General features: G+C 41.8%; 2 protein-coding genes across 10 annotated transcripts; one reads left to right on the top strand and one right to left on the bottom strand.

Annotated features, from left to right (window-relative positions):
• Positions 1-28,141: 28,141 nt before the first annotated feature.
• ppp1r3aa (protein phosphatase 1, regulatory subunit 3Aa) lies at positions 28,142-38,907 on the bottom strand. Its single transcript, XM_085253013.1, has 5 exons — positions 38,891-38,907; positions 33,742-34,598; positions 32,839-32,897; positions 32,646-32,743; positions 28,142-31,979 (listed from the first exon to the last, which is right to left on the bottom strand). Exons 2-5 carry the CDS (start codon positions 34,512-34,514, stop codon positions 28,824-28,826), a joined length of 4,086 nt encoding a protein of 1,361 aa, XP_085109139.1. The 5' UTR covers positions 34,515-34,598; positions 38,891-38,907; the 3' UTR covers positions 28,142-28,823.
• Positions 37,513-141,879, top strand: foxp2 (forkhead box P2). 9 transcript variants are annotated; one of them, XM_085253014.1, is made up of 20 exons: positions 37,515-37,991; positions 41,258-41,409; positions 47,391-47,457; positions 48,671-48,737; positions 80,169-80,355; positions 99,014-99,103; positions 107,865-108,002; positions 109,245-109,334; positions 111,292-111,472; positions 112,734-113,019; positions 114,733-114,837; positions 120,742-120,829; positions 122,403-122,486; positions 126,688-126,898; positions 127,758-127,861; positions 128,018-128,119; positions 130,499-130,620; positions 130,790-130,859; positions 131,704-132,011; positions 138,060-141,879. In XM_085253014.1, exons 5-20 carry the CDS (start codon positions 80,179-80,181, stop codon positions 138,202-138,204), a joined length of 2,301 nt encoding a protein of 766 aa, XP_085109140.1. In that variant the 5' UTR covers positions 37,515-37,991; positions 41,258-41,409; positions 47,391-47,457; positions 48,671-48,737; positions 80,169-80,178; the 3' UTR covers positions 138,205-141,879. The 9 variants fall into 9 exon arrangements, with proteins under 9 accessions (XP_085109146.1, XP_085109140.1, XP_085109141.1 ...); XM_085253015.1 differs by having other exon boundaries at positions 41,246-41,409; XM_085253019.1 differs by having other exon boundaries at positions 37,516-37,991; positions 127,785-127,861.
• Positions 141,880-144,179: the final 2,300 nt, after the last annotated feature.

Here is a 144,179-nt window from a genome sequence, read left to right as displayed (position 1 = left end):
AAAACGTACAGCTCTGTTATCACTTCCAGCATAAATGAAGACAGAAAACTAAACAGCAGTGACGTTTGTAGGGTTACTGAAGTTGGGCTAGCTGCTATATAATGATGTGCTACGTGACCGCTAGCGACACAGCTATGTTAGCATAATATAAACAAGCTAACTTTTTTTCCACTCGATAAAAGTTAACGTGAGTGTTCTCGGTGGTCAGGAACAAATGTAATCGCATGGCAGGATGCTGTAAAAGGACCAAACTTCAACCAGGAGAACAACTGAGATAATCCATCCACAATACGAGGTTAGTCATTCATATACTGCTGCATGGGCTGGGCTGTAGTTACATCCTAAGGTTTTAAAAACTGAGCTTAAATAAATGATTAGCGGTAATAAAAGCCGAGGGAGGTCAACAGTGATCACTGACTGTTTTAGGAGCTTTTTGAGATCAAATAGAAGAAAATACAAAACATTAAACATGTTAACAACACAAAAGCCATATTAAACGCAGACTACTTTAGACCCGGAAGTAGGATTCGTCGCGTCATCACTGAACAACCGGATTGATAACGTCACAGTTTTCCCTGCACCTCAGGTTAAAAGCCTTGGTATCATTCTCGATAGTTCACTGTCCTTTAAATCTGACATCAATAATCTCACCCGTTCTGCCTATTTCCATCTACGCAACATTAACAGCTTACGTCCTTCTCTTTCCACCCAGTCTATGTCCATTCTTGTCCATAGTCTTGTTACCTACCGTATTGAAATTGTAATTTTCTCTTGCATGGTCTCCCCCAAAAATCCCTCCATAAGCTTCAACTGGTTCAAAACTCTGTTGCCCGCATTATTACCAGAACCCCCTCTTACCAGCACATCAGCCCTGTTCTCCAGGACCTTCACTGGCTCCCCTGTGAAATTCCAGGTTGTGTACAAGACTCAAGACTTTTGCACCGTGCTGTATCTGTGTAAAAGGAAAGACATCTGTCTGGAAAACTGGACGATATACTATCCATCCATCCATCCATTCGCTTCTGCTTATCTTTTTTCAGGGTCACGGGGGGCGCTGGAGTCTATCCCAGCTGTCATAGGGCGAGAGGCGGGGTACACCCTGGACAGGTCACCAGTCTGTCACAGGGCCAACACACAGGGACAGACAACCATTCGCACTCACATTCATTCACACCTAGTGACAATTTGGATTTTCCAATTAACCTGTCCCCACAAGCTGCATGTCTTTGGACAGTGGGAGGAAGCCGGAGTACCCGGAGGGAACCCACGCAAACACGGGGAGAACATGCAAACTCCACACAGAAAGACCCCGGCCTGATGTTGGAATTGAACTCTTCTTGCTTCTTGACCTTCTTGCTGTGCGGCAACGGTGCTAACCACCGTGCCACCGTGCTGCCTTGTAATGTATTCTTTGAACATACTGTAAACTCCACACAAAGAACTTATTTTCTAGATCCCAAACAAAAGAAGCTGCTGCCCCAGTAAATAAACATGATCCCCCACAAACTTCACATTTTTCAACCCTGGCTTTTCACTCGATCCCTGCCATGAACAGGAAATGTCCAGCTGTAGCATAGCAACTGTAAGGATACTGCTTTGAATCTCATGTGGAAGACGTCAGCATGGAGCTCTAATAGAAGTGACACGGTCTCCACACAAAAGCCATTCGCTTTTTGAACCATCAGATGCAGTGCCAATGGCTAAGTGCTAAATGCTAACGTACACACTGGAGGTACTGAGTAGTGGATGTATTATGCTTTTCCTTATTTTCTGTCTCATCAGCTGACAGGTATTTATATATAAAAACTAAAAGAATTTATCTAGTCTAAGTGATTATTTTTAGACCATAGATGAACTGAGGGGATTACGTTAAACTGTGAAGCATGCAAAGCTAATTTACTAAAGTCTAAAAATGAAAATATAACTGGAAAGTTATATAATAGGTTCAATTTGAGCTTCAAGAGCGTTACCTGTGTTTTAAAAGTACTCATGGCTTAATACCCACATCTGTAGTGACATTGAGTAAAAGAGACTAGTACAATAGTAAAATCACTTAGGTCACATTTATAAATCACAACCAGTTAGCCAGTGTGTCGATGTCACCCTGCTTTCTGCATGCGTTTGCACCCTGCGCTCGCTACTCTGCTTTTTTGTTTATGTGTCCAGCAAGGCTACTTAAGCTTCCCAAAGGTGGTACCAGGAACACAAGGAGGGATTTAATTATATAACCCCAACAACATCACCAAAACAGCAGGGCACATTTTCTAAACATAAAAATGAATCCAAACAACCCCCCCATTCTTCAGTTAATTAATTTTTGTCTGCCTCTGCCAGGCTTTTATTTGTATGGTGTTTCCATGTCTGCCTGAAAGAAATATTTACAATGCAAAGAAATAACAGCTCTTACTTTGTTTTATCTATTTTACTTGTAAGCGCTTTTGCGCAGGTCTATAAAAACATGATTTTGCACAGAAGGCTTCCATAGATTCATTTTTCTGCAGAGTCCTGGAATTGATTGGAGATGCAATTTGCAAACCTCTGAAATCCCTCAGTACAATTTCCATACACGTCTTGCTCACATAACAAACAATGCAAACAAGGAGGGGAATAATATATTTTAACAATGCAGAGCACAATAGAGCAGCTTGTGGACACAAAGTCTATTGCGGTGCCCTCCTCTTAAATTAAGGGCTGTGGCAAAGCTGCTGTGGTGCCGCTTTTACAGTTTTATGTCTGCACAGCTGCCCCTGAGAAGGGTGCTGTTGTTTGTCTACTGTGACTTTTCAGTCACACAGTACAGAGTCGCTACGATTTACAATCGGAATACTATGATTAGAATTGACAGTACACCTTATTTAACACTATCAGGCTTTGGTAAATTATTCAGGCAACACAGGCTTATCACATCATCTAAGCCATTACACAGCCTGAATGCCTACAGGCGTTTGATGGCAAGTGTTTGTGTTATTTAAAAAAAATCACAACGCATTCACAGAGTGGCATTTCCCTTCCAAGACCCATCCATTTTTGTTAAAACAATAAGGCTGTCATGCATTTTATGTCTGAGCCGTGCTTGCATGGTCAGGCATTTTGAACAGCGAACGCCCACAGCCATCAGTTGCTGACCCTCCATCTGAACTGGGAGACTTGTGGGAACTTCTGGCACTTGGTCGAGTCAGCACAGCCTCACGCACTCATATAGACATTCGCTGTTTGCACTTTTTTTTTTTCTCTGCGTGGAGAGAGATATCAGCCTGACTGAACCTTATTGAGACCCAGAGGACTACATGCATGCAGGCATGCACACACACACACTTAGAAATACACAGAGGTAGCTAGTGGTGTAGGACGCAACCTTGAAAAGGCTCTGGCCCCTGAGGAATTTCCCTGAATGGCCTGTTTGCAAGAGCAGAACAATTGTTCATTCATTCGATCTTTTCATCCCTCCTTCCATCCTTCCATTTATCCAGGAGAGAGAAAAAGGTGAAACCTTGATTGAGGAGCAGTGGCTTCAGCAGAACAATGTTTTCCTGGGACACTGAAGCATGTAATATTTGACAGACACTGAGATATGGAAAGGGAAAGAAAATGCTGAGATAGTTTTTTCTCATATTAGTGAAAAAGGATTATAACCCCATAATACAATAAACTCAGCACCACAGATTCTATCTAAAAGTCTGGATGGATAGAAGTCTATGAGAAAAAGACCATGCTGCTTATTTACTCTTTTTTCTATAACCATTTCGTTAATGTTTACGGTCTCAAGTTCTTTAGCCCAACCCATTGTGTCTAAACACCTGTGGTTATGACACTGAAAACACATACATTTGGAGATTAAAAGGAGTGGCCTTTTGTCCACAGAGTGTATGATCCCTCGCCCAGCCATCTTGTAACACTGCCAGTCAACTGTTTGTTTCACCCCTGCTCTAAACAGCAGGGGTAAAGCATCAGCTTTCTTCCAGTTTCAGCACCGTGTGTCCATACATATTGGAGCTGAAGGAGTTTTGGCAGCTGCAAACACAGCGTGGATCTCCTGCTTGTCTCTGTGTGATCAAGAGCCAGTGTCTGTTAGAAGGCCTAGGCTTGGTTGAAAAACAAAGTGTTCACAGTTTGGTTTTTTCTTTTTTTTTCCAGCTGGCAGATTGATTATTTTTGAACAAGCATGCATACAGTATGCCACCAAAAGCACTACACAGGGTATGACTAAATTCAAAGAGAAGTATTGCCAACATTCAGGGCGCATGTTGCCATTATTACTGTAAAAAGTAAAAGTGGCAGGGCGGATGGGAAGGTGGGCATACCTCTCTATCCTACATAAATTCATCAGGGCAGTGTTTCCAGAGGTCATGGTGAAAAGGAACTGAAGGTATGGTGGCCCTGAGAGGTCAAATACACTGAAACTTGAAAAAAACAGCAGCAAAAAAGTGCTGCAAAAGCACACAAAACACAATTGAAGCTGAATAAAGCACAATGGAAATAAAACAAAAAACAAAAGCAGAAGAACAAAACATCCAAACCTCACAGAAGTGTTTAGGGAGACCAAAATGTGATGAAAGGGGTGATTAAATGGCAGAAACCAAACCATGCAAAGGGCTGCACCGAGACACGCTTAAAAGAAGTGGAGCAGTCATCTTGTTGTGAGGGAAAAAATATGCAATTAATGTTTTTTTTAAACACATGATTCATGAAATGCTGTAGATAGAAGTTTTCTATTAGCCGTTTACTATTAGCTTGTTAAATCTCTTTATTGTTTTTAAGTATTTTTGGTGAGACTTCCATTGTGTCTTGTGAGGGGGATTTTTTAATAAATGTTTTTGTTTGTTAGTTTTATTTCTGTGGCGTTTTTCTCTGGTCCCATTGTGTTTTGTTCTACTTTTTTTGTGGTTTTGCAGCATTTTTCTATTATCTAGTGTTTTTACAGTGTGTTGTATATCTCAGCCACTATATAAAGGCTCATTTTCCAACAGAATTTCATGCTATCAGACTTCTTTTTGAGGGGTCAGTCCACAAGAAAGCCTGCAGATTGTAGACACTTAGCCTTGCTTTTTGCACCCACTATAAATGTCCATCCTTTACATACAGTCTACATAATGTCCACAGTTACTGTACTTATGTACTTTAAATATAGATTGTGTTATTTACTGGCATATAATGAATATAACCAGTTACATGGATAGTTACTCCTTTAAAGCAAGACATCAGTTCAGATGGTGTTATGGTCACCTTTTGGACTGAAAAATGATCTGCTGGTATACAGAATTTACAGGCTTTACAAAATGAGTGAAAAACACAAAGAATTACCTCAAAGTGCAACCTAGCGATGGGGAAAAAACTGAGCCTGTGCTACTTTCGATGATGCGATGCCCGCCGGCAATGATATCGCTCCATTCACATTCCTAAGCTTCTTTGCAAAAGGTTCACCTCAAAAAAGTCACGTAAGGTTATCTCCACCAAGGTACAATCCTGGCCATAATGAGGCTCAAGCACTGTGCAGAATAATAAGGTGTGCAATACAGAGCTATGTCCTCAGCTGGCAGCAAATCAGCTCTTGCTCCTACATTTGCCACAATAAATGGTGTCGTGCTTAAGGAGCTTCATATCAGGAAGTCGGACTTGTGTGTAGGTAATATAGCTACTGGTGTGAAATCTTGCCACTTGAATCTTACTGTGATACCATATCACATGTCAAATAACATAAAGGATTATATTCATCCTATTCTGAATGTAAGCTACTTTTTCAGTCTTCCTGCATGATTTTTCTGTTTTACCCTGACTTAGTGACATATTCTTCAGCTGTAGCAGATTACACCACAAACAAAAAGGCCCTGCTGTGATATGTTCGTCTCACTCTCTCTACTACAGGATTTCTCCATCTCTGTTGCTGCCTAGGTTCTGTCCTTGGCTCAACCTGCCCTGAAAACGAGTATACATTTGCATGCATTAGCAGTCTCCTGTGGCTTGACTGCTACCCACTGTGCCATCGAGTCTGATTAATGATCTGAGCATGCCACTTCTCACAGCAGCCGAGCAGGCCGCCTGCCTGTGCTCACATCAAACATACAAATGCAGGCGCAAATTCCGAATTTCATTTGCCGCAGCAAAAACAAAAACATATGCTAGCCCTCATGCACGCAAGCGCAAGCTGTGCCAAAGCTGTGCATGCACTCGTCTATGCTTAAATTCATGCACATCAAAATGAAGGGCTGCCTCGGGCCATTACATTTTAAACAGGACCACATAAGTTGCTCAAAGATACCTCGGCTCAGGAGATGCGATCCCATGCAGCGCCTCTGACATCTAAAATGCAGCGATAATTACATGCACGGCGTTCTGTAGCAAGAGTTCTGAATTGGAATCGCTTTCATTTCATCAAGCACAATAATTAAACAGGTAGTGAGAAAGTTGGATCACGCATTTAAGGCAAGGGGCATCTCAAGCTTTGATTCAGTGTACACATTGTGTAGTGGACAGAAGCATGTGGCTGGTTTTATATAAACAGAGTGAGCATTTAATCTCAGATGATTCATGGGGTTTGGCATGCAGAATGGATGCAGCTGGAGAGTGAGGGGGTGGCAACTGTGTGTCGGGCTAGTGTGCATGGCACCGCGTAACTGAGTAGAATGACATTTAAAGGACTCCCCACCACCACCACCACCACCACTTTCCTACTTACTCCACTTTGTAAACGAATGAATGAAAAAGCTGAAAAAACCCCCAACTGAAAACCATATTGCATAATCCCATCAATGGCTGTTAATGGCAGTTGTTACATGTTTGATAGCTTTGAAATGTTGAAGCCCTGAAGGGAAGCAGCACACTCGTGTGTGAAGAAAGCAGGGCAATATGCCCTTTTGAACACGTCTGTGCATATGTGCATGCATGAGTGAAACTTGACAAGTTGACCCACTGCGGTGGTCATATGGAACAGCTGCAGATGCCGCTGTGTTTATTAAGCATTTGACATTTATTCCGAAGCAGAGGAGAGGGGGAATAGAAGGCAAGAGACAGAGAGGAAGGGCGATAGCAAGGAAGACTGGGGGTAGCCGTGGAAACCCTCCATGCGTCGGGCTGTGCGTGAGCTGCCATTGGTGGAGCGCTCATCATGTTCCTGCAAAGAATTGCATCGTCTGGTCGCATGGAAGACACCTCTCACATTCTCTCTCTCTCTTTTCTCTCCATCTCTCTCGCTCTCTCTCTTTTCACTCTCTCAGTCAAGCTGTCTCCCACAAGCGATGCACAGGCTTGCCTGTTTAGATGGAATCCCCATCCCCCCAGTTTTCAAAACGAGGGCAGAGTGAAAGAGCGAACAAGGAAGGGAGGGCAAAAGACAGATTTGAGAACAGAAGTCATACAGATGCATTTCTTTTTTTTCACTCCCTCACTTGCCAATCTAGGTTTGTAGGCCCATTGTAGAGGTAAATGAGTGTTCATTTAGTGTCACAGCCACACTTATATCACATATCATTGTCCTCCAGTGTCACAGATGCTGCTGAGGGAGCTTAGTCTGCATATAAAAGTTGAACATTAACATGTACCGGTGGTTTGGTGACACGCCAACCTTGCAGTCCTGACCATTTGGGGGTCTTGGGAATTTAGAACCAAGGCATGGCATAATTAGAGGAGAGGGTGTTGTGCTAAGCTAAGATACATCCATACACCGTAGCGGTGCATCTACAGACACAGATACCTGCCTATTAGTGCTAAACAAAATACAAGTGAAATACAGGGACTGTGTTTACACATTTATTGCAAGGACAATCAACTACACAGAAAGATACTGTTTGTCAAATAACTTACAGCATAAAAACAGCATAAAAATGTTTCAGTAATTTTAAATACCAGTCTTGTGTCATCACCCATCTATATATAATTAGTAGCCTTTCAAGGCATTCGAGGAACTGCAGTGTTTTCTGCAAATTGGCAAACTTAACACATCTATTATTTTAGATGTGTATCAAAAAATAATTAGGCTGTAATAATTCATTTGATATGGGCTTAGAGTGCAGACCCTAATTTTTCATTCGAGGGTCATGTACTTAAAGGGGAAAAGAAGTCAGCAAAGACCTGACACAGGGACACAGAGATCAATCAGCCTGTCCTTTAGTTGCTTATAGGGTAGCTGTGAAGGTTCAGGAGGTAGAGTCAAAAGGGTTGTGGAATCCCTGGTTACTTGTGTCCTTGGGCAAGATACTGAATCCCTTGTTGACTCTATGGGAGTGTGTGTGAATGGCATACAAAGCCCTCTGAAAAAATGGGTTAATAAGGCTTGAAGTAAAAAAGCTCAGTTTGAGTAGAAAGGTGCAAATATATCTATATGCAAAAACAAAAAAATACTACATTGTTAAACAAAAAAAACTTTTTTGCATTTTAACAGAAAGTGTACTGTTACATGAGCATTTAGCCATAACAGTTAAGGGGGTGCCTGTTGAATACAAAATATTTTCATGGAAATAGACATCATGCATGAACCTGTACAGCTGATGTTTCCATGGCAAATGGCTTCATTTAGAGCATTAGAGCATTCAAGACATAGTTGTGTTAATCACTTCTAACACTATTCGCATATCTAATACAGACATTCCAAGTGATCAAGCATGCAGAGTTCCTTAAGGTCCATTTTGGTCCTGTAATATAACCCAGCTAATTTTAGCTGACCACCTTATTTTGCATCAAAGCCATCTCTGATGACAGAATAATTCAAATGACCTGTCATACTGGTCATACCGATCAGGAAGAGGGTGTTACTTTAAATGGAAGAGAATCTAAGACTTCGTTGGTTTTGTTGCATGGATATGAGATTTAACTTGTCATTCCTTATGCAGGAAGGCTGTACCTTACTGTTTTGTAGTGCTAAACTCTCTTCAGCCCCAAGAGAAAAACTGAATGGTGAAAGTTGGAGGGAAAAGGACGAGACCTCTATTAATTACTCTGTTTCTGTCAATCTGTATGTGTGCCTGAAAGTGTGAATGTATCACAGACAGTGAAACAGAAAGCAACAAAGCCCTTGGGAAGAAAGAAAATAAAGTAGGACTTGAAGAAATAAAAAAGACAGGGAAGTGAGTGAAATCCAAGCATCTCCCTTCTAACGATTGAATGCAAAGACAGTCGCCATGGCAACACAGCAGTCCCACTGTAAGCGGCTTTCACTCTTGGACCCCTCTCGCTATGCTCACCGGTGAGCTACACAGGCACCCGCCGACAGTGAACGATTATGATATGTTTTGTGCTTTTCTGAAATTTGACAGGCAGGCTGCACGACTTCCCATTCACCTTCATAACTTTGTCTGCGTTCAGACGCAGATTTTTAATGCATGGCCCTTTTCAGGTTGGAGAGAAAGCCTGCCTTCTCAATAAATTTATCACTTACTGAACCTGGTGCCTGATGTGAGAGCAGTAAAAGTTCATGAAAGGTGACGGCTAGCCGAAGTGTAGCTGGGGCTCCGTTATGTGTTTGCAGTGTTTGTGGTGGTGTGGAGGACCTAGTGTGTAGTGGTGGGAAAGAAAGGAAGGCATGTCAGGGAGGGAGAGAGAGGAGAGGCAGTTATTCACATAAGCTGACAGCAGCAGAGTGAGGCGCTGTTTCCTTTCGCCTGTCACTCAGACTAAAATCAATTGCTGTAAAGAGGAATGAAGAAAACTGGACTCAGGCACCCTCACTTTCTCCCTCTCTCACACTGTGTCTCTACCCTCTACACCTACACAAACACACACTTATGCCATTTCCTTCCAGCTTTCTCTCCCCCTTTTCTCCTTCTTTTATTATAGTTACACAGCCCTACTTACAGTAAACCACACATACACCCATCCACTCACATTTCACAAGCCTTGCTGCTAGTGAACCATAACAGGGCTGTCTCCTCTAAATCTTTCCTTGTTAGCAGATAGAGGGAAGAAAAGAGGGAGTTCTAGAGAAGCCGGAAGGAGGACCCCTGTACATGTTTAAAAGAGTAAAATGCAGAAATAGACTTACATCTGCACATGAGTTCATTCAGCTCAAGGATAAGAACAACAGCTACTTCTTTGTGATTTGATTTCAGTAAGTGAGGAGGGGATTCAATGTACTTTATATGATGATCAGTCATTAGAATAAATACAGGCTTCCAGAGAAATTACAATTATTTCTGTTCTTTGCTAAACCTTGGTGTAATTTGCTAAAAACAAGGCTTTTACACAGGTTAGACATAGTGCTTTGGAGCATGTGTTACTATGGTAACCATAGGGTTGCATTAGGAAAAAAAAATGCCTGCTCTAGAGGCTATAGATAAATACGCCAGATTATAACTGTGAAATTGAATATTTCATGAAGTGAAAAATTCAGGAGATGCTATCAGGTCATCCACAATTCAAATTCTCCATTTTTGCCAAAAAGAAGTGAAATTCAGCAGAAAGAGTCAGGTTGTTGTCATCGTGTTCATGGTGGCGTGTGTGTGACCTGATATCACACACACCAACCACACTGCCCGCTAACACACACCTGTTCATTGCAGCAAAACGAACTATCTGGGATGATCTGGGGGGAAGTTACACCTGACAAAAGCAGAAAAATATGTTGTTAAATGCTCTGGCTGAACAACCTGAACCTTTTGGTGGTGTCAGTGAAAAGTTAACAACATATAACATAGCAACAAAGTGTACTAGAGCCCTAGTATGAGCCTCCATAATGGTGCTTTCCTCTGCAGTAATTAAAAGCAACCCTATAATGCTCGGTCTACATGCTATATTTGCTATATATGTAATGAAAATTTCTGTGAGTGTCTGTGGCTGTGAAACTCTCAACACTAGTGGAACACAAAAACAAAGAAAGAAGGCATCAGCATTTGGCTATATCTCAGGAGAGAACAGTAAATTACACTGTTATCATGGTCGAAATCTGCTTGACAATTTCTATTACTGCAGACTTTTGATTGCATTCACAAAAACATTTACTTCATGTGAAAAAAGATGTGTCGTACCAGATCAGGCTACTAGCTAATTGCCACCTATAGTCCCTGGACAGCAGAAAGAATGTTGAAATGCCTATATATGCCTGGGATACTTATTCCATCCTGCTTCATCCTTCAGCTGCTTTCTTTAAGAGTCACTACAGTGGATCATCTGGCTCCATCTCACCCTGTCCCTAGCAGCTTCTTCTGTTACACCAACTCTCTTGATGTCTCCCTTCATTACATCCACGTACCTTCTCTGGGGTCTTTCTCTTTATCGCCTGCCAGACAGCTCCATCAACATCCTTTGTCAAATATATCCACTATCCCCCCACTGCACATGTTAGCCTTGCCTGTATTACTTTGTCTCCAAACCACTTAATCTGAGCCATTTATTTTGTCCAGTACTGTGATATAGTGTGCAATGAACACTTAGTCTCTCTCTTTATGCAGCATGCACACGTGGGTCTTCTGAAGGAGAGATTTCCTGTACCTGCCCTAGGGCTGATGTTGCAATAATCTGAGATCATTTAAAATGCCACAGAAGTAAATATTTGCTTCGAAGCAAAGGGATGTGAAAACAAATTCAACATTGAGCCAAAGTGCATATAAAAAAACACTGCACTGATTATACCAAGACCAGGATTGTTTCTGGATGTGATAATTGTACCTCACTTTGTGCTACTGGACCATTGTTAGTTGTCCAGTTGTAGACTAAATCCATCCATCCATCCATTCGCTTCCGCTTATCCTTTTCAGGGTCGCGGGGGGTGCTGGAGCCTATCCCAGCTGTCATAGGGCGAGAGGCGGGGTACACCCTGGACAGGTCGCCAGTCTGTCGCAGGGCCTGTAGACTAAATCAATTTTGCAATTTGAAAACAAACTTAAGTGTGAACTCTGATAAACTCTATTAAAAGTAGTGACAGAGGGACTGTTTTTTCCTGTCTTTTTTTTTTCTTTATTTGAAGAATACAACAACAAAAATCGTATTCTCTGTTATAGAACATCATATTTTTATATGGTGTGAAAGTAAGGTGCAATCCCTCTCTGACACTTGTTGATGGAATAACATATAACTTATGAAAAATATGCCTACTATTGCCTCAAGTGCAAAATACATTGTTAGTGGTGTCTATGCAACACTCAATATGTGGCAGTGTATCAGTATCAACCAAAGCAGAATAACGTGAACATGAGCGTGTGCTGTGCGAGTGATCTCCAATCGGGAGACTTGTAGAGAGAGCATTAATCAGACCCAGGGGAGCCCGGGCACAGATTGGGCATACTGCAAGATCCGTGCGTGCGTGTGTGTGTGTGTGAGAGAGAGAGATGCAGGGTGGGAAGCAATGTTCAAATTACTGCGCTTGACAGAAAGGCAGCAAACAGCAAACACACAGCAAGATAGGCAGGAATCGGAGAGAAGTGATGTAAACTAGATTCTTAAAAAGTTACATAAGGATAATGTTGCAAATCAACAGCAACATAATTAGTTTGGGGGTTTAGTTTTAATTCAGTTCAACACAGATCAGTTGTATTTATATAGTACCACATCAAAACAGCAGTTGCCGTGAGGTACTTTATATTGTCAAGACCTTATAGTAATAGAGAGAAAACCCCAGCAATCAAACATCCCACTCTGAGCAAACATTTGGTGACAGTGGGAAGGGAAAACTCCTTTTTAACAGGAAGAAACCTCGGGCAGAACCCGGCTCAGGGAGGGGTAGTAAGTTATGTAGAGAAAGCGCTACAGCTATAATATGGTTAATTAAAATTCACTACACATAACTATAAGAATATTAATATCTATAATAACCCCAGTCTATCACATTTCCATGTAGAAAGTAGAATATGTGTAAGTGTATTAATGAAACTATCCATATTGAGACGCCGTGATAGAGAAAAGAGATTTTTGTTAAACAAAGAAAGAAGCATTTCTTACAGGTTTTTTTGTTTTGTTTTGTTTTTTTGTTTTGTTTTTTTTTACACCCAATACTTTGAAAAGAGCTGTGTCACCAGTAAAATGCTCGCATATACAGTATTTGTCTGTATAGACGTATGAAGGAACTACAGAAAGATGTGTCCATCCATTGCTATCAAAACCATTAAACAGCAACTTGCAGTGACTTTTAACACCGTGTCACACCGTCAGGTGATTTAGGTAACACACACTCAAATGCACTAAACATACTGTCACACACAAAAATACACACAAAGAAACTAACAGACACCCAGTTACGCTGATGATTTACAATAACAGAGTTGTAAAAATCAATTGGCCTCAGGGTCACCTCATACACAGCGGCAATGGCACAACTCTCATCCCTCTATCTGCTTTATCCTATTTTCTTAACATCCTTTAGAATCCATCTTTCCTTTGATCCATCACACCCCAACCCCTCACCTGACCCATATTTTTAGTGTGATTTTGGGCGCTCCATTTTGTCACTCCACTTGCTTTCTCATTCTTTGTACTTTCCTTGCTTTTTAAAAGCTTTGTATTGTTTACTTCATGTTTGCACAGGGCTTGCAGTTCCTCATTAACTGTCCCTTTCTTTCTAGTTTGAGTAAATATGACAGCTAACATAAATGACTTAAGATTGTCCTCTTAAAGTAATACTCAAAATTCTTGAGCCACATCCAATTCTGTATTGTATAACAGTGATCTCGAAATTCAGGCCTCAAGGGCCGGTGTTCTGCAGGTTTTAGATGTGTCCTTGATCCAACACAGCTGATTTAAATGACTAAATTACCTCCTCAACATGTCTTGAAGTTCTCCAGAGGCCTGGTAATGAACTAATCATTTGATTCAGGTGTGTTGACCCAGGGTGAGATCTAAAACCTGCAGGACACTGGCCCTCGAGGCCTGGAGTTCGAGACCCTGTTGTATAAGCTGTTACAAGAATGGGAAATAGGTGCAATGATTGAAACATGATTGAAACATGTGCAGACACACATGGAAATATAGTGTGTCAGACAAAAACAGAGTTTGGACAATTCTAACAAACTTGAAAGTCAATATTTGGTACGAACACTTTTATTCTTCCTATTTCCATGTTTTTCCCACCCCATGTTTTCTACCAATAGCTCTCTGGGAGCCTCCTTCTTCATGCAAAAGTACTATTTTTTTGCCTGTGAAACTGTTAGACAAACACTGGTTTATGTCTTGAGTTAGGAGACTTTTTATGCTTACAGGTACACTGTAAAATCAAATTAGTTCCCAGAATCTAAAAAAAGCTATGCAAACTCGTTGCTTAAAAAAACGAATTAAAGCTTACTTAAGATAACTACATTAGGACAACTTATTCATTGCAAGTTATGTGTTTAGTGTTAAGGTACAAGGACTGGACTGAACAGGAATGAAAAATAAAATTAATGAAATGAATGAAAAATGTCCAAATAAAATGTTTTGAAAACCTTTAGAAAACCTGGAGAACAATTGTTCAAGACCGCTGGCTCCTTGGACACAAAATATAAGTACTGGACTGATATTATAGAAAGAGTAGAATAATTTAATTGCTACTGCCAAACCAAATGAAAACATTTGGTTTGGCTTGAGCTAGCCCTACTCATTACCATTAAAGAGGACTATTTGCTCTAAAAGAAAATAGCTACATAGCTGCTGGGTAGAATCCCTGAGCAAAATTCACCAACAAAAAAGACTAGATTCAGAAAGACAAAACAAGGAAAAGCTGGCAATGAGGCAAAAAGATTAAAATGCAATGAAAATTGAAAGACTGATTATGCTTAATGTGTGACCTTTTTCCTCCAAAGGAGAAACATATACAGTAGAGTGAGAAAGGAAAGCTCTGTGATGAAACCAATTCATGCGAGCCTGGCTGCCAACAATATGTTGTTTCTCAATATGGTGCGCTCACTGTGTAGTCCCAACTGCCCACACATGGCTATATACAAGCACACGTTCATGTGAATGTTAGAAATACATGCATTCTAATTTTGTAGCATGTCACACACCCATACCCCACACACCCACTCGTGCAAAGCCATTGTTCTAAACACAGACACATGTGAATGTGAAGACTTAGTCATGCACCATAAAGAGATCTCCACACACAGGCACGCACACACACACACACACACACACACACACACACACACACACACACACAAAACATGACACAGTTTACCTTGGGTTTGGACTCGCTGAATGAATCACGGAAAACTGTGTCCCTTCTGTCCTAAACTCTTAGCCTCACAATGCTATTCTGCTCCAGAGAGCAAGCAATAAAATCAGTGGATAATGTTACTTTTATGTCTCTGTGACATGTCACAGGAAGGATAATGGTATTACACCAGACATTGTGCATAAAAATCTTTTTTTTTTCTATTTAAACTACAAACAAATTGCTTGTTTACAGTGAAATATGAGCTCAAATGTGCTGGGTGTTTTAAAAAGGCTTCACAACTTTACCAGTCTTGAGGCTTGAAAATCCTTTCACGAGCTTTATCAGCACACATGAGAATGTCTGTTGGTTTGTGGCCATTTTGTTTGTTGGGTTCTCCTTTGCTTTCGAAGGTTTTAGGAAACAAACAGATCTCGGTGTAAGATGAGTGCAAGTGATTTAACTCTCTTATGCAACCAAAATCACGGGGAGAATGAGAGGATGAGAGACAGAGTTATATGGTTAAATGTTGCTCTGACATTTAGGTCAGGCCAGCACTCTAAATGGCATGCAGACAGATTTACTGGGGGCTTTCAGAGAGGTCCGTTATCTGTCTTCTGACTGTCACATGCCCTGACCTTCCCGGCCTTAATCAAAGCTTCTTTTTTTACCCTTATATGTCCATATCTCAGTGTAAGTTTTAATTAATTTCAGTGGATAGCCTATACGCCTTCCTGAAAATGCGTTCTTCTCAACTTTTAAATGAAATATTTTTAAAATGTTGTTTGGAAATACAAATTCACACTTCGATTTGGCCCATGATGTAATTTTCTCTCACCAGAAGGAATTAATAGCTCAAGATACACAAATTTCCTGTCAATGCTGTATTGGGCACACTTTAACTCTTGGTGTTTTGTCAGTTAAAAGGAAGTACGGTAAATTTATGGCTTATTCATGCTACAACTAAGATTACAGGAAGCGGAATTTATTTATTGTGTCTTGGAGTAGAGAAGAATAAAGTGCAAGCTGTCCCCACGCCAGAAACAGCTATCCACCTATAACATAACACCAACTCTTTGCAAGCATCATTTAACACAGAGCTTGTGATAGTGATGCCAAAGCTTCATTTTCAGCAGGTAACAAAAGCAGCGATGAGCCATTTCTACCCTACAACAGCTTCATTGTTACAACACTGCACAACTTTTCATTACTTTTTTACAAAGTACCAAATATTTTGTAATTTACTACTAATTTTGTATACTGTAGCTTCCCTAACACTGCTTAAAGACTCACTCTTACATTCTTTTGTGGACATGGGCACAGGCAGCTTGAGATGCTACAGCTAACTGCCCAGCGCATCGCTGGAGCACCACTTCCTGCCATAAAAGACATCTACAGGAAGCGGTGTCTGAAAAGGGCTGGGAAAATCATCAAAGACCCTAGTCACCCATCACATGGACTCTTCACCCTCCTGCCCTCTGGGAGGCGCTACAGGAGCCTCCGGACTAAGACCACCAGGTACCGGAACAGCTTCTTCCCCACAGCTGTCAGACTCCTGAACTCTGCCTCCTGACATCTGACCCACGTTAAACTCATGGACTGAACATACACACACCCACAATGGACAACTGTACCATCAAACACACAATAATAACATGGACTGAACCACCACTCACAACCACTAGCACTTTATATAGCCTCTGTAGAAACTATCTACACCCTCACTTATCTTAACTGCACTACTGTATAGCTCTGTGTAAATAATCATTCTGTACATTCGATAATCTTTAATCCTACAACTGTTTACAACTTGCATAGTTCCCATTTCTGTATAGCTGTATATCTCAGATTCTTTAAAGTTATTTATTTCATATTCTGTATAGTTTTTCATATCAACTGCACATAGGGTTGCCAACCGTCCCTTAAAATACGGAATCGTCCTGTATTTCGAAACAAAAGTACACGTCCCGTATTGAGCTAATAAGGGACGCACTTTGTTCCGTAATACAGTGAGAATCAAAAGTAGTCTATAAATGTTTATGGAATTAACGCTTTGTTTGAAAACATAATTCCCAGCCCCTCTCCTGCTTTGTGACCAATGAGCTGACAGCACACTTATGACAATTCGAGTATGACAATTCAGATTACCGCTCATCTCATTGGTCGAGGAAAGGTCGCTTGCGGAGAAAATACCGGAAGACAACAGATGACCACAACAAGAAGCATGACCAACAGGGGAACAAACGCCGACACTGCGGTGCAAGTCTCGGACGACAGTACACCTAAAGCTGGACAGACACTGTGCGATTTTCAAACTGCACGATTGACTCGCAGGGGTTAGAAGTTGGTAGGTCACGATGCAGGTCTCACACTATACCGCCCGATGCTCTGATGCGACCTGAGTGCTCACACTGTGCCTCCATAAAATGAAGGTTATAACAGAAAATCTGTCGCTCTCTCCCTCTCTGTCTTTCACTCACACAGACACACCACCACCACCATCAACTTTGCTAAATTGCTAATGAAAAACATTGATCAGGCAGCTGTGATTGAGCAGCAATGTAAATCCAACTGTTTTCACGGTTGTTGTGGTCGTGATAATTTTGTGATGCCACATCGAAAAGGCTCGGATGAGCTTTCCAAAGTTCTACAAGTTGTGCCTCCATTGCTTGTGTCCAGATCACACGCTGCACAGCCGTGCTGCGCCGTCTTTTTCACCGACGTTTACGTGTTTGCGAGTGAGCAGTGTGAGCGGCTGCGGTGACACGTCACGAGCGATTGATGATCGGGAGCTGGTCGTGAGGTGTTAATCGCTTCTCGTTACCCCACGTATACTACACGATGCATGATGAAGGCCAAAATCGGGCCGATCACCAAATCAGTCGCACGACTCAAAAATCGTCTCAAAATGGGCCTAAAACCGCACAGTGTGAGCCCAGCATTAGAGCAGCAATGTTTGTTCGCTCAGAGAAAGGGAAGAATGGGAAAAGGAAAACACCTGGCTGGAAAAAGTTAATATGGGCATGTGCAGTGAAAATCAGCGCTATGTGGCCAGAAGTGTGATAATATAACTTATTTTGTGTAATAAACAACTGCAAGGATAGATGATTACAACAAATAGATCACTAATACATAAAAGTAATACATAGATGAATAATGATGATGAGTTAAGATGCGTAATCATGGGAACAAGCAGGTTTACAAACAGGAGCAGCTGATTAGCATTAGAAAAGCTGAAATAATACCTCAACTGAAGCCAATTGTACTAAATGCACTAAATGTGCACTGTTACAAGAATATTTTTCGTTCTATTGCTTTCTATTAATTTATATAATTTTAAGTTAAGCAGGACAGAGTTCTTTTAAAGAAAGATTTACTTATATTCTCAAAAGTTAAGCATGACAGGCTTCTGTTCAAGAAAGAGACCTGTTTTACTGTGTTAATGTTGTCATTTTGAGCTAAAAATAAATGGCTAAATGATCATTTGTTTCACATGTGTTCATATCACAAAGAATAGAATATGCATCTACTTAAATCAACTTCAAGTCAAATGGTTAAAAAAATAATTTCACACACAAAAAAAGAGCTAGAAAATTCACCACACTGGGAAGGGTGAAGACAACTGGGTCGCCCGGCCCTGGCCACGAGGTGTCCCTTATTTATTTTTCAGGGAGTTGGCAACCCTAACTGCACATGTGCCTCAAGTGGTGGATTTCAAAGAGGTGTCACAGGAATGACTCTCCTGCTGTCATGTTGTCAGCCATCTGTGTCCAACAACAGTGTATAATGAGGGCTTTATCAAGGCCTTTTAGTTCTTTGAAGCCCAAAGTGAACACAAAATAACAACCACTCAACAACAAGTAGGGGCGCAGGAGGGGGGAAAAATTACTAGCATATCTATGTTGTTATTGTGGCTTCCACCACATACAAAACACTGTGAGATAACCACACGATAATTAACACATAATGCACTACTCGCAAGCATGAATGCTGGCAACAGTGTTGACCACTTATTTTGTATGGGTTACAAAGATTCACCCCACAAGTCAAAATCGAAGGAAGAAGGCAAGGCCTAAGACACCTGGAGGGCTGCTACTGGGGTTCCCATTGGTGGCTTGTTCTCTAATCATCCTCAGCCATCAGCTGGGGAAAAGGCGTCTTTAGCAGGAACTGGATTGACAGGGTGCTGCTCATCAATCAAGTGTCAGGAAAAAGGGAATGCTGGGATGAACATTCAAGTTGTTGTTCACTGTGGGATTTTTTTTTTGTAAGTCTTACATTTGTTGAAATTTTTTTTTAAATGACAAGAACTAGTTTTATGCTTTATGGGCTGTTTTTGTTTTTTTGTTTTTTAAATTGGGAATAAAGGAAGATGTTCTACTACTTAGACATGCAATGGTTTTACATCCTAGGTGGCATTTTGACCAGCCTAAGAAGAAACCCAAAGGAAACAACCATACATCAACTCTGAATTACTGTACTTTGCAAACTTTGCAAACTCAATATACCAATATGGCTTGTCACGTGTTCCATAATGTTGTGCTGTGGACATTTATGTGCTTTTTGTGCAGAGGAGTTTCTTTGTTTCCTGTTCTCATGCTGTCCTCCCATAGGAGCCCAGCATGAGTAGAGGTCTTTTTTTTTCCTCTTGTACTTTCCCATTGTAGTGTATATTTCAGTGTTTTTCTGTAACGCTACCGATCTCCGACCTGTATCCCCATGTGATGTCTGTGTTGTGTGTGTAAGGTCGGAGGGGTGGGGGGTCCCATTCCACTGTAACCTGCATGTGGCGAATAAAGCCTTGAATGATTGATTGATTGATTGACTGATTGATTGATTGAATATAACCCCCAAGTTGCCACAACCAATAGGCTGATTTTATTGTTACACTGATATGATCATCAAGGACTCCAGTCACCCCAGCCATAAACTGTTCAGACTACTTCCATCAGGAAGGAGGTTCTGCAGCATCCGGTCCCGTACCAGCAGACTGAGAGACAGCTTTTTCCATCAGGCCATCAGACTGCTGAACACTTCATAGACACCTCAGCTTCACTACTGGAACTTTAACATTATGCACTCCATACTGTACAGTAACGCCACTGTTTTGCACATGTCTCACTCTGTATATTTTATTTTATATATTTTATTTATTGTTTACTCTATTTAATTTGTAAAATATGTGTACACACACACACACACACACACACGTAGAAAAATATTTAGTATACACATCCAGAAATGCATATACTATTATATATTGTACATATATTTATTAGTTTCAGATGTAGCCATTCTTGTATTTTGCTTGTTTACATTATTGTATTTTGCACAACTCTGTTGCTTGTGAAGCTCGCACACAAGAATTTCACTCACATGTGCTGTACCAATGTACCTGCACATGTGATGTGACAATAAAAGTGATTTGATTTGATTTGACTTTCTGGGAAATAATCACTTAAATTAGTAACCATGTGCTCATCCTATGTTAAGTCAAGGACTGGCCATATGCAGTTGTCTTTTAGATGTAGTACTCTGATATCAAGAAAAGACTACGATGTGAGTCACGAGTAACAGGTGCATGCAGGAATAATAAACAAATATAGAAGCAGTAAGGGATCGTGGCTGTATCTGCATGTACTAGATCAGGGGTAGGCAACCTTTTTGATGACGAGTGCCATCTAAAATTTCCTCAGAAGTCAATGTGCCATATAATTGCATTAGCAATAAATTTAATAACGCTCTATATTAACAGTTGCTGTGCTGAGTGGACAGCTCCTGAACCATTTGAAGTGTCAGAATGTGGAAATTTCAACATCGCCTGAAAAAACTGACAACTAGTGTGTCTATGCAAGCTAATTTGCGATGTGCACCGCCATTTATTTTTTAATGCACCTTCTCAGATTAATTCACTGCGTGTCGTGCCCGGGGCTGGACTAGGACAAAAAATTGGCCTGGGCATTTTGACTAGAGACCGGCCCACCAGGTATTAAAGGAAAAGCCATAAAGCCTTTGAATGAAAACAAACGCTGTTGTGACAGTGATGTACACTGTCTTGTTGGTATATGTATGATTTCTATACGTTGTACATCAGATAAAAACTTTGGTTGTAAGAATCAGATAATTATTTATTAAACATTTTAAATGAGAATAAGAAAGAAAAGTATTTCTTTGTGCCCCCCTTTCCCTGTTAATGCCCTACCTGGCCCCCTGGCAAAACTTTGCTAGACCCGCCCCTGCACAGTTACCAGCTGTCAGCTACATAGAAAAGTATCCTGGTGTTATTTGTCTCTCAGAAACAGTTCATAACTTCCCTTCAACTCATTCATGTCACCTAAAAGGTAAACCTGTTTCTCCATCACCTGTTCAGCTCTGATGATTCAGTAAGGACATCTCCTGGTTTCATCTGCATGTTTCCCTCTCACCAGATATACAAACCGACATCATGACCAGCAGCCTTTACAGCTGTGGTGCCAGCAAACATCAGTTGATACTAGAAGGTAATATTAAATAAATTCTAACAACAGCTGAACAAGCTTAAACGTGCTGCTGTTGTTTAGTGCGACATCCGCTGGTTTCCTCTTTCTGGCGCAAAGTGGGCGATAAACAAACGCCCCTTGCGTCAGAAATACCGATCAGCTGATCATTGATCAGTTTCATGATTGAATAAGAGAAGAAGAGGCAGCTTTGTGTCTTTTTTCATCCTAGCCGAATTACGGGACAAACTGTATTCCTTCTCGGCTCAATACGAAACGCGTAATATTTTCTCTGTACGATTCCGTTTTTTACGGCACGGTTGGCAACTCTACTAACTAACCTTATGAATAAAATAAAGTTCACTATCAGTAAAATCATAGCATCCACCCAGCTGTATAGAAACTCCGTCATGCTAGCTACTACGCAGTATGAGTTATTGTAACTGACTGTAAAAACTCAGCCCAACAAAAATAAACTACCCCTAAACTTGGTTTATATCTGACCCAGATAGACTGCAGGTCATAACTTCTTACCTGAAGTTCAGTTCACCTGACACTCGGACCGGCGGCCGCCTCGGGTCTCTCCTCCTCCTGCCTCCCCTTTCCCTCATCCACCTGGCCTCTTGTGGCAGCTCCGCTATAGCCACCACCAAAGAACTGAGTTTTTTTTTTACACATCTGCCAGCATCTGGCCAATTCACCACCTTTCATTGTTTACACCGTTACCAAAAAAAATAAAAAAAATAAAATCATCGGCCCATAAAAACGAAAAATCACCATCTATGGCCAGTCCAGCTATGGTCGTGACATCAGTTAACCCTTCGCGTGCCAACTGTGGCATGCGTGCCCAGGGTTGCCGACCCCTGTACTAGATGAATGTTTTGAATTTCCCACTGCATTTTCCTTTATATCTCTTTGCTATGGAGAAAAGCAAAGTGGGTTTCTAACCTTGGAAATTATTGCCAAACAAAGGCTTAGATGCTTGCTTGCTTGATTGCTTGCTCGCTCGCAAAGAACAAAGAACCACTGTGGCTTTTCTTTTGGGTTCATACAGGGATGCAGAGGGGAGACTCTCTCAAAAATGGCACGTCTCCTTGTATTAGCTGGCTGAGTCACAGGACAGCACAGAAAACAGCTTATTGTGATTCACTCTGTGCTAAAAACAAATCCCCAACCTATGAAATCATTGTGCATATGCTTTGTGCAATTTTAAAGTAAATTGTGTTATTTTAGTTTTTTTAGGGTAAATGCAACCTGTTTAACAAGATTATTTGTTTTCCACTCCTACTATCCAGGATCTCATGAAGTACTCACTATCAACCGTTATCTCCCCCCAGCGGGATAGACTTTGAAATCTTGTTATGAGAAGTGTTACATGGGGTTTGATATCACATTATCTTCTCTTCCTTGTCATCCTCCTCTTGCTGTTGCACAGTTTTTGCCTAAATCAAATAGTCTCACATTAATACAGCATACCGTATGAGTGATATATCTCCACCTCCTCCTCCTCCTCTTCTGCTCATCTTCCTCATTTGTTTCTCACACCTCCTCGTTGTACCGATGAAAAAAATCTCAACGCTAAAGATGACAAACAACTCTGTCATCACGGTAATGCTGCAAATGAAAGCAGAGGATGTAGGAGCTGTGTAATGAGTACTAAGTATAAGATACACTGTGTGGTGAGTACTCTAAAGTGGAATGCGCATTTTGGAATACAACTTTATTTGAGTCATTCACCACATTTATGAAATGTGGAAGAAGCACAAGTGTATTAACTGCCATCTATCAGTTTTACATCCTATCTACAGTCTGGCATGAAGCACATAAAATATGCACTCTTATGATAGTACGTCATTGCTTTGTTCTTAGAAGAACCCTGTACATTACACCCACACAGTGGGTGATAGTGTCCCACTCACGCATGTACAACTTTTCAAATGCCAAGTGGCAACAGCAGAAAGCCTTGTTGTCTCAGTGATGCAAGAGCCAGCGGACATCTGGGAATGTCGAGTCACTAAGCATGGCGGAGGAGGAAGGCCTAGATGCGGGGTGGAGGGGGGGGGAGAAAGAGCTGAGACGGAGTTGGTTGGTATAGGGTCGCAGACCGATGATGCTGGTTGAGGGAGCAAAGCCCAGGAAGCCAACTGCAGAGGAAGGCGGAGCAGAGAGGGTTGAATAGAAAGCGGTTCCACGACCGGGAAGAGTGTGGACTATGCAGTCTGTCAGGTCTCCAATCTGTCAGCAGAGTGCCTCTGGTCCCCTTAGGCCGCGCAACACGGCCCCGCCGCATTTTGCGCTCTCTTCCACTCACATATCCTGTCCTCATGCACCCTCTTGTCCCAGCCAGTGCACTTCAGTGTGCACTGATTTTTTTTGCCACAGGACTGTTGCATTTGTCACTGAATCGACTGCCTCTATTCATCGTGCTCAGTTGACGATTTTTATAGATTTTGTCACACATTTCAAATAAAGTGACTGCACAAATCTAAAAAAAAAAATATATGTGTGTGTGTGTGTGTGTGTACTACTAAAACCTTTAACCATAATTTTGGTTTCCAATCCTCAATTATAGTGGATTCTTTAAAAAATGGAGCCACACTTACATCTGCTGGAAGAAATGTGTCATTGCATGACTTTTTTTTTTTTTGCACAAATTTGCATTTATTTTTTTTATTGAAAGCTGCTGGTGGACATTTATGTGTAAGACTATACTACGAGATGAACTGATTAATCAGCCTTAGCAGAAGTACTGACATTCTGTACAACAATACAGGACACGGACACATTTTAAAGGCTTATATACCATTTCCTTCATCAGTTTCTCTTTGTCAATACACAGACAACATGGTCTCACTAAGGTAACACAATTCAACAGTACAAGTAAACAGTTGATGCCTTTTTTAAGTATTTGGTGGCTTATATAGGATAGAGGGTATCTCTCACAGGATAGCCACCATATCCCCATATAACCACATACCCATAGTTACAAATGCTAACACACAATCCACACTGCAATGTGAGAGGAGGAGTGACGAGAGCATTAACATCTGATGACAGGCTCTCATTTTAGTCTTGTATCACAAGGTGCTGGGTGTGTTCCAGAGAGTCAGTTATCAGTGCTACATCTGTGACACCCAGCAGCCTGATGTGAACCTAGTTCAAATCATTTGGTTCCTTTTAAACATTCCTTCATTTCAAACAAGAAAAAGAAATATGTGTAATTTATGTAGTGTGTGAAGGTTAAGCTATCTCAATGCTAAATATGCCATAAGTACTAAAACTCTGTTGTCATTTGTTGCAGATTTTTCTGTAAATCTTGAAGGGGAGCGGGCTGAAAAGGAAATACAATTTGTTGTGGTTTCTAACAGCTTCTGCACCTCTCACTGCTATCTAGATCTGTAAATGTGCAGCCTTATCCCTCCGCCTGGTGCAGCACTGATTAATTTATAATCCTTACACGTTGGCATACGAGCTAGTCAGGAAAATAACAAGCAGCCTTACACCTCTGGGTAACCCCAGATAATCAAGATTCTGTCCTTGTTTCTCAGATTCTTCCCGTCACTGCTACTTTTTGTCAGTGCACACCACAGTCTTTGTGCCAAATTTGCACTGCGTCTCATCGGTACAGGGCCTTACAGAAAAAGTAGTCCTCTGCTCTGAAAACACTGGCTTTGGGCCAGTTTTCTAAAGGTGCCAGCATAGGATTGGAGCCAGCTTACAAAAGGTCAACATACCCCAGACAGGATCAAGTGACTTCTACTGGAGTGCAGTGTCACTCAAGCTGCCACTTTATTGCACACATTGTCACACAGTGAGAAACTCTCTGCTTGTGGTACACTAACAGATAAAATATTGAGTCACACAAGAGCCTCACAGGCACCCAAGCACCATAGTCAATATGGTGCCAAAATAAATGTTAGCTATGAAATACATTGTGTTGCAAGATACATGCCTGAAATATGCATGAATTCATTTTTCTTTGGGATCATGTAATCATCAAAACAATCTTCCTAACCCTTCTGTAGGGTTGGAACATGTATACAGGGATATTTTTTTTTGTCCTCCGCACAAGCCATAGGCACAAATGGAATATGGGATTACAGTTGTGCAGAGACATTACTCTTTTTTTTCCTTCCTTCTGTTCTGTTCCTTCTGTTGTTGATTCACCAATCAGCCATGTTTGTAGATATAGTCATCTTTATACTCTTTGTGTTCCAGTATTTCTTATTCCTTCTTGGTTCACTTTTGGGCTTTATGTTGTGTTTGTATCAGCCAATGAAGGCCCTTTTTATTCCTTCATTCAGTCTGCCTCCATTTCCTGCCTTTGGGTCCTCTCTCCATCACCACCTACCTTGACAATCTGTTCATTTGTGTATTAGCAGATGGAGTTATTGTATTCATTGCATTTTGTCCAAGCAGCATAATTTAAAAATCCATGTCAGCATGTACAAAGGTTTAGAGTGAACTAATCTGATCATTAAAATGTGATTATTCTGGGGGGGAAAAATGAAACAACAGGACTTATTTGAATGTTTGATATTATTTTTCTTTAATTTCTTTGAGATACTGTCATTATTCCAAATGAATATCCCTAAACCTGCAGTCTCCAAAAAGACGCAGTAATCTTTATACCAACATGTAAATCCAATAACAAAAAACCTGCTAACTTTAGGTTAAAAAACCAAATGTTTCTTTGCACTTAGCTTTTGCATGTTGGTTATACTGTCCAGTATCTGTGTAGCCTGCTGTCAGTTTACCTCTGACTATATCATTGTGACGCTGTTTTAAGTAAATTAATGACAGGATCATCTCTTCCACAACATTACCAGCAACAAGCTTCTCCTGGGTAACAGCTTAGCTAAAAGCTAGCTTCTGTGGAGCTCACTTTTAAGTTAGCTGGCCTAGCCAGCTAAGGTTTGCTTAGCTACTTGCTACTTTAAAATATGAAGCTGAGCTCGTTAGCTTCTTTCCTCAATTACCTTAAGATGGACACTGACACAAGCAAGACAGAAACACTGCATTTGCTTTGGATATTTTCCATTTTTCATCTTGTGTCACAACCAAAGCAAATGACAAATGTGCTCACATTTTAAAAATAGCTCACATTCCTGCTTAGGAATCAGTCTCGCAGGCCTAGAGGCAGGTCAGAAACCCCCTGGGAACATGTGGTTACTAGGAAAAAAAAAATATATTCACCAATTGGTTGGAAAGATGATAGTGGAAGTTGATCGCTGTTGCTAAGTTAAATAAGGGAAACAAAAACCTCTCTGTCCATAGCAGTAACTTTTTTAAAAACTGATTTCACCTGACCACAGCAACCAACTCCCAGCACCCACTTGCCAACCTTTCACAGAGTACACACTTTTCCATAGCGACCGGAGTTTTCCAGAGGGTCACTGACTGGTCCCTAGGGCTGTGCAACTAACAAATTACTTGAATTGCAAAACATAGTACAATAAAAATAGAATCTGAGTACTCTAAAGACTTACTTTAGTTCATTGTCTCAATGAATAATTACAGTAAGTATAACAACCTTGTACAATCAAAGTCTAGGAAGTAGTGAACAGAGATGGGCAGTAACGCGTTACTTTAATTCGATTACTTTTTTCAAGTAACGATTAAAGTAAGGGATTACTATTGCAAAAACGGTAATTAGATTATCGTTACTTTCGCTGCGTTACTGCGTTACTAAAACCGTGGGGTTTTTTTTGCGAGAATCTCATGACAATGACGTAAGCGAGTGCAACATTCATGGCAATAGCTGTGTGCAGATCAACAATGGATAATATATCGAGTGCGGGAGAGAGTATGAGCGTGCAGCGTTTAAAGCGTGGAAGTACTGACCTTACTTTGAGTTTGATTCCGTAAAAAGTGACAAAAACATTAGTGTCCGCTGTTCACTGCGTGGGAAGAAAACTTCTTTTTACAACAAAAAACCCCCCTAAACTTCCAAGCAAGCACCGAGTGCGCTACGACGTAATGGGAAATTCACAGAGATTCTTCAACTGACCACTGCGGCACACCTGCACCAGGGCAAACCTCCGCCTACCTCACTCCTGCTTTACAGGTGAAAATAGAGCAACAGGACAGCTAGTCTTTGATTTTATTTATTTTCTGCTGTGTTTTACTTGCATCTATTTGAAAGAGTGAGTGTAAACACAAACAAAAAAAAATATTTTATGTGCATGTTGCATATAATAAAATTTTTGCTTGATGCATAAAGTTAAAAGATTAAAACGTATAAAACAAGTTTTAAAGAGAGACGTTTCCATTTGATTACATTTTGTATGATGGATTATGCAGAAAACGCAGAATTGGGCTGAAAGATCTATTGCTTTATTACCTATTCAGGTTGTAAATCCTGTTTTAAAAAGTAGCTAAGTAATTAATTACTTTTGAAAATAAGTAATCAGTAAAGTAACGTGATTACTTTTTTGGGGTAAGTAATCAGTAATTAGTTACTGATTACTTTTTTCAAGTAACTTGACCAACACCGGTAGTGAACAAACCACAAAGCTGTAGTGTCATAAAACATGCATCATGCAAAGTTCATCAGTTGTGAAATATGAAAATGTCCAGGGCAAAAGAAATCTTGCTGTGTCAATTTAAAAAACAATGGGGGTTTCTTTGTTGTATTTTTTTTGTCACATGAATTTCTTTTATTGAAGAAAATCAAGGAAATTTGTTCCATTTGTTACATAATAAAGTGGTATTGGGCCCATAAAACACAGCAAACATACACACGTCATACACTTAAACATTTCTGTGGACTAAAACATTCAACAAAAGGTGAAAATTCCTATGATTTTAACAACGTTCAGTTCAGTTTGAAGTTTATTGTATTCCTTTATTCTGTCTTTTTTTTAAACCACAGAATGACGCCCTAATGGGAACTCAAATTAGATCGACTACTTGGAGTTGCAAGACAGATTTATAGCGTTACAAAACATGCAACAACAAAAACATATTTCTGCACCAAATTCTGTTTGTTTAGTGAGTCTTATTGTAACTTAAACCATTTTTTTTACCATTAGACTGTATTTAAATTAACCAAAAAATGCACGCGAGTCCAAAGACAGGTACGTAGTATATTGTGTTCAGGTTTAATGGTTCGTCAACCCCAAAAAGTTTCAGAATCAGTCTATTAAGTAACTTAATAGATGGGAAAATCAGCCAAGTGTACAAACACGCACACACACTCACACACACACTAATAGCACTGTACATGGTAGTGGACATTACAGTTTACAGTAGTGTGCTGATGTAGCACTCTTCACCACTCTTGCTTTTTCTTAAATCTTAGGCTATCCCACCATCTCCTTGTCTGTCATCACGTGTTGTCTCTTCCACTTATAAAACCACCATGATAATGAAAATATGTAGAGAGCTAAGACTGATGGGAAATCATAGAGGAAAACAATGACAAAGAATCCACTAATTAAGAGGGCATAGATTAGAAGTCTGGTGACGTGACTGAGGATATATAATATACTGCACCACACAAGACCATCGGCCTCTTTTAATTTCTCTGAGGAAGATGATGGATGTTTGTGAGATGGGTGGGCTGATTTATTAAAAATCTCTCCATGGGCAACTACACAGCCTTCTATTTGTCTGCCTGTCTCACAATGAGCAGCCGATCTTTCTTTTATGCGAGTGTGGCTTTCCAGATCCATCGGAGCTTCTGCCAGAGCTGGAGTTGTTTCAGGCAATGATTGCAGACTATGCGCATCTGAGGTGGTGGTGAGATTGTGACTGGGATTAGCACTCAAAATCAAATCTGCATGTGATTCAGAGACAACGTGAGCTTGTTCTGCTATGTCAAGTAACTTACTTCCTTCTACCACAGAGCGTTCATGGCCTTTAGTGGGTACAGCTTGTTCCAGCCCTTGACAGAAACTTGAGTTTGGATCTGTTGGTAATTCCGTCAAGGAAAATACCCCTGAATCAAAAGTGTCATTGAGGTCTTTTTCAAAAAGAACATGGCAGCCTTGTGTAGTATCTCTCAGCATGCACCCCATTCCATCAACAATATCAGTGTGCCTATTTGATGCCTGCACTTCTCTGCCAAAGACCTCTTCCCAAATCCCCCTGACCAAATCTTCTACAAATCTTTTTATGAAGATCTCCTCCAATCCCACCTCTATCACCTCAAGTGATGCAGTATTTTCTCCCATAATAGGTTCTTTTGTTCCATGTGACAGCTTTTTATATTCAACACGCAGAGAGCTCTCAACTTCTGCTGACAACTCTTCTTCTTCTTTCAATTCTGCCGGTGCATTCTTCCTCTCCCCCTGAGGGCCCTCCACATTACCCATTAACTCCCTCCCTGCTTCCATTTTCAGCTCCCGAATGCTCATCATCTCATCTCTGTCTTCCTGACTCGTATCTCCTTCTAGTCTTTGTAACGTCTCAGATTGGTGTTCCGCTGAAGTGTCTTTCTTTGCGACATTCTCTTTTACTTCGATTTCCTCTTGGCTCGTTTCACCGCATATGTTCTCATTTTGACCCTCCGTGTCTTCCTGTGAATCGGTCCATCCCACTTCAACCACTTCCAGTCCCTTTGGGTTGCATTTATTTGCTGGAGGTCTGAATGTATTGCAGCCACTTTGGAAAGCCTGGTTGACTTCATTTGATTTCTCTGTTGGTCTCGTCTGTTCTGATGGATTTGCTATTATTCCGTTGCAACTAAAGCGTTTTCCCACCTCTGTCTTGTTGAAGTTTAATCCGTGCTCACCTTCTTTCAATTTCACTCCACTTTGTTCCATTTGTGATTCCTGCTTCATCTCAACTTTTGGCTCCTTGCCTCTTTGGACTGACTGTGACTGTTTGTCGTGCACATCCAAAATTATTGATGCACTCACATCTAAAGCTGTATCATTATGTTGCCATGCTTGATCATCTAACGCCTGGAACCTTTCCTCTGCTGTACATATTAGTCCCTTTTTTTCCTCACCTGTTGTTGAAAAGTAAGTTTCCTGCTCTGTCTCTTCGAGTGCTGTCACGCATTTGGTGTTCAATGGAACGCCTTCATTCAATTCAGCTGCCACGATTTTGTTTTCCTGCTTTGAATCAAATCCACCATCGTGTAGATGTTGAGGTCCTGTTTCATTTCTATCACTCTCCTGCTGATTTCTGCCATTTCTGTTTGGCCCAAATTGCTCACACTGCATTTCATCTGCATACCTTGGGGAGGTTTCACTCTCTTCTGTTCTGTGTGGCCTAAATATCTCCTCCTCTGTAAATGCTTTATTTTCCGTATAGTTCATCATGATGTCTTCCTCCTCCACTCCTTTTCTGGATGTGGAAGAAACATACCTCGCCCCATCCTTTGTCCCTTGTCTGATTGTCTCCCTAAATGCCAGCATGTCATCTACACCATTGTGTGTAGTACCTGTAACCTCTCCTTCCCCGGTGGAAGAAAGACCCTCATCCAGCCTTGCTCCCTGTGAGATACTATCAACAGCACTGGCATTCTGAAACCCTGGCATTGCTGTCATGTCTGTTGTCTCCGACTCCCCTGAGCTTGTTATTAAGTCAGCCATGTGTGATGTGATGGGCTCCTCTTCTACTTCTTTTGCTCCTCCTATTATTCCTTCTCTTTCTGGCTCCCGGATCACATGCTTGTGACACTCGGTTGAACTGTCAATAGAGTCCTCGGACCGCGGTGCCCCCTCGAGGCAAAGTTTCTGTGGAGTGTCTGTTACAGAGCTCGTCTCTGACCTTTGGGATGCGTCTTGTGTTGCTGCGTTGTCATCTCTTGGGCTGGTGACACATGCCTCTGCTGGCTGGTGGTCTTCGGTGTTCAAGGCAACATTAGCAAGCAGTTCTCCCCATGTGTCTGACAGAGGCTGATGTGCATCTAAGCAGTGTGCCTGTGCGGCGGCAGGAATATCGGCACCCAGTTGAAATTCTCGAAATGCTGAATATTGGGGTTGGAGCCCTTTGTCGTTTGAAGGAGACACTGATGCTGCTGTCTGCAGCCATTCTGACTCTGGAACGTTAGAATGGTCGGGCCCATTAAGAAAGGCCTGCCACGCATCACACACAGAGGCTTTTTTATTGTCAGTATCATCTGTCCCAGGAAGAAAGGTCTCCCACATGTCATCAGCAGAAGGTGCGTTTTCTTCTTTTGACAAGATCGTTTTAGCTCTTCCGCTCCAGATGTCATCCGCGTCAGCCGTCTCCCACTGCTGGGGTTTGTCATTGCTCCAGTCCAGTGTAAGGAGAGGAATCTGATGGTAGGTGAGGACTTGCGGGCACTCGTTCGGTTGCGCCTTTTGGTATTTATAGAGCATGCTGGCAGAGTCACCCCAGGGAGCCGGCATAGACTGAGAGTCTTTCTGGCCACTGGCTGAGTCACATGCAAGATTCTTGGATTCTTGATGCGTTCTTTGGGAGAGGTAGTCCTGCACACGTGCCAAACGTGCTGCTTTGCGTCTGCTTTTTACGCTCTCCACCTGTCAAAAAAGGCCAAAAGTCAAAGCAGTGAGCTTTGTTAAGTCACTGTGCTGGCGAAACCCTGATATTTGGCTGGTGATTAAAAATGTGCCTTTCCTTTGAGTATTTTTATATATCCAAGATGCAATGCATTTCAATAATCTAGCAACTTCAGACCTATTCTTGTTTGACTCATCAATTTTCCCACATGTTTACAAGCATGCTCCATGTATTATTAATGGACTGAATGTGAAGGATTTCAGATGTGTTCCCAAGTATCAGGTTAGCTAACTTCATGTACCCTTCTGGGACTCAATGTGCAGTATAACATCCACCACTTCCTCAGCTATCATTTGTACCTTGGAGACAAACTAGAACTGCGTTTTTATGATGACACAACATACATTTTATGGCTAGGGGAGTTTACTTTTTGGCGATGCTGGTGTTTTCTAATTTCCTAAAACACTGAAGACACCCCAAATATTACCCCTTCTGGCGTTATCTCTGTAAATCCCTATGACCCACACTGCCACTCCTTTTTCTCTGTTTTTCAACCTCTCTTAAAAGCATGGTGGGAACTGCTGAACCTCAAACTGCAGCCTCTGGCCTAGCACGTTACTTCATTATCAATAAATGTTTTTCATTATCATTTGGGGTAGGGTAAAATAATATAAAAAGAGCCTCACCACATTTCTGTGGTCATCACTGTGAAGTAATAACTGGACATCTTTGCTGTCCAGTGTCTGCCTGTGGGCCTTTTCTGCTCTCTGTGTTGCTTCTAGTTCTGCAGAAGACCAAAAAAAGGCAAGGGTGAAAGTTTTGTTGCACATTAAAACATATATGCACACATGCATGCATATATAAACACTAAGTACACACCTGTAGCAACTGTTGCTGTGTTAGCATTATCCCGGGTCTTCTCCACTGTGTTTCCATTCCTGTTGTTCAAAATAAGATATGGCTAGCGTGACATAAGATGTTTTCCAGACAGTACCAGATAATTAATTTAACAATCCATTATGTATAGTATTCATCAGATCTTTTTGTAGTAAAAGGGGTATTGTTGCTCTCTGTCCTCCAGATGTTGTGTTTCATAATTTCGCGAAGCTTAAAGTCCCCATAAACACCTCGAGCACTGGGGTTCAAGTCAAATGGTATAATAGAAAACAGGTTTCAATCTTTTATTAAAGACACGCCTTAAACAACAACTGGCCGTGCTGTATAATTATGCTACACAGTATACAAAATGCCTATTATGCACGTCCAGACAGTGTGTATCTGCGCCAGAGGCCTTTGAAATATGTTTGTCTGCTGCATTATCTGGCCCTTGTGCTGCAGCAGCTCAAAGCCAGAGCATGCACATAAAGGGGAGCTATAATTCTTCAGGCATAAAAAAAGAATTTTGCAGATGGGGTCAAAGAGGATAAAATGAGCATATCTTGCTACAGTGGAGACGTCATGGAAACCGGCGCATACATCTGGCCATAAATGGGCAATGTGTGTTCTACAGGCCACTGGATGGTTACATAACACCTCACTGTAAACACACAATGGCCCAGTTAGTGGAGCATATTGCTTTCAATGACTTCTCTTAATGAGAAGAGCAGCACAGTGTAAGTGCACTTGCACTGTGCCGAATTTCAAACTTCCTTCCACAGTAATTGTAGCTACAGGGCCGTTCTCGCTATAGTGCACAAAAAAGTTTCACAGAAGGCTTTGGTTGACATACAAGTGACTTCCTCCTGCAGAAAGGCATGTTTAAAAAAACTCCGACTTTCACACCTGTTAGCTTTGAGACAGCTCCTCTTGCTCTTGTAGCTCTCCTCTTGCATGTGAGGCCCGTGCTCCTTTATCTGTCCCTTTTGGTGGCAGAACATCACGTAGTTAAGTCCTTTGTTGTTAGCCCAGAATGTGCCCGCTGATGATTCATAACAGAGACAGAACTCCAATCTAGTCCCTTCTCTCTCAAATGGAGGCACCAAAGTATACTTGAAGGCAAACCTGTCTGTTTTTCTATCACTGGACCCGGGCACATAGTCTGCCGGGAGGTCAAAGCAGCTGTTCCAGCGGTCGAAAGTGATCCGGGCAAAAACAGACTTACTGTAGCAGAGGTTGACCACCCTGACGATGCCTCGAAGGGTGGTGGTCCCTGGGAGGAGTTCAATGCTCTCCATCTCGACCATCTGTGCCTGCAGCCTCTGTTCCAGCTCCTCCGGGGATGACGGGACTGTAAACAGACAGCACATATAGAGCTCCTCTAATGAATGAAGTGCCTCCTGCTCAGCAGCCCGACTGACTTCTAGTTCTGCCGCTTCAGCACTGTCAAACTCCTTGACAGAGACCAGGTTGAGGCCAAATGCATCTGCGAAAGACACCTTCCTGCGAATAACTGGTGAGGGTTCTGGTTCCGAGTCGTCATCTGTCTCCTCATCTGTGGTGGAGCCCGTGAGAGAAGAGGCCTTCATTCCCCCCTCATCCTGTTTTCCACTTTTCCCTTGTTCCTCCTCCATCATCAGCCCGTCCTGTCGCGAGGGTTGAACGCACAGAGTCTCCATAATACACGATGGTCTTGAGCTGTCTGCCTGTCCTGCCGTCTGTCCACTAGGAGGGTGGCACAGACCAGAGTGACCCTCGCCCGGCTACAGTGATAGTGTAGAGGGGAGAGCAGGGAGAGGACGTGACTTGACAGATGGAGTTCGGTTACAGCGAAGCTCGTGAGCCTGAGCCAGGCCTATTAATAGGACACATATAACTAGACCAAGGCTGGCCTGTTATCCTCGCGGTTACGCTCTCATAATATGTTTGTTAGTAACATCATAACTACATGAAAGCAAAGCATTTACAGAGCTCTACAATGGAAAATTAGTGCAGAAAAAGGACATACTTGAAGCTACTTTGAAGTTTTTTATTTTATTTTACATTTACTTGCTTTGCAGCAACAAAGTCTTAAAAGTTTCACATAGCAAAATTTCTACCTGCTTTTCGACAATCCACACCTGATACAGTATCTCTGCATTCTTGGCTACACTGTAAAAGCAGTTGTCTAGTTTTACTTAATGGTGATCAGGCCTCTGGGTATAAATCTAAAGCTCAACAGACTAAAGTTTGATGAAAAGTCATCCTTTGAAACAGCACAAATGGAGAGTGATCGATCAACCTAAGGACTGATTGTTAGCATAAGGCGCACATATGAGAACAGCTCTGAGATGCTTTAGTTTTTGTTCAGGAATCTCACCAGTGTTAAAAGCAATAAAATGTAAAATGCATTTTCCAGACAAAGTAACTATTAGTGCTGCCGCTTCAAAGTATTTACTGACACTGATCAACTGAAGTACTGAAGTCCCCCAAAGGACCCTTTGTTCTTCATACTAAAGGCAAAAATGCTCTCCTTGGACTTTTCAACTGCAGTTTTAGTGATTAAGTTGCATCATTTGCAGCGTATGAAAAGGCAGACATGTGACAAGTGTTAATTTGCTACAGCTAAGTGCAATCATATAAAATACATAACATTAAATGCATACAGTCAGTAGCAGGAATGCTAAAAAAAAAATGTCTAAATGCAAGACGAATTGTGTGACTAAGTTTTATCAGTAGATGGCACTATGTGATCATAGTAAAATTCATGTCAGCACAAGTTAAAATTCATTTGCATTTCCACTGTAGTCTCCCTTAGTGTGATAATGAGTTCCAGGCGTACAGTTAGCCTTGTCCACAAACAAGATCATTACAGAAGGAAAAGGTAATATTAATATTTCTTCTGTGTACCTAAGACTTCCTGTGCCAGTTACCTTCATCAGAAAGTTGTTTTCTGTTTTAAAGAATGACCAGTAGGTGGCGGCATACCACCGTCACAATTCCACGAGACTGCTTTTCCCTTTATGTCCTCATCATTTTGCAGATGCTGCTTCCTCTAATTCACGTTTCACGGAATATTTAGTTGCAATAAAGATTTTTAACACAAACAAAAGCACAAAACGGTAGAAAAGACTGTGTGCGTATACCACACAATTACTGGAACAATCCCAGTTTATATTACATCAGACAGATAAGTGTCTAATACTGTATTTTTTCAGATGATTTCAGAATATAATATGGGTATTCCGTGCATACACGCCAACAGGAAACAGCTTTCAGGATAATGCTGATAAGAATAATAATAACTAAAAAATAATGTATTTTTAAAAAATATTTACGTATTTAGTCAGTAATAACAATAATAATGGTAATAACAATAGATCTTTTTTTGTATATTAAATTCACATGGCCACACTACACAGCAACATGTACACATCACCTACAACCGTGTTTCTCTCAATTATTTGTAACATAAATAACACCAGATATATAATCTTTAAATGCACTAATCGCCCTTCTTAAGCAAAACACTTAGCTCTTACTCCTTTTCCTTTCCCACTTGATATTATTCTGAATATTTATTTCTAAGCTATGAACATCGTAGCGTTTGAAGAAAAAAGGGGGAGGGGGGGATAGAAAGAAAAAAGAAAGAAAGAAGAGGAAAGACGAGATAGAAGAAAGCAAATCATTTTAACTACTGCTCAGGGTTGTGCTCAGTGTTTGACTGGCTTCGGATCTACTATTAGATGAATAAATACACTAAATTACGTTGTAAAGGTATGACAGAATAAGTAATAATAAAATCCTCCAGTCAAGAATCTGTAGATGTTGTCGTATGTTTTTCTTTTGTAAAGTATTTATTCAACAGTGATTTTCTGTATACAGAGTTTAACCTTAAACGTGTTTACACTAAAGCACAATTTTAATAACACTCATAATGATGATGGCGTTTAGGATATTATGTTTTTCACGCACTGGTTTCCAATCATCCTCTCAGTGTAAACACTTGTAGACAACCGCGAATATTTCTATCTGCAAACCTACAATTTAATGACGTGCACGTAAAAACGCCAGCTTTAAAAATGTCACCGCTGATGAGAGAGGTGCAGTTTAAACTCTGGCTCGAAAGCTGCTGAAGATTTTAAGGTATATTTGTTTCCATCGATGCTTTCATTTGCATTATTATTTGTTTAAAAAAAATCCTGTCGTGCAGTTTTATGAAAGTCGGTTAATTACGCAAAATTTGAGAGGAGAAAACACACAAAATGACCTTAAAAAGATTCAAAAGGGAAACAGTCACGATTGATGTATGCCGGAGGAAGCTGCTACATAAAAGCAGATCCTCTTGATGAAATATTGCAGGAACATTAAAGGCATATATTGATTCTTTTCTTCAGTTTAATAGCGGATGGTTTCGCACTACTTCTTTGCGAGTTTTAGCATATAAAGTCAAGTTTATCAAAAACAAGAAATGTTGCTTTTTGGTTGGCGGGATCGTCCCATTAGTGGAAGGTTACCGGTTCAATCCCCAACAATAATATCTAACTATGGTGAACGCTTCCTCACACGGGCAGCAGCTCTCCCCGCTAAAATACTTAATAGTTAAACGTTAGCGAAGAGTGAAAAAAGGGGGGGAGCAAACTTTTAAAAATACTTTTTTTTTGTTTACAGAGCAGGTGGCCCTGACGTCACACGGGGTCGCAGTACGCCCAAAAATAACAAACACACCTCCGCGAACAAGCAAGTGCCTCCCCTGGGGGGGTTCTAGTCCCAAATATACTACTTGCTTGCCGGGTTGCTGCCTGATGTGTGTTTGAATCGTAACGAAAGAAAGAAAGAAAAAAAAAAAACAAGCCGCTTCTTCTTCCTCGCATTGCGCGTCATTCAAACAGGACTCAGTATATTGCTTTTCTCTCTGTTGCATTAGTAATAACAGCGGCGTTGACGGGAGACCGCAGGAGAGAGTGTGTGTGTGTGTGTCTGTCTCCGACAGCGGTGCCCAGCGGAGGAATATTTGAGCTTTTTTTTATTTACTCTGCAGCTTGTTGTTCATTTTCTCTGCGTTATGGTGAACTTGGACAGTCACGTGCGAAGACGGCTGCAAGTGTAGAGGACGACGGTTTCTCACCTGGCGTGTCCACTTTGACTTTAGGGAAATATACCTGCCGTTTCTCGTGGTAAGTTTTCCTGCGCAGGAGCGTATTAGTCTCCGAAAACCTTTGACTATTTTTTCTAAACCTCTCTGTCCACTGCATTTGAATTAGGAAGTGAACCGCTGGTTGTCAAGTTTTTGCTTTTTGTTGGGTTATTATTTACACGTTGCGCTCGGAGTTAGCGAGCTGCTTTGACAGATTTCCCTTAGCTCGGTATTCGCTTAAAAAAACTGTTAGGACCTTTTGAGAGCACTGTCCAGTCTTTGCCTGCTCTGAAAGCTGAACGCTGATTTTTTTTTTTAAGTGCGACGATATAAAACAAGTTGTTAATTTTCTAACACATTTATTCCACATGTCTAACAGAATTAGGCTATTTACCGATTTTTATTCACCGTTATGTGATAAATTAAATATTTAAAAATTAATTTAAAAAGTTTGCTCCGAAACCAGCTCAATTCTTTTGTTTCTTTTTTTGTATATATATATATATATATATATATATGTCTTCACTAGAGAAAAATAAACAAAAAACTACATAAAGGACAAGTATCTACATGAATTTAATTGGAAGCTATTTTATTTTCCAGCTGAATTTATTTTTTATGCAGCTACCTACTACGTTGTAGTAATTAGTAAAAAAAGAAGGAAACTGTGATTTGATTTGCATCTTATTGCAGCTTCTGTGTGTAAGATATGAAGTCAGTTTAATTCTTTTTCAGTGCAATCCTTTAGTGTTCTAGCCATATAATGATATCACATATGACTGGTGGTTTTAAAACCATGTTCCACTAGTGCTCAGTTATATTTTTCTTTAAATACCACTGTCACAGCTTCTTAAGCTCAAAAGGTGCATTTAGATTTAATGATCCTTTACCTGCATGACTGCTGTCTGCGTTATCAATATCTACGATTAATCAGCTTACCGTAGTTGCATGCTCCATTTTTATATTCCATCTTTTTTCGTTGTCCAGAAACAGACAGGGGTGTTGGTAGTGTATTGCTTTTCATCATGATAAACCTCCAATTCAGACTAATTTCTCTAAACATTACAAGCTCCTAAAAAAATCTTCTGCTGGCCTCCTCTATTTCACACTCCCTGTCCCTCCTGTCTTGCAATCAAGTGTGGCCCAAAAATCAATAGATGTAACTTTTTTTTCCCCTCTCTTTTGGTAAAGAAAGGCTAACAAGGCACTGGGAGCTGCAGAACTCTTCAGGCCTGTCCTCTGATCAGCTTTCACCCCTGGATTAGCTGGATCGACCTTACTTGTTCAAGCCGCAGGGTGCACAGGTGTTCCCTCCTCAGTTATGCAGGTGTGGGCCAGTTCCCCCCCTCACTCAGCAGCTCTCACTCTTCAAAGGCCAGGCGGCAATAAATGCCCCTTGTGAAATATGTCAGCGACAGCGCACAATCAACCTTTGTTGAAATGCCCCTGTAATTATTTCTCAAAGTGTGTTTAAAACAGACTCTTGTTTACTTGTTGTTTAGGTGTCCTTGCATTTGGTAAGTGAGGCCACTGGATTTTGTAAAACAGGATGCATTCTTCTCCTTCCCTTACCCACTTAAGGCAGTGGGAGAGATGCAGAGAGACCTGCCATTAGTCTCCCTTCAAGACTGACCGTTGTTGGGAACAGCGCACTTATTACCCGGCTCTCCCCACTCTGCGTCCATTTTTTGATTGCAGCATTCATCATTGGGTGGTCGTGCTCTACATTATGGTAATAGGAAAATGAATGTCCTCCACAGGATTAATGTGTATACCCTGTCATATGTTTCAATCATTTATCAAAATTAAGATTCGGCTTTCAGCTCAATGAACGCTGGTTGATGCATGATTTTGTCTCAGATATGAGAATTGTTGCTTCTAGCTGAACTCAAGTAGAAAAATCCTTTGTGTTTATTATTTTTTTTTATTCTAATACTCCTGTGGAAACTTGCACAGTTTCCACAGTTTTTTATTGTGCACTGTGCAAAATAAAAAAAGTGGGTGGGGGGGTTTGATTAGAAGAAAGTGGCTTTTATACACAGATCACATCAGTGTTGTTTTTGGCTCTTTAGATAATGAAACACTCATTTTTGGATTAGTGTTTGAATCGCACCATCACCCATCCCCCAGTACCACTGTAATGAAGCAGACTGTTCACTCAACCCTTGAGGTGTTGGTGCTTTTCTTTTCTTTTTTCTTTTTTTTCGGGGGGGGGGCATGCATGGTTAAGAAATTTGAGGGAGTGGCGCACTAGCAGCATCACTTATCTAACCTCGTCAGTGAGCCCATCCAGTGTGTTTTCACTCAGCCCCTGTTACATAAACTTAAAGGTGATTAAATGGCATGTGTTCAGGTTATATCCCTTCATAGAAATGTTTCTATGACAACCTCCGTACCTCCGTGCAAGTTAAAGCAACCAGAAGTGATCACGTCCGTCCCCCCCTCCCCGCTGCACTTTGGTTCCCTCCCCCTCCAAGTTAAGAATGGAATTTGTGTTGACAGTTTTGGCCTTTAATGGCACTTTTGTGCCGCACAAAAGTATTTGTTTACCAGGATCATATGCTGCAAGCTGTCAGCTTTGGAGAGATTGACTTCTTAAGATAAAAGAGTGCATTACATGCTTAGGAGGCCACTCTTTTGGACTGTAATTATCCACATTTCAGTAATGATGTTTTGTGTGTCCCAGTTACTAAGAGTCTTGAGACAGCTCAGACTTTTTTAGTTACGCTCTGGGTCACTTCTTAAGCCCAGCTAGACACCGTTGTCGACGAGGAACGCTGTGACTCTTTGGCTGGAGAAAGCTGTGTAGGGTGGGGTCAGGGGATGTGGATTATAGAGAGATTGCAGGCTCTTCACACAAGGGTGAGTTAATAGGGAAAAGTTGGTAACATACTCACTGACCATTTGATTTTTATGCTTGCTTTCCCAAGTTAAAAAGATTATGTGGCTATGCTGTAAATTGACTTTAATCAAAACAGTCACGTATCAAAATGTCCTGTAAAGATTGTTTTTGCAAATATTACTACATCTTACGTCATCATGTATCCCTCCAAGGGTTGTAAAACTCACAAACAGATGACCACACTCCACAAGCTGAGATGTGTAGTTTTTTGCTGGCGTGTATCACAGTGTGTCTGACTCTAAATGCAAAGAAGCATTCATGCAAAGTTATAAAACATTAGCTTTGTGTACACAATCTTTCTTACAGTTATGAAAAATAAGTCATGCTTTTCATAAAGTTTAAATTTCTCCTCTTGGCTGTTCTACTCTTGACCGTGACCTCATATATTGTAGTCTTCCTTTCAGCTGACACCAAGCTGCAACCTTCAGGGGTGAAAGATGGAAGCCAGCACGGATTGCCAGAAACTGCAGTTCCTGTAATAGCCACTTGAGGCTGTCTCCAAAAGCGAGTCAATCTCCACAGACTCCAGCATTAAATCGCTGAACTCTACAGCCTGGTACAAAAGCATTTTATTCATTCTCTTTAGCTTATTTCCAGCTTTTTGGGAAGATTAGGTTTTTGTTAGAATTTATCCATTTAAATGTTATTTAAACTGCTATGAGCGACAGGTAATTGGAACGGTATTTCACTTTTCTAGTCCTACCACTCAAAGGTGGGTGCTGACAGAGGTGGATAAATGCTAGCTCTTTGCTGATTCAAGTCACTAACAGTACCTTCCAACCATGCAGCCTTTTGGAGCCTTTTTAATGCAGTTAGCTGACAAATGATATGGATTGCTGTGTTGTTAATTGTACTTTCAGACTTTCCAGGAAGTCTCTTTTAAGTTTGCTGAGTGATGTTCTAACATTTTATTTGTATGTTGTTTTTCCATTAAATAGTATACATCTGTGTCTGTATGATGCATCCACGCAGTCTATGGATGCACCTTGACAACCAAGCTTCCACCCACTCATCCAGATGTGTTCACTTCTGGTTCTAAAAAAAGATGGAAATGCAGGATTCAAAATGTGGAGCCCACAACGGGCGATGTTGGTTGTGGCCACATACAACCATGGGTCCATTTGATAGCAGCCACAGACCTTACATGTTTTTATATCCTCAGTTTTTCTTTCTTTCTTTTTGAGTTAGCAGTTGCATGTTTACTGTGTGGCCAGTGTGGTGTGAGGGCATGACAGCTTTTATTCAAGTCACGGTCAGATGGACGATGTCCTCATGTGAAAAAAAAAAAAGTGTTGGTTTTGGGGGTCTTGCCCTGAATTAAAGACAGAAGGTCACTCATGGTAAAAGGCAAGGTCACTGTTACTCAGACTGCATTCAGCCATCAGCTTGTCACTTGTAAACAGTGAGGACTGAGGTCCACTGAGGTTTAGAAGGTCTTTATATATGATATGTTAATAGAATAATGATTATTTTAATTAATTTCACAATAGAAATGTAAGAAAAAAGAAAAAGAGGTTAGGTTTCATAATGCCTAAGTTGGTTTTTACCTTAAATAAATAAATAAATATAGTATTAGTTAATGAGTGTACAGTTGTAAAGACTGGGCTTTATAGAATGGTTTGTATTGATGGGTTTTATCCTTTTTAGAAACAAAAACACACTGTGCCTCACAGAGGAAACAACCTTTCCTCTTTACCCTAAGAGACACAGAGAAAAAGGGAAAAAATGTTTATTTCAAACATGTTGTGTGTGTAGGGGGAAAAACATGAAAGAGAGGGGGGGTCATGACAGTAACAATTTTTGACAGGCACATTAGGCTGCAGAAAGAGCATCCAGCTCGGGGCTGAGGGCATATGGTGCTGCCTTCTGCTGGCATAGCTCTAGAACAAGTTACAGCACTCGTGCAGGGTCACGACTGTCTCAGGTTTGTTCCTTCTGTCTCACCCGTCTAAATAAAAACAGGGGGGAGAAAAATGGTAGTGGGGGGTTGGGTTGCGGTGGTGTTGAGCATGCTGGGCATAGCTTTGGTGTTGTACACTAGCCGTGTCTTTCAGCAAAAGGACAAAGAGAATGTTCCCAGTCAGGCCCCTTTGAGTCAGGACATAATTTGGTCAAAACGTGGAAGGGAGACGTTTGACATTTCCAGAAATGCATCGCTTTAACTTTGGATTGTTTCGCCACCATGTACTCTCCACCACAGTTTTTATTTCTGGCAATGCGAATGTAAATCTGCATAAAACATAATAGCAGTTATCAAGTTCTGAGCAAGTACAGCGTAGTTCTTTTCTCTTCTTTCACCATCTGAACACCCGGCTCGTGCTCCTGGATGGCAGTCCCTAATCCTACTCTAAACAATGGCCATGTTTTCACCACACAGGCTCTTCTAGGTTTTCTCCTCTGTAATGTGGAGAGGATGGACTTGGATATTGTGGAGGATGACGCAGGGCTTTGGTTTGAAGGCAACAGATCGGTGGGAGGGTAATTACAGGCTACTGTGTGGCTCTTTGGATTTTCCCTGGATCACAGCTATAGGCCATGAAGCTCAGCCTCAAATGCAACTCTCTGAGAATGAAGTAAAATAGCCACAACATATGGACCCAACAAAACAATGGTTTATTTTTACGATTTTTGATGAGTGGTTTTTAATTTAGATTGTCACTCCTGGCAAGGAGCAGGGCAGATGGTGCAGACTTGAGTGCCCATCAGAGCCTAAATACCTCCAGGCAGCTGTTGGCCATAAACTTTTTTTCTCTAGCATTTTCTCTCTTTAACACGGCTCGGGTCAAGAGGAGTCAAACCTGTTACAACACCTGTTTCTGCATATGCAAATCTGTTGTTTTGTCATTTCATTAGGCAAGGCGAAAAGACGGGGGTCCCTTGTGGTGGCAAATGCGACTGGCACTGGGCCCAGTTGGCACGCTGCACTGTAGAAAGACGCTTGAGGCAGGGTGAGGGGAGGGAAGACGAGTTTGGTTTCTGTAGCACAAGCGACTTAACCATTGGGTTCCTTTACATCACAGCTCAATTTCGGGGTGGGCTCCTAAAATTTGGGGACAAAGTTGGACTGGATGTAAGGAGGGGGGAAAGTTCCACTCTCTATTTTATATGTATATCTTCTCTGTAAAGAGGATCCGAAAGTGAATGATGAAGGAAGGCAAAAATTGGCACACGTGTGGCTGGCACGCGCCACTCGCCTCCTTCACCCGGGATGGGGTGGGGGTACCCCCCCTCAATATCCTCTCCTCTACTCCCCCTTCCCAACCTCATCCCTTCATCATCTGGCGCTCTCCCGCAGCGCTCGTCTCTTAACCACATGTGCCAGTGCAGGGCCTGCTCTTGCTCCGGGGCTAATTGTTCACTGGTAAAACTGCATGCTTGTTGGTGGGGGTCTCCCCTTCAACCAGGCATAGGGATACAAAGCAGGGTGGCGGTGTGTTTGAGAGCGTGGGGTGGGATGGGGGGGCTCAAGATCATGATCTCTTCATGCAGTTTATTTTTCCCATATAAGTCTGAAGATTGTCAGTTGTAATCCTGCCTGTGTGCTGAATGCAACAAATACACCATGAAATTAAAGGTTATTGCAGGAGCGTAATGCAAAAGCTCTGTTTGAGATTACCAAAGCTGTTTGCAGACTTGCAGAGGATGAGAAGTGGGGAAAACACAGTATGTTTTCCTTTCCTGTGTTTGACAGTTTATGTCTTCCTTTGATCACTGGATTGATGGGTCATTTTAAACAGTTGTTTAGAATATTCAGACTTCCTTTCATTACAGTTGTTCAAAAAACCTTTAAGGCATTACAGTTACACTCACACTGAATGTATCTATCAACATTTCAGATTCCAAATTATTTTAAAATACAAATTTGTATTTTAAGTAGTTAACCTTGGTGTGTTGTCACTGAATTCAGTGTAGCGTGCTCTCTTGAACTTTTTTACAAGTGCCTTCATCAGCGTACACTTAAGAGTTAGATGGATGGAAAGACCCAGGACTAGTGCCTTTGCTGAGTTAATCTCATCTGATAACTGCTGTCTTCCCCTTCCTTCTCCTCCTTTCTTTTCTCCCACTCTCTGTCCTCCTCCTTTCTCTGCCATGGCTTGGTGGGTCTGATTTGTAGTTCTGCTCCTCTCTCACAGAAGGCATTAAAGCCAGGCCCCACAAGCCCCCTCTGATATGGGAGAGTTCATTAGAGATGTGCCTTTGATGGGCAGCCTTTTCATGTGACTACCGGTTTTTCAAATACCTTGATGTAGAAGCTTAAGAAGCCATTGTGCAGTAAGCCCTCCTTTTGATGCGACTTATTTAGATCTGCATAGTAAATCAGGGGGGAGTAAATAACCAGCCAGCAGATGGAAGCAAGGAGATAAGGCAGCAGCGAACAATCGCATTTGTATTTTGTTATGATGTTGACAGCAGCTAAAATTCACTAATCTAGAGCCACTGATCTGCATTTCAAAGAAATCTCATTTAGCAGCGGGGAGGATAAAGTTCCTCTCATTGTGTCTATTTTATTGCATTCTTCGCTAATTTATCTGCCCACAGATTTAACGTGCAGGGCTTGGTGGTAGGAGCCAGCGTCCGTGCGTTGCATAGGGGGTCTTAAATACTGTGAAAGCGGTTACGTCTAGACTGTGAGCTGAGGGTAATTACACGTCTGACCATGAATAGAATGAGTTTGAAGACTCATCTTTCTTCAGGCAGGCCTGAATTGCTCGACTAACACTGATAAGGAGCATTTGGTCCCCACAGAAATATTGCCAGTGACTTTCCATAACGCCCCCCCTCTCTTTCCAACACCAAGGATGGTATTTACTTTTAAGATAAAGTTATTGTGTATAGTAATCTGACTTGTTAGCATAATGTCCTCTTTCATCGCAGGACCCTCCTTTTTCTGATGTGTGGAGGTATTTGTGGTCCAGGTCTTAAATAGTTTATCTTGACTTAGCGCACAAGCACTTTATGTAAATATCAGCCTATAGCATTATTAGACCTTCATGAATAGTTGAATGCTTTTGCCATATTTATAAGTTGATAGAATTTACCAATGGTTTTAGACTTGGCATAAAGACATGTGTGTTATTTGTAAATCCCCACGAATTGGAGGTCATGCAGACTAATAGCATTCCAAATGCTTTTCCACTGAATAAAATATAACATCTGCATGGCCACAGGGTGCTGTGATGATGGAAGTCTACCCAGGAGCAAATGATTTAAGAGAAGTGGGGGGCATTATCTAAAAATTATATTTTATATCTATATTATATCTAAAGTGGCTCCTTAGTGTAGTGGTTTACACATTCGATAACAGGGAACGAATCCTCGGTTTGATCCCAGGAGCCGCAAGTCCTTTTGGGGTTGTGAAAGGAAGGGCATCAGGTTTAAAAAATCGGCCAAATCAAACATGTGGAGATACCTGCTGTGGCAACTCTTTGTGAATAAGGAAGCAGCTGAAAGTAGTTTATCCATATTATATCTAAAATGTGCTTTTTCAGATGTAGTAATCCCATCCAAGTAGATGTTTCACTCTACTTAAATACACATTAAAACAATTGTTATTCTGAAACTTTTCATGTCGGTTTTCCCAATATCCAGTCCACTGGTTGGTGCTCACCCCCCAGTCTTAAACCTTCTTACCCCATTCTTTGCAAATATTGTGCAGCAATATGTGCAACGTTTTTTCCACAAACTCAAAACAGTGAGAAATTATACCAGTTGGCATGTTTTTGTTTTCAGCTGTGCTCTGTGAGCTCCGGGCCTTTTGCACAGTTCAGAGAGCACATTCCTTAGGATTCAGCAGTCGCTGGTTGCCTGTAGGGGTCATTGGAATTCTGGGAGAATAAAAGGGAGAGGAATAAAAAAACATCCCAGGGAGGAACATCCAGGCCATTTTTTGCCCTTCATGCCCCCAGCAGCAGAAAGTGGCCTCTCTGATGCTCCTGGGGACTTGTTGTTAGCCCCTAGTTCTCTAAATGTAATGCATGTGCAATAAAAGTGTCCAGATCAATCAGTAGCTGCAGATGTGGCATTGTATTCTTCTTTCAATGTACTTGTGTGATTAACACAAAAATCATCAATGCTAATGGGCTCTAAATTATATGGATACCATAGCATGTGTACTTAGATTCAGACAGCTGAATGGAAGTATATGAGAAATCAATCGTGTCAGGTTAACGGTGTGATTTACTTGGCGTTGAGAGCTAGAGCCTTCCAGGCACTGCGCCTTTTAACTTTACAGAGATTGAGCAGTTTGGGGGCAGGGGAGTGTACTGTATCGTACATTGCCTGTTGGTGCATGCATTTACACACAGATATATACCCACACACATATGCTCTCAGGCTTCACAGCAAAAATCCAGGTGCACTTTGTTGTCACAAAGTTTACTGCCTTCACCTACAAACCTTACAGAAAATAGTTATGCAATAAGCCATCTAGCCCACACTTGTTAGTTCCAGCAATGAATGTTCCTAGGGGGAAAAAAAATCAGTGTGTCATAAAGTAGTTTTGGACTAACAGTGTGCTTTTGTTTTCTCTAATCTCAGAGAGCTGACATTGCTGGACTGCTACCCCACCTGTGACGGACAACAACAGCAAGTTCTCTCCCTGAGGGTAAGTATTTGAACATAGTCCCTTCATGTCCATCGGTCAAAGCATCCTGGACCTTGGGAGGGATTTAGAGCAGCATGTATTTTCAAAGCTCTGTGTTAAAATTAAAAGTACACAGTGCATTCCTAAGGCCAATTAATCTTTCAGAGTAAAACTCTTATGTAAAACAGTTGTGTGTTTGCATGCAATGACTGTGTCTTTGTTTTTAGTCTGTGCTTGATAGTGTTACGGTATTGTTAACCTGCCCGTGTTAGGGTGATTGTAGTGGCTGGAAGAGGTCAGTGGGGCCCCATTCCTCCTCAAATGTAACAAATCTTCATCTTGTCTACCTTGATAGAATTCCCCCTTCACTGGGCAACCTTTCAGTTGTGCCTGTTTGGTTTTCACACCCCAAGGATTTTCAATCTACTCTTACTTAGAAGTTATGATATGCACTATGGCTGACAAATGTGAGCAAGCTTGGATTTCTTTTTTCTTTTTCTTTTTTTTTTTTTTTTTACTTTTTCTTTTTCTTTTTTATGCAATTGATGTCTTGATTGAGATTTGTAGCAGAACTAGAATTGAAGAGGGGTTACATTGTTCCTAAATTCGGTATATTCCACATGTATCTCTCTATATTGGTGAACACAGCAGGTGGCAAAAGTGGGACTCCACCAGTCAGACTTTTTCCATACAAATAATGAAATAAATAAATTATGAAATTGAATTTTGTGAATTGGAATGAAGAGTAACAAACAAGGAACAAAAATATATGACTATTAAAAAGCCCCAAAACATTTATTTATGATGTAAATCTAGTTTATTTGCATGTTTTATTCCAGCCTAGTCCGTGTCTTTACTGCATTTTACCTCCTTTCTTCCTCTGCTCTCTGTTTCACCGTCTCTGTCACATTGTGTGCTGAGCTCTGCTAAGCAGAGCTTATGAGAGTAAAGCCGACAGTTTTTCTATCATTGATAGAACAATGTTTGTTTACAATAAAATCACAATGCAAGCAGCCAAACAGAACTTAAAAACATTGGAAACTGTTGCATTAAATTAAATGGAGTCCACAGATCAACCCGTAGCCTCAGATTCCAAATCCAGCTATTTCTAGCTATTTGAGTCAGTTACAAAGTATCTGCTCAATGCATGTCCAGACAAATGCGCTTTTTTGTTGTTTTTTTCGGTGTGCTTCTCATATTTATGGTCCGACATGTTTCTTATTTTTCTTTTTAGGGATGAAATATGTATACAGTGCACCCGTAGAAAAAAGCAGACGACAAACACTGTAAAGTGCAAAGTGGTAAGTGAAAGCAGTTTTCATTGTCCTTGCATGCCTGGTGTTGTGTTTTCTTTCAGATTAATGTGTCCACTGTAATGAGGCACATCAGTCACGACTGCTGATGGGGTTTGGCTTTAGAGAAACAGTCCTGGGTGCTGAAATGACAAATCAGCAGAGCGGGGTATGAGAAAAGTGTACATATCAGTGTATCGTTTTCTTATGGATATATTGGTCATATGGTCTGGAGGGTGTTATTGTGACCTTATTAAAAAGAAAAAGCACAAGTGTTGTTTAAAGGTTGCACATGATAATCTGCCATTTTACATAATGCAATAGCCATTTATTTATTGCAGTTAATTAAATGCCACAATTATTCTGTCAAGGCCAAAGATGGAGGAATGTTTGTCTTTTTTGCAAGACAATGCATAAACTTGTTGAGGTGGAGCTATTACATTTTGGAGCCAATCTGGTTCATTTCCAAAAGAAGTAAAAAACTTTTTTCTGTGGTTGATTTATTGTTTGAAGCTAGAAGTTTGTGTCTGTTTGCTTTGAATCTATTTTTAAAATCTATTCAATCCATAACCTAACAGGAAAAAAATAAATTTTTCTTAAAACACCATCTTGGAGTACAGTCTTTGAGGTTAAAATGTGATTAAAGTGTGTGCACATAAGCAAAGACACTCAGCATCTTGGGTGCGAGACCACTTCCACCTTCCCATTGCTTTCATTCCTGAGTGAAACAGAGTCAAGATTTCTTTTTCCACCTAAAAGAGATTTAAACATTACTTCTTAATTTGTCCAGTATTCAGTTAAATCTTCAAAGATGAACTCTTACTGCATATCTGCTAGCCTAAAAATGTCCCTCTAATCATTGCAAAAATGTGTAATTGCCTCAACACTGCAAGCTGCACTTCCACCGTAGACACATATAAAAATCTACAGCAATTAAGCATATCTTTGGCTACTTTAAAGAAGCTACAGCTCAGTCTGAACAGCTCTCTGCGCACATTTCCAGTTTGAAATTGATTTCTTGTCATAGATCAGAGACCTCTTGTCATACCATTTTCAATCCTCAGATGGTTTCTCTGAGCCCGCTAACTGTCGTCCCTGTGAGTGGGCAAACAGGGGAACCTCCACGGGTCTTTACCCTGGGCACTCAGAACAGTCGAGGGGGTAGAGGCAGAAATCAAAGGGACTTGGATCATTCCCCATTGGCAGCCTCCATTGTCTAGCTGATTTGGGATTGGTGGAGAAGGTGAAAACTGCAGGGTCGGTGTGTGGGGGTGGATGGAGATCAGGCAAAGCAACCCTTCTTTTTTTTCTAATCTTTATCCACCATTAACCCCAGTGCCCCCGTGTGTGGCTGAGATCAGGGCCATTGGTCAATCCCCCATTCACTGCCACCCAGAATATTTTAAAGTTAAGCTCCATCGCTTAACAAAAAAAGTCTTACTCATCAAAGGTTTACTTTCCCTTCTTTCCCCCTTTTCCTCACTTTTGCACTCACTCCCAAGGATCTGCTGCCGTTCTTCATGCGCCCTTCTCTCTATGGTCCACTGTTTTGTCTTCACACTTAGGAAAGAGGGAGGGGGAGAAGCTGAAAGTTTTTTGGAAGTTCCCCAGTTTCCATTTTTCGATTTAATGAAGTTTGGGGTAGGGTCTGATTGTGTCATACTGTGAGCAAATTGGAAGAAAAGCCAGTGACATCTTGCCCTTTGCTGAGCTCTCTGATTAGGAGATGTCCTGTTCTTACATTACTTCCATGAAGGAATTATTTTTGCATACCTGACATTTATATTTCCAGCAATTTTTTCCTCTTCTTTTTAACTGGTGTGAATGCTCCATATAAAACCCAGTTTAAGAAGAAGATAGAATTCAGTCCAGGTCCTGTTCTCAGTATAAACACTTTAGATTAATCTCTTTTTCCACACTATACTTTTTTCCTAGCAACTATCGGGTATTTATCTCACTCACATCTATCTAAAAAAGAAATAACTGAGGGTCAGAGTAAAAAAGCAAGAGAGGATGTGGAGATGGAGGATGTCGGGTGATGAGTAAAGAAAAGAAATTGCACGGCGAATGTTTGTCCTGAGTGCACAGTTGCTATGAGAATGAAGTTTGCAAGGAGGCTCAGAATGAGTATTACCATCATTACCTCAGAAGAAGATGGCTCTATTGATCCTCTGCGGTATTCCCCTCTTTTTCTTTCATGCTATCTGTTATCCAGTTGATTATAAATTGCCAAATCTTCATTCGAATATGAACGGATGAATCTGAATCTAGAATATGTAATTTAAGAAATTTTAATGCAGGAAAAAGAAAGTTAATTTCCCTCAGCAAAGGTGGCCTGCCTCAGCATACTTTGGGGCCCTTGCAGTAGTTCTGTATATGTGTGTGCGTCATATTAGGTAATACTCGTTGGAAATACCGCATGCAATAGCTTAATTTCTGAAGAAAAGGGAGCAAAGATCTGCTGTTTCAAGTGTTATTCTTTCCTTGCAATTTAATTCAAGAAAATCTTGGGGCGTGGAAGCAGGGCCTGATGGCATCTCTCCAAGAGCCTGAGATTATTGTGAAACCCAACCTGAGGCAGGCATGACATCAGAGAGGCCTGACTTTAGGTTGAACTCCTTATTTCAGGTGGGACGAATTATGAGTGGGCTTCGCTCGCAGGTGATCGTGTCCAGTGAATCGGTCGCACACACTCGCGCATTCTTCTCCCAAGGTCTGAATGCTGATTGTCTTGACAGATTGAACTCGTGTGTTATCACCAAGCTGTCACGCAGCCTCATTTTTCAGCCTGCACAAATAGTCTAAAGTTTATGTTAGCCCTTCCCAGCGCAGTGTTTTATAGGGATATTGCCATCGTGACATAAACTAAATCCTACAGTGTTTTAACCTGCTGATGAGTTCTGTTTATGTAAGGGTCTGCATGCTAAGGTGCAGTACATGGAAATAACTGAGTTGCCAAGAAGTTGTTCCTGAATTCTTGGGAGACACTAAAAATCAAACATTATTTTAAATGTGATTACAATTAACTTTTTGCACGTTAGCTTTGTGAACTTAAGTCTGTCATAACTACATTTAGTTTTTTTTTTGTATTTGAGTGACTCAGTTTTGCTGTTTTTAATTAATGGTAGGATTCCTCTCTATGATAAGACTTTCTCTCTCTCTCTCTCTCTCCCCCCCCCCCTTTACTTTCTCTCAAAGTAAAAGTTTCAAATCAAACCACACGGTCACAGCCACTGAAAAAGCTTTTACTCCAGAGGCAACAAGCCAAGTCCTTTGTTCGTAATGATCATTTGATCGCAGCTTGAAAAGGGATACAGGCGGCAGCGAAATCCTACAAGAGCTTGGAATCTGACTTCCTCACCACAAACCACAAGCCTAGACAGTGCAACCGCTACTACCTGGTTGGAGGCGAAATGGGCAAAAAGTATTCATGTGTGTGGAAAAACACACTCACACAGCATGCTCGATTTGGGTCATGGAGCTGACAGACAGTGGAATGTGAATGTGTGTATGTTGACAAACTCCACTGCACTCTGAATGGGGTTTGTGATTACACCTCATCATGCGTGTTGCATCGGTCCTGTCTCCGGCCCCGATCCTTCTCCCTCCCTCCATCTCTCTCCCTCTCTCTCTGCTTTCCTCTTGCCTTCCACTCTCTCCACCCCCCCACACCCCCCAATTTCTCCCCCTCTCACCGCAGTGCCTCTTGGGCAATCATGTGGTCACACTACCTGACTCCTTGCTGCTCAAGAGTGCAGTTGACAAAAACAGCCCGAGGCCCGTCATGTGGAAAAGATTCAGTCGGCACACAGCATACATCCTACCCCCCACCCTACAACTTCTCACTTTCTCCCGCTAAGTAACTGGAGCACCGGGGTGTTTCCTTCTTCTGCTCACCTGTGAAGGAAAATGGCAGGGCTTTCCTCCTGTCTGGCCATATGAGAGAGTGGGTATTTTTGTGTTTGCAACTTTGCAGCCACGGTACGTGGATGCCGCTTTAAACAGCCGTGCAAAAGCGCATGTGGGTGTACGTGTGTGCTTTCCACCCTCTCCCTACCACACTCTGAGAGGTGCAGGCAGTTTCTCTTTGTCTGATGAGTTGCACACCTCGTGTCATGTAACATAAAGCTGGCGGTCAGTGAGAGCTCTCAGCTGTCAGTCAGCTTGGTGGTCCTGGCCTGTCGAGCTGCTCACCTGTGTTTATTGGACAAGACCCCCTCCACATTACCCAGGGAGAACATCTTGTCTCCCCTCCTTTTCTTTTTCTCTTCCTCTCTGCCATGCCTTCTCTTTTATTTTGTCTCTTTTTATCATTCCCTTTGTCTGTCCTTCTTCCTCTTCCCGTTTCTCAACATAGTATCATTTTTGTTTAACTTCTCTCTCAGTCATTTTTTAAAATCCACCCCTACCTCCTTTCCCGAACTCTTCTCCCTACTGTCCTGTACAGTTTATTTTTCTGGCTTTCTTCCCTGTTTTTGCTTTTCTACTATTCTTTTGTTTCCTTCTCTCTCCTTTCCCGCTGTCCGTTTTGATTTTGAATTATTTTGGGACCTCTTTTGTCACTCCTTTGAGTTTGAAGCCAAAGAGGCGGTGGTGTTCATCTTTTCTCTGCACCTGGATGAACACACGCACGAGCTTGCTTGCACCGCCGCTGGATGACTGATTGAAACTTGTGTCTCAAAGTTGCTAATGTTCACTGAAGCATTATATTGTAGATAAAGTAAATAAACTGGGGTACCATGGGAGAAATCTCTGGAATAGACTGCTGAGATCTCACAGATGACACACACACATTCACATGCATGTAGACTGGCAGAGGCTTTCTCTCTTTCACTTACACAAAGACGCACACACTCACACATCAAGCAAATGGCTGAAGAGATGTCAGCGAGGCTGAGGCGTGAGCAGAGCTAGGGCGCGGAGATATTTTCTATGGCTCAGGAATTTCACAAGTTTAATGTTTTTTGAGAAGCTCTCTAGAAAAATAACAGTTAGACTCAAGGATCTGCAGTCAAGTGGTCGATTATATAGCAAGCATATAGCTATAGAGTCTATTGTTAGTATCTATTTTAAGATCTAATGAAAAAACATTTTATTCTTTACTTACTGAATTTCCTAGCAGGTAAGTAAGTCATGCTTAACCAGGTAGTTTTCACATATTTCACAGCGTACCCATAGCCAGAAACCTTGGACTGTATATAAAGGATGGCTGTAACCACCATTATGTCATCCAATGAGTTTGTAAAGTCCAGTTATGAAGCTTTGATTTTAGTTTTTTACCAGTGCCAGATTATTTTTGGAGGGTAGAAGTCGTCATATTACACAAGAACATTTAAGGTTAACTTGGCAGATAATGCTAGTAGGTTTGGTTTTGGTTAAAACGATGAAGGCCATACATAGATACAGATGTTGTTATTTAATGCACAGCAAAATAAAAAAATAACTATAACAATAATTTCAACCACTGTAGCACAGATTTGTTGTATGGGTGGTACCACAAAGCAACACGTATTATTTGTCAGCTAAGTGCTCCAAAAGGCCCCACACCGCAAACATGATCAAGTGAGTCAAACTAATAAGGCTATGCTAAGAGACAGTTACCAGCTGCAGCTGCCTTTGTCAAAAATCATAGATAGCATATTCCAGTGAAATCAGCCAAAACAATTAAAATGCATAACTTTAAACCATTAATGTGGGAGATTTTCATGTGGCAGTAAGTATTCATTCCTCCACCTTTGGAGCCAGCCTCAAATGGCTTTTTGAGGAACTGCAGGTTCTGGCTTCTTTCTTTAGGCCTGGAGGTTGCTGCTTGGCTAAAAGCTTTTCATCTTCATTTATTAGCACTCTCTCTAGTCTGAACTTTGTAATTATACTTTTCTTTCCAGAAGTTTTTTTTTCTCACCCTTTTGAAAGACCCTTCTGACTTCAGTCAGTCCAATTCAAATTATTTTTGTTGGACAGACTTAATAGCTAGGCTAGTTAGCATATTGGTTAAATGTGAGGGCTGACTCTTTGTGGCTGCAGGGTTTTAAACCAATGTCCACTGAATGATCCCTCAGTTTAGAATACTTGTGAGGTATTAAAGCCACACATCAATAGAGCCCTCCATTCATATTTTCACCTGCTATTATTTAAAACTCTCCTGTATTCAGTATAGTTCCATTCTGTGCTGTAAAGTGGTATTGGTGACATGGTAATACATTTGCATTGTGCCCAATGATAAATACTCTACCAGGTTTTACTCACTCCGCTGCTTCCGAATGTGTCCGGACAGCGCCTATATTGTCAAAGGCACGGGGGTCATTCAAAACTCGGTCTCCCTCCCTTCTGCCTTTTGTCAAATATTGCTGTGCGGGTGATAGTTTTCTCATTTATTTAGTGAATAGTTGGCGGGTGAAAAAGAAAGAATTTTACATTATGGAAATGATGGAATGGGTTATAATCTCCCACATATTCATCACAGCAGACATTGGACCCTTGTGATACCGTCCTCCATTTGGCTATTGTTCCCTTTCTCTTTTCGCATACTGTTCCCCTCAATGGGCAAAGCAGGCTTTAATCCTGTCTCTCTTTGGAATGACAATGTTTACTAGCTATCATTCAATAAGGAGCCAGGAGCACGAGACACATCCCTCTATCACTAAATGCTGTGTGAATGTGCTTGAGCCAGCTACAGAAACACGCTGTGAGCCCACTAAGGATAAAGGAGAGGCTGGCTCTACAAAGTGATTAGACTTTTTTTTGTGTGTGTGTGTGTGTGTGTGTGCGGGTTTTGCAACCTTTAAAATCATTTTAGAACTTTTCTTTTACTTGACCCTCTTGTCATCCTTGTACTTAGTGTATACAGTATATTTGAAAAAAAATAAGCTTAGTGCAGGCTTGACAACACACTGATACAGCACCGTTGGGTAATTATTGCCTGTAAGTAGGGATTAGGGTTGTGGATGTTGACAGTAAATTGGCTCAGAGCATGTGTTAAACACGCCTTTATGTACAGACACCTTCTATTTTCTTGCAAAAATGGAAGGTGACTATTCATAAAGGGACTTTTTTTTCTTTTCTACATCACCCTTATTTAAGGATTGGCAGCACATTTGGTAAATATGTCTTTTGTTGTGTAAAAAAACAAGCGCGGTAATGAGATTTCTAAATATAAAACTTCAAAGAATGAAAAGCCAAACCTTTTTATTGTTTTTATTTTTCTCGTTTCCTTTGCCCTGCCGCACTATTTGCCTTTCAGAGTCTTTGACAGCTTTAGAGATTAGTGCCATAGCTGCTAACAATCATTAGTGTGTTTTCACCATTGTGTCATGCACTGTTTTCTACCACCACCAACCCCCAGCTCTGCCTCCTGCGTGTCTCCTGCTTTCGTGCCGAGCAAGGAATGAAAAACAATCGTTATGACCTCCAGCGACCCCTGCAGACGCACAGTCAGTTAAATGGTTTGTAAGACGTTTAATTACCAAATGGTATAATCGTTATTCATCTCATCATTAGATGTATGATATTAAGTGAATTGCCTCCCCTGAGTCCCCGTGTTTCACAGATCAATAGATTTAGATGGAGTTTGAAGGGAGTAGGGGGCTGATTGGGAAGTTAAAACACTTCTGAGGCTCCTGATATGAACACAAGCATTGTTCCTGTGATGCACAGTGGTGACATTGACTCATTTATTTATGCAATTAGCTTTTATGTAGGTTTAATTATGCTAATTTCAATGTCGGCAGACAGGAATGGTATGTCACTTTTTTTAAATGGATTTACAGCTCCTGGGTTTATTTGGTGGTGAAAGGACAAGAAACAATGAATAAGGTTATGGCACCGCAGACTTCCCATCAGCAGAGTGCTTGCGTTTGCACTTTGGGACACTTTGTTGGTATCGTGCTTTGTTTGAAGGCATTGTGGAGATTGCTAATGCAGCGTGTACACCTCTGAGGCCCAGTAGCCTGCAGCTTGATATTGCCTGTATTCCCAGTGTGAATATGGCTGAGTGGTGATCGGGGACTTGCTGCACCAGAAGCTGCTATTCACTGCAGCAAGCACTACTAGCCTGAGTTAATTGTCCATTATCTGCTATTATCTAAGCTCTCCCTCTCCCTTTCTCTTTTATTTTCTCTCACTCATGATTCTAGCCATCACCACCAGTTTCACTCAGTATGCTGTATCCACTGCTTCTTTTTCCCTCCCTACTCTAGCAACCTTATACCAATGGTGTAGTCAAGTCCTGGCAACTGAGTTCAAATAGTAATAATGATTCCCTTTGTTCCTGACGTACCTCGAACAGGATTCTGAACATGAAGTCAGCAAAGCACCATGTTTAATCCTTGTCTTATCGTCTCACTAGTTGAGTGGGAGGTGCTGAACATTCTCATTCAGAGTACACATTTGTGGATTATTTATTCTTAAAAGCATGCAGAGGAATCCAAATACATTTGAATTATACTTTTTTTAAGTATAAAGTTAAAACGTGTTCAATATGATTAACAGTGACAAGCTATCATTTTGACAAGAGAAGCAATCTCTTATCCTGGATAAATAAATCAATTTAATTAAAGTTTATCAAAGAATATCAGCTTCTTCTTCTGGTTTCTCTTTGATGACATGATAGATCTGTCTGCAAAGGTGTTTGAGGAATCCTCAAATATTTCACTTGATGGCACTGTTTTCCTTTTTGCTCCAGCTGAAGCAACAGGGAATGTTTTATGTATGCTGGGCACAATGTGAAAAGTCTGGCTATGCCACAGATACGTGTCTTCCTCTTTCCTTCTGTCCCTGGGCACTGAGAAACTGTCAGAACATTGGCAATAAAAAAAATAATAAAATAAAATGTGCACTATATTATTTAAAAAGAAAAATATCCCACAGATAAAATGGTTTGAATCTAAGTACGCATTGATCCAGTTACTAAAATACTTTATTAAACTACTCCTTGTTGTTTTTGCTTCGCTGTTTAAATGAATCCACATGCACTCCAGTTGTGTTGCTATAAATTCTTCTACTCATTCCAAGCAAGATGATGCACACTATAAGACATTCCTCAAGTTAATTTCTTTCCTTGATATAGTTTTGTCCTTGTACTCAATTAATCACCACATACTGCTAGACTGCATATTAGACCTCACCATTTACTAATAGACACTTTTTTAAGGCTTTCATTTACTGTATGAAATTGCTGATTAGAAAAATGTGGGAATCTTGTATGGTAATGTACAGCTCTTCTTGTGCAATTTATTGCTGTAAATGCCAAGACCTTTGAGGGGCAAAACATATTAATAGAAAGCTACTTAGAAGCCAATACAATATTTTTTGTATTTTTATGTTTTTTTCATGTGATGTACTTGTAGTTATGCAGTGCTTTTCTGGTCTTACTGACCACTCAAAGTGTTTTGAAAAGTGCTTTTTTTCAGTCAGTCAGACTTTGGTGTCAGTACACTCAGTGCAAAATCATGTGTCAAATTCTGTCATGTCATTTGTCAAACCCTTAGAAAAGAAATTAGCTAATAAGTTTTAAATATTCCCAGGAGATGGTTCACCTTTGGGAATGTACATTTTTAAGTCGACACAATATTAACTCGTGTTTTTCATTTTTCTTTTTAATGTTTAGACTTACTGTTGCTAATATTTTAGATGAAACTCCTAGAATTGTATTGTGTAATGAATTTCTTCTCATTGTTCAAGAGTGACAAGACACTGAATGTAGGGTTCATGAATAAGGTCAAGCAAACTGAGGATTTTTAGGGTTATGAATGATGTGTTTATTACAATATTTAAATCATTTTACAATAATATATAAAGAATGTTATATAATATATGCATGCAACCAAATATCTGTCAGTGCTAGATTGTAAATTGTATATTTGTTGGTATAAATTGTGGTATTACACTGTAAAAAGTAGTTGCCAGTTCATACCATTATTTAACAGGGATATTTCTTACATTGTAGTTATGAGTTGAAAAAAATAAAAAGTATTCAAGCCTAAAACTGTAGGCTAGTTAAGAGCGCTCCACTCTGGCCACCATTTGTCCATTAGTTTTCCTGTTCTCTCACACAGAGTGAGACTTAAGCTGAGTTTAAATAGGAGTTGGATGGATGGATTAGAGGTGTGTGGGGCGCTGGGGGATCAAGATCATATTAAGTGCTCACAAAGCAAATTGCTCAACATTAAGAAGTCTTGATCTGGTGGTCCTGCTTCACAAGCAGCCTGTAAAGAAGCAATATATCACAGTAAAAAGTAACTACAGCTTGTATTTCAGCATCGTGCACATCATAAATAAAGGTGTGCAACGTATAATTGAGGCTCGTGCACGGGGAACTCGGCTGGAGATGAGAAATGGAAATCTGTGTACTGGTAAATAGATAATCACACAAAAGTAATTGAGGTTTTCAAACCCCAATCTAGTCTGCCAGCATGAGCTCGTTTGCATGTTAATCACGTCAGTGATTTCCCTTCATCACAGGGAAGTCCGTGCACACTTCCATAACCAGCTTTTAATTGCATTTAAAATGTCACAGAGGTGGAACACATGTAATTTAGCCAGAACTGTGTCCAAATTAATGGGTACTACTGAGACGCTCCATTGGACAGGGTTGGAAATGAGAGAGGCTGTCCATTGTTTGGGTCTTTATTAGAGATGCCTCAGTCTTTCCGTCTCTCCACGATAACATCTTTACAGCACCTTTTGAAGTTTCTATCAAGACTTCAAAATGAAATCTGACAAGCATTTTGTGAACGACTTAACTCTACAATAGATGCCAACTTCTTGCAAAAAAAAAAAGCCAAATGGATGGACATTAAAAAGATGGAAAAAGGAAACATCAAAGGAAGAGAACGCAAAGTCCAAGTGTTAGGTTTTAAATGGAGAAAGAAAGGGAGGAATAGTTTATTTTCTTTCATCACCAGGTGTTCTTTGGCGTATAAATTACCAAGATGATGTTTCCATAACACAGCTTAGGGCACTCTAGAGAGGGGAAACCTGCAAAACAGACCTATTTAATTTTTCATAGAGGTGGACCATCAGGAGCAATAAGCCAATATTCCTCTTCACCTTTTCCAGATGCCTTCTACACCACTATATCTTACCAAAAACCCAAGCCCCTCTTACTTTTGGATTTCATTTTTTTTTTTTTTTTTAAGAAAAAGTTCTGCCGAGACCTACATGAAAGGAAGGAACTGTTGAAATGTTAATTTTACCATCTGCTGTTGAGGTCTGCTACCTTTGTGTGTGTGTGTGTGTGTGTGTGTGTGTGTGTGTGTGTGTTTTCTTTTTTCCTGCCTTCTTTAATTCCCAGTAGTTCTGTTCTGTTTCATGAATGTGCTGCTATTTTGGCTGTTTGAAGTCATGGGGTTTCTGTGAGCGTGGCTACGACTGGCTGGAAAATACAATGCCACATGGCGGATGGTGGAGACTGTCCCATTAGTTTCCTGTTTAGAGCCCTGTCCCTCCTGGTAACACTGCTTCTTATACCAGTCCCAAGGATCCAGTTACACTCCCATGCATGCCCAGCTCCAGCACACAGTTTGTCCGTCCCTCTTGCTGACTCGGGCTTGCCCTCGCTCCCTCTCCTTCATGAGTCTGCACGTCTTTGGGGACCTATTTAGTCTGTTTATCTTAATGCTGAGGATTTTAATCACTCGTTAACAAGACCCCTAGCACCTTTGTCCAATAAAAGGTTTTTCTCCCTCTCAGCACACGTTATTGGTAGTTTTCCTGTAAGCTCTACAAACCCCCGTCGAATCCAAGATGGAAATGAAATTCTTGACAGCAGTATTTCCCCATCTTTATGTGTCCAGCCTTTTCATCAAAAAAGTTGACACTTTTAAAAGCAAAGACATATTGCCAAGTTTGCTGTAAAGATTTTGCCAAATGGATAGATTCCATTGTGAGATTTGATAGTTGGCAATTAGGGTGAGACATCCTGTGTGCAGAGTTGCTTAGCATTTTCCTTGGCCGGGACCAGATTGTTTAGTCTGCTCTCATTGTGAGCTGTTTCTGAGCTGCAGTTGACGGTTGTTTGCAGAGCGCTGGGGGAAAATGTGAGAGGGGCCAGTGCCTTTCTCTATTTATTTATTTTCCCCGTCCTTGGAGCTGGAATCTGATTTGTGTTCATGTTTCTCTATTCTCTCTGAGCGGTTTTTAAGTGTGGCTGCTGAAATCTAGACTCTGTATGACCTCACTGCGCGGCCTGTGTTTCATTAATGACCAGCCCTGTGGTTTGGGGAGAGGAATATTTTTCATATGACACCGCCTTGCATTAGCGCGAAGCGGCAGCTGCACAACCACAAAACCATCCAATTTTGTGGCTTTGAAAGGTGTGAAAAGTTCAGCTCCCTATAGCAAGCCTTGCATTTATAATTATGCTCAGTGTATGTATGTATATGTGTCAAGAAGCGGAACTACTGAAGACTTGTAAAAGAAACCCAAAGGAAAAAAAAGTCACCTGCTAATGAAACATTTGTCTTTCATTCTCCTTGGCAACTTGTAAAGTAAATAGTGGCGATATATTTCAGAGAAAGATGTTTACACACTTAAAGCTCTGACATGCTATGCCTTCGTGAAGCCACCTAAAATAACAAGCAGAAATTCAAAGTGGAATAGGTAGCACTTTGACAGCTCGATTCATCTGTAGCAAATATTTGATTTCAACATGATTTTATACTGTTTGGAACCCTTTGTGGGTCCAAGTCTTTTTAAGTCTTATTTTTTCCAAGTGCCACATCTGGCATATGGAGTATTTCTTTGCAGATTGATTGATTTCCCAGGCTTTGTTGGAAGCCACACGGCGTTTTACTAAGAAGCATGCAACAATTCACAGACACACGTAGCAAGCCTCTATACCCCCTCCCTTCTCAAAAAAGAAAAAAAGAAAAGCTCAGACACTAGACTACTGTAACTGTTTGGTACCTTGCAGGATATTGAAAATCCAAGAGGAAACCTCAGATTTGTCCTCTCCTAAAACAAAGAGCCCTTGTGCTCCGGCCATCCTCTTCTCTTCCCCCCTCGCACTTTAAAACCATACCTTCATCATCATCATACCGATAAATAAAATGTCTTTGAAAACACAAGATAATTTCAAGTCATTCGCTGCGGTGCACTCCTCTAGTTCTGTCAGCTTGAAGGCAGGAGTTGGAAGAGGGAGAGATTGAGGTAAGTCACCAAGTCTCAGGGAGAGTGAACAAAGAAGAGAAGATTACCTAATAGTCCTGCTATGTATTTGAAGTGGAGCCTGCTGTTTGTTTGGGGAGGTTCAGGAGATGGATGTGCAGGGAGATGTCTAAAGGGCAGCTGATGGGTACTTTTAAGCTGTCAGAAACATCCCATTTGCCATTTGTCTTCTTGAATAGATGACAACAGGCTTCGACAGGGGCAAATGACAATAAAGAGAGAAAGTTATTGTCTCCCAAGTTCGCACAGTGTTGAGAATGTTGCCTCCAAGTATAATTGGGCACCTTTGTGTAAATTAAGAGTCATCCACAGTGATAAGTTGACAAGGCTTATAAGCCACTCATGCATGCACTCACTATTTTTGGTGCCTGGTGTCATGAGATCTCTAATCAGTCTGCAGTCTGCTTGTATATGTTTGTAACCAATACAGGTTTGCTAGTTGTCACTGTTTATAAAGAAGTAGTTAACGTAATTAATGCCAAACTGATGCTTAACTTTCTTGAATTAATCTCATTAGAAGTCCACATTATATATGTTGCTCGAAAGATGCAGAGATTTTTAGATGAAACGTTTTCACGCCTCTTGTGAACGCCTCACAAAACGTGAAAAACATTTTGTGAACAATACACTTCTTATTGACACTTATTCTTTTTTAAAAGTCTCTTTTTTTCAGCTGGCATAACCCAAGCCACTCTATTGATAACTTCTAAAAATGGTTTTCTGAATTTCTTTTTTCTAATTCCATAAATTGCAGTCTTCCTTTCTCTTGTGATTTTTGAACAAACAGTTACAACCTTTTGATTCTTTGAAATCCCTGCCATCCGTTTCTGTTTTGATAAATTGTACATCTCGTCCTATTTTCAAAGTCATCAGCGATTGCGTTTTTGCCACTCAGAGCACTGAACATGGACAGCTTTTAAAGGTAGTGAGTAGGTCTGATAAGTGGCTCAATCCTTGTACTAAAGCATTTTTACTGAAGGTTTAATAGCTACTGTATAATGAATTATAATGTATTCTCTCCGATTGCAAATTTCCTCTAATACAGCCCTTCTGCTGTAGTGGAAAAAGTCCATCTGAATATTATTGTGACCAGCTTTTTAATAATACAAATCAATTGCATGATTTTAAGTAGTTAGACTCATACTTTTGTTGTAAATTTTCCCCCCAATGCCAAATGGAGTAAGTGCTGGTATAATTGGAATAGCTAACCAATTTCAAAGCAGAGACATTTTTCATCCCAAAAATGATTTGCTGTGTTTGTGGTACATCATGGTCAGCTCTAAGTCAACTGTATGTGTTAGTATAAAATACAGTCGAACATTTCAGCCTTGAAAAGCAATAGGCTTATGAATCATCTTGCTGTTCCAATTTAATGGAACATACCTTTCAATGACAGCGTGTACCAGCACATCATCAAAGTGAAACTTCCAAAGTTCCGCTTAACTTGTTGCTGAAATAGTTTCTCGTTTTCAAGAAAATTGCAGTGTGCCAAGTCTCCAGAAGTGTATCAGGGAATCTTCCTGAAGGAAAAATTGCCACTTGCATACTTGTCTTTGACCGAAGTGAAGCCCTCACCCACTCCAGGGGGAACATGTGCTGTTTAGGAAGATATAAAGGAGTAATTTTATTACTCGGTACATCTCCCCCTCAGAAGCCATTTCATTTCTCCTTTCAGCCTCCACAGAAGCCTTTATTTGATCTCATATTCCCGAGTATGACTGCCTCAAACCAGTCAGACTCCGTTTATTTTCATTTGGAAAACACATTTAGCGTTGAAGGGATGGCAAAGGATTTAAGTGAAGAGCAGGGGGTTCTGGTGTGGAAGGGACTGAGGCGAGTTTCTCTATCACATGTTAATGTTCTCCTGCAGGGATTGTTGGGAGCCAAACTTTAGATTTTTCTTTCCCGCAGTTTCTAGCGGTGTGACTGCTTTCAGCGTCATCACGAATAAGCTTTCAAACATTACCACTTCTAGTCTCCGCACAAATACTTCCCTGCAAATAGCTGCTAAGTTTGCATCCATACAGTGAAATTGATACAGCTGGATACCCTTTACTCAGTGCTTTGAAATTGCAGATCATTGAAAAAGTGTGCCATTTATTAGGCAGCCCACTTAGGCAGCCCAGATGTAGCTGGTCACTTGAGAGGGAGACTTCCTCATAAACTCTGAGCCTTTACAGCGGGCACAACACCCAACGGTGGAGTCAAAATTAACCCGCAACCTTCCCTCAACTCCACATACTTGGCTAAATCCTGAGCCAGTGCAGCTGTCTGGAGGAGCCTGCACCTTATACACACAATTCCTAAAAAACTCTCCCCCTCTTCCTCATTTATCAGTGTTTCGGTCTGTCTCTCTGTCTGTGCCTGCAGCACCTATATCCTCTCCAGCCTGTGTCTGGTGACAGCATAATGAAAACATTTTTGTGAGAAGTGTCGTTTCAGTGCTCCGGAAGTCCCACTCACCTAAATAGTTCCTTCTCTATGTCTTGTCTGTCTTTTTTTGTATTTTTTTTTGTGCGTGTGGGCGAGTGGGGGGGTATTATAGCCTCCACTGGGCTCAGTTCCACACATTGAATTACCTCCAGATGTAATTCCTACTCCCCCCCAACCCCTTCACCCTCAAATTAGTGGCTAGTAAAAATTAGGTTTGAATTAGCCGTGGTGTGGAGAATATGAGAGTTTTAAGTTTTCCATATAATGAGTTTATTATTCTTTGCTAGAATGCCATTTTCCTGAATTAATTTGATCAGGTCTTTTTTTTTAAAGGTGTAATTGGTATCAAGTCGAATGGTGTTTTAGTCATGAATGGATAGCCACTATGTCAGCAGTGAACCCAGAAGGCTGAGGTAATTGGAGGTCTGTAAAGTCCACTTAAAAGCTCCACGTCACAACAGCTTCTGGGGATTATTCCCAAAAGTTTCCCTGTTATCTAATTCATGGTCAGCATCTAATTTTTCATCTGGCATGAAAGCATTTTTTATTGCTACTTGTGAGTGCATTGATGGGATTCCTTGGATGTTAGATAGCGGGTTGTTGCATAGCATATACAGGTGTTGTGCTCTTTTGACTGCCAGTGAAGCTTGTCTCTTTGCCATTCAACTGTGTAGCCGTGGTTCTGGGAATGATAATCTCTTTGGCAGAGCTGGAGCTGTGGGATCCTCAGACACTACAGATCACTGTCATAAATGGGTTTCAGATTCATCCCCTAACAGGAAATCTGAATGCATGAGACGACTATTGAATCCCCCCCTCGCCTTTTTTTCTTTTTGGCCGTTGCTTTAGCTTGATGACATCTCAGTGGCCAAGAAGATAAAAAAAACAAAAAAACCACAACAACTCAGTAGCATGTACTTTTCTCCTAGTAGGAATCTAATTAAACCGTAGCTGCCTTTTACTATATGATCATATCTACTGCTGTGAAAAAAGAGAAGTTGTCTTCCATGCTCTATTCTTTCATCTCCTTCCAATCTGCTGTATAACAGGTAAACTGCTGTGAGCTGCACTTGCTTGTTTAAATTTATCCATCTCAGCTGAGCCTTTGATTTCAGCAACTCGTTTAATTCAAATATGTTTTTGAAGAAAAGCTATTTTTCTTTCTTTCTTTTTTTTAGAATTGGGGGTGGGCATCGGAGGCAGCTGCGGTGGTGGGGGAAAATAAGAGGAGGCACTGGAGGGCCAATTTAACCTGGAGTGTCTGTCGCTAGTCTACCAGCTCCTTCGCTTCAAGAGGCCCAGTTAGCTTGAACTGTCTGACTTCTGTCATTTCGATCTCTTTTTATTTTTCTGCTGTAATGTATACTTTAATTCCCGCCCACCTGCCGTCTGTGTGTAGCTACGGCGTCGGCAGAAGCAGCTGGAGGGGAGGTGCAGGTATCATTAAGCCTTTGAGAGGCACCAGCGGAACAGTGCAGAGTGCTATACGTGGCTCCTTGCAGCGCGTGTTGATATTTTTGGGCCCAGTGAATGCACAGCCTAGTTTATTTTCAATAGAAGCGATGGCTGGGTTTGGCCAGAGTGTCCCCTCCAGCTGCTTACTCGGGCTGTTGATATTGAGTCAAGCAAACACTCTCTCAGGGATGTCCTGTTGGGCACTCGGCCAGAGTTGCAAATGGAAGTCACATGTGGAGAATCCCAGAGGAAGGCGAAGAGGCCTTAATTCACACACATTACCAATAATAATCAACTGTGGCAGTACTGGTCTTACTGGAAGCAAAGCCTTTCATTAATCACTGATTTAAAAATGTTGTATTTCTTACAATAGCAGCAAACAAACAAAAGTCAACATATTTATTATGATTATTACTATGATTGCAACAATCGGGGACCCCTCCACCCCCATTGACTTCTCTTGTGTTTCTTTTTTCTTTTTCTTTTTTGGCTTTCAAACACATATGCAAATATATTTGGACACTGTCATTATCATCCACTTAATAGGCATTTCATGAGGGATTTTCTGAATGCACGGTGCAGGGCAAGTTGCCATGGATACCCCGGTGCTTAAGTACAGTATATTAAAATGGTGCTGCCTTCCAACCACTTATATAATCACCGGTCTGTAATGGTCTTTGCTCTGTGGCCATAAGCAACATATCATGTGATCAGCATTGACCAGGACTAGTAAGAGCCCTACCCCCTCATTATGCCTTATTTGGCTTATTCATTTCATTCTTTGTAGGCAGGACTTAGTGGAACAGGAATTATGCTTGTGGAACATTTATGTGACAACTTATGAAAGGACCTTGTGTGTGTGTGTGTGACATGAATTTATTTCTAAAAATGGGAAAATTAAAAGAGGACATTTTAAACCTTATATTGAAAAGTCAGGATTATTGACCTCATATTACACGTGTATATAAAAATAACATATTCATTTTTTTTTCAATACAAGTGTAACATATGTATAATATAAATAGAAACTTGAGTTAACCATAAAGTCATAAATGCAATTTAAGGGCTCATCACCATCCCTGCTTAATTTATTTCCTCTGTGACAGTAAAATGTGTTTATAAAAGCCTTTACAGTCTCCTGCAAGTTCAATCTTGGCTGAGCACTTTCAGTGTCAAGTTGGAAGAATGTGCTTTGAGTAAACCAAAGTATTAAGACAAGCAAATCTTTTTACCTCTCTATAAAAAAAGAGGTTTTCATATGTCAGAGGACTGACATATGAAAACCTTTATTTTTTAAATGCAAAGCTTTTTTAAATGCAAAGCTTTTCCTCTCCATAGTGGTGTAGAACTCAAAAGTAATTTATTTTTAAGCCAACGATTCCTACAGTGGTAAGGCTGCCCTTGCTAGCGTGCTAGGTGATGAATAATGACGGGTGCTCTACCAATTGTTCCAGGTGGCGCTAAATTTCTGGGAAGTAAGACAACATAAATAGACTTACTGAAAGGTTTGAGAGAAATATACCTATATTACACTTGTAATCTCTGAGAAATCTTTGTGCTTGCCTTTTGTCCTATTTTTTTTTTTATTTAAAAATTAGTGCATTATTTTGTAAATTCAATACATTTAGGCTAATACCTGTTAATAAAATTATAGCTGAAGATTGGCTCCTAGTAGCTGACCTTACAGCAGTGCATGTGCTTTTCAAGGCACACTTGACTTTGTCCCCAGTGCCAGTGTAGCTTTAATTAAAATAGTAGTGGTGTGTTTGTGTGCCTATAAACTATGGAAATTATAGCAGTGCTGGGAGATGGGAAGCATTTATTGCTATCATCAGTGTGGAGTTTGAGTGCGTTTCAGATGCACTGCTCCTCCACTGCTGCTGCTTTTGCCGAGGTTGGTAACCAGCTGCTGCCACCATCGCCCCTCCCCACTGTACCCACCACACATGTCTATCTATCCATCTCCCCCATTTTCTCCCTCTTTCCCCTCTCACTGTTCTGCTGCCACCACATCAAAACGCTGGTGGGCCTGTTTGTCTCTGTTGACCTTGGCAGCAGAAAGCACTGGAAGAAGAGACGTGGGGAACAAATACCTGAAGGGAGAAGGCACAGAATTGTCACAGAAGTGTAGAAACAGGCATAGCATTCCCCCTAGTGAGGCAAATGTTTCTAAGGCCAGGGGCCTCGTGTTTGTCTTTTCCAGTGGGGCACTCTGAGTAGTTTATTAAAGGGGCTGAAGGAGCTTTCTAGCCTGAAGCCCTTAGCGCTGAAAGAGAAATGGGAGAAATTACTGGCATAATGTGGATGCTTAGAGCAATTAACAGCAGTTGTTTAATGTTAGCCCCTTTTGACTCTCTCCGTCGCTGTCTCTTTTTTTTTTTCTCTCTTGCTTGCTTTTCCACTCTTGTCATCTCTCTTTCTCTCGCCTGCTTCAGCTCCCACGGTCTCTTTCAGCCTGTCATGATTGTTTGGTGTTTACCTTTCCTGGCTCAGAGCTCAGACAGTTGACACTAATGAAAATGCTACCTTTTTTTTTTTTTGGTCTGTGTTTGTCTCTTAATAATGATATCATACAGCTAAAATATGCTCCAACAGAGCCGGGGAGATAATGTGCTATTCAGAGGCTGTTAAATTATACCAGTGCGCCGCTCTGAGCTGTGAGTTCAAGTGGTCTTTACCCCGCGTTGGGGGCTACATCTTTACCTAAATAAATCTGTCATAGTTGCCCCAGGTGCCGCTCTTTAAAACAGAAGATTCTTGCACTCCCTATAACCTCTTGCGGCTGCCTGTATGCTCGCACATGTGTGTGTCCGTTAGTGTGAATTTAATTTTAAAGTTGCATCTGTGCCAGATTTAGATGTGTATTTGTGTTTGATTATGTGGCACAAACTTACATAGGCAAAGGAATAAATAAAAGTCCTCTCTTGTATTAAATCTCTCTGGCCCATGTGGCACTGCAAGCTGGTGGCAGATGGACTAGCTTTCGGCATCTGTTGTGTGCAGACTGGGGGCTTTGTACTCCTCTCTCCTGGGGAAGACCGAGCCTTTCTTCTTGCCAGTAGATTCCTGTCTGTTGGAGCGACTAAGAAAAACATCTGTGGCATGCAAGGGAGAGGGAGGGAGAAAAAGGGGAGAGAAAGAGGAGGAAAAAAATTGACAAAAAGATTGGCAAACACCATTAGCCCTAAATGTTCCGTCTCATTGCCTGTTGTGCGTTGTTTACAATGGGGGAAACACGTCAATACATCACACGCAGCACATCTGATCCCAGCCGAGACTCGTTCAGCTCGTTTCAGCTTTTGTCAGCGTCTTTAGCCGGCGATAGGGATTGGCAGCTTTTGCACTTCTAGTAATAGATACTGACCTAATTCATTAGGCTTCAAATATGTGAATGTAACATTTGTACAAGCACATTTTCTCCTTTTATCAAGTAGTAAACCAAGCCTTTAAACATTCTGGCTGAGGGAGAAAAGCTGTGAAATGTTTGTCAGCTTGTGTGTTAATTTTTTTTCTTTTTTCTCTCTGTATATCTTTTTATATTTCTTCCTTCCCTTCCCATAACTGTTTTGTTTGGCCAATCATTTACATTTAAAAATACCTTTTGTTAAGGTATTTATAACAGTTTTAATGATCATCTTAGAAAAATAGTAAGCAAGCATTCGGCATGTGGCGGTCTCGCCAGTTTTCAACCTTTTGTCGTCTCCCTCCCCTCTCAGATTCCTCCAGTACCCCCCCCCCCCCCCCCCCCCCATTTCTTTGCCAACTCTCGCCACCCTCCGCCCCCTCCTCTCTGCTCCCCTCGACCAGCCCCCCTACCCCGCCGATCAAGCCACTGGTTTTTGTGTACTATTGGTCCTCAGGCGTCAAAACAATCCAGCGGGGCTGCCTGACTTGTTTTAATTAGGCAGCACTGAAACGGCAACTGTCTCTCAGACGTGACCAGGCAGAGGTGCTCTCCCCTCGCACTACTGTAAATACCGCTGTAAATACTTCTCTGGTGATGTCTTTGACAGTAAGCGTCAGCTAGTTACTCTACTTTTTTTTCTTCCTTTTTTGCCTCCACTTTCCTGCCGTCTGTTTTCCGCTACTGGCATTTTCCCCTTCTCTTCATTTTTGATGCACCGTAATGCTCTCAGGTTTCTGAGAATACTTCTTCAAATGCTTCTTACCAGGGAGAGTGGATTTCTCAGTCATTGTTTAAAAGGTAGGTCATTTTATCTGCCTCTTTTGGACTATGTAGGACTTAGTTTTGTGTTAACGTAGCAGTGCTTCGTGATGTCGTGTAACTTGGAAATACACGGCTGTGATATGGCTTAATTGTTTTTAAGTGCCCCGTGCACGGTATGGAGGCTACCGACTGCCGCTGAGCCCTTCACTAATCCCATTCAGACTCTTTGAATCCACACACACACACACACTTTGACATGCACACAATCGGAGCTGAAAGGAAAAGCACTAGTATAAAGCCAGACACACATACCTTTGCGGCGAGTGCACCTCTCTCTTCTCGTACTTCTGTCCCCCTCTTGTCTCAGCAATGCCGACTACACAGAGCAAAGGAGAGAGCAGGTCCGGCAGGTTGTGCGCAAGAGCGATAGTGTGTGTGCACTTGCACGAGGGAGAGAGAAAGAGAGAGACAGAGAGCGTGTGCTCAGAGAAGCAGATGTGCGATTAGAGCGAGAGCAGCGCGAGCCTCCCTGGTAAGCATGCAGGCGAGATGCAAGGGGAGAGCCGGCGAACATCCTGTGACGAGTCACAGCAGTCCCCGTGTGAAGATCCCCACACACTCTCACATACACACACTCTCTCAGTCATACACAGGACCCACCCACACGCAGAGTACCTGCACACACACACACACACACTTAGACATTTGCACACGGATGCACATGCTTTATTGCTACTTTTTGGAAGTAGCTGAGATAAATAAAAAAAACTTATCTCAGATTTATTTTCTAAAAATGCATCAAAAGCAGAGCTTTACCTAGTAATTGCGGTATTGCTCATTTCCACTAAACCGGTGAATGAAATGATTAAGTGGTGTTTTCCTGTAATTGCAAAATTTCATTATCTTCAGACTTAAAAAAATGATGGTCTAATTATATCCAGTGCGGAGAGAGAAAGAAGCCACCGTCTCTCTGTCATAAATTTCCATTTTGTACACTACACCCCCTCACCCACACCCCCACCTCCCTCCTTCCACACACACACATGCGCGCACACACGCATACACACGCCCTCCGCTGTCCCTCTCCCATTCTTTTCCTTCTCTCCCCCAACTCAAGCCTCCTCTTTCGGGCCTGCATGTCCGACCTGCACAAGGGCCCCCCGATCGGTAATTGCCCCGGTGACAACTGGAAATGATAGAATAATTGTCAGGAGAGGCGTCTGGGCTTTCTCTTTTTTTCCCCCTCTTTTTTTCTTTTTTTTTTTAATGGGGCGAGTGTGATTTAAGTATGCATGAATGGTACAGTGGTGGTGAGGTGGCAAGAGAGCGAGAGGAGAGGAAAGGAGAAGGGGGGAACTGGGGCGGGGGCTGTGTGGCGGGTGGCGAGAAGTGTAGGGGGGGTTGGTGGTGGGGGGTGGCTTGTTTATGATGCCATCCCCCATAAACACGGCTAAAGTGATGACACAGATAGTGTTGCCTCTTCACACGGTGACACCAGTCGACTTGGGGCCGTTGCAGCTAGACACCCTCGGCGGTGGCAGAGCCAAGTACTCTGTTCCTCGGTCAAGCTCTCTGGCACTTCTCACCTTCAGGTAAAAAAAAGAAGAAAAAAAAAAGTCAGGCAGACTGTCCATCCATCTATTTATCCATCAATCCATCCATCATTCATCCAGCCATCAATCCTCTGTCACCCATAGTCGACTTCAGGCTCTTGGCTGTGTTTAATGGTTGTATTTTATTGCCGGGCTGTGTCTCCTGCCTTCCCCGTTGGTCGTCCCACTGTGTAACCGTTCAGCCTTGGTCTGCGGGCTCTGTTAATCTGCTGCTTAATTAGTGTTGATGAATGGCTCAGTGTGTATGGCTGTGTGTGTGTGTGTGTCTATGTGCATGCGTACAAGTGAGCACGTGTGTGCTGGTTTTGGCTTTGTGTGTGTGTGTGTGTGTGTGTTTGAATGAATTCGTGTGTGTGTGTGAGTATGTGTGTTTTTCAGATGTTGCTACTCGCTTGCTAAGCTAATCATTGATCATTAAAATCAAGAGGACAGTGATGCACCACTATGATTAAGCAGAATAAAAGGGCACAGCCACTCAATAACCTTTCATAAGCTAATAACAATCAAATATTAATCAGCTGCAGATATGTGTTCTGAGAGGGCAAAGCTGTTACTTGAAGTTTGACTTATTTGTTTTTCTCCCATCTCTCTGCGTGTGGAGGGGGAAAAAATCCCAAACTCTTTGGAGCAGACGTTTAGTTTGAAGAGGAGAGAGGTCACAAGACTGATAATTGGTGAAGCACTAATTATCTTTATCAAAGGCGAGTGGGATCATTTGTTTACTTAAATATTGATGAGGGTGAGCAAGGCATGGTATTGGGCTATTGTGGGCATATTATTAACATTTTATAGGGCTTTGTGCAGGAATGTGAAAGGGACTCCTCTTCATAATTTAATACCCTAATGCATAATGAGCTATGTGATTAGTTCACATGGAGAATTGGCCAAACTCCATTTTGAAGGCAGATAATTTACATTGTTCTCTAGAGTCTGGCATATAATAGGTTCTTTAGCGCAATAAAATTAAATGCTACACATTTTATATTTCAGCTTACAAATCCCCCTGGCAGTATTCAGTTTTAAGTCTTCTTTTTCTGTTTTCTTCTATTCCTCCCCAAAAAAGAAATAAAAAGTGGGGAAGTGAAATTTAAAATTGTTAGACTAAAACACATGTTTACCTACATGTTTTATTTAGAATGCACACTCACCAATTAACACTGTTCATTAGCAGAGCTGCGTTATTTGTTTTGAAAGTTTAACCAATCACTTTGTTATGCTAATTGTGATGTAATTTAATTTGAGTTCCCGTAATGATGATGCCGCTATTATCCACATAAATGATGCAGTTAAGCAGCACGGCCTCATTTGCATGTGCTTGAAGGGAGAGAGGCTGAAAGGAGCCGGCTCCCGTATCACTCCGCTTTAATTTTCCACCTCTGTTCACTGCTGCCCTTTGGGTCTTCGTGGCCTGTCACCGGCTATTGATGATCAGCACTTTTATCTGATTATTATTTTTTATTTTATTATTTTTTTTAATGACAAAGTGGCCTTTTATTTGCCTGCTAACAGATTTCTATGACTACAATCTGGGGAGATTAAGCGATCGAAATACGAGGCGTTTACAAAATGCGGATGAAAATTTCCCTGCTGATTGTATTAAACATTAAGGTAACAGTTGATTTGCGTGCGCACACCTGCATGGATGCCTTACTTTTCATTTTCAGTGTCTCTGTTTTGGCTGTTGGGGGGGGGGGGTGAAGGCGGGAGGGGGGTGGGTGGCTTCTTGAATTTAACATTTCCACATCAAAGTGGTTCTTTGTTGGTGCTCTGGCTTAATTTTTAATCTGTTGATTCCATCAGGATTTTTTTAGATTGGACATTATTGTGATGTGATTTGGACACTCAGGTATGTTTTATTTTAAAGCAGAGGTGCAGTCAAGCAGTCTATGCATACACACACTCAGCGGTCTCTGTATATATATATTTTTTCTTTTTTTTCATCCTAAGAGGAGCGGGATCGTTTCTTCTATTTCTTCCGAGTCCCCAACCTTTCTGTGCAGAAAGTCCAACTAAGCCAAAGTTAAGGACATCTCATTATCTGTTTTGTCGTTGGCTAGACTTTAGTAATTTTCCTCAGAAGAGATGATTTTTTTCCCCCCCTCCTTACCAAACCCACCTTTTTATGCTTCTAATTGGTTACATAAATCTTGTCTGGTATGAATGAGGAATGTTGCGGTGTTGTCAACTGCAATCTTCACCCTTATTTACCAATTCATTAAGATCTATCGATGCAGGACTGCTGAGAGGGAATGACAACATAAATCAGAGCTCGAGACATAATGGCCCTAATCAACCAGAAATAACTGGAAACGTCACAATGAGCTATGTCTCTGTAGCTGTGTCAGACGCGGCTGGCTCCCCTGCGCCTGTCCGCTGGATCTGTGGAGAGGAGCGGAGAGTCAGACCCATCCAAATGTCATTAGCTCCTCTGATTTTTCTCAGCAAGAACACCAGAGCAACGTGAAGAATTTTGTCCATTTACTTCTTTTTTTTCTTATCCAGTCCTTGCAATGTGTCAAAGCAGCTCAGTTTTGATCACTTACAGTATTTTCTGAGTGAAACACTTCCAGATACGATGTCTATAAATACAGTTAGGTCTGGAGTGCCTTGTATTCGCCGCGCACCTCCTCTCCTCGTGATAAAGATTATTGCACGAGACAATGAGGCCTCCCCTCTTTATAGGTCAATTAGCCCTGATTAGGTGGGCTGAGTTAATTAATGAAATTGGCAAATATGCAAATGAGAGCCGACTGATCGGGCTTTCGTCACTGTCTCGCTCGCCCACAGCGGCAGGGCTGTCTACAGCTTCAACAGAACGAGGTGCCTGATAGGTAACATGTAAATGATATGGGTCGAGCCTAAATGCAGGAGAGGACTAGTCTCTCTCCTCCTCTTTTTCCATCAGGGGACAAGCCGTGCTGCACTAATATTTCAAAGACGTGTGCATTTATTACTATACCACATAAATCTATTAATAGTAAAATATTTTGTTTATAATTTTTTTTCTTGATTTTTAATGAGATACTAGTGGATTTTATTTTATTAATACCAATGCTTGCCTTTCATATCCATTTATATTAGTAACTGGATAGCTGGTGTACAATGAATATTTTGCTATTATTATATTTCAGAGCTGGTTGCATTCACATAACACTAATTTGTATTAACGCAGTATCATTCCCACTATTCCTGAGTGCCTCTTGCATTTGAATCTAAAGAGACATTGTGCAGATTGTACAATTGAACATGCACTTTACACTCTTTCCTATGGTCCTCTTTGTCATTTTATTCACCCCCTTTCTTTCTTTCTTTCTTTCCACTTTCTGTTCTCCACTCTGACACACTCTCACACATCCATTCAGGGACACTTACATACTGTGGCAAATAGTCTGTCTTTTATCTTATTCTTTCTCATCTCTTTATTGTAAATAGAAGAGAATTAAGTTCTGAACATTCTTGACTGAATGTCTCCTATCACAGAACTACAATTTATTGTCAGCTCAAATGAAGAATTGAAATATGACTGAGGTTTTTCTCAGTGTAGGGGCTCATTGGACAGGAGATAACCACATTTGATTCCGTTGCTTTGAATAATGTTAATCCGGAAAAAAGCAAAGTCCATTATTCATATTCATCTCTTTTCATTTGGCCCCACTCCTGATTTTGTAAATATGATTTCTTCAGCTACCACCCCCACACCCCTTTTTTTTTCCAAAGCAATCTTTATTCACCAGTGAAGCACTTTTGAAATTCCTCTATCTGAGAGCAGAAACCATTACCATACACAGGTTTATAAGAAGTAGTCATTAATGCTCTTTTATGGTGGCCTTTTAGTGCCAAAAGGGAAGCTTTTAATTCTAAGGCACGGCAGCCTGGCTCTCCTTACTTAATCCGGAGGACTGGGTTGTGTCGAATGTAGCTTTCCAAGTGGTCGTTTTTCCATCTCAAACTCCAAACTCGCTACAAGAAGCTGTAGGTTGTAATGAATTGCTTGTGATGTCCCCCCTCGTGCTGTGACAGCTCACTGGCAGGGAAAAAAAACAACAATTCACACTGAGGTACAAACAGATATATGATCACAATCAAAGATTGTTTGAAGGCATAAAATTTGTAGATTAAGTTATTAAACTTTTTGCCAGTCATTATTTAAAATTCAGTGATTTTTTTAGCATCGTTTTTTTCAGTCAAGCACATACGTGGCATTTTGATTTATTAAGCAATCTGAAGTATTGAATATGTGAGCTTTTGCCCTTGCCTAGTTACTTCTTTATTTTGTATGCATAGTAACTTATGGCAATGATGAATTAATTTCACTCAAGCACAGAATCTGTGATTATTTTAAATGGTAACCATATCTAGACTTGATCAGAGAGCTGTGAGGAGTCAGCAGACTGTGAAATGTAATTTCTATTATTATTATTAGATATATATTTTTTTTCATTCTGAACTCACACACCAAAAGAATTCCATCCAACCACCTGAAATGTGAACCGATAATGAACGGACGTCTGGGATCACAGATTTACCGGTCACTTTTTTTTCCTCCTCCCTTTCTTTTGTGTCATCCTAATGAAAATATTTTTTGCAACTCATGCATGTAGAATGTGAAAATGGATCTGTGTTTTAGATAGACACAGTGGAGAACATCCTCATGCTGAGAATGGATAGCCCAGGGACTCTGAACAAAAATTCCTCAGTGTTCCCCAGACTGTGTTGGAGCATTGGAGACAGCTGTGTATTCCCACTAGATGGATTGCCAGTGTCATAGTGTGTGTTTACTGCACATGATAGAGCGGGAGACAGGCCAGGTAATGAGGCTACATTAAGGGCTTTTAGAGCTCGCAAACAAAGATGGAGGGCTGCTTCTTTCCCCTTTAATGATAGGTGTGTGTTTTGTCGTGTATGTGCAGAACTGGGAGTGTGTGTGTGTGCGACTAAGGCAATGAAAGGCTCAATTTTCCTTACACCTTTGTTGTGTCACTTCTCCAAAGAAATCGGAGAATTTCTCCAGATTTCTGGGCCAAACGCCCCGTCGGGACACTTTCTCAGATTCCTGACGATGCAAGATTCAACAGTAAATATTTGCTATAACTGAAGAGGAAGCAAGCAATCGAGTGATTGTAGAGTTGCACACGAAATGAGACAAAAGCTGGAGTTGCTCTGAAGCTTTGCAAAATGAAGTGTCTTTTCTTTCTGTTGAACCTCTATCCTAATAGAAATGTTGGTGCCTTCAGCGACAGTAAATTTAGAGTGCTCAAAGCTATCTTCATCTCTTATAACCCAAACGCCGAGTATCACTGTCATCTTCCTTCCCAAAGCTATACGTCTGCAGAATTACCAGCATATTACCAGGTAATAACAGGCTTCCTCTTTGCTTCCGATCATGATAATAAGTGGTCTAGGTTCTCCCTCATTGGAAGATTATGGCTTGAGGAAATGGCATCAAATAGCGGGTGTGTTGAAATGCAGGACACCAATTTATGGATGTCAAACACACGTGCAGGCAAGCCGGCAGCCGGCAAGCCTCACTCATGCAGCAATAAAGCAGCCACATTGGAACGACGGCCTTGGCGGATATTGTAGCTGGAGGTGGCGTGGTTCCTTCCAACCCAGTTGGTTCAGGACAGGCTGAGCTGGGGTCAGGGCTGGTACCCCTCAGGGAGAGGGCACCGTGGTGGGCTCATGCACATATACAGACGCAGTCTTACATGCATGCTTCATACAGTCACGCCCCCAGGTGCAGAGCATTGTCACTCTCGAGTATTGTGCATGTGTTTGTGCGCACACACGCGTGTATGTGTGTGTGTGTGTCTATCTGTGACAGTTCCATCACCCCCACAGTCAGATCCACAGCTTGGTTGCCCGCTCGTCATTGCAGCCTGGCTGTGTTTCTAATTGACATTCTAATTGGCAGATTTGAATGCCGCCTTTAGATGGCTAATTAATTTATCTCACTGCTGTCATTAAGGTTAAAGCACCATCTGATCTCTGCGAATATACTTTGCATATATCTGCATTATCATTATGTTGCAGATTTTATTTTGGAGGAGGTGAGGAAGATTATAGCGTTGAGATTAAGCTGGCCATCTTATTATTTATGTATTCAGATTCAGATTTTTCTAACAGTTTTTTTTAACCCTTTTTTCTTTATTTGACTTTAACTTTTTATAAATAGTAATCTGATGTGAGCTCAGATTTTTCTTTTAAAAAACAGAGTAAAATCACATTGATTTGTTAATATCAAAGTAGCAATTTTCCTTGGATTTCCACCATAGTTTGCGTTGCATTCAGATGTTATTAAAAATCCTCATTTCCTCGTCTCTTATATCTTCAGGTTTTCCGAACATCCGTCGCCGGTCCAAGAAAGAAAGCAGGAAAAAAAAAAAGAGAGATCCAAGCTCCATTAGAGTGTTCATAAAATCATAGTAAAGGCAATCAGACAGTCTTTCTCTGAATATTTTAAACATTGGGCATGTAAAATTTATGCCTAATTTGAATACTTATTAGCCGGCTGATCTCGGCTGCAGCCTTGAGTTTCTTATGCTGAGATTCATCACCGGATTGGATGTCACATTGTGCCAGTCTCTCTCTCTCTCTCTCTCTACCTCCCCCCTGAAAACATCACCACCTTCCTCCCTCTCTCCATCCCACACCCTCTCTTCCTCTCGCACTCCTTCACTTTCATTCTTCTCCTCTGCCTTTCTTCGTCATCCCCCACCCTTTCTGTCTATCTCTGCCTTCTTTTACTGCGTCTCTCCATCAGTAGTGAGCGCTGCGGTGTTAAACAGGGGCCTGTTTGTTCACAAGCACGCCTTGTCCTGGCCTCTTCCCTATTTACTTGTGTCCCGGGCAGCTGTCGCCCTGCTCTGTGTAATAGCTCAGCCCTGTTTGTTCTCCCTGCCTAGATCCTGTTTATCCTGGCTGTGGACATCCTTTAAGGCCTGTCCTGTATCTGCCCCTCGTCAAACACTCACACATGCACACACACACACAAACACAGTGAAGGGACGTGTACACACTTCTATTAAAATGGTATTTACAGGCCAAAGAATACACACGGTACCCATGTGGGCTGGGCACAAATGCACACAAAAAAAGCGCATTCACACACAATCATTATCATTGTTTGTCCCTCTCTGGTTGCATATATATGGATTCAGTCGTGGTGGTGGTGGTGGAGAAAAAGAAGCTGTAAAAATATTTGTTTTAAAATGTAAAAAGTAGTAATAGGACTGGAAATATTGACAGCTTTTTAAAGCAAGGTTCCTCCATAAGAGAGTCACTATATTATTTTTTTTATTAAAAAGGGGTATATTTTTAAAAATTAATTGTCTCACATTATTTTTTCCCCATTTTAATTTTCAGCATTTCAGAATTTCTTTCTCCTGCACACAATTTGTGATTGCGGAGTGCTTAAGTTGTCTTTTATTTATTGTGAGAACTGATGTTGGCGCTGCTCTTCTCTGCCCCAGCGAAGGTACAGAGCATTAAATGCAGAGGATAATGATAAAACATTTATTACTGGAAAGAGAGGAGGTAATATGCATAATTTATGCTGTTTTTAGCACAATCATTAGTGATATTCATGATAGAATCCTTTCTTCATCCCTTTTTTCTTCTTCTCAATTTTTACCCAAGTTTTTCCATATCTAATAGATGCTGACAGAATTAATTCAATTTCCTATATTTATTTACACTTTTTAAAATGTGGTTTTGACTTGTAAATCTGCCAGTAGAAACTTTGATTGCCTCTCATCCACACCAGGGATATTTATTTTTTAAATGTGGTAAAATAAATGAATGTATAAGGTTTGATTAAAGAAGAGAGTGGAGAAAAACATGATTCAAGCCAATAAAATGAATTATGAGCGTTCTTTCTCTATGGAAGCCTGCGAGGCAGATTTTCTTTAGCCACAGCAAGGATGACAAACCCATTATGGTGTTCATCACCAGCCCTGCACCATGTGATTTGGTGCCGCCTCCTCCACCTCCTCCTCCTCTTCCCCGCCACCAAATTTTAATTTTGCATGATTAGCCTTGCGTCATTAGGCAACTTCATTCAGATGCGAAACACACGAAAAATCGGACAGCTTCCAGACGGCAAATATTTTAAGAGTGCCCTCGCTTCTGTATTTTCTTTCCGTGGTGCCTGGCCGTCCTCAAAGTGCAATGGAGATATTAAGAATTAAGCACATGTTATTTAAGAATCCCATATTTTATTTATTTATATATATATATTTTGCCTTTAATTCCTACCAGTGTATTATGTGTTTTTAATAATGCAAATACTAATAAAGCAATGCAGGTGCTCTGATTTACAGCCAAATTTTAGTGGCTTTAAAACCACATTTAGATATTCTTCCCATTTCAGAAAGCACCAGGACATGCATCTCTTTGTATTGCTTCATTTACACAATGAATGCATAATTGCTCCTCCTGCATCCCCCCTTTCTCCTTTCTCCCCCTCCCTCTTCTTTAAATGCTTTAATTTGCAGAGGGGGACTGAGGGCTTGATAATGGAAGCGTAAAAAAAAAAAAATAGGAGGGAAAAAAAGGGGGGAATTGTAACAAGAAGAGCCCTAACCGGTGCCTCTTAATCACTTCTAGGTTTTAAATCATGATGATGCAGGAGTCGGCCACAGAGACAATAAGCAACAGTTCAATGAGTCAAAATGGAATGAGCACCCTAAGCAGCAGCCAATTAGAGGCTGGCAGTAGAGATGGGAGATCAAGCGCTGGTGACACAAGCAGCGAAGTAAGCACAGTCGAGCTGCTGCATCTGCAACAACAGCAGGTAAGTTGTGTTTCTCCCCGTCTCGTCTCTCTTACTCTCTCTCTCTCTCTCTGCCGCTCTCTCTCCCTCACACACTCCGTTTCCCCCTCGCTCTACCTCTCCGCTCTGCTGTGCTCTCTTCTCAGGCAGCGCTGGGGTGTTCTACATAGGCAGGAGGCACAATGAATTATGTTGTTTTGTGTATGTGTGTGTGTGTGTGTGTGTGTGTGTGTGTGTGTGTGGCATTGTTGTTTTTTAGGCATGTGGAAAACACATTGTTTATATAAGAGGCTGTTTAGGTTGTTGGTAAATGTTCTCGGCAGTTTGTTGTGCTGACAGCGTGCTCTGCTTGAAGCTGCTGCCTCCAGATGATGCTCAGAGTGTTTTGCTGCTACTGTTTTAGTTTAGAAATTCAGCTGTTATTTTTTTATTTCATGTTTTGCTTAGTTTTTTTCCACTAGCATTTGAATTTGGGAATATATTGGGGGTTGTTGCTGCCCTGTGAGGCCATGTGAGAAATGTAGTGCGTGTGTGTGAGACAGAGAAAAAGTGCATGACAGAGGGAGAGAGGACAGAGAAAGAGAGAGCGTGTTGGAGCATCAAACGGACCAGTTTGGACAGGGAGAGTGTGTATCTGCGCGCATATGCATGGGTGTGTATGTCATGGCTGCGCTGTATCCACCAGAGGGCCTCCTAACTCGCCACTAGTTGGAGGCTCTCACACAGATGCAGACATTCTAACCACAGACCCACCAGCAGGAGAGAAACCTTTGACCGGGACGCTTTTGATTTATAGCTTGCAGTCTCCGATCTTCACTTCCCTTCAACTAGCAAATACTTTAGATGTACTTTTTATAGTTTTTCCATAGTTTAGTTATTTATTGTATCGATTTTATTAAATGGCGCTTCTTAGAGGCACCGCTGATCACGAATATTTGATGCCTGCTTTTTTTTCCCTCCCTGCCAACACATGTTTCATTGTACCGCTGCTATTCATCTCAGTCACAGCAAGTTGAGGGTGAATTAACTGCAGGGTGCGGGGGGAGGGTGGTGGAGCGGTTGGGGGGCAGGAGTTGTGAAAGTCAGTCGCCAGCAGAGTAAAGGAGTCAAGTGTCTCTCGTGTCTTTTCACGGTGAATGATGGCTTTGACAGTTTGCCAAAAGAGCAGTGGGAGATTAGGTCAGAGGGCCATGCTTTGGGGTAGATGGAGGACAACACCGCGGGTTTTGTAATGATGCGTGCTGTCCTTTGGGCTAATGGTGAAATTTTCATGCGAGTGTGTATTTGTATTTATGTGAATTTTTCTTTTCTTCTTTCTTTTGGTGGCAACTGAAGCCCTGTGGTCAATTTGGCGAGGGCGGAACAATACGTGTCGATGAGTTTCTGCATGTGTGTATACGGGCTATTCAGTGTAGCAAAATGAAGCTTGTCCTGGAGCACGCCCCCCCCCCCCCCCCAAGTCCACCATCACCTCTTCTGTTCCCCATAAGCCCCATACCATCCAAACACCCATTCTCCACAACCCTATTCACCCCTGCTGGTGGCTTCAGCTGCATTATAGCACTGTGGCCTCATCCTCCTGCTTTATCACCACTCTGCCACTCTTCCTACACACACACGTATGATTGGGGTCAGACCTCTCTTTCTCTCAGGCATCACTCGTGCATTTGAAGATGTTGGGTAGATTTCGGTAATTCTCTCTTCTTTTTCTTGACAAATTAATGGAAAAACCACCACAGTGCCCTAGTAAGGTGTTGAGCGCCCATGTGTGACCAGAACACCTCTAAGGCACCTTGACGCAGATTCTTCAAGTTTCTGAAACTCTACTGGAGTGATGGAACACCGTTCTTTTAAAAAGATATTCCCTTTTCTGTGTTTTGATGATGGTGGTGAAGAGCACTGTCTGACATGTCATCTCTCAGAGGTGTTTAATCGGGTTGAGATCGAGTGGGTTTGAAGGCCGTAGCATGTGATTCACATCAGATTCATACTCAAACCACACAGTGAGTCCTAGTGTCCTTTGAAACAGAGCACAGTCATTATGGAAGAGACCATTCCCATCAGGAGAGAAATCCTAAGATAAAGGTGATCCCTGAGAAAACTTTGAATTGCTTTACATTTCATGTTATATGTTTTATTTTATTAAAATTGCAATCTGAGCAGTAGATTTAGAGATATTAGACTGTGTACTCAAAATGTAATTGAAAAGAATGGATAAAAGTGTGTCTGTCAGTGAAAATGAAAAAAAGTGCCGTTAAAAATTTTAAAAAGGCCACAGCACTGAGAGGTGGAAAAAAAGCAATGTAAGCATAAGGTGTCTAGTTAAGTCTGTGAGATGGACATACGGCTGAGAGCTGTGATGGTGTGCGGTTGGGGTTGGGTGGGGGGGTATGACAGTATGCGCCTCGTAAAGAGGCCAGCCCGAGCCTTCTCCCAACCCAGAGAGAGACACATTGAAATGAGCAGTCCGGCTAACAGGTCTCTGGAGGCTTTTTAAAACAGGGGCCCTGTGCTGTTAACTTCACACACTTCCTGTGGTGTGCTCACACTGCAAGCACAGTTCAACAAAAGGATGAGGTTAGATTTAAAAAAAAATATATTTTATATATACATCTGTTAGCACTGAGCACTGCTGCTTTTGTGTGACGGATGTGATATTGACAGGCGTATATGCAGCATGGACCCTGTGTGGCCATATACACATGCATCCATATATGCTTGCACTTTTTTTACACTTCAATGCAGCTTAAAAAAATTTCTATCCACGTTTGCTCCGAGTCCATTTTGAAGGAATGCAGTTGAATGTAATTTTCCACCCACATTTGGAATGACATTGAGTGGTCCAGTGGGTATAGAAGCTGCAGCCTCTCATCATGCTGCTGGGGGGATGATTAATAATAAGCACTGATGAATTCTCCACTGTCCCTATGGGTTCTGCCATTACCTAGCAGCTCCAAAATACCACCTGCAGCTATAATTAGAAAAGCAGCATCTTCAGGTCTCGACACCTTAGATTCGGCCAAAGTCTGTAAGATCAAGATGAAGTAATGCACACAGTTTTTCCACATCCAGATTTCAAAAGTTGAGATTTCCTTTAATAATAATCCACTATTATTTCATTTAAGATAAAGTGAATATCTTTTACAAATTTGAATGTCTTTCGTTTTTATGCAGGTCATTGTGTTCAGTGTAAAAGCCACACATTTCGTTATCCAGCTATCTGAATAATAACCATTGTCACAATTAAATTTCCAGTCCTTAATTTCTGTCAGGGTTTCGTCACCCCGTTCCCAAGGTTGTCTAAATAGACCTAATTTGATTTGAGATCACAGATTAGATACCCACTGTATCTGATTGCAATTTGCCAGCTGCAGATATGTATCAGAGCAAATGATGAATGTTACACAGCTCTAATTGCTATGCAAAATGATCACTATAAAAGCTCTCTTGTAGAGCAAAAAAAAAAAAGTGCTGAGCTCATAGTAGCAATCTATTTGTCATTGACCGGAGTTAGCTTTATGTTTTAATAGTATATGCTGCCAAGTATGTACATGGAAGTCATGCATCGATCTTTGGGTCTGTAACATAATGCCCTATAATGAGCCTGTTAGTTGATTACAGTGTTCTGTAGACTTAATCCTGCCAGGGTTATCAGTGGGATTGATGAGCCAATGCTCAGAACTGCTGCCCTCCTTTAAATGGGCTGAGTTCCTACAGTAGGAAATATATTGATATTCAGAGCAAGATGGAGGCACGGAAGGCTAATGTATTATGGTTGGGTCAGCCACTGTAACCAAAGACAGCTGTATGAACAACCACTGCGATCTGCTACTAGTCTAAAGACTTCACTCATTAAAATCCAGTATAATTAGAAAATGCTGGCTTCATATTTTTGTATTTTCATAAACCTGCTCCTGTGATTTTTTTTAAATTAATTATATTTTCTTTTTTGCATGCAATGTGCTTTCTGCTTGCATGCTTGCTGGCCAAATATTTATTTTGTGCAAAAGGTGCCACTTACGGCTGACAGAGGCAGAGTTCTACATGTTGGTAAACTGGTTAGGTATGCGTTTTACCGTTTTCCTGAGGCACATGATGCAGCAAAATGCAAACTATCCAACCCCATTTAAATGAGTGCAGCATTTTGACATAAATTACAATAAGTGCGCCAAGGTGCCATCTTACTTCTAGGCTACCCCTGTCGCTACACAAGAGCTAGGCAGTGGTCCAACTTGAGAGTGACAGCAATTAACCTGCCTTCCTAGCTGTTTAGCTGGAGGAAATGGAAGGGATGAGAAATCTGACAGCAAGTGATGGGTAGTATTTAGGGTTTAGGGGCAAATTAAATTCTCCCCAAAATGAAAGTCATTAGGGAGAAAGTTACCCCACAGACAAAGGACAAAATGACAGTGTGTGTGTGTGTGTGTGTGTGTGTGTGTGTGTGTGTGTGTGTGTGTGTGTGTGTGTGTGTGTGTGTGTGTGTGTGTAGGTGTGCACGCTCTTATTTGACAGACATATGAGCTCATCTTCCTCTTATAACAACTCAAGTTTGTTGTTTAGTATAAACTGGGTACTGACACACAGTCTTCCCCTACCATCCCTTCCCATAAACAAGCCTCGAGCATCTTTCTCTCTATGCCCTTCACCTGCCTCTCTGTCTGTCTCCTTGTACTGTATTTGAGAAGCAAGAGAGAGACACACACACACACACACACACACACACACACACGCACACACACACACACACACAGACAAACACGCACATACCTAAGATGCAAATCTGGGCTTTGCCCTTGAGCATAATTTAAAGGCCTAATCACCCAGACTGTCCCTTTGGATGGAATAGGGAAGGAGGGAGGGGAGGATGGTGTCTCTCATTTGCACCCTTACACAAAGAAGCTCATTAGGTTTATCTTTCAGGCCTGAGATTGCCCCACTCAACTGTGTAAATAAGACACTGGCCCTGGCCTGATGCATCAATCACCTCTCAGGACAGGAGAAAGACCTCCACTGAAATATGAACGATTTCATAAAGGAGCCTTTTGTTAACCATCATCGTCTGTGTGAAGATAAGGTTTTTCTGTAAAGGCAGGAGAAGCATTAGGAAAGCAGCATGTACTATATGTCTTTGTAAAATTATTTCCCCTTTCAGCGAAAAGGCAGTTCTTCTCTGGCAATCCTTATGTCTGACTTATTTACAATGAAAGTCATCCTTCTTTTTATTTCAAGCCTGGCTATCAGCAGACAGTCCCCACAGAATAGTACATACAGTCCTGTGACATATAGGCCTGTAGTTTCCCCCTTTGCGATGACACTAAAGATATAGGATGTGAATGACAGCATAGCTGCTGTTTGCTCACGCTTCCCCAGACAAAACACAGTATTATTCTATTATCTATCTAGACACCACCTCTTCCTCCAACTCTCCCTCTGTCTCCCGTTCTCTGCCTTTTCCCCCCCTCCTTCTTATTCTTCAGCTCGCAGAAACCTGGCCTGTCCATCTATGTTTAAGACACATTACATGTGGCCTTCTGGAATTTACAGTGGCGCTCTCCCAGTAACTCCATTTCGTGCGGGTGTCCCTTGAGAGCATGGCGAAATGTCAAGCTGCAAAGCTTGAAAGAGAGACGAGGAGAAAGGGACAGTAAGAGAGCAGGGAAAGCAAGCGATGGAGGAATTGAGAGGCGAGGATGAAGAGAGATAGTGGAAATCTGCTGGAAATAAACACTTACGGGCATCTTATCCTCAAGCAGTTGCAGTAAGGTCAGATGAGTATACGGGTTAAAGGTGGCACAAGAAGAAGAAAACAGATCCTGCTCTGTGTGTGCACGTGCAGGCTTGCGTTTATATGGTTCACCACTAAAAGTTGACTTTAGTGTAACTGTTTATTTTCTGCTAAAAAAAAAGAATCAAGAAAAGAGTTAGTTTGAGCTCTGCAGCATTCATGTCAGATCAACTGATTTCAGCGCTGGTTCGAATCAAATGATGGCTCAGATGATACCTTTCAAGTCATCCAACTGACAGATGGTAAATGGCCTGCATTTGTATAGCGCTTTTCTAGTCCCTAAGGACCCCAAAGCGCTTCACACTACATTCAGTCATTCACCCATTCACACACACACATTCACACACTGGCGATGGCAAGCTACATTGTAGCCATAGCTGCCCTGGGGCGCACTGACAGAGGCGAGGCTGCCGGACACTGGCGCCACCGGGCCCTCTGACCACCACCAGTAGGCAAACATGGGGTTGGTATCTTGCCCAAGGATACTTGGCATGCAGCCAGGAGGTAGCCTGGGATCGAACCACCGACCTTCTGATTTGTGGCTGACCTGCTCTGCCACCTGAGCTACAGCCACCCCATAGATCCCACAATTAAGTTAAGTTGATGCAACCCACTTTACAACCGACTTCCACAATAATTCCTTCTTCCATGCTGCATTCTGTGCACTTTATGGTTTGCATGTATGCAGATTGCCCTGAATAAACCCAGTTCTCTTAATCCAAATTACTACAGTCGTAAATAATGATATTCTTTTGACTAACTGAAATATAAAAAGAAAGAAAAGACATTACCATGCAATTATATAGGAATACATTAAATGGAATCTAGTTCATTCAGCTTAGGTTAGGCCTTATGTTTGACCTGACACACTTTTTTCTCTTTTCTTTTTTTCTTATATAGTGCAGTAGCTCAGTGATAAATGACTAAGCCAGCATTAACCTCCTCCGTGTAAATAAGAGGCAGTCATTCAGCAGCACACACTGTGGCCAATAGTCCTCCAGTCTCTAGCTAACCTCGTGCAGGCCAGGATCAATGGCCACTTCACAACTCATTTCCTTTTACGCCTCCCTAACTGCCCTGGTCCAACTCAGGGAAATAAATGGCACTGGATCTATAAGTCCACTCACGCAGACACAAACACATAAACAGCCACACGTACACACACACACACACACACACACACTGTGGCATACTCTGAGGGGACTGAGCAATTCTTTCAGCTCAATACCCTTCACAATAATTTATTTGCAAACTGGCTCGGTGTTGAATAGTGTATCATCTTTCGCGGCCTCACAATCGAAAACGAGCATTCTGTCATTGTTTATTGCCACTCCCCTGTCGTCGGCTTAAACTGCGTACCAGTCATTAATATGGTGGGGTGGAGTGTTAGTGTCACACACAGCCTGAATACATACATTTAAATGCCTCTGTTTTCTTCTAATGTGGAGTTAAGAGGAGGATGAAGAAAACACGTGCATGTGTGTGTGTGCATGTGTGTCAGGGGGGTGCTTTCCGATGCATACGACGTATCGCATTGCTGACTGCATTTTCTGGAAATGGTCCCCCCCCCCAAAAAAAAGGCAAGTGGCTTATAGTCATTTGATAGGCCACGACACCGCTATCCATTTAACAGAGCTTAAAAATCCTACATATGCATATGCTGGGGTGTCTTAAGCTGACAACCAAAAGACAGGATTTGCTAGAAGGCAGCTTTGGAGTGTTGTGAATTTAACAAGCATGTCTAGTATTACAGTTCCTCTCTGCTTTAGTCATGAATAGTAACAAATCAGACTCTGAAACGCATGCCCGATGGTTTGTTGTGTATCACCCCCTCCCTTCCTCTAACTAATATTAAAATGACTTCAAATCTGGTTAAGAAGATGACTAGGAAGAAGAAGCAACATCTTTAATGTCACCGGTGCTCTCGTTCTCTAAAGCGCCCCAATCTGTGCAGATTCCAGGTATCATCAGTTTTTTCTCCTTTTTCTTTTTGTTGTTGCACTTGTTAACACTCCCTGCTGCTCCGATTACCTCCATCCCTGACCCATTTTTGAATATATAAATGGCTCTATCCTTCTCCCAAGTTGTTTGTAGTTGTAACACTACACTCTACAAGGGGAGGGGGAGATGGTCTTTACACATTGCCTCCAAACACTGTATACATATGTAAGAGAGCCAGCTGGGCTCTCAGCCCTCTCCTCTTCACAGCTTTTCATACAAATGTAGTAAATAAGCTCAGGCCGTGGGGAATTTGAAAGCTCCAAACAGGCAAACTGACATGTCACTTAGCGCTGGCTTTGGCTCTCTTCACTGCAGGCTTTAGAGCTGAAGCTGGTGGCTTTTGAAAGTGTATCAGCCAAGGTCAGGTCCTCACTTTTGCAGTCAAGGTGGAGTGCTATTTGTATCATTTACAACTTATTAATAATAATGCCAGGCTTGCTGTATTTCTACATTAAGACAAATGTAACAATTATAAAGTCAGTCAGAAGACGCTACTTAAAATGCATAATTTTGGGGTAAAAACAGAGAATAAGATGTACAGAGGTTAATAATAGAAGTCACGCTGGGAATCCATTTCAGTAGAGATAGACAGGCCCACCTTTCTCCAGCCTGTGTTCATGCTCAGACAGCCTGCCATTCCTCATCAAGAACTAACCACTGCTTATTTACCCACACTGGGGACTTAACTCACACGAATTGATCAGTGATAGCAGTGGAAAGCTGCTTGTTCCACCCTAATAAAAATGACGCCCATGAGCATATGCAGAACATGCTTTGTGGGCTAGGCGCAGCACTTCAAGCTTGAGTAGACACTAAGCTGATATTGGTTTCACGCTTGAGTCTGTAGTGCGAAAACTTCCAATGGAAAGCCAGAGATTTGATTGTTTCTGCATATGCATTTATCAGAAGTTTACATGATAAATATACATTAGCCTGGTGGCTTGGCCATGCGTGGTATTGTTTCTGCGATACTATTCTTTGTGCATTCCTTTTCACCTGTTTGGACTTCATCATCCAATTCAGCGTGAACCCGATAATCCTAATTTGCACAAAAACTTCAAATGGATTTGTAGGAGTTTTTCTTGCATCGTTAGTCCTCGCCAGAATTTCTGTCACAGCAAGGAAATACTTCTTTGTTGGCACAGGTTTTAAATGTGTGAGGAGAAAATTCCTCAGAAAATAACTGGAACTTTCTTTTTTTTTTTCACAGAGTATCGCATAATTTAGACTCAGAAGTTGAGGTCTCTATCATTTGTATAGAACAACCCCCATTCGCCCATTGGCTTAGCCCTTACTTAATTTTGTAAGGTTTTTATCAAAGTCTTAAATTATGTCATTTATCTTTCATACAAATTTTAGCCATAGGTTTTATTTATTTAATACCCACTGTAATTGTTCTGTCCTTGTATGGAGTGCTATGAAGGGAATGATCATGCTTTTGGCACATTTATCAAAGCCCAGAGAGGGGGAAAAAAAGAAAAGCAAAACGGAGGCCCTGTTCTCACATAGTCACCAGACTAAGAGTGCGACAGAGTGATAAATTTTCTTGTTAGGAGAAATTACATCCACTAACTTGAGCTACTTCAGCATGAAATTGAAAAAGAAGCATTTCTTGTGAATTTCCATTCTTGATTCAATGAAAGATGTAGATTAGCCTTTTGGAAAAAGGGTGGGCACAAGAATGAAACTAAAGAAGTATGATTCTGCTCACGCTTGCTTGTTCTTAGAAGCGTGATATAGGATGCTGGAAAAGTCTTTGTTTATGGAAGTAAGGCCCAGTCAGGCTGTTGGCAGATTAAAGAAAAAAAGTGTTTAACATCTCTTTCTTTCTTTCTTGTGTGAGTCTGTTTGTGTGGTATACATTTATGTACTCAAGCACAAACCTTGTGCATTTTTTTTAACATTTTTTTTTTTATCAGTAAAGCTTTCCAAGCCTCTTTGTCTACCTCACCCCTGTCACAGTTTGTGCCCATGATAGCTCCCTCTCTCCATCTCTTTCTCAGTTTTCACACACACACACATGGGTGCACACACACACATTTCTCCAGACCCAGCTGAGTCTAGTAGCCTGTTCTAGTGAGGGTGGTGGGGGCTGGAGGGTGGATTACTGATTGATAGACGCTGGGTGTCTGAGTGGAAGGCAGATAACTATATCTTCTGCTGCTCACTTAAAGGTCAAACACACATTGCTGTAATTGGAATATTCACAAGGCAACCGCCGAGGTACAATGCAGATCGGAGGAAAGAAAGAGAGGAGGAGAAGGAGCGCAGGACAAGATAGGTGTTACATAAGAAAAGAGATTGAGAGAAAGAACAGGGGGAGTGAAGGTGATCCATTGCCCTTCCATAGGCAGATGCAGCGGCTATTTATTGAGCTGATCTTTCGGGGAAGTGAGGCATTCACTGAAAGATACATTGCCCTCAATGGAGAGCAAGCCTGGATGAGGAGACAGGGGGCTAATGGCAAGACCAAGTAGTCACATAAACGTGTACAAATGGCTATTAAAAGTCTGTGCTCCTTTGCTTTAGTGGAAGGAAAATTGGATTGAATTCGGTTGGGCAAAAAAGACGTACGTAAAAATCATTGCAACGGATTATCTAAGGCCACACACGCAAAGTAATTTATATGCTGTTTTGTGATTGCTATCTATACGCAAAATAATTGCTTGAATTGGCTGGAAAATTTGCCGTATGTGTGGGTGAGATGAGTTCATTCACTAAGGTCAGGGTGCTCTCTTTCGATGACGCCAGGAGAGAGCAACACTTAGACTCGACACTTAACCTGAGCTCTCCAGGATGAGACAGACAGACACTTATACTATTGACCTGCAACAACAGAGCCCCCAAGACGGGGGTCTTATACAGATGCACTTAAGGCTTGAGTTGCTTATGCACACTCACAAACAAATACTGAGGATTCTAAATGATATCACCCCAATTTAAATGAGTTTTCCTTGGCATGAAGGGTGTAGGGCACTGCTACTCAGTAGCTTTCCTGTTTTCCCTAATTATTGTTTTGTGTGAGCTTTGACTTGGTATTTTTATCAGTGGTATAATGGGAGAGGAATGCACTTAAATGCAGTTTACCTACCAGGGATGCTCCAGCTGAGGTGTGCTGGGGTTTACCTAACCTTTTATTTACTCTTATGCTCCTGGACTTTGTTTGTGCACACGCATCTTATGTACAGTGCACAGACTCACACATTTGTGTCAACACGCTGATCCTTTCTGGTGTCTGCATTTTGCAGGGTGCTGATTATTTACTAATCACCTCTGGTTGTTTATTTATTTATATAAAAGAGTGTGCTTTTGCTTCCTTAATAGCTACAGTAAGCAAAAGGTGAATACTTCTATTTTTAATATAATGTATATACAACATGTTCTGGATAATCAGCATACTACTTTTAAGAAACTGGGTCTAAGCAATTGGGGTCTTTTTCCCATAGTTCCAGTTTTTTTCACCCAGCTCAGCACCTTTTCCAAATGAACTATGGCTGGCCTGAATGCCACATTACATATCAGTTATTCATCCAGCTGTGTGAACTCTACTTGCCGGGAACTGTGAACAGTAGACGAGCCATAATCACCTGAGAATGAAATCAGGCGCAAAAAGAGCTATTCCATGTAGAGACGGGTGACAAATTAAAGGAAAAAGCATCTTAAAGCCAGAACAGCTTCAAAGCAACTTGGCATAGATTCACCAAGCCTCTGGAACTCCATTCTTCCAAATGATATTCACCTCATTTGATGTTTTTGATGGTGGTGGTGCTGAGATGTAATGACCACAAAGCCAATAGCATATGATTCATATTATTTTCATTCTTCCCAAACCTCTAAGTGATCCCTTGTATAGAGACATTGCCATCCTGGAAGAGACCAATTGAAATGTTTCTTCACAAAATAAAAAGGGTCACTCGGAACAACTTTTTATTGATTGGCTGTGAGCTCTAATTTGTTCCTGACCTTTCTATGGCAGCATATGAACATGGTGTTTTGCAATGTTAATGCGGTGGGAGAAACAGAGAATAAAAGCTATAGCTAATTCCAGGCTTGCTTTTGCAAAGAGAAGATTTGACCTCACACAAATTGTGTCATTTTCAAACACACACACCTCTGTCTTGCTCAACTCACACAAATACGTTCCCAGTTTCTCCTCTCTGTGTCCGTCTCTATTTTTCTTGCTCTTTGTGATAGTGTATTGTGGAGGTTTGCTGTTGTCAGGCTCTAAAGGACTTCCCTTGGAACAGCAGTAGATAAAGACCTTTGCTGAATGGTCCTGCTGTCATCTTATCTAAATGGAGTTGTACAGCACAGGTCACACTAAAGACAAGCCACCGGCTGAGAAACAGCACAAGGAAAGCAGGTACATTGTGTGGGTAAATTGTGTTTCAATGGTGATGAAGCATGGAAGAGGTGCACTGAGACAATGGATAGAAGCAGTTATTATCTCTATATGATTTGGAAAAAGTAAGAAATTATAAAGTCGAGGAGCAGCTATGCTTATTGTGATTACTTTTGTGGTTCAGGTAAAAAAAAAAAAAGATCTATAGCCTGAAAGTAGAAAAACTACTGCCGTCCTTTGCTAGAACAGATACACCATTGTACTTGCACAGAATATCTACAGTGACACCAGCAGGAGGTAGGATGTTAGCGACTGTTAGTGGTTGCAGTGAGCGACAGCAGGCTGTGCTCTCTTGTTATTGCTGGCACGGGCCTCAGAGTGTCTCAGCAGACACATCGGTGCATATGCACTCTTCAACTTTCAGCCATAAACACGCACACTTTATCTGTGATGGGCAAAACAGACCCGCGTTTTGTCTTTGTTGGTGGAAAAATAAGCGTGAGGTTACACAATGGAGCTTTAGACACCCCCGCGCCCCTCCTACCGTTCGCGCTCGTCGCTCCAGTGCGAGCCTTCTTCCTGGGGTAGGAGCGAGCAAATTCATCTCGTCAATCCTCCCGGGACGGTGTAGCTATGCAGCTCTGTTTACTGTGGTAGAAAGTTAATATAAATTTTCATCAGTGGGAGAAGTTTACACATACGATTCTATTTGTCCTTCATTATTAGCACCTGAGTCTGGGGCTGGGTAGGCATAATTGTCTACAGACACAGGCCAAATAGATGCAAGGGAAAGGCAAATAAGCACACCCAAAAATAATTTGATGCTTGTGTGTTACAATCCTCTATCCTAAGAATTCTTAATCTAGAGAATCAATAAACAAGAGGTGAGAGAGGGCGGAGAAAGAAAAGATGAGAAGAAGAAATGAACAATGTGATATGAGCAGGCAGAGGGAGGCGAGAGAGAAAGGAGTTTGACTTGAATTCAAAGTGCAGCAAATAGGCGATAAGGAAATGAACAGTACAAGCAGTCAATATAAGTTTTAGACATAAGTAACACAACAAACCGATCTAATTTCTATTTTCGGCTAAATATCGCTGTATATAGACAGAGGAAGCTGAAGTTGCTGAAAATATTGAGATAGAGGTAGCAGAGTGGGACACAGAAGCCCATTGTTCTGCTGGATAGCTTTACCTCTGTCCTGAGGCCCAAGCAGATTCTCCATGGACCTCTCCCTCCCTTTCTCTCTCCCGGTCCCTTTTTCACTTCAGACTGTTGATTTATTGGCTCATACATTAAAATGCTCATTACTCCTACATACTTTCCAAATTCATACTTTCTCCATTCTTCCCCTTTTCTCTACTCTTTCTTTCTAAGATTTCACCCATAGGTTTCTATAACTTTTTAAAAATGCAGCTTGCAGATCCAAACACCTCCATTAACTCTGCATGCTGCTATCTGCAGTCAAAAGAAGTCATCATTTTTTAGTTTCTATCCAACCACTCAACCAGGCGGAGTTGACTAAAACCAGCTGTGTGTTTTGCTCTGTTTGGGCTTTTTGTGGAGGTGATAAGAGAACAGAATCTGGAGCTATGGTTGATGCACCGAGGCACTGTCATCAATCCTGACCTTTTATGAAGAGAGCCTTTCAACTCCTGTGACTGAGTTACTTAAGGCGAGTGGTATCGGCAGCATCTGTGTACTGTGATCTTACACACACCAGGCTTAAAATTGATACCAAATGCATTAATGTGGTAGAGAAAGTTTCACAGTGTTCTCACCCTTGCTTGTGGAATTTTGTTGCCTTGTTGCCTTTGCTTTGATTTATCGGCCATAGCTTCTGTGGTCAAAAGAACCTCTTTGTGTCTGTTCTGGGCCCTCTTTGCCACTAAATGAACATGCAAGAAAAGACAGGTGGTAAGTAGCAGAGCAGAGCTGGCATCAGTGACAACGGACATGCTGAAATGAAAGGGAAGTGGATTGCAAAGTGGCTTGCAGATGTGGAACAACTGTATGCTGGAAACAGTATCAGCTGATCCATTAATTGATGTGGGGATAGCACTTGAATTAGCTGATGGGATCTTCAGCAGCTCCTGCATTACGATGAGCTTCCAGGACTGCAGCTGAGCTTGATTTTGTGGCCCGCCTGAATAAACTCGCGCTCAGTTTAATTCAGCTTCAACTTCAAAAGGGTTTCTGTAATCTCAAAGCTATGCCTGTTCTTGCATGGAAACCCTGTGCTGTTCTCTGGTCGCACTTTGCTTGTTTTCACAAACTCCGGGCCCCACTTTTGCATTCAAACATTGTATGGGACATCTTATCCTGTTTCCCTTCTCCTCTCATTTGTCTATCCTCTCCAGCCAGCCCCTCCAAATCCATATCCATCCATCCATCTGCCCTGAATCCACTTATATAAGGAGATAGGGTGTAAATATTTTGGTATGGAGTGTCAGCGCATATCTTCCCTGCCAGCGGGCCAGCTGCCTCAGTCCAATCAGCCATGTTTGTTTGTTCAGCTTAAACTGTTTGTGCCTTGTTTTCCATGGCATGTGACTCCCTCTAGCTTGATAAAGAGTCATACTTTTTCTTTTTCTGCACACACACACCCTCCCCACAAACACCCCCACCCCACCCCCACCTCGCTCTTGTGTATGTGTTCCCTGAAAGCAGATAGATAAGCCTGCTGGTGCAGTACTGTGTGTGCGTATGCATCAAGAGTGTATGTGTGAGAGTTGTCAAAGCTGTCAGCGTGACTGGAGTTGTTCTGGCCGACAGTCGAGTGTTGAACAGCAGCCCTTTTACTCCCTACAACACACACACACATACACACACATGCATACGCACATAACATCTGTTCCGCACACCACAGAAAGGCTGTGTTATTATGATGCAATCCTGTTCCGTACTGATCAACAACTATTTACAGCTACTGTCTGGAACATGCAAACATCCTGTCAAGGCTTGGGCGCTGTAAATAAGTACCTGTTGAGGCTAGCTTATTTCATCCCTGTGTCATCATTCCAATATTGGCTATATCCCCCTAATAACAACAACTCCCTATGTGACTGGAGCCAGGAAGTGATCTACACTGTCCAAACACAATGTCACAGCCCTTCAAATATATCCAATTCCAATGTCATGGCTGCGTATTGTGCAGTCTCCAGGTGGATTTGAAAAAGTGGCATTCTTAGTGGATGACTTTTTTTTTTTGTTCCCACTCCCCACCCTTCTCCCACCACCACATGCAATAAGCAATCTGGAGATTCGTAATGGTTTGGCCCAGTATTACAGGGCCTCCTAATGTATTTCATGCTTGTTTAAGATCTTTGCATGCTCCTTACAAAGGTGTGCTATGATGGCTGTAGCTTATTACCCAGTTCTGTATAGAACTGTAGTTCTGTATAGAGCTAGGAGACTGGGGGGGTAGTTGTAGGTGAGGGGTGAATGGATGAGGTTTTTTATTTTCAGTTTTCTCTCTCTCGCCTTCCTTCTGTCAGCCCCTTCTCACTCTCTCCTTTTCTTCCTCGCCGGTGATCTCTGCATGCCTATTAATGTAGAAGAGGAATGCCTGTGTAAACATTCTTGTTTCTCTGTTCATTTCGCATAATAGTTGCCTGTATCGCCTTTCTCCTGACCTCACTATCTGAAACCAATTACACCAGATCCATTTGGGCTGAATCTTATTTTCATAAGGATCCCCGTGTCGCGGTCTCGGTTGCTCTGTGTTATTTTCCCTCCTCCTTATTTTTTTTCCAACCTCAGTGATGGATATCAACATCAAATATGCCTCTGAGTGCCTTGTTATTTATATAGCAGGCCCTGGCTCTCTCTCCCTCTCTGTCTGGCTAGCGCTCTCATTCTGAAGAATGTGTCACATTGTGCTGTTTATACAATGTGTGCATTAATAGACTGGGGATGTCATTTTTTTGTGCATAGCAACCCAGGTTAAATAGACGGTGCGTCTGTACTCGTCTGTGTTTTTGTCCGCTCCAGCAGCTCTTCAGCAAACTTTTGATGACTTTCCTTGGCATTTGGTGCTTTTTCGTGCTTTGAGATGGGCTTCAGCTTTACCATCTCTGTGGAGTGGGAAGTGGGTGGCACAAATTGGTGCTTTTTACTGTAATGGCAGAATACTCAGAGCCGACGAAAGTGAGGGGACGGGACTTTTATTCCTCCCTTGCCTTCCACACCATCACAGGCTCTCTGAAAAATAGCTAACCCCACTTCCACGGAAGAGGTGACAGACAGTTTGAGACATGACAAACCACTCTGGAAAAGTTTGGCCGGTGTTGATAAGGTCTGTGTTATGTTTGGAGAGGGACTCTTTATGCAGTCTGAGCAGACTTCTTTTTTAATAAGCCTGGTGTAGTTGATCTCTCCGCTTCACCCCCATGCGTCACCTCTCACGCCTGCACCTCCCTCGGTATTTACTCGGCGTGGATATTGGAAGCGCAGTTAAAAACATCTCTGTCTTTGTACTCGTGACCGTGTGAAATATATTGAGTGGCTCTCTTGACTTTGGGTATAACACAGCGAGTCATTATTGATTCGCACACAGATAAACATTTCCCCCTGACAGATACCTTGAGCTGCACTCATCAAGCAGCCTTCCCTCTAACTACTGTGTGCAGGACTCAATAAGCCTGATAATTACTTTGATTCACCAATCATGGCGAGATTAATTAGGCCCTGTGTTTTTAATTAGCGATGTGATTGGCTGCATTCAGAGAATTTGTGTTGTCTTTCAGGAAAAAGAGAGTCAAGCAGTGTTTGATTTCACATCCAGTTTGTCAACAAAACTTTATGTGGCTGTCTGTGCCTGCATGCTGCAGGTGTTAATGTGTATTTTAGTGTGTGTTCCTAAGAAAGGCCAAGGCTCAGTTTACAGATGTCACATGCACACATGCACACACACATACACACACACAAAGCAATGGCAACTAGGCTCATCTTACCAAGGAGACAGATCAATGCAGTTAGGACCCAGTGCCAGTGTAATGTGTTTGTTTACTTCAGTCCAGAAAGCCTGGCTCCTCCTGAGCAGCCAGACAGAACCCCCACACCACCACCAGCACCACCTCCACCTTTACAATCCCCCCCCCCTCCAGTTCTGTCTTTTCATAATTGATCGAGGGGGTTGTCTGCATTCCCAAAGGGGTTAAGATGGGGCAACTTTTTTTTTCCTCTCTCTCTCCTGCCTCCTCCTCCTGTTTGCTCAGGATCTCAATGTACTAGTTCAAACATTGTTCCCACCAGCTGGCAGAGCTGCACCATATGCACGCCCTGTCAAGGCAGCTGTTGTCATGGATACTGGCAAGCGCTGGAAAATAAAATGAGCATCCCTGATTCCTGAGGAAGTGTCACTCTCCATCTGAGTTTTACTCCCCCCCCCCCCCCCCCCCACCCCATTTCTTGCTTCTCCTCCTCCTCGTCCCCTTCTTTTTTCATCAAAAAAGCCAAACACCTGTGAAGTTGTTGTTTTGTGTGCATGTGCCCCCCCCTCCCTCTCTCCACTCCCACTTGATGCTCATGGGCCTGAACAATACAAGGTACACGCTTGTGTGGAGCAGCAGCAGTAGTAGCAGCAGCTGTGCACAATGTTCTTTTCTGCCAGGCTCTTTCATCCATCTGCTCTTGAAGAATTTGAGTGAAGCTGCTAGCCCAGCTGCCGCCGTTACCTGTGAAGCTGGTGCTTGCTCGTCGCACGCATTCAGCGCACACAAGCAGGCGGGGGGTGGGTGTCTGTAATCCCATCAAACCCTAGAGAAATAAATTACGCCATATCCCAGCAGTCCCTCTGATTCCTATCATATCGATGTATGGCAAACACATCAAAGGGTGTTGATGACAAATTTCGCAATTTACAAATAGGATTTTTCTAATTTTTCATGTCATGTGTAAACAGCTGCGAACTAATTTCATCAGGCAGGGAAAGGCCTCTCGTCCTCTACCGATCTATTCATCTTTCTATCTATCACCCATCCGCTGCGCATAAGCACCCTTAATGCATAGTGTAAAACCTGGGCTGCTAGTTAATTCACTCTAAATGTAATCTGATGTTGATTTTGTCAACTTTAATTACAGCTCCCAGGGACACTTCACATGGTGCTGCCTCTACTTCAAATTGATATTATGAATATGCAAATGTGGTAGTAATTTGCAGAGAGAAGTGGGTATTTCAGTTGAGCACACACTAGACAGGTCAATTCTACTCTGCCTTTTTTTTTCTCCTGCCCACCGCCTCACCCTCTTCCCCACCCTCTTCTTCAGGGTTGCTTTAGACAAACTGTATTTATCCTTGCTCACAGCTCTGTGAATTGTTACTAAAACATATCATAGTGTTAACCACGTCACAATGAAAGAGGTGATATTTGACAGGCCTTTCGCTCAGAGATGACTGTTTTCATCTGCGAAAATTTGAATTATCTCTACTGTCAGCTTTAGGAAATCTAATAGTTTATTTTCCTCTGCACCTTTCTTTCTTTCTCTCTCTCTCTCTATTTCTTTCTCTTTTTTTAACACTGTCTTTTGTCTTGTGTTTTTTTCTTCCCAGGCTCTACAAGCAGCGAGGCAATTACTCTTGCAGCAGCCAGGCAGTGGCCTGAAATCTCCAAAGAGTCAGGACAAGCAGCGTCCACTGCAGGTAAAGCAGCTCCCTGTCTAATCTCTTAAGTCCATCCATAATACATGCTCCCCCGAAAAGAAGATTTCCTCTGTTGCACAAAGTGTGTTTGATTTGCCAACGCAATCCTTGGGCCCGTCATTGGAATCTTAAAGTCTGGACAAGCGGGTCCCCGGGAAGCTGAAGCGTCACACAGACGCGAGAGAAACACAACAGAGGCAGATCTCAAGGAGCATTGTTTCATCTGTAGGCCCTTTGCCTGTTTTCGAGTATGTGATGCATGAAACTGTACAAATACACCACAAGTATATCCCAAGGTTATGTGGTACAATGACAAATTGGCTTTTCTACACTGGATCCATAATGCTGTTGACACAAGAAAATTCAGAGGCTAGTTATTATTTGAAAGCCACGTCAGCCTGGATAGTGGGTTACACAGACAGCTAATTTTAACTTCCTCTCATTTCCACTTTTCAACGCTAATTTACCTTATTGATTTGTAGAGCTGTCTATATCTGATGCCAGTGATTTTGAAAAAGGTCACTCTTGTACACAGATGCGCACACACACAAACACACACACGCGTGCGCAGTTTCGCGCTGACGCCACACTCGCACATATATACATTAACAGTCCTTTCAGTCCTCCGTCTTCCTACTCTTAACACTTTTCTCACACCAGCAACTTGTTTCATTCAGTCAACTAGACAGTTTCTGCTTGAAATTATGTAAGGCCCCTTGACATCTGCTCTGTGTTTTTATTAGAGGATTTTTTTTTTAAAATTTAATTTATTTTTAGCCGTTTGAAATTGAAGTGTGGGAGTTTATGCCCTCCACTCGGCTAATAAGTACTATCAAGGAGCAATGGTTTACCTCATTAGGAGCTCTGTGCATTTCATTAATAACAGGGAAATTGGCGTTAACCTCACCCGTTGATATTTTCACAGAGTCTAACAATGGCGACACCTTCAATTGGAGTCACACCCCTGTGTGCCTAATTACGTACTGGCTGAGAGATAAGGTTGGCAAGGACTAAGTCTTCCCTTCCTTGAAATAATTTGACTGGGGCTCATCAAAAGCATTAATATTATCAGTATATTCTCTTGCAGTGGCATGTTTATTTATTCTACTATATATTTCTATATTTAGCTGTGGCAAAGGGGGTTCATCAAGAATAAGCTTATTGTTGGATTTCTCCGTTTGAGTAAATGTATGCCAAACTGAGTAAATTGAAACAAATGGGAATCTGATCTGCAAATGCCTGCACAGTCACCAAGTACAGTACATAGCATGAAGAACAATATTGAACGAGAGAGTTGTGTGGGTGCATCGTAACCGTCAGCCCACGTCCAAGCCCCTGCCTCTAATAACACCAGCAGATGGTAAATATTGAATATTTACATTTGCTTACTCCATTCTTGACTCGTTGACGATATGAATCAATATGAATCAGAGGGCCCTGCCGATCGGCCTGTCCTCGGCTCCCAGCTAATCTATTTGTTGATCCAGCTTTTATTAACATCCTCACCTCTTTGTTCCAAAAAGTTTCCATTCAGCAGACTGTCACAGGAGAGGCGCTGCTGCCAGCTCACCCAGTTATGCACAAACAGGGCTCAGTGCATTCTGGCCCCAGATTGTTTTCTCTTTTTTTTCTTTTTTCCAGCGGTGGATGTGCTTTTGCTTGAATCCACTCATTTCAAATGACATTTTAACTGTATTACTCCTTTGTGCAAATATCAGTATAAAGCGGTAGAAACTCTTACTTGATTAAAATGCTTTTTTTTTTTTTTGTTTTGCTTTTTTTATTGTCTCTCGTCTCATGCCACATTTTTTTGTGTTCTTGTCTTGAGGGAGTTTACTCAATAAAGCTGCATTATTTACCTGGATTATGAGGCCGCAGTGGGTGCTGCAGCGCAATATTTTATTAGCTTCACTGCTAGATAAGAGTCACTGGCAATCAAGCTACATGTTTTCCACTAGAGGAATCACGCGGATTGATCCCCTTGTATGATTAGCACAGCAGAAAGTGGGAAAAGGATTAATATTACCATGACATCCTGCTTATGGCAGAGATACTGATAAATCCTCTGCTTCTTGTTCTCCATCTTTGGTATTTAAGAGCGAGAAATGATCCATAGATCACAGCATGTAAATTATTTAGTACACAAGCATCTAAGTGCCTCGGCTTGCAGTTTTAATTACTCGTATTAGCGGCTAAAGGCTCTCGCCTGACTAATTCTATCCGCTTGCTTGTCGCTGCTTCTCAGAAGTTGATGATGCGGAGGCAAGCAGCTCTAGCGTTCACATGCACACAAATTCACATGTACGGGTGAAAAAATAAATAATAATAATAATAAAACAGCCCCAAAAACACACACACACAAAAACACACTCACACAAGCTGCTTTTCCACATTTGCGTAATGTGACAGGTCTATTATTACACAGTAAGCCCACGGGAGCACTCAATAAACACCTATTTCTTCCTGTAAATCCCCTGCCTCTGCTTACACGGCTCTCCTAAGGCACACAACACCCTCTCGTCTCTGCTCCTGTCTCCCCTCGCTCTCCTCTTCTCTATGCCAATACCAGCCCCCCCCCCTCTCTGAAAGGCATTTATACACTGACATTTAGAATACAAATAAAGAAACGCGGACAAGGAGAGGCGGAGAGGATTACAGAGGCCTATGAATCTGACAGTTGTTTCGCTCGCACCATGCATCTACGCACAGCCTGCACAAACACAAGCACAGCGACAGTTGCTTAAAGTTTTACATTGCCCGAAATGACTTTGTTCAGAACGTGTTTGTTAGCGGCCCTATTGATCATTATCGATAAGAAACAGAGCAGAGCTCTGTTAGTGTAACACCTGCTGGGTGCAGGTTTTGGCTCACCATCCACCAGACATCTCAAATAAACTCCTCACTCCTATCATGATTGCTTCAGGAGCCACGTGTAAAATAGCCAGAATGACCCCAAACCCTTGCAAGTGACTGTGTTGGATGGCATCCACCCGCCCCGACCCCACCTCCTGCTACTTAACGTCCAGTTCTAAATCATGCAAAATCTGAGAGCTCGCCCTGAGCAAGTGTTGCAACTGCTGCTGTGTCACCTTTCATGCCATCGAGCTGTGACTACTTTTTCTACAAGACTAATAACCTCAGCTCCATCTGTGCAAAGCTCAGCTATGAATGAAAATATTTAAGGTTTTATGGTTGGTTTATGGATCGGCAGAGATGTTGGTTTAGCCGTGTTTTCTGTAAATTTGCAGCTTCCTGCCCAGGCCAGTCACACCGGCTGCGGGCACTGGGCCATCCTAGGAAGTGTCACACTTTTTAAAGGTCAGGTCCACACATTTCACTACTGAACCAATATCATCTCAATAGCAGCACTCATCTGCTTATTGGCTTTCATCCGGAACACACGCACACACACACAGATGCAGGGAAAAGGGCTGTGACGCCAGGCTTAAGCATAAGTTAGCCAACTCCAGTCTGCGTGGCTAAAGGATGCTACTTCACATTTACATTTATGAATATATCTTTCCTCTGCATCCCCTCTGGTTGGATCTGAAAATAGAGAAAAATTATCACAGAGAAGAAGGGAAAAAAGAGTGTTGGGGGGGTATTATGTTATTCATGAGAAAAACTTCTGTTGACTCTGAGAGAGAAAGAGGGGGGAAAAACGTCAGCACATTTTAAGTCAAACACCCTTGGTTACTGCTTTTGTAACCAGAAAACAAGATTCCCCCCCACCCTCATCTCCCTCCTTCCCTACTTCTTTTTTTTCCTCCCCCTGCATTTACAACACCTACAGGACAAGATTGCTAAATTGCGAGGACAGAGCAGGTTCATCATTGTGATGCAAAAGAAGTTGAAATGCTACCCCAAGGCGAGGTAGCTGAGTTTGGGGGATCAAGAGAAAGTGAGAGGGAGGGATAAAAAAAAAAAAAAGTAGCTCAGACCTTTGATGTAGCAGCAACAAATTTACCTTGTGACAGAAGATACATGGGTGCAATAAACGAGTTATACCAGCCCTTACACATGCAATCAGATGATTCTGGCCAGGGTGTTAATTGGATCCTAACCGGCAGATCTGATACGCCCGGGCCCTGGTGGTGAGGGGGAAAGCCTTTCCAAGTGATGAACTATAATTCACTGAGCTGCTTGAAGCACTTGTAATTTACTGTGTGTCACTGATGAAGAGGCTGATCCAGTGGAGGCCATATTACCTGCAACATCAGAGGAAAGTAACCCCCCCACCCCCGACACACACACACACACACGCACCCCACATCCACCTGCTCTCACTTGTGCTCTCTCACTTTCTTTCTATTACAGTTCTCTCCTCTCTCTGCACTTTCTTTTATAATTCCCTCCCGCTCGCTCTTTCTGTCGCTCCCATTTACTCTTGAACTGTGTGCACCTGCAGGGAGGCATCAGTCGAGAGTGAATTGTGCCAGTTTAATGATAAAGGTGTGACAATTTGTACTGATAGTGACACAAACAATGTGCACAAAGTCGCACAGCTACACTACATTCAAGACGCTTAATCAGTGACTTTCTTTCCTGTAGAGATAAATCAATATGGAAATTGTGCTAAGCCCGTTCCAATCTCCTTGGGCTTTTTTATTAGAGGCTTTTACATGATGGGTCTTTATGTTATGATAAATTGCACTTCCCATGCACTGCTGCCAAACTGCTATGGAAATTGATTTAGGAAAACATTCAGTAATCTACTTAGCTTCAGTCCTGACAATCTACAGTATTGATCTCCCTAAGCTGAACACACGTCATGCATTTGAGCGTAATCACTCTTATGTATGCGTGTGTTATTTTGCATAGGAAACACAATCAGGCCTCTTGCAAACTTCTCAGTCAGGTGCAAGCCACACCAGCTCGCCCTGTCGCCTTGGTGGTCCTCTGGTGGAGAGTCCCAGCTATCAATAATCGCCCAGCCACATTTGGCAGTAATTGGCTAGTAAATGAGCAGTGTCAACTGAAATGGAGTTGAGAGGTCAGAAGTCCACAAACTACGGTGGAGGTCTGCTCGGCGTTGTGGCCCGTGCCCCCCCTGGGATGCTTAGGAGATTGAGATGAAATAAGGAAATGTAGGGAGGCTACATGTAGAGAGGTTTGTCTCTTTTCTCTCTAGATTTCTTAATCTTTTTTTTTCTTTTTCATGTGTAAAATGAATCTTGTGGCTTAATTAGCAGTGACTCTCCTGCCAAGGATCCACAATAATTACCGACTAGGACCCTTCCATTTCTCATTGCCTTTATCTCCGCCGTGTCTGAAGCTCCACACAGTTCCCCGTTCAGTACTACAGCAACTTATGTCGTTGATAACAGCCACATGTTCCAACCCCCTCAGTGTTTCTGACTGCCATTTATTCAGTGCCCCCCACCCCCTACCCCCCTGCTTGCTTATTAGTGCTAAGTATGATGGAATAAAATCAAATAATAGGAATTCCCTTCTGCTAGACTAATTGTTCGAGCTAGAACTCTGATACATTTTATCTCTGCTTTAGCTCATTTGAGTTTGTTCGTAAAAAAACGTATCTCACAGATAAAGTGCCGCACAGTGGGTGTAATGTCTGGAAGTGTCCATTGGTCAGGATAGACAACCGTGCGAGCCATCTCAGGAAGAGATACCTGAGCTCTCTGTGGATGAGCTTGACCTTTCACAGGGTGTTGGAGAGGCTGGATATAGGGTGCAGGTGTGACAAGTGTGCTGTAATGATCTGCTTGTTCTGGTGAGGGCCCCAGCAACGTTTTCTCATCATCAGCCAATTTAAATGGCTTTTGTTTTACTCTCTACCCTCTCCACCTTCATGTCAGTGTAGCTCCACATGCTTATTAAAACGAGGGGCGGAAATAAATAGCAGCTCAAATGTTTCAAAATATGCAGTTTTTAACTACATTTTTTTTTCTTACAAATGTCTATAAAGCTGGTGTTACATTCAAATGCCATTTTTAAAACTCATTAGCTTGCTGCTCTCCATCCAAATTTGCACTATTAAAACCAGGAGGCTAACCTTTTCTGTTTTTTAAGGTCCCCAGTGGCGACATCAGCTGCAGCTAATTTCAGACAATTTAATAAATACCATTAATAATTTTTCTCTTTTCCTTTTTTTTTTGGGGTGCTGCAGTACTGGAAATGTATCCTTTTGGATTACAGAGAAACAGAGGCACAGACCAATAGGAAAGAGAGTCTATTCACGGTGCACGGATGTTTACGCCACTGCCAGCGTCTTCTAAATGCTCATTAATTTTATCCCTTCGTGGCAAAATCATTTCAAGGAGAAGCAATTCAGCCTCCTGTTCCTTTCAATTCACCGCTCATGTCAATCAAGCCCTCCTGCAGTATCCTGCAGAATGGAGGTGTTATATTCCTGCAATTATCATGTCATATACTCGAAAATGTAAATGAACGTGTGTGTAAAATTAAATTTATGGGTTGTCAGTGAAGAATAAGAACCAGGAGAGCAATTACTTATCTGCTTTCATCTTGGAGCCTCTGATACGTCAAGCAGAAAAGCATGCAGTTAAATGCTGGAATTAGCATTGTGCTGCACTTCACAATAGACGTGGGCCAGTGCCTTTTCTCCCCTTTCTTTCTTCCTTCTGCCTTTTCTCTCTTTTTGGTTCCCCTTCCTTTATTTTATTTTTTTTGTTTTGTTTGGAGCTGTGAAATGAAGATGATTATCACCCATTATGTCTCTAAAAAGTTAATAAAAGCATAAAGAGAGCTTCCTCATCTCATAACTTGGTTGCTTTCTGTTTTTATTGATTTTTTCTGTTTTGTTTAGTTGTATTCATTGCTGCTAAAATCCCTGACTTTGAATGGTTATAGTTTATCAGTTCTAAGCTAAAAACAGTTAGAAATAACATGCAGAAAATATATGCATCTGCATACTTTGTGCTTTTTTTGTAAACTTAAACATCTCTGAGCCAGCACCCAATTAATAGTCTTAATGAGTGCATCTCTCGTGTTGTTTCTTGGCTGCACGCATTCCATTGTAATGGTATCCAACACAAAAACAGGAGTGACTGCGGGGGTAATTACTTACCTTGCAAATATACCTATAAGGGTTAATAGCATTGAAGGTGTAAGCGCAGCATTTGCATAATTACACGTGGACTGTTTAATTTGCAAATTTTTGACGGCTTTTGTTCCGCACCTTGTGCATTTTCTCTTGTACTCTTGCATCGAGGAGTCCAGAGAAGAAAAGAGATGTACCACAACAACATCCTCCTCCTCCTCCATCTCTTCCACCTTAGATGGAGTCCCTTCTCTCTAAGACCCTAATGAACAATGGAGGCAGGATTTGTTTGAATATGAATATGAATGTGCAGCGGGGCCGGCTGGAAGTTGACCTTCAGCTGTGATTTTCAGTTCATCAGGATTAGTCAAGGCGGGCGATCAGGAGCCACTAATGCATAATGACTTCTAAAATGAAAAATGTGTAGTGACCATGCAAATGTCTCGGCTAATCAAAGAGGGGGGAAAACCTGGGGTGGGGGGTAGGCGTTGAGGAGAGGAGAACTAAACAAGGACGTGTCAAGGCCTGACAGAGAGAGAACGAGAGAGAGAGGAAGAGGGAGGGAGGAGAGACGCACATGGAAAGTAATCAAGCCAGCTTGATTAGCTGGCGATGAGGACAGGGACGTCTTATTGGCCCCTTGACACTCCATATAGGCTAGCTACTGTCATGGCACCTCTATGCTAAGCAGTGTCGCAGTTCAGTAAAAGTGTTACTACATGTTGATATTTTAATTATGTTAAGGTCTAAAATGCCTGCCTGTTTACCATTCAGCTCTAGGATGCCACAATTCTTGTTCAAGAAACAACAAACTAATTTGTATCTGCAAATGTTGGAAATGTGCCACTTTAGTCTTCTTATTCAGTAAAAAAGCATTGAGCTGTTGTGTTACTGAACCGAACTGAACACTAAATCATTCACTCATGTTGGCTTCTTTTTTCCATAACTGAGGAGTAAACAAACACACACACAAAAGTCATTCAATATTTAAGCAGCTACAAGGAGCAGAAATTCCACAATATCACTGCAAGCCTACTCTCCCCTGTTAGAACGTGTGCATGCAATCAAAGCCTGAAGAGAAACGTATCATCGCTCTACTGTTCTGCTGCCTCAGAAGTGGCTCGCACTGTCTCCTCAGAAGAAAGTGGCATAAGCAGCGTATGCATCTTGGTTTTGTTTTGGAGATGTTCTTCTACTGCAGCGAGTATTACCTAAAAAGGGCATGCATTTTTCAAAATTACGTAGCCTACTACACCAGCAGCCTTTATGAGAACTTAAGAGTTGCTTTCACACCGTTCCAACAGATTAAAAAAGAATACTTCAGGTACACCCCAAACTCCCATGACATAATGCTGATTGTTCCTGCCATGCGTCCACTTCATCAGCGTAGTTTCAATCAGCTTTAGAGTTGTGCATTTTTTCACGCTGTTTCATAATAGCGGTGCTGATAAAGTGGGGGAGTTCAAGGGTCCTGCTAATTAAGGTCTATGTCTATTTAAATCCTTTACTTTTCCCAGCGGGGTAAAGGAAGGAAAATAAGATGAGCAACACAAAGGCACGGCACCCATCTGTCCTTCAGCATCTCCTCTAGGCTGCAAAGCATCACGGCCATGAGAGGCCTGCTCTCCCTACCTCTCCAACCACCAATTACCACACTTCCAGCAGATCCATGCCACTATGCCTGAAAACTTATTCAGCTCTTCGTTTTCTTTGTTTTTCCCCATCATCGTCCATATATAGGTTCCAGTGTCAGTGGCCATGATGAGTCCCCAGGTGATGACGCCGCAGCAGATGCAGCAGATCCTCCAGCAGCAGGTGCTTTCCCCCCAGCAGCTCCAGGCTCTGCTCCAGCAGCAGCAGGCTGTAATGCTGCAGCAGGTACACACACTCCAACCTACATGCACCGTATGAACATTGTGACACTCATGCTGTGACATACCCCATCATCACCTAGGCTGGTTTGCCCACATCCATACAGTTACACATTTAAATCCACATAAAAATGTAGTCTGGTGTTTGTACAGGCATACACAAAAATGCACACACAACCCCTCCACATAAGTGTGCCCAGCCACCAGTTACGCCAACTCACCACAGCCCCATGTCCTTGACACGCTTACCAAGGGGAATCGGAAATTGACGTACTCCTGCATGTCACCTCTAATTAACCGTCTCTAGTGTGTCGCTGGTTCAATTCCCTGACAAGCATCCATCAGGGACTGTGAGAGTAGGGCATAGTTGGGCTGTGCAGCAGAAGCTGAACGATAAGTGATGGTGATGTAATATTTGGAATCAACTTGAGAAAGCGCACTCGGCAGAGTTGAAATGCATTTGTCATTCATAGATTTGATTAAGAAAAAGACAATAGTTTAATTAAGAATGTCAGTCATTCTGAGTCTTCTTCATTAAGAGTTCCCCAGCTCGATGTGGTCACATGCTTTCACGCTCTACTGTGCAAGTACAGGGATTTGTCTTAAAATGTGACTCAACATTTTTAGTTTCACATAAGATTTGATAGAAAGCTTGATCATCTGCCATACACATCAGTCACTAAATCAACATCTACCTTCTGTTGTTGATTTACGTATTTAAAAATATTTCTCAATTGATTCTTGCATATAGTCTGTTAAAGCGTGTATATTTCTGTAGCAGTTTGCATAGAACTGGATCAAGCATTCCAGTGGCCTGGCCTGCTTTGGCTTCTCTTTTTAGGCCAAACAGCCACATGGAAAAAAAAATGATATGAAAGTTTAAATAGCGGTTTGACTATGTGTGTTAATAGAATCAGTTTAAAGTACAGAGCTTGATCCTAAGAGAGTTTATTTTGTTTATTTCAACCACTCCAAAGGAAGCCAGTACCTTCTGGCAGCTAAATACATAGTTAATATGATGGATTGTTATCCCTGCAGCACTGTGGGACTATTAACATTCCATAGGAAATAAATTGTGAAAGACTGCAAAGATCTGAGTCTGACACTGAAAAGATATAATAGATCAGCCTCACCAAGTTTGTGTAACAGAAAATTTCAGGGTTTTTTTTTTTAACTTTGCTTTGATAAATACATAAACTCATTTTGAATTTCTACTTTTGCTTGTATTTGCTTGTGTGTTTATGTACAGCAACACCTGCAGGAGTTTTATAAGAAACAACAGGAACAGCTTCATCTGCAACTTCTGCAGCAGCAACACCCTGGCAAGCAGGCTAAAGAGGTAGGTGCACACCCGGGGACATAACATAGTAATTTAGCCTCATGGGGAAAAGATGGTGAATGTGTGCATGTAGATTCTCTATAGATAGTAATAAGCACCATAAAACAGACAGCTTTGTTGTTCTAGAAATAAAGTAATTAAGCGGGCTAACCCGGAGGTATAATACTACAATAACCCCACAGCATACACATGCAGTGCTGGCTATTCTCCTCTGATTCCTGCTAGCATTATGCAGTATGGAGATCCAGTTAAAGACAGTTTCATGTCTTGTCTGTATTCACACATGCTCACACAAGTCAAAGGGTGCTGCAGCCACCTCGTCAATGAAGTGTTTCTGCGGGCACACAAACACATGCAGCACCTCTGAAGTTGCAATGTGCATCGCTCATAAATCACAATGACAGGCAGCCGGTCGACAGACATGCCTCTGTCTTGTTCTCTTTGGATATCATGGAGCAGTAGAGGAGCATGACAGCCCCAGCCACATTTGCGTAACAGCGTCGGTCCAGGTCTAGAGCCACGGCCAGGCAATTCTGTGGGAACGGCTAAATTGATTCAAAAATGGGTATCACATAAACACACGCGTTCTGTCTTTCTTTTTCATCTCCCTCTCTCTCTCTCCTCAAGCAGCCCATTATGCTGCCCTTACAGGAAGTCACAACTGACCTCCCGGCGGCTTTGTTTCTGTTTGGATTTGTGAATAGAGTTTTTCAGGAGGCTCGCCATCAAATATGGAATAGAAATTGCTCCCTTATTTCTCTTGAGGCAGAGGAGGTGTGTTTGGGGGGGGGGGGGCAAACCGCCTCCCGCCACCACCACACCATTATGCAGCCTGTTTTCCAGTGAGCGCATCACAGGTTTTATCCCCCAAACCCACCCAACCCCTCTCCCTTTCTCAGTCCCTCAGTCTCCATACTTTTCTAGGTACACCATCACTAGCATACAGAAACGTGACAACAGAAACTGGCCTCTGTGGTTAAAGCATTACATATGCACAGCTAACTGGAAATACAGAAAAGTATACCCCATTAAGCCTCAGTGAATGTGCACTTGCAGCCAATCATTACCTGAGATTTTTGCTTCCTAATAGGTGTTTGCAGTACGGCTGTGTTTCAGAGCTCAGAGCCAACTGCTTTTGTCTCTCTCTAAATTCACTCCCTTTCTCAGTTGTTTTGCAGCGGTGGCTGAGTTTGATGTTTTTCATTTTGTTGTTGTTTTTGTTTTTGTCTTTGTTTTTTTCTTCTTTTTTTGCACAAAGCTTACGCAATTGCCTGTCTGGCCCAGCGATAAACAACTCTGTGAGCCAACAAGGAGGGCTGAGAGGGAGTGGAAGGGGGGGTGTAGTGCAGTGGATGTGTGTTTGTGTTTGTGCGTGTTTGTGTCTATGCATTCACATGCAGCTTTAAATCTCTCTCTGCTAGTTCCCTCTGGTCACATAAGCTGTAACAGACCATCAGTGAAGGCGAGACAATTAACTATCAGGGGTGGTGGTGGGGGGGATTATACCAGAGGCTTAGTATCATACACAATCACAAGCCACATACACTGACAGGCTTGAGAGCTGGTATATCAGCATAGCTTTGTTTGTGTGTGTGTATGTGCTCAAAGACATGAACATACACAAAGACAGGAGAAGAAGGTGGTACAGCCCAAAAAAAACAGGAGGAAAGACTAAGTGAGCACAGACAGAGAGGGAGAGAGCGTGTAGAGAAGCAGAAGAAGAAGCAGAGAGGTGTAGCTAAGGTCACAGCAGAGGCGACTGAGTGCACACTCTTCACGCACAAACAGCGCTCCGTCTCCTCTGTCCTCTCCCGCTCACTCAGTTGTTAATTCGTCTGTAATTTTCCCTCCTCTCCTCTCCTCTTCACTCCTCTCTTGCTCCTCTCCTCTCCTCTTCCTCCTCCTCTCTCTCTCTCTCTCTCTCTCTCTCTCTCTCTCTCTCTCTCTCTCTCTATAGCAACAGCAGCAGCAGCAGCAGCTGGCCGCCCAGCAGCTCGTCTTCCAGCAGCAGCTCCTGCAGATGCAGCAGCTCCAACAGCAGCAGCACCTGCTCAACATGCAGCGGCAGGGCCTGCTCACACTGCCTGGTCCCGCTCCAGGCCAAGCCGCCCTGCCCGGACAAACCCTACCCCCACCAGGTAAGAGGAGGAGGAGAGCGGAGGAGGAGTGGTGGGAAGAAGAGGGAGCAGGGAGGTAGTTGCGTTGATATTAAGCACGTGACTTGCAGCAGTAGTCACATACTTCCTGTATTTTTGTCTACTAGTGCTTTTCACAGTCTGGCTCTGTTTTATTGTTCCTTCCGGCTGTCTAGTGTCTCCAAGCCCATCTGTCCTACTACTCATCTGCCTTTCTGTCCTGTCTGTCTTTTTCTAATTGGTATGCTGCTGTGTCTCTCATACGTTATCTTTAAGTATGTCTGTCTGTCTGCCATCCCTTCATTGGTATGCCCTTCTACCATTCACTTTGTCCTTAACTCCCTTCATGATTGTTTTTAGTCTTCTGTTCTTCCTTTCTCTTCCACTCTTTTCTCATCTGATTATGGCTTTCTCTGTCTTCCTCTGTTCCTCTCTCAGCTGTGCTCTGCCTCTGTTTGTTGTTTTTCCATCTCTGTTTCTATTCCCTCACTCCCCAACTCCCCCTCCTTCTTTCAGAGGTTGTTGTTGTTGTTTTTGTTTACTGCTTTTACTGAGAACAAAGGAGAGGCAAAAGAGAAGAATAAAAAGACAAGCGAGAGAGAGCGAGGAGAAGAGAGCAGGCTCCATTTTTGTTTTTTCCCCCCCCCCCCGAGCCAAGTAAACACCTATGTTTGTTGTTTACCACCAAAATGGCGCAGACGAAGACAACAGGCAGGAAGATGTTAGGAGGAAATAAAAGGAAACTGCTTAATTCTGTGCCAAGCTGAAAAGCAGCAGTTGACAAAGCTTGTTGTTTTTAGGTGGAACTTGCTCATATTCAGTATAATCAGTCTTTTTTTATGTAGTTTTACTCATTGGACACACACGAGTCGTTGTGCGTCAGAGCTACACAAGTGATTCATAACCAGCTTAAAACCAGTATTTGACTGTGCAGAGAAGACTGTACGTGGCTTCAATAAACAGGAAACTGTGATTTCATATTCGAGTTTGCCCTTGCTGAGAGCAGGGCCTTCAGTCATGCAGCTGTATGGAATTTCTCTGGCTGTTGAATAATCCATACAGAGCTAAGCTTTTGTCCTGTAAACACAGAGTGCAATGCATCCTAAACTGAAAACCACAATGTGCAAGTGAGAGCTAATAAAACAGCTTGGACTCTTTTCCTTTTTTTTGTATTAAGTATTAAGTTGAGCAACTTTATTCATTCAGTATACTTTCTCTGTTCCCTTATCTATTTCTCTCTCTATCTCCTTCTTGATGTCTCTAGCTGGATTGAGCCCCGCAGAGCTCCAGCAGTTGTGGAAGGACGTTACCGGAGGCGGTGGTCACGGAATGGAGGACAACGGCATCAAACACAGCAGCGGCACTGGCACCGGCGTGGGTGGCGGCGGCGGTTTAGACCTGTCCACTAACAACTCTTCTTCAACTACCTCCTCCTCCAATCCCGCCAAAGCATCGCCGCCCATCTCTCACCATTCCATCGCCAACGGACAGTCTCCCGCCCTCAACCACAGGAGAGAGAGGGAAAGGGAAAGAGAACGGGAGCGAGAGAGGTAAACCAACTAAAATGCCATCCGCCACCTTTTTGATGCATCACAGAGGAAGAAGCAAGGGAAGATGAAAAGTTTACAGCACTCGTACTCTTCACACGAGCTTGTTTGTTGCCGTGCCACGATTGAACACATCAAAACAAGGCACTCAACAACAAGCCATCGTTACTTCAGGGAAAGCTGGGCGTTTTGTTTATTTATTCAAAAGTTTATTAGTGTCTTAAGGAAAAAAAATAAGAGCCTTGTTCTCCCGGGGGACCATGCGTTCAGTTGAACACACTTAGCTTGCACACACATATCAAAAGCGGGGAGACGACGCCATGCAGCCAGGCGCACTTACAACAAGCGTCTCTGGCAGAGAAGACAAGGTAACCCCCTTGTACATTAAGTATTTAGTGCTTTCTTTCTTTTTTCTCTTTTGAAAATTACCTTCCATGCTTGCTTGTCATGTAAACAGAATACGTGATGCCTTGAGTGGCGTTTCCAGGATGTTTATCCTTGTGATGCCGTCTTTTATAAATGTATCCAGCACCGAAACACTGACTGTTCACATATCTGCCTATCTGGCCCATGCATTATTCAAAGGCTTTTCTTGGGCGATATTATAATAAGGACTTAGGGTGTAGCGATGTGTGTGTGTGTGTGTGTGTGTGTGTGTGTGTGTGTGTGTGTGTGTGTGTGTGTCTGTGTAGATGCTCGGTATAGACTCACACTGGAGGTGGAAGTGCTGTGTAATTGGTTTAAAGTAGATGCTATCTCTCCAGTACCACTAAAAGGAGGCTTGAAAAAGATATCTTTAGAAGGAAGACAGAGGGAAAGAGAGAGGAAAGGAATGGATAAGAAGAGAAGGAAGAAAGACTTTATCTGCTTGTGTCCCGAGGGGTGTGTGGTGTCTCATAATGATCGAACAAGGAGTATTGTCAGGAGCACTGCTTACTAACATGCCATGGATCGATGAGGGGAAAGCCCCTCTGTAAAACGCAGCGTGAGCTCTGCCTGCACTAAGACACACAGGCATGAATGCATGTAGCCATCGACCACACACATGCATGCACATGTGTAACCTATATACAGACAAACACACGCTAAGACACAGACTGTACACACTCTCATTCACATTTTCGTACACACACACACACACAGACACACTAGCGCCTGGCCTAAAAGGTTAAACTGTCATCTTTAATAGGATGTGCTGTCTAGGAAGGGTCGTAACTTATTTGGGTGCCATTTGAAAAACGCCAGAACACCCCTGCTCCCCTTGTCCTCAAAGAACATAAGTTACACAGAGTATTAATCTCCTGATGAAAATTATATGGCTGTCTGGATTTTTAATGTTTACTTGAAAGCCTCCACCCCTCCTCCCCATAATGGCTTTACAAGATGGGATGGTGACTACAGTGGAGACAAAACTAGATTTCCATCGGGGATGGTAGTCCAGCCTATTTCTCACACATTAGTCTTTGCCATCTTAATATAGTTATCCTGTAGTGATTATTTAAACTGAATGGCTGTTAGCCATCAACATCCCAGTTCCCAAATTTCCTTTTTATAAAGCTGCTGTTATTGCATTCATCCCTTGCTTTCTCTCTGTCTGATTTAGCCCTGGTTATTCATCACATGAATTGCTGAATTAGTGCTCTGACCTCTTTCAGCGTGTCTTTAATCTGCTATTTCCCGTTTCTTGTTTGCTCATTTTTTTGGGCCCGCCTCTAGTTCACTACACGAAGAAAGTGGAGGGACTCACCCCCTGTATGGTCACGGTGTGTGCAAGTGGCCCGGCTGTGAGAACATCTGTGAAGACTTTGGACAGTTTTTGAAGTAAGGACATGCTCTAATACAAATACGTAATACTGGAAATAACATATATTATATATATACTAATATACTGAGTGTAGCAGTAGTTCAGGCAAGCTGAAAAGTCAGTTTTCGCTGCCATCCTCCCTGATCAGTTGATCCTAGTGCCAGCCCAAATCATCTGATGCCACACATCTCAAATAGGGTGTGCTGTTTAAGCATTTTTAGCCTGAATATAGTCGCTGTCCCTCTGCAAGTTGCTTTGCAACCCACATCCCTCGAGGTAGTGCTGTTTCTTGTTCCTGCCTCTTGCTTTCCATGTGTGCGTGTGAGGAAGGGTGGGGAGCTCCCAGAACAGAGCCATAATAACACATAAAAATGACTGAAGATGGAAATAACAATCTCTGAAAGCGATCGCCTTCAGTACAGTGCTTGGTCTTTCTGTGGGGGCCTAACAAAGAAAACATCACTGCTTTTCACAGAGCCCATTTTGACCTTATAGACAGCTAGTTGACAGGGTTTCTCTCTAGTAGTGCAGGATTCAAACCAACTCTGGTCCATAACAAATTTTCCTTCCTGGCGTGGAGGGGCCTGATAGGTTTGTGAAAAAGCGTCAAAAGCTAATGGCAACTCGCACGGCCGCACACTTACCTCCACAACAAAGGCCCCCATTCACTGTTGTCATGGTGCAGGCGCCAGAGCGAATGGACTCTTCATGCTCCATCAACAATTTAGTTAATTAGCTCATTTGTAATTGGCCGGCTTTGTTGCCAGGATGTTAGTGGGGGGACATCAAAGGAAGAAGGTGTTTGCAGCACTGCCGATTACAGGTTATCACATTGCCACTCAGTGAGAGTCTCCCTCTGCCTCTCTCTCTCTCACTTTTTCCCCGGCTCCCTGCTCTCACACAGAGAAGAAAAGAAAGGGGAAAGCTTTAATTTGAATATTCTAATTAGATTTGTAATTAACTGTGAAATAACGATCTGGTGAGTGTTTTTCATGGGCTGTAAATGTCCATGTGAATTCGCACAAACTCTTAAAATCAGGACATTGTTCTGGCTTATTTTCCAAATTATGCATTTTTCTACTGTAGTGGCTGTAAAGTTACAAAAGCCTTTAAAAAAACAGTCATATTTAGGTCAGGCTTTGCTAATTCAATGCCGGCTTGTGAATTAAAGCTAAAAGGTGTATCTGTAAAATGAAATGACACTAATAAACATGGTGTTTACCTGTCTTTCAAAGACAGAGGGAGGCAGTACATTAGACTCCATTTTCACACACTGCCAAGGCATAAAATCACTTAAAGGCCCCATTATTGACGGCAGTGGAGTTCAATGAATCATAGTCTGACAAGTGTGTTTGCTAATCCCCTGTGGAAAATGTGCCGCATACATGTCAATGCCAATACCAGTGCTCTAGAGTGAGCATGGCATAACCATAAGCATCATCTAGTCATGCTTATGAAAAGCCAAATGCATGTGTACAATCCATTGTCCAGCCTGGAATACATGTACGGCAGTCCAGGTAGAACAGTTTGCCTTGCAGCTTGAGAACAGATGTGTGCGTGATAAGGCAAGCCTCTATCGGATTAGCAGATTTTCTGATATCTTGTCCTATCACCTTAGTACACTTACTTATAGAAGACATCAGTCTATTTCTTGGCACTGTATGCTCCTTTCACGCTCAAACACACGTAAGTCTGTGTGCTGTAAGGATACTGTGTCTAGGTGGCTTAGCTGGTTATTTAGGTGAGGGGCATAGATACAGTGTGTGTAAAGCCATGTGCCTGCGAATAAGCTGGTAAGCCAATGCAAAAGGATGCATGGCTGTAAAGACAAACTGAGAGAGCTCCACAGATAGAGGGAAAATGGGTAGATTTCATACTTGAAAGCGAGAGCACAGGTTGGCAGACGGTTTTGTAAGAACACTTGCCAGAACATTGGCTGGTACAAAACAGAAAACACACACACACACACACCACTGCAAGTCAGAGGCTGGCTCTATACTGTAACCCAGCCAGAACATGAAAACAGACACCAACAAAGAAGGCAGACTTGTCATCAGAACAAAGATGGCTGCTCGGTGGCGTGCCTCGGAGCAGTGATTGTAGGTGTCAGAGGGAGTCCTTTCATGTTTCCGGAGATGCCAGTCGACGACACACACAGATGCACTCACACACAAGTGCAGCTTAAACGGGGTTACATAAAGTGGGTGTCAGATGTAGATGACAGTTTAGATGTTGGTACTTGGGTGTGGGTTATGTATGCAGGGAGGTGGGGTGGAAGGGGGAGAGGGGACCCGAGTCAAGCTGGCGTCTCGTAGCTCGCTGTAGGAGCTCGGCTCAGCAGCGGTGACACGTTTAGTCATCTATTGTTTTGTTCCATGAAGAAACTTGTCAAGATCAGCATTTAATAGCTCTTCAGTGCGCTTTTAAGTGTTCTCACCTGGAAAAGGTAGCCGCAAGGTGGCTGGCACCCTGAATTAGCTCTGTGAAGTTCAAAATGAAATAATATTGCTGGGAATGTTTCTCCGAGTGGTGGGTGTTGCTGCTTTGTGGGTGTGTTTGTGTTAGTTACAGAGAAAGAAACATTCATGCTTTTAGGTTGCGTGCCAGGGCTATTTTGGTGGGAGCCTTTTTGGTAAACAGAGGAGACAGAAAATGCAATTAATACCTGTAAATGTGGATGTTTTATTTGTATAATTTGTCAGTACAATAAATGCCTCCAGCTTACTGCAGATTTTTATAGCGCTTTAAAAAAACAAAGCTTGAACACATCAAATGTGTTCGTCTCCTGTACATGCTCGTCTTGTTCCGCCTACTTTGGCTTTTTTCCCCCCTCAGTAATATACCTGCAAATGCATACTTGTTCTCACTCACACACAGTTAACTGTTACACTCTCCGTCACCATTCTGCTCTTCCTATTACTGGCAGGAAGGCAGGCTCCATGTTAAAATGGTGAGCTCAGCTGCTAACCTAGTGTCTGTAACCCGCTACTAATTAAACCCACAAGGCATCAGGCAAGTGTCTTTGTCTCTATATAATGTGCACATACACACACTGTAGAGGCAGGCACCTCAGTCAGGCAGGCCCCCCGGCCCCTTTGGATAGGTAAGCTTGCTTTTACCACTCCACATGTCTGCTGCACCGTGACAAGACCTTTAAAAGGGAGGGCACCGACACCAAGGAGACAGTGTGAGAGAATGTGTGTGTAAATCTGCATGCGGTGGATATCAGGTTTTCTCAATTTGTGTACAGTTATGGAGGCCAACTTTCTGTGCTGAGCCCCTGATAATACACACAGTCAATTAGCAAAAGTGTATCATCCATATATTCTGGACTTGAGCAGATTTATTATCAGGCCCTTAGTGGACACTGATGGCTTATACATATTCATGTACCCAGCTACTGGGAAAAACCTTTGAGATGTTTTGTTCCCCTCTCTTTTAGAGAAAAGGGAAACTGCAGACTCCAATAAAAACGAGTCTTTATGTGAGAGTTAAAAACAGCTGTGCATCACTCCTCCCACAGTCTGTGTTCATCAGTCCCTTTATCTCTTTATTTGCTTTGATTCCGCTACCTTGGCTACATATTTCACTCTGCAACACTGTTCTCTACGCTGCTCTTACATTCCTTTCATCACACGGGTAATCCTCAGAAATCCGTGTTTCTCTAGAATGGCTCATGGACAGTAAGGCTCGTATTCTTTATCTCAAAGTGTGAGTAGTTTTATCTGAATGCTACATTTTAGATCAATTCTCTTATTTGCCCTCAAAATGTACAATTCCATCAGAATGCTTCAATTTGGTTACAAGTGAGGAAGCCAAAGTCAGTTAACAACTCAGGAATAATGAAATAAAATGAGACATAAGATTAATAAAGAGATTTCTGTTTAATCAAAGAAGACAAGAGAAGTTCATAGTTCAGAGAGGACAGAAACACAGTCATCTATTTTTCCACATTTCAGTAAATATAGCGTTCTTTCATTATTTCTTCCTGTCTGCCCATCTGCGTCTGCCCCCGCCCTTCCTTTCTGTCTTTGTGTGGCATTATTAATGCACAGTAGGACATACAGCCATTTGAATATTTCATAAATGCATGTAGTAATCTTCCTGTAATTGTCTTGCTAACTGGCCAGCAGTAGGATGAGCATATGCAGCAAGCTGCAACTGTCTGGAGGACTTCCACAAGGCCTCCAAGCACAAACACATGCAAAATATTAGATAAACAAGCTTCTTGTTGATGAGAGGCAAGCTTAATAAAGATTTCCCCCTTTCTCTTTCTCTCTGTCTTTTTTTTTTTTTTTTGTAAAGCGGTATCTTCAGGGACAGCGAGCAGCCTGCTCTGTGCTTTTGAAGCAGCTGTAATTCATGACACATGCCATACATCAAGTGCATAAGATAGCATTATGGGCAGTGAAATGAAAAGGGTATTTGCAACATTAGTTCCCTCATCCTGCGAGGGACGTGATTAAATGATTAATGAAATGCCCCCTTTTTGCATGCGCATTCTGAAACAGCAATTAGGCACAGGGCTGAGGAAATCCACCAGTTCGTCCCTTCCCTTTCTGCTGCTATCCCTCATCCGTCCCTCTCCGCGCCCCCCCACTTTTTTTTAATGTTGCCTCATTTTTGATTTATAATGGAAAATTTCTGAGCATTAGACCTGAAATGGTTATAAAAGTATAAGCAGGGACAGAATGGAATGGTTTTAAATGTGCACAGGCTAATTGAAAGGTACAGAGCTATTGTGATTACAAATGTTCTATTCAGGTTTTGATTGGCAGGTCGGGAGGAACCAGCTCAGTGAGTTGGCTTGTTTTGCACGTTGCAGATAAACAAGAAGTGAGGCTTTTGGGAGAAAATAAAGGAATACGGGGTTTGTGGGGGGAGGGGGCTTATTTCTGTGTATTTGTGTATCTATTTTTTTTTTATATGTGCCAATCAGTGTTTGTGCAAGCTCATGATAATGTAAGCAAGCGTGTGTGTTCTTAGATAAAGTGAAAGCCAGCGAGAGAGATTTTGTACTCCCTCTAATGCACTGGAGGCAGAGCTGTAAATGATCATTGAAGGGTCTGCAAGCTAACCTATAATTACTGGAGATAAAGTGGCAGCTCTGGCATTTCATAAGCATGTCTCCTCAAAGCTTGCTTTGTGAGTTTGTCACCAATGATCATTTAGATAGAGGCTCATTACCCAGCATCACAACACTTTAGAAACCCCCGTTTTGCCCCATATTGGTGTTCCTCTGAGTGTGTGTGTGTATATGTGTGTATGTGTGCGTGTGTGTGTGTGTCTGCATATGTGCGCTTTACCAAGAATAAAGGTCTATCCTAATGGTGGAGCTTTTGTGTCCTACAGACGAAATCCAATCAAGGCAAAAACCCTCATTGACTGTTATGGCTGTCTGGCTGCCTTTTTTTCTTTTAATGAGGCGAACACACCAGATACATTTAATATGTCTGCTGCTAGATAATGTACCTTCAAGCAAAGAGCCGCTTTTGTGTGTCAAATGTTGCTGGTGTTAAATCGTGAGTATTGTTTTCGGTAAACGAAGGAGACAAAGATATTCTGCTGGCCCAGCATCTTTTATTCTCTGTAGAAAGCGGCGCTCGGGGTTGCACTGAAGTTAGCCATCTAAACTGGCGCAGGCCTATTGTCATGTTAAACATGGCACCACACACCGTCATGTTACTTCTAATTACCTCATTTCAGAGTGGAACAATGGGCCTGTACGGGATCCTATAGATAATTATCCCAGTATAGAAATATTATCATCTAAATAAAACAGTGCTGAAGTTGATACTGTAATTATCATCCTCTGAAATTTTGATCATGGTGAAAATGAATTTCGCTTGCTGCCTTCTTCGGGCTTGAAATATTGTATGGATTTTAAAGTTGGCTTGTCATCTCTTCTCCTCCACCGCCAGGCACCTAAACAGCGAGCACGCCCTCGACGATCGGAGCACGGCTCAGTGTAGAGTCCAGATGCAGGTCGTACAGCAGCTAGAAATACAGGTACGTTTCCTTTCTGATAATAAAGGATAAAAAACGGGGGGAAGAAGTCTCACATATTGTTTTATTTTACAATACTGAACTTAACTCGTGAATCAGCCGTTCAAAACTTTATGTTCTGAAAGTTGCGTGTGTGAGAGGAAGGCCATATTGTGGTCTGCTTAATACTTCCAGACAAGCAGGACCTGCTGAATTCAACAAAGCCACTAAACAAAGGAATCCTCGGGCCTTACAACCAAAGTCATTATGGCTGTTTTAATTGAATTAAGCGTATGCTTTATTTTCTCTTCCTTTCTTTTTCTTTCCAATTAATAGCAAACGCATCTCTCCTAGTCTGCTGTGTTAATTAACTGCACTTTGCACCTGAAGAAAGCTCAAAAGGAGGGAACTATTTTCAGTAGGTGGAGCGTGACCTTATTAAGAAGTCATGCTGGCTAGATAACGAGAGCGCTGATTGAGCGACATTATTACTCAGCACTGCCAACAAGCGCTGCTTTTCCTTTAGAAACAAATATTTCAAACTGGGTACAAACTCAGTGCCAGCTGAAACAGTCAGTCTGCTAGGTGGTTTCTTTATGGTGGTTCGTTACGACTTGAGCAGTTCTCCCCAGCGAATGAAGGTAGTTTTATTAATCAGCTCCTTTGTGCTAAAAAAAAATAATAATTGAGGGTACACAGTGTAAATTCTAACCCCCTCAGCCAGTCTGGGCCTGCTTAAACACAAGCATCTCTCCATCCTTTCTGGCTTGATAAATTGTTTTTTTTAAGTAAATAAATTGTGCAAAATAGAAAAAAAAAGATCCAAGCTGTTTATCAAATATGTATTCATTTTCTGTCCAAGCTACTGAAGCTTGCTCTTTACAGTGTGACCAATTACAGTGATACACTTGTGTTGCCTGTCCTGTCTCTTGTCTTCTTTGTCTTCTCTTTCATTCCTGACTCCCACCATCTCTCCTTCTCTTTTTTTTTTCTTGAGAGCCGTCACTAGTAATGAGGCCCAGCGTCTGTGTATGCGTGCACACCTACTTGCTTGTCTGTTTCTCTCCGTGTTTGATCCGTGTGTGTATGTATTAAGGGCGTGAGAGGGTTCAGGCTTTCACATGGTCCAGTCCCTGTCACTCCTTGTGAATTAGATTGATGATAGGCAATGGCTGGAGCAACTAACTGGACCGGGGAGGCGGGGCCGCCTGGCACCCTGTTTGGAAGACCTCTTCACCTCTCAGCAGCTGCTGGCTGCGCTCCATCCCCCTAACAGTGTCCACAGGACTTTGAGCAGACACTCAGGACCACCTAATTTATGGCCTCGCCAGCTTGTTACTGTCAGAGCCTCTCTGACCTAAATTCTGCTATTGACAAAAAGATGAAATGCTATTTGTTTTGCCTGACCTGTCTGCACCTTCTCCCCCAGCCCCTCGTTTTCTACTTCTTTTACCTTTCGTGCTTTCTTTTTATTCATCTCCTCTTTTTCTTTTCTGTTCTTTTTCTCTCTACCAGACAAGTCTCGTGTCTCACCTTTGTTTATTTTCATTCTTCTGTGTATTCCCTCCTCTAATGTACTCTCTTCTTCTCTTAACAGCTTTCTAAAGAACGTGAGCGTCTTCAGGCGATGATGACCCACTTGCACATGCGGCCCTCAGAACCCAAGTCATCTCCCAAACCAGTGAGTGCATATTGCTCTGGATACTGTAAACAGGCTCGGCCATGAACGCAGAAAATGAACAGTTTAACCGTGCAGCAGTTGTGCGAGTGAGTGACAGAAGATGAAAGGAGGGGAGGGGGAGGAATGGGATTTGTAATACAGAGTTACATCTGCTTCTTATCGGTTATTGTGCGCCGCGAGAGGACAATGGAGTTTGGAAGTGTATTAGATGGTGGAGCGGTGGAGTCCTTGGCTAAAACGCAGGGTCATTTCTTTGTGATAGATATAATAGCCAAAACAACCTGTTGGCTGCTGATGACTGTTTGGCTCAGTGGCTTGCAGCGGCACTCAAAAGTGAAATGGGAGAGGAGAAGACGTGTCATTTTAACAACAAACACCTGAAAATTACAGCTGAGTGCTGAAGATGATGTGGTGTTGACATAAATACCCACAGCGAAGCTGAAATTGGTTACAGAAAAAAAAGAAAATCCCAAATTGTAAACGGGGTCACCGAAGGAGGCAAATGATGCCATTCTGGATTTACTTTCTCTCGCCTTTTACTTTTAGATTGAATGAAAATAAATGCATCTCTCCTAACCAGTGTTTGAATTTGATATTAAGATGATACATTTTTGCAAACATTATTTCCTTCCAATTTCAGACGTTTTGAAATATTTGAGAGCAAAACATTGTTAGCGTGTTTCTGCTGCTTAGTAAGTGCCTATTTTCAATAGAATAATTTTCCTCATCACCTCTCATCATAGAATGTAGATAATCACAAGATAGCATAATTATCCCATAATTCCATCAGGAATCAAACTCCCTTTTTATTATTCAATCTCTCTCTGTCTCTCTTCCTCTCCCTCTCTGTAGTTTTTTTTTTTAATCTTCAAAACTCCAGCAGCTTGGTTCCATCTCGTCCAATAAAGAATTTGCAGCCTATAATCCATGCCTGAATATGAATGAATGATGCTAATGAAGTATTGCATTACATAAAGCACACATGAAAGAGCAGCTAATTGCATTTGATGGTGGGGGCAATTCAGACAGAATTCCTAAACGAACAGTTAAGTTCTCAATTTTGAGGATTCCCCATTTTTTTTAAGGGGAGGTAATATGGAGATTTGTTGCAGGGAATAACATGCACAGGCGTGTTTCTGTTGCAAAAGCTAATAGATGGGACAAAAGAGAGCGTGATTGGCCGGTTTCCAATGGCAGCTCGAGTTTGCACCCAGTAGAACTGCAGATGCAAGACAGAAAATCGACCCCACAGTTTGATAAAAATGAGCACTCCACGCTGGCCTATCAGGGCTGAGAGTGAGTCCTATTTTTTCATTAGTGAAGCCCGTGGCTAACTAATACCAGATGAATACAAGACACTGGTTCACTGCCTCCAATATGACCCTATTCTACTTCATTAAATGCTACCTTTTGGCCATGCCGTAGATGGATGCGAGTCAAAGTTAGCATTTCTCTTTCTCCCAACCTTGTGTATTCAAAAGGTAACAAAGTGCTCACTTCTTCTGTTTGGCTGTAATCACTTCCACTTTGTAAAAATGGAACTCTACGCCACTAAGGCTCGAAGGCAAGGAGTCTGCAATGTTTATGTTTTAACATTATAAATATACAATACATCCCAATATTCATATACAAGGGCATTTATTTAGAATCTAGTTTGCATGTTTAGTGCACTTTTTCTGTCATACAGAACGTGAGTGTTTATCAGATACCCTGTTTAAAAAAAAATACATCAAGTTTTTCACAATTCAGGGTCTAGTAAGCACGTATGTAACAGGATGCACGGAGAAAACAACATGAAACATTTCAAATCACACACAAATTTGCACATTGCATACTTTGATGACGGCATAGCTGGCAAGGAAATGAATTGCTATTTTTATTGAAGGCGTCAGTTGTGTGTTTGTGCAGTGTGAGTCTGTCAAAAAAAATAGTAAAACAGTGCTTAACAGTGAAAGACACAACAGGGAGCACTTGGAGTGTAATTAATGGTTTGTGTTCAGATAAAGTGATGTTTAAAACATTACCTGGTACACGCTTTAAAAAAAAGTGGATAATATTAGGAGTAGCTGTACACACTTGATCCGATCTATTAAAACAGGTTAATATGTACATTATTTCCATAACCTCTAAAGTTTCTTTCTCATTCCCCGTACTCATCCCTTGTCCCAGCCCATCACTACAGCAGCTCATTATAGCTAAGTGGGGATATAATTATCATGTGAAAACCACTACATCCACCGGAGTGTCTCAAACTTGACATTTTATCGTATTTATCAACACATGCCACAAATGACCGCCGGTACCTTCTCCTCAGCCTCGCTCCTCCATCTCTCAGTGCCTTCGGCGCCCTCATTCCCTTCCGTCTTTCAAGTCACTTTTAATTCAAACTCTCGCAATGGATGCATTCCACTTGTAGATTCACAATTAAGGCAATTTGGTTTGAATATGTAACGATGTCATTACCATTCCGACTAAATTAGAGCAGAGACTAAAAGGTCAGTTAGGAATTTTCCAGTCGGTTAGAGCCTCTCACATGAGATTTGGGAAGGAAATGCAAAAGTGGTGGAAAAGCTGGACGATTAGCAAGCAGAGCTGGCAGCAGAGCCAGAGGTAAGCAGTGCTCTCCTCGCCTCTAATGTCAAAGGAGGGAAGGAGAGAAAGACGCCAAGTGCACATGTGTGTGGAGTGGCTGTCACTGTCCGTGTAAATTCATTTAAGTGTCTTTTGTATGCTCACGCAAAGAAAGAACTCAAACTCCCACTTCCTATACTTCCTCATGCACTGAAAGTCACACTGAATTAAGGACAAATAATCTATTACATTTGTAATCTTTCCTGGAGGAATATTAGCTTTCAGTTGTGTTGTTGGGTTGAATTTCTGTGATTGACTGTCCACCTACAGAGCAGTTTAGATTAGACTAAAACTCAGGCTAGGCTTTTTTGTAGGGGGAAAAATACTTGCTTTATGATTCTTCATTAGGAATCTACACTGGCACACACTGAGTCATATACCTCTGTCACACTCAAGGCACACTGATAGTATCTCAAGCCTGGCCATGAAGAAAGTTTTATTGTGTAGCGACTACTTTGTTACAGTACTGTTACTGTTTTTGTTTCAGACGCCATTCCTGAATTCTTCTCACTAACAAATTGCAGATCAGTTCAAACTAAACATAATGTAATTAGTTACTGTAGCAGTTGTTTAATGACATATGCACCACCCAGTGTTGAGATTTACAAATGCAGACAGTTTTAGTTAAAAGCAACATAATTAGTTGCAGTTTGACCCTGTGCATGGCATACTTTGTCCACGGAGTTGCTTTGATTTGCTAATAGTGTCTTCATTTAAATATATAGAATCTGAAAGTGACAGGAGAGATTTTTTTTGCACTAGAACCTTTTTGGTTACATTATTTTGGTTAGTCTAGTATTGACAAATCAGAGTTGAGTATGAAACAGTCCCATTAAACACAAAAAGCGAGAAGTAGTTGGTAGAATACAATTACAAAATCACTGGATACAGTTTGACCAAAATGTATTTTTAAAACATATTTGGGCCTGTCGATCAGATAGTAGAGTTTGCAACCTGTACACAAAGGCTGAGAACTTCAACCCATCTTCTCCCTACTTTCCAATCACCCCGTCAACTAAAACTATCCAGGAAATAAATAATTTAGCCTTCCCCTTTTGTGACATATCTCAAATCTGTTGTAAGAAAAGTTGTGGTTAGGGACTAGGGTCAGACAGCCCATGTTCGCGAAAGCACTCCAACAGTGTAGAAAAAGAGTTTTGATATGCTCATTTCCTCAGTGCATAAGAATTATGGGTGGCTGCAGTGGGGTAAATGGAAAGGGAGGAAGGAAATGAGAGAGGGAGGGTGTGATAAATAGAGAGATAAAGAGAGATGGGGCCAGGATAACACGGAGGCTGATCGTTGGATAATCTTGAACAGCGTGCTCTAATTAGAATTCTTATGATACAATTTGGTGGTTGTAATTAGTGGAGATGGGCTGGCTCCTCTCCACGAGCCTTGTTAGTGGAAACACAGCTGTGTTAGAGAGGAGGAGAGCAGACACTCTGCTCTGTCAGAGAAACCACAAAATAATGCCTTCCTCCTCCTTCCCCCTTCCCCCCCTCCCCCAAGTTGTTTCTATCTCTTTCACGCTCTCCACCAATCACATTCTGTCTTCCTCCCATCGCAGCTCAACTTGGTGTCCAGTGTCACCATGTCCAAGAACCTGCCCTCGGCGTCACCCCCCAACTTACCTCAGACACCGACCACGCCCACAGCACCTATCACACCCATGGCTGCAATGCCCCACGTGCCATCGATGCTGGGAGGAGCAAACGTCCCCAGCATGGGAGCCATGCGCAGACGCCACTCGGACAAATATTCCATGCCTTTGTCGTCAGGTAGGACCAACTACTCAGCGCAGCACCTAACACAGATATCAAAATACTTCCAGTTACTGAAAAATTCAATTCCTGATTGAATTTAACATGAAGTGGCTTATTCTCATTTTTATATATTTTATATATTAGTTATTTGACATAAACTAGAATGCCACTTATCTAGTTTAGGATACGTTTCTGTTTTTATCTAATGAAAAAATTATGTTCAATACCTGGAGCTCTGGACTATTAATAGTAATTTCAACTAATCATATTCTAGCAGTTTAGCACACACACAGACATGAAAGTGAACACACACACACACACAACTGACATAAACGCATACCCACAAACCGCAGAGGCTTGTTGGTCTTACCAGTGTGAGCTGTCTGGTGGTGGGTTTATAAAAGCAAGCGTGTGTTTAATCACTCTATATGTAAATAGACAAGAACTTCCTCTGTGCATAAATATTACATGAATGTTAATTAAGTTCAAATAATGGTGGGAAAAAAAAATACAATATTTATTACATTAAGACATTCAATGTGTTAAGCTTTGCATTTTAAACGGGACGTCTTTTGATGTTTATATTTACTCTCTGTGTTTAGTGTGGAGCAACATAAATTATTCAACTTGAGTCTAACTAACTACACGGATTTCATTTTATGGGATGTATTAGTGTTTAAGATCTCTCACGAGAGAGATTAATTAAAAATGCATTTTGTTAGACATGGAAAATGTTGATTTGATGTGCCCCCTTTCTCTGTCAACCCCCCTCCATCCCCATCTCCACCCCAATCCTTACCCCACCCCATTTTAATTTGATGTAACCTTGAGTAAATTCAATACCTAAAGGAATAAAATGTGCCAATTATTTCAGGTGGTGACACAGTATTTATTTTTCCAGAGATTGCCCCAAACTATGAGTTTTATAAGAACGCAGATGTCAGACCGCCATTTACTTATGCAACCCTCATAAGACAGGTGAGTGGGAAATAAATTAACTTTGCCTGATTAGATTAAAATTAATTGCTGCATGAATCGTGGCAGCTCTGCCTCTCTCCTCTCTGTCTGTTGTTGTATGCGTGTCAGTTACCTGGTCTCGTTAGTCAACCGTTATTTGATGTCATCTCATTTCAGGCTATCATGGACTCTGCTGACATGCAGTTAACACTTAATGAAATCTACAGCTGGTTCACGCGCACGTTCGCTTACTTCAGACGCAATGCTGCAACTTGGAAGGTAACCTTCATGAACACCCCTCTTCACCCTCCCGTGCACTTTCACTCCCATCACAGCAAAGCCTGCTCCTTCCTCCTGCTCAAGTCAAACACAAAACCTTAAGAAAGCATATATTTGCTCAGCACAGAGCGATTAGCACTCCTCTCCCCTTTCCTTCCAACCTCTGTCTTGAATGGAGCCCTTTTCTTCTTCTTATTTATTTTTCCACCGTTCTGCCTTTTCTGTTTAGAAATGACAGGCGAAAGAATTATTCTCCCCTCAGATATCGTTTTCTAATTCGGTGCAATTAATAGCGGAGGCTTGGCGTGGAGAGGAGAGGGCTCTGACGCACTAATTATACAGCAGCCACTCCATCATCAGCACCTTTTGTTAAGAGATACACCCCTCCTCCTAGTCCCGAAAACCACCTTCTCTCGCATATCATTGGTTAATTAGGAAGAAAGATGGCTGTTTGCCTGTTAACCAGTTCTCCACTGTGCGGAGGCCAAAGATGCATGCACACAGGAACTCAATGGACACGTGAGCACATACATTGTGCCTGTGAGAGGGGTTAAGAGTGTGGAACTAAAGCAAGGGGGGCAAAGTGAGAACTGGCCTGTCATGGAGGGAGCACTCTTTATTTACCCACACAAAAGGGCCCATTTGTATATCTGTCCCTACAACTTTATTGTCCTGTCTCCCCAACACAAAGATGGTGAAAGATATTTTTCCTGCAGCACATGTTTTAAGCAGAAGTGTGCCTGTCTGCTGATAAAGAAAGCCCAATTTAAGCACCACTGTCTTCATTGCTTTCTTTTTTTGTTATTTATCCTTGGCCCCTGTATGTCATTTGTTAGCTCCCTTTAGCCTTTGTGGCTGCACAGAGGACTGGAGGGAAAACTCAACGAGCCGCTCATCAGCATGCGAGGCGCGTCGCAGCACTAGATTTAGCAAAGTGAATTAATTTGGATTTGGGATGCAAATGAGCACATGGGTGTGTGATCACCAATACAAGAGGACACGTAGTAAGATGGGTGCCCTTTTCCAGTTTGTACAGCGCGCTCCGTGTTTTGCTGCGTAGTGATGTTACGATATGTTCTCACTGGCACCAAACAACACCGCTGCCACCAACATCACCACCGCCACCAGCATCTGAACGGTTTCAAATCTTTCCTGCTCCTTTTTTAGAAAAACATCCTAATCTGCCCCACCCTGCACAAAAGCCAGTGCGATCTATTTACATCTACAGCCTTGCGCTTCCCTTTGTAAGCATTAGGGGGATGATCAGCGATCGGCCTGTCATTTGATTAATGAAGAGAATTTGTTTTTTTTTTAAAAGGGGGAAGAAGAAAGGAGAGAAATGAAAGGTAGTTTAATATCTCAGCTTGGTCTCATAAGCTCAAAAGAGGGATCTGCACCCCACACCCCACTTTTCCTTTCTCTCTCTTTTCTCTCACCCAGAAGCTTATTAGTTCTAACTATATAGCATGCATAATAAAACTGCTCATTTGCTCATTAATATTAAAATTATCATATTCAGAGCCATGGGCATTAAGATCAATCAAATCCTGGGATTTTCAGGTCAGATGCGAGATCTGCTTATGAGGTTTTTTTCTTTCTTTTTTTTCTGAATCCCTTTTTCTTGAGCAGTACACACCAAGCTAAGGGAGATGATAAATATGAGAGGCAGGGATATTAAAGCCAAGGTTATTATTTGTAGAGTCTGATGCATGTTTTAATTATGGACGTATTGTCATATTAATAAAAGAGTGCTTCTTTCTCTAGCTATTTCTTATTTAGTAATTAATGAAAACACCTTATTGTTTTCTTTTAATTTAACAGCAGCTTTGATAATAATATCGAAAAGATGATCGTGTCATTTTACCAGAGTATTTAGACATATAGAAGTCAGTTCAGCTTAATGCCCTGACTTCTGCAGGAACACGCTGTCTCTAACACACACAAACACAGGGGGCTCCTGGCGACTTTTTTTTTCTCCCCCTTCCAATACTGTCATCTTTTAAGCGATGTGTCCATTAAGAACAATGCTTTTCTGGAGCAGGAAGGGTTACTGACATCACATTATCAAGGCCGGCATTACCACTTCTGTCACCACCATAAGCCATTCGCTATGCTGATTACCTCCTTTTAGCCTACTTACTCTGATTGATATGTACTGTGTGCAGGACTTGTAAGAGCATTCGCTCTCACTCAATTTTTTACTAATTAAATCAATGGTGCGTGAATGTTAAGAATTTCTTCAAAATGCAGGGGAAAAAAATCAATTTTGAAGCCTTCCTCGTCTTCATTTTTTTTCTTGATGGATAATGAATGAACATGACTCGCTTTTTTTTTTTACCTCATCCCTCTGACCTGTGCGTTATTTCTCTCTGCCTCCAGAATGCTGTCCGCCACAACCTCAGCCTGCACAAGTGCTTTGTGCGCGTGGAGAATGTGAAGGGGGCAGTGTGGACAGTAGATGAGGTGGAGTACCAGAAACGCAGGTCGCAGAAGATCACGGGGTAGGTGCTCTGCTGACTCATAGATCCAGATCAGTAAAAGATTAAAAGGATCAGTGGAAACGTTGTTAAATACACTCTGCACTCTCTTATTAGCATTACATTACACATTAAGTTATGAACTGATTGACTCATTTGTTGTTGTTTGTTTTGCTTACTTTTTTGTATGCAGAAGCCCATCACTTGTCAAGAATCTGCCCTCCAGTCTTGGCTATGGAACTGCACTAAATGCCAGCTTACAGGTACAGACCAAAACCTTGAGCTGGCTGCCGGTGTTACTTGATTGACAGACAGGACCACTGCCTGAGTGACTGAATGATTACAGTTAATGTGCACAATAGAACTCCGTATTCATACTTCCACTTTGCATATGAGGGAGCAAGTTTTTTTTTTCTTTTTCTAGCTTGAATTACCACCTTGTTCCTTGCTTGTGAATTTCTGCACCTCTCCACTCACTCTGCTCTCTTCCAGTCTGCCATCAGACAGAGAAGGCCACCCTGTGGTTGAATCAAGGAGCAACTCTCGCTCCTTGATTCCCTTCTTTTTCCCTTCTTTCAGCAGTGGCAGCCACCCTAGATTGATAGCGGCATGTGCAAATGCAAGGGCATGTGCATTAATATTTATCTAACCTGTCATAAATGATTTGCCTTCATAGTGTACGCTGGCGAGGTGCTCATGGCAAAAACTTTAAAAATTTAATCACCGTATATAACTTTAATGCTCAGCAGGCGAAAGTGTCAAGAGTTTTTATTATTTGGAGGTAAAGTTTTGGGGGGACTTTTTTTTTTTAATAGCCACACCACACAAGGGCACAGGAATGGCAGGTGAGGGGAAGTAGTTGTCAGGAAAGTGTCACATGGGGAAAAATAGTTTCCAGCTGAACAACACTGAGCCACGGTCTTTAAATAATTACTGTGTTAAATCATAATATTCACTCTTCATACTGCCTCTAAACCACCAAAACAAGTGTGTGACAGTAAATGATTACTCCCTCTTATGCACCCAGTTATTCAGTGTTCCTGGACCTGTCTCTGTCTATTCAAGTTCTAATTCCTAATATTCCCTACTTGTCTCTTCCTCCCACAGGCTGCCCTAGCAGAGACCTCCTTGCCTTTGCTGGGAACCCCGGGGCTCATGGGCAGTGGTGCCACAGGCCCGATGGGAGGCACCTGCCACGGCCTCCTCGGCGGAGACCCGTCCGGACTGACCGCAGGAAGTCCGCCTGGCCAGTTGGGAGGGAGCCCACCGGGGTTGCTGGGTGTTAGTCCCCCAGTTACGCTGAGCGGCAGCCCCCCCATGCTGCTGCAGTCAGCCCACGAGGACCTCAACGGTTCAGTCGACCACCTGGACACCAACGGACACAGCAGCCCCAGATACTCCCCTCCAGTACACATGTAAGCTCCTGCACATAGAAGAAAATATACCTGCAAGTAATTTAACTCTTGGGGCTACTTAGACCTCTAAGAACTCAAATTTGTGCACATCATCTGCACTTTTCTCAGATTAAACACTGATCTTAAGACATTGTCAAAGATTCTTTTTAGAAAACCTAAAAGCTTTTTGAAACACAAACCACAATTCACCCCCAGTCGATCTCATTAAAAGCTGCCGGTGCTTATACTGCCCTTTACTCAGCCCATAACAGCTGCTGTGTGGATTTAAATGACAACCATTACAGCATACCTATGATGTTGCAGCATGCACACGATGGATCAGAGTTCCTATTTCATGCTTCATAATGTTAAATGTGGTGGGTATGCACTAATTTACACCTCACACATTTTTAAGAGTGCTTATCTAAGTATGCAAGCACACATTGACCCCTCCCCTTTGTACGCCTATGTTGAATTCCTTTGTTAGTTTAATTGCCTGACATTTAACCCTCTGTATCAGTATTTATTTCAGTTTTCTCTGACCCAAGGGCAGGGTTCAATTTCCAGTACGTACGATATCATAAGCAGACTTTTTCTCATCCTTTATCTTCTGCTGTAATTTGATTGTCTTTGTGCTTATACCTGAGGTGAGGCGGACGCTTGGCCAACAGTTAGTCTATAAATAGGCTCTATTACACATTTGTCTTTAATTACACCACCGTCTGCATTATAGGGGTTTAGCTGCTGTATTTTATGCAAGACTGTGCCTATTAATATTTAGCAAGTGTAGCATTAATTACTTTAAAAATCTCTCCCTTCCTCATCCCTCATTTAACGTGGCTAAGAGAAAGCGAGTGTGAGAGAGAGTGAGAGTGATTTTAAAAATTGATTTCATGTGACTTTTAGGAATGTCTGGGCTGCTGATGTCACAAAGAACTATCTGCGTAAGCACTCGCTGTGGAAAAATGAAGCACACACGGAAACAAACACAAAGAAATGATTCTTATATGATTCTCGTCCACTCTCCTTCAAAGACCATGTTGGAAACCTATCAGCTAGTCACTTCTTTAATGGATAAAAGATGCACTTCTGCTTCATGTGACTAAGTGTATCAGAGAGAACAGAGGAGTGTTTGGTTAGTCCTTAGTACCAGACATCTATACATTAATCTGTTTGGACATGTTTACCCCTCTCTGAAAGGGGGTAATAAGTGGAGCAAATCTGCCCAGCTCCAGACAGAATCCAGTGTTACCACTCCCTCGGCTCATTTAATTTTTAGTAACAGGACAGCACTTCCTTTTTCTTGCATTCTCTTTTCTCCGGCCGCACTAGCCTTGACACTTGCAAGGGTAGCTAGATTAGAAGATTAGACGCATCCATCCATCCTTCTCTTCCTCCCTCGGTCCCCGCCCGCCTTTACAAAGCCACAACAACCTCAAAATGGAAGAAATGTGTTTTTCATGAATGGCTTTTCAAAGATGTGTTTAAATAATAGAGTGGCTTGTAGCACTAAACTAAATAGTACATCACCTTGAAGGCCTTTCTCTGGAGAGGAGTCCTCAGCACAAGCAAGTCCATACAAACCTCTTCTTCTCCTAAATGTCCGAAGGTTAATGATATCTACTTAACTGCAAAGCAGGCTGCCCCGGGCCATCCCGGGTTTGTGCATACTGGTGTGAGCGTGTGCACGTCATGTAGTTTTGGTTCTGAATACTTATGCAGAAGTGCCACGCTGTCTAAAAACTTTATTGTATTGATTATTAGAGCTGGGCGATAGAACGATAACGATATGTATCGCGATATAACTTTTACTCGATAGAGAAATTAAGCTATCGCGATAGACCTCGCCGCTCTTGTCCTCTTAAAAAAAAAAAAAAAAAAGGTCAGCCAATCCAAATTAGGTAGCGCAGAGCCGAACCAATCACAGCCGCAGCGTCACGTCGCGTGACTTGTTACGTACAGCACAAGTGCCAAGCCGCACGTGTGTTTGTTTGGGAAGCAGCCAGCGGGTAATGGAGGAAATGAGTGTGCCGACTAGAAAAATCAACCGAGCGTGACCGAAGAGAAAACAGATGATGGTTCCAATGCCGGAGAGATTGTCGAACAGAAGAGCCAAAGAAGTTCCGTAGTTTGAAGGTATTTCGGCTATTTCAAGTCTGACAAAAAACAGAGTAGCGTGCACTGTAAATTGTGCCGAAAGCAAGTCTGGAAATACAATAAACTGGTGCATGCGTCACACTGTGCGCCACGTTATTGTTTCGGTGAAATGAATTTCTACAATACTGTTACTGTTAATTCTACTCTCTGCAGTGTTTAAATGCTTACATATACACACAGTTACTGTCCGTCCACACATACGACTCGGTTCTGCTTCTATGCCGCAGCTTTGTTTACTTTTTCCCACCGAGGCTTCTAGACTTCTGATTGGCCAACATTTCTGCACGGTTAGGAATCTAGCGCCACCTGCTGCTTTGGCATGTTCATAGCAGCGTTTTCCTTCATTTCTGCCTTTATGTGTGGACGGGATTCTTTTTTAAAACGAAAACGGAAAATCTCCGTTTTCAAAAATACCCGTGTACGTGTGGACGTAGCCTCAGTCTCTGACTGGAAGCGCTAATTCGTCATTCGGCTTTTGTCAGACTAAAGTAACTGTTAAAACTGTTTGAAAAGCTCAGCTATACAACAAGGAGAGATTGAGAATTTCCTTTTAGTTCTCAGTTTATTTGATATTGACAAAAGTTAGTCAGTTTTGTCTGTTCTTCTGTAAAACAAACTAAGATTTATTTTTAGAATTAATATTTTGTTTCTAAGTGGAATTGACAATTTAGTCTGTTTCGTTTGTTCTATTTTGAAACTTAAACGCTTTAGCGGCTGCCTTTTGTGTAGTTTGCAATATTTGCCTTTATTTATCTGAAAAAGTCTCATGTTCCTTAAGTACATCTACCCTGTTGAACTTATTATGGGAAATAAATATTTAAATCAAAACAAGCTGCTGATTATTTCACATTTTACTTGTGAGCAACGGCACATTTAAATCTTACAAATATAGTTATTTGGCTTATATCGTGATAGATATCGTTATCGACTGAAATGAAAAAAACATATCGTGATATGAAAAAATCTCATATCGCCCAGCTCTATTGATTATTTCATTTCGTAAAACATGTTTTAGGTTGGAGCCGCGTAATCCGTGTCCACGTTGAGTGAGTTAGATATTTAATTGCACCAATCTTGATAACAGGATTAAAGACTGTAAACACATCTTTTTTCAATTTAAATGTCTAAATGAATGACTGGTTTAAGGTGAAACCAAGTCTATTGTTTATATTTCCACTGAAACCTTTGGCTTTGTTCAGTGTAGCCACAGGCTAAAAAGTAGTAGTGTCCTTAACACCAGTCCAAACATCTGCAAACCTCCTCGCAACAAGCCCTGAGTGATGTAGTTATTGTTCACTCAACTGATTCTGAGATGAGAGCCAATAAACGTGTCATCACACTGAGGCCCAACTCTCTTTGGTGTCTGAAATTTTGCAAACTTTTATTGCCCCTCCTTCACTACCAACCCTCCCTCCCTTCCCCAGGCTGCCTGCACTCCTCTCATACTCTATCTTCCTCACCGCACTACTTCTCCTGCTCCCCCATCGCAGCCTACCATTAGATCCATGCACTAATGATCGCATTTGTCCCGACATACCTCTGCATGATTGCAGGTGCTAATCTCCAATTGATGTGAGAGCCAGGCATCTCTAGAACCCACACACACATACACACACTCGAAGCACTGCGTATTTATTACATCGCAAAAGTCCTGCTGAGTGACTCAATAATGGCAGCTAGCTATTAAGTACTAAATGGCTCATCCACATATTTTAATAAAGTGTCACAAAGCCTGTGAACGTTATCGTCGGAGCCACACAAACATCTAATGAGGTGCATGAGAACACATTCCAGTCTGCCAGGTGATCCACGTGATGCATTCAAGTACAGACTCATTGTCATTTTCGGGAAATGGTGTTTAAAAAAACACCATTTCTTCTTTATGAAACACTTTTTATTGTGCTCGACAAAACTAGGGATGCATCACTTCACTCGCTGTGGGCACCAGCTGAACAATGATTTGTATCTGGTGCTAGTATACAAATATAAAGTACTGATCAGCATCAGTGGACATATTAAATGTTTACAGCATGGCGTTTATGAACAGCTATAACTAATGAGTGAAAGGTGGGGTACAGCCTCACATAGTGACCTAAACATCCCTTTATACAGCCACATTTTAGTGTCTCAGAAAGTGTTTTTGTCCAAGCACTCATGTAGAACATAAAATATTTCAGCAACAAATTTGTAACTTTCTGGCAATCAGCCCATCATTTTATCACCTTTCAACACCAGTTTTACTCTCCATCGGCAACATAAATAAATAACTTAATTTAAAAAAAATCTGTCTTTCCATGCTGTTAGCTGTTACATCGGCAGGTAAGAGGACGTGGAGGTGTTGTTGTCTTATCTCCCACCTTCTGTAAACCTGAGGCACAGAAACAGAAAGGTTCATCCGCTCCTGTTCGCATCCTGCTAAGATCAGCCTCCCTTTCTCATCCCACCACATCAGAATATTAATTTACAGTATTTGGCTCTGAATATTAAAGTCATCTGTACCTTTTAAAATTCTTTTCAAATTCAAAGTCCCCCCTGCCCTCCCCGCTTCCACTGATGAAGGCAACCCAGGAGAGAGGCTTCCTAACATACTACCACTTGATAAGTCTCCCTCTCTCTCTCTCCCCGCTCTCCTCTTTCAGAGTCTAGGGGGATTTTCTGATGCATCCGATGTGTCAAAAATAATTAGCTTTTGTCAGATTTATCATCATGGCACAAACCCCTCTCCCTGACTAGAGCCCCAGATCGTGTTATGCCTTGTTTGTGTGTGACAGCATTATTATTCTTGTTAGTGGCCCGACACTTCTTTTTTTCCCCCGCCCACTCCTCTGTTGTTCTGAAACATAAGGCGTCCTGTGAGCAGCGCCATTGCTGCTTCCTGCCCAGTGCTTATTGACACTGGCTAAAGATATTCATCCATTTAGAGTTAAAAACATGTATCATGGTGTCCGAGCGAACTGCCGGGGCTGAAGTTGATTAATGGCAGAACCTAGCTGCCGGTTTTTCCTCTTGAGGAGTGACACGCACAGCCCCTGCATATTAACGAGTGGCTGCGCTTTCTATTAACTAGATAAAAAAGCCTCTCCTCTGCCTTTGCTCCAGGGGGCTCAGGGATGAGAAATTCTCCATTATTTATTATGTGGCCTGTTTTTTCCCCCCCTTTTTTTCCTTTTTCATGTATTTCAACCTGGTGTCATCAGTAAACTTTTAAATGCCAAACATGTCTGGAACATCACAGCTTATCGGCCTTACAGAGGCCATGTTTTTCATGCAATTTTCATGCGCTTACTTACAGTAGACGTGAGGCATCATGTCGAATTAGTGTCTCGCAAACAACATGTTACTTTCTAGATAATGCATGTAACGCCTGTTTTTTTGATGCCACTGAATATTTGTCTGTTAGCTGAACACAGTCCATGCAGTAACGGGAATTACTCCTCCACACCTCTTTTGCACATTGCGTTATGGTGGTAATAAGTCACCTGACTATGTTCCCTTCATAATTTACTTGTAAATGAGGTTTCCCTTACTTTAAATGTTATACTTTACAGTTTACCATAAAATCATGTGTATTTTTCCTCTGGCCTGTATTGCTATTTATCCATTGTTTTGGTATCAGTTGGCCAGTTGTGGAGATTCTGATGCAGAGGTGTCTGCATTCGTTGAAAAGTAGAGAAACTAAATGGCCCACAAGCCTCTATCTGCTTTTTCCCTAAAACATGTGATTTCGTTTCATTACATTCAACAGATGCAAACGCAACCATCCTGATGGATAAATAGCACTGCATGCCTGAGAAAACTTGTCATTTTCTGATGAACTGTCCCTTTAAATGTGATCGTGCTGCAGGGATTTGTCATTGAATTAAAGAATAAGTCTAACATTTATCATTTATCGCCTATGTGCTTGCGTCATAGGCCACCCATTCACATAAAGGAGGAGCCACTTAATATGGACGACGACGACTGTCCGATGTCACTTGTGACGACAGCCAATCACAGTCCAGAGCTGGAGGAGGACCGGGAGCTGGAGGAAGGGAACTTATCGGAAGATCTGGAGTGACTAGGATACAGTTTTTGGTCAACATATCCCTTCACCGAACCGCACTGTTTCTCTCACACAGACCTCCCGCAAGACTAGAAACCACTCCACAGTCCAAGCAACCACAGCTGACTCTCTTTGTCTCTCTCACCACTGGGACTATTTATTGAGCATGTATCCGGATAGAGACTGGGCCAAAGGAACTCTTTGTTGCAGCCCTTTGGGATCCCCCAAACACAAGCAGGCATAAGATGTCTGATTGGGAAAAAAATTGAACTCTTTGAGACCTGTTTCATTAGGGGATGGCGTGGCCACATACCGTGTAAGGATGATAGACTCATGGATGGGGAACACCATGTTCCGTTGAAAGCTAGCGGCCTCATATACTGCCAAAAAGGAAGACATTTTATGTTTGTGAATAATCCAACCCACAGTAGTTGTTAATGTCTAGAGACAATTGCTGGTTCAATTCAAGTTGTTGCTCTGTTATCATTTGCACAGGAGTAGTCTCAGAAATTTGTGTCACTGCCTGTATGTTGCTACTATTATGAAACCCAGTATATTATTTTCAGCTTTCTTTTAAAACCATTGTTAATTTCCCAAATACGATTTCTTTTTAGATACCACCAACTGTAAATGCCATTCCCCAAATCACACCAGAAACGGAACTGCGGTACCAAGACTGTTGTTGCAGCTGTCCATAAAAAAAACACAAAAAACACAAAAACAAAAAAAAACAAAGGAGAAAAAAAAATAAGAAAAAAGTTGGCTTCCAGTCTGTTATCTGTTTGTGAATAAACAAAAAAATTTAAATTAAGTTGGGGAAGAAATAAGTTTGTTAAAAAGCGCCATTTCCAAAACAAATGCATTTCTGCATAATTTTCTTCTCACTGTTCTCCTTTTACCTCCTCGTTCGAAAGCTTTGTCTACCTTCAAACAGTCACAGGCAACAGCTAGAAACCAAAGCCAACACTAGCAATGGCCAATAGCTTATAGACAGAAGCCACCAAACTCCTCTTGGTCCGCCTTCTGCCACTTTAAACTAGTACAAAGAGAAGCTTTTGTTCCGCAAACTACCTTGGAATAACCTCTGGGATTGTTTCATTTAGCCCTATACAAAGATGATCATGAGGAAGATGGAGGGAAAATAAAGGCTGGTTTTGATGTGAAATTTGCTAACTCATAGAAAAAAAAGACAAAACAAACAAAAAAAGTCCACTTTGGAGATTTTCTGCCAGACATACCATAGGTAGGAGGTGATGTGATGTTTGAACTGCAGGCATTTTGTGCTGTAACTGGTAGAGAGCAGCTAACTGTAAAAGTGGATCATGACCAAAACATTTGTGTATTCAATGGAAGTGCAGAAACATTGTGTTGTTGTGAATTTTTATTTTATTCTATTTTTTTTTTTTACTTTTTCTTATGCATTACACATAGTTGTTTTTCTTTATTTATTTTTATTTTTTCTAACCTGGTGAATATGTATTGTTCTAAGTGGGACTGTCAAAATAATGTCTTTATTCCGTGGCTTTTTTTTCTTTCTTCCGAGCCGCGTCAAAACCGAAACTGAAAACATCGCTAACCAAACATGAAGAATATCTAGTGAAGCCAAATAAGTCACATTTTCAAGTGAATATGAAATGATGTGGCTTGGTTACCGTGGAAAAGCAAATAGTAATAGCCATTGCGGAAGAGGATTATCTACCTTTTTCTAGGTGAGATTTGCTTTAACTTCATCAAATCCTCGTCGCGTGGGTCTGTGCAGCTTCCAAACGCGTACGAAAGGCATCGCCACTGATGGCGCTCTGGGTAGACAGCCAGCTTTTTATATCACGCTTTAGGGTGACTTAAAGAGAGGTAGTTACTGTGGAAACTACGTCCCATCATTTCACAGCCAGTGTCATCTAGAAAAGCGTTGTTGCTTTAATGGTCATTTATGTTTTCAGTAAACCAAAGTTACACAAAATTCTGCCTCCTCTTGTATGGGATAAAGAAAACCTGAAACTACACACAGTATAACTACACAAACACACACATGTGTCAGAGACTAGCATACACAGACCTTAGGCTTGTGGTCTGCCAGCTTTCTTGTTTTGGTTAAATCTCCAGCTGCTGAAAACGTATGCTGTCAATGACCTGACGTGGCTTTGTGTCTTGCTGCGGCAGCGAGCAACGTGTCTGCTCTGTTTAGACCAAAATGGAAACACACTGTGCATATGTATGTTTTCAAGTGTTGTGCCAAGCCAAAGAACAGGGCTTGTAAGAGCTTAACACACAAGACACGTGCGGTACTGTACAAACGCTCAGCTTGTAAAGTACACACACATACACACGCGTACCAGTTCCACGTCAAGAGGGTACTGGGCCCTGGAACAAAGCTTATCCCTTCAATACTTAGCTGGAGTCAGCAAAACGACTTGAAGACGACGTTCTTAATAATCTTATCACACCAAATAAAAAGGACACTGCGTCTTTCCAAAAAAAAAAGAAAAAAAAGGGGTCTCCCACTTACCCAAAAAGGCTTTCTAAAAGCTCCTACCTCTGCACAACAACCAATTCAGAACAATTACGATGGATTGCACGAGTTACGAGAATGCCACAAGAGCCGTTACACTTTACTGCGCTTGTCTCATAGGACGTGGCTCAAGCCCAACGTTTACATTCCCTGCGTCAAGATATGGAAGATTTGCATTGTAATAGGTTGTCCTCAAAACATTTGTAGAATGATAATGTATAGATTATCTGTAAGGGAATATTGTGTTTTTTTTAAAATGCATGTCTAAAAAAATCATTTGGTGGACTGGAAATGAGAACTAATAAAAAGAATATAATAAAAACCATGGGGATGATGGCCTAACTGTACGTACAATGCATAGGAGTGCGTTACCTCAGATATACTGTTTTGGGAGGGATAAAAACCTGTCAGCCACAGAATGCATATTACCTGTAGATTTGCATGGGTTTTGTATAAATTAAGTAAAAAAAAAAATGTCTAAAATAGTTGCTTGCACATAATACCAGAAAGACCTCCAGAACTGCGATCTGCTCCTCCACTAGATTTTAGGATTGTCTGGATTTTCTGGGTTGATTTTTGTCTGTATTTTGATAACTGTGCATACTTATGTAAAAAAAAAAATGTTGGTGGACCCATAAATTTACCAGACTTTTTTCTAAGAGGAAAAAAAAATCTCAGTGTTTCTTTTCTGACTTACCTGAATTTTTACTGTTTCTCTCTCATTGCTCGCTAAGAATAGCAAACTTGCTTTTTCTGCATCTGCTTTGCGTAGCTGTAAGGCTTAACCTAATGTGTGTATTTATTGCTTGTACCTCTGTGCATACTTTATGAAGCATTATGTCTGGCAGTTGAGTCATGTATCCTTTCTACTGCTATCCTTCTCTAATAATTGAGAATATGATCCCCCTATGTATACAGTAAATTGGGACTGTAGCAAACATATGTTTATGTAATTGGTGAGAACTTTTCTTTGGTTTGTTTTTGTTTTCATTTCCTTTTTGATCGATCGATCCAGCGACTTTTTTTGATACTTTTCATTAATGTGTACTGTGTCCATACGTTAAAAGTTCTCTGACATTAGAAGGTCATGGTTGAGAATTGTAACAGACATTATTTTCTGTATTCATGGCATTTCACTGCTGAATAAAATAAAGGACCAAAACTTGGAATTTGAAAAGCAACTGTCTACCTCCAGCATCAGAGAGTAAATTATTTTCCCTCCACTGTTGTATCTTTTATTCTACAAAGGCACAGCCATGAAAATCTAGCTGGCATTACACTTTTAAGGTTTCAGGAGCTGCTACTTCAGAGATGTGAAGGAAGGGGGTGGAAAAACAATTAAAATTTAATGTATGTGTTACAAGCCTTTTTTCCAGCCTCCAGTACCCAGAGTCTTGTTTAGAGGAGCGGGGCAAGGCACTGTATTGCCCACCCCTCTGGACCTGTAATGGGTTTAGCCTTTGTATGATTCAAGCCACACTGCTTTCATGTACCGTACGCGTGTCCCAGTCTACACCCAAGCACTGCTGTGTACCTTTGAAAAGCTTTTGTAAGAAGTAACTCACCCAACTAGACTTCATTTCTGGGCTACATACTGCAAAAGTGGTTTTGGCACAAACCGCATTATTAAGTCTGTTGCCATGTAAAAAATATCTGCCTTATTAGCATCATGGCTCTGTGTCATGTACAGAAAACAAAGATGTGAAATTTCACCAGACATCTTCCATAATCTCAAAGACAGCAGCTTCCTCTTGACACTTGAAAAGACAAAAAAAAAGCTTTTTACCCTCTCGACTGATGGATGTTGACTGGCCTAACGCAATGACAGGCAATGTGGCTAAATCAACTCCAGCAGGCCTACCACACCTTGTCGGTCATGGAGCAGCCACACACTGACACCCTCATTGAGATTCAAACTGAATCTACCATGACCAATAGGTTGCCCATTAGCTCGTCTGTATGCCGAGAGCCTTCTACACGTTCCAAAGGGTGCTCAGGGACATCGTGGGACTCTTTGAATCATATCCGCTGGTCATTTAATCGTAACGCTGATGCGTGTTCTTTTTCCTTACCACATGATGTCCCATGAGAGGTCAGAAAACAACAGCATTTTTCATAAAAAGGCACACAGACGCACTTGTCTTTCTTCACCCCCCCACCCCCCATGACAGTCCCAGACATCAGCCTTGGCAGGCTGCTGTTATCTCCTCAGCAATGGCGTTCCAGAGCATTAGCTAGCTCGCAAGGCACTTGTCTTCCATGCTGTTTATGCACTTGGAAGTGTTTGTGAATTCAAGTGAGGGATTGCATACGGAGTGCAACAAGGGCCGCTGTGTACTACACAACATCAGAGGGAGCTCCGACATTAAAGTGTGAGAGCGCCTGCTATAGACCCTTCTTTCAAAGGCCATGAAATAATAATGGCTTGTGGTTAGAGAGGTATCCGTGAGTCACAGTGGCTGCTTTTCATAAAGTGGAGTTATTTACAGAGCGATGAATAAAAGAAAGGGTAGCTGGTGGTGCAAGCTTTTTCCACATGAATGGTGGTGGTGGTGGGAGGGGAGTTCCTCCTTATTCAGTACGCTGCAAGTATACTGCATGGTGTGATGGGAGTGGGAGAAGGCTCTGAAAATAGCAGCTAATTTCTAAAGAAAGATCTACAAAATACAAAATAATGTTTGGAAGCTTTAAGACATTTAGAGACATGTGCTTCTTTACTTTTGTGTTGACAATTGGAAAAGTTCATAAAATTTCTATGCAGTAAATATAGATCTACAGCAAGAAGGCTTAGCTAAGCTCAGCTTAGCATTAGGACTAAAGGTGGGAAAATATCTAGGTTCACAAAGCAGCAAATTATCTCAAACTAATTGGTCCAAAAACCAAACCTTTGATGACCATTTTCAAGCAAATTAAGTATTGTAGTTATTAATCCTCACTATACCTAATTGTGTCTTCGTGTTCCCCTAGGTAGGCTATGTGATGATGTGTATGTGAATGTGCGCCAGGTCATGGCCAGGGAAACTAATCCTGGCTACTAGCCAGAAAGCTGAACAAAGGTGAATGGAGAATGATGGATAGGAGAAGAAGTATACTTTCAACGGCTAAGAATTGTTTTTATTTTTAGTTTGCCTCCTTCAAAATTGAGAAAGATCACCATTCATTGTAATCTTTGTGCCAGTAGCAACAAATACACATTTAAGTTATCAGGGTGTGTGATACAGCTGTTGATAATTAATAAATAATTGTTACTGGCCTCTCCTGCCAGTGATGCAACAGGTCAGGCTAAAGAAGCTTGATTTGGTCGAGTCAAGATTCTCTGAGGAACTGGCTAATCAGATTGCATATCCCTTATTCAAAAGGGAGAATTGTAAAATTTATATAAATATAATTAGTCATTTTTTATACCAGGTAATATATAAAGGAAGTAATACATTTAATATGTAGCAATAAATACTGCCTCCCATAGTGATTTGATGGTCGA

This window comes from Mchenga conophoros, linkage group LG17 (genome assembly GCF_057382185.1).
Source record: "Mchenga conophoros isolate Kocher_MC1m ecotype Shallow Benthic linkage group LG17, M_conophoros_male_GT1.1, whole genome shotgun sequence".
In the NCBI taxonomy this organism is placed as follows: domain Eukaryota; kingdom Metazoa; phylum Chordata; class Actinopteri; order Cichliformes; family Cichlidae; genus Mchenga; species Mchenga conophoros.
This window is presented reverse-complemented; position numbering and strand designations above follow the sequence as displayed.

Coding starts and splice junctions, on each gene's coding strand:
- foxp2 (XM_085253016.1), top strand. CDS start 80,179: ATGATGATGCAGGAGTCGGCCACAGAGACAATAAGCAACAGTTCAATG. Junction 108,003..109,244: donor AGGCTGTAATGCTGCAGCAG/GTACACACACTC, acceptor GTTTATGTACAG/CAACACCTGCAGGAGTTTTA. Junction 126,899..127,757: donor TTCCATGCCTTTGTCGTCAG/GTAGGACCAACT, acceptor CAATTATTTCAG/GTGGTGACACAGTATTTATT.
- ppp1r3aa (XM_085253013.1), bottom strand. CDS start 34,514: ATGGAGACTCTGTGCGTTCAACCCTCGCGACAGGACGGGCTGATGATG. Junction 32,898..33,741: donor AGCTGTCTCAAAGCTAACAG/GTGTGAAAGTCG, acceptor TTTGAACAACAG/GAATGGAAACACAGTGGAGA. Junction 31,980..32,645: donor GTGATGACCACAGAAATGTG/GTGAGGCTCTTT, acceptor CTTTTTTGACAG/GTGGAGAGCGTAAAAAGCAG.